This window comes from Peromyscus californicus, unplaced genomic scaffold (assembly GCF_007827085.1).
Source record: "Peromyscus californicus insignis strain IS unplaced genomic scaffold, ASM782708v3 Scaffold_4__1_contigs__length_199733344, whole genome shotgun sequence".
In the NCBI taxonomy this organism is placed as follows: Eukaryota; Metazoa; Chordata; class Mammalia; order Rodentia; family Cricetidae; genus Peromyscus; species Peromyscus californicus.
Genome location: NW_026294562.1, coordinates 32,133,609 through 32,277,787, shown reverse-complemented (window position 1 = coordinate 32,277,787; position 144,179 = coordinate 32,133,609). Strand labels below are relative to the sequence as shown.

Here is a 144,179-nt window from a genome sequence, read left to right as displayed (position 1 = left end):
TGGTGCTTTTCTTGAGGGCACATTTGGTATTCTCATAATGGGGCTTAGCGGAGTAAACAGACTCCTTGGCACTGTTGTTCTTCAATGAGAGGGCCATTTGCATCTGCTGACCGGGAGGGGACACGTCCTACAGCATCTGCTGTTTTCATCAGTGGCTGAAGTGGCCTCAGCTATGAGGAAAGGGCAGTTCTCGAAGGCATTAGGTCATTACTATTGCGAAAGGAACTGACCACACCCTCCCCATGGCTTTTCGGGCTCATTTTATTAGGGTGTAAGTGGGTTTCAAAACGAAGACGAAGTCAGTGTGCAAGTCAGAGACTAACAAACTTACTTTGAAGTTGGTCATGAAATTGTTTTTAAAAGTTTTTTCTTGTACACTCACACTCTAGACTTTGTAAAGTCAGAGTTTCAACTTGGCAAATTATTTCTCTTCTACAGCCATACTTCCTACTGTAAGTTAAATTTTGTTTTGGTTTGGTTTTTGTGTATTTGTAGACAGGTCTCTCTCTATCACCCTCTCAATGTAGACCAGGTTGGCCTAGAACTCACAGCTTTCATTTGCCTCCGAAGGGACTTAAAGCAGGGATTAAAGCCACCACACCTGGCTTATAAATCATTTTGAAAATGGGAAGAAAAGGAAGGGACATGATGAACTACATTGCTTGGATTTAAAAAATCATTTATTCTGCATTTTCTTTTTTTTTTTTTTTTTGGTTTTTCGAGACAGGGTTTCTCTGTGTAGCTTTGCGCCTTTCCTGGATCTCGCTCTGTAGACCAGGGTGGCCTCGAACTCACAGAGATCCACCTTCCTCTGCCTCCCGAGTGCTGGGATTAAAGGCGTGCGCCACCACCGCCCGGCTATTCTGCATTTTCTGATTGGACAATATAGAAGACATTCTTCAGGGACTATACAAGAGCTGGCATCATCATGCCATCTTTCTCTTTGCTCACCAATAGAGACTTATACGTGTCGATGGGTATCCGATCATATGTCTTCCCATTAGAAACTGCACTGCTCTGAACATTCCCATACTTTTCTCATGTTTCCCATTACAGATGTGCAAGGCTTTCTCTGGGAGTATGTTACGGTTTGGATGAATATGCTCCCCATGGGCTCATGTATCTGAATACTTGGTCCCCATTTGGTGTTGTTTCGGGGGCTGAAGAACTTTCTGGATGTGGGACACAGCTGCAGGGACATAAAGATGGGGTTACATTCGTGCTGAACACACTGGTTCCTGGTTGCTACCATGTAACCAGCCCCTTCATGCTTCCACTGTCCCAGCCCTGGGCCACTCCTGCTGCCGTATCTTCTTGTTGTGATGGACTCTATCCCTTTGAACTGTGAGCCAAAATTAAGTCTTTCTCCCTTATGTTGCTTCTGTCAGGTATTTTATCACTGGAACTGATAGAGTAGGACTGTAGAATCCTTGGGTAGAAGAACTTTTTACGCTACATTGTTTTCTAAAGTAGTTGTACCAATTTACACTCCTATGTATAATGCATGTATTCTTTTTTCTACTTCATGTTCTTGCCCATCCTTTATTGTTAGAATACCAACTTCTTGACAGTCTCATTGGTTGGGTGTCGTTCTGTCCCTGTTTTAATAAAGTGCATTTCTTTGACGATTAATGAGGCAGTTTAACAGGCTAATGAGCTGACTAGCTTCCCTGAGCTGTGAAATTCTTGTCCACATTTTTATTTTCCTATTGAACTTTTTTTTTTTTTTTTTGGTTTTTCGAGACAGGGTTTCTCTGTGTAGCTTTGCGCCTGTCCTGGAACTCACTTGGTAGCCCAGGCTGGCCTCGAACTCACAGAGATCCGCCTGGCTCTGCCTCCCGAGTGCTGGGATTAAAGGCGTGCGCCACCACCACCCGGCTCTATTGAACTTTTTAAAGCTGGGATGTAGAATTCATGTGCAGACTTGGATACCGACATTTTGCTGAGTATATGGTTGTCATAACTTTTTCCTGATCCTGTGACATTAAGTGCTCATCTTTCCTTCTGTTTGGAAGATTTCAAAACTGCTCATTCATTCAACCAAAAATACTACCAAGTGCCTATGATGTGGCAAAAGTTGTGGTCAGCATTAGAGACACAATAGTGCAGGTCACAGATGGGTACCTCCTTTCACAAGGCCTCAGAGAAGTGTGACTGGGGTGGGAGACCACAGTCGTGGAGATTTCTAGTTATCTCTCTATTTGCTTTATTTAACTCTGTTTCTCTTTTGTATGCTAAATTGATCATTTTAAAGTAACCTACTGTAACTATCCCCTAATTAGTTGTATTTATCAGGATTCTCCAAAGAAGAAGAGAAAACAGTGTATGGAGAAGGAGAGAGGAAGGGGGAAGAGAGAATGAGAAAAAGTGATAGAAACAGAGAAAGAAAGAGAATAAAAAGAGACACATTGAGAGAGAGAGAGATCACTAGCTAATGGTACATACATAGGTCATGCTTCCACCCTTAATGCAGCTAAGACAAAAATCATACAAAGCAGAATATTTCTTTTTTATTCTGTTAAAAGTTTTTAAGTGAAAAAATTTTTTCCATACAATATATTCTGATCACAATTTTTCCTTTCCTCAACTCCTCCCAGATCCTATCTACCTTCCTTGCCACCCAACTCCATCCTTCACGTCTTAAAAAAAAAAGAAACTCACATACCTTCCACAAAATGGAAACCAAAACATGTAAGTAGAAGACCAATAAGACAAAAAAGTGCCCAAACAAAGCAATATGAGACCTAAAGTCTACAATGATACCATTGAGTTCATTTTGTGTTGACCATTTACTGTCGGGCATAGGGCCTACCTATGAAATGTGGTTTATATACCCAGTGAGATTCTACTGGAGAAAACTAATATTTTCCTTTGAAAGTGGGCATCAATTGCAAATAGCTTCTTGGTTAGCCCATTGTCCGCTTCCCCATCTCAGCGTTGGGACCCCATCTGGCTTAAACCTGTGCAGGCTCTTGCACACTGCCACAGTCTCTGTGAATTCATTTGTGCATCAGTCACGTTGTCTTGGGGGAACACTGTTTCCTTGATGTCCTTCATCCTTGCTGGCTCTTAAAATCTTTTTGCCTCCTCCTCTGCAGTTCCCTGAGCCTGAGGTGAGGGTTTGATGAAAACATCCCATTTAGGACCGAGTACTCCAAAATCTCGCCTGCTGTGGGTCTCTGTGTTAGTTCCCATCTACCACAAGAAGCTTCTCTGATAATGGCTGAGTGAGGCACTGACCAATGGGTATAACAGAATGTCATTAGGAGTCATCTTGTTGCTATGTTCCTTTAGCAGAACAATAGCATTTGGTTTTTCCCTTAGGTCCACGGCCTATCCAGTCTCAAGTTCTTAGCCACTTGAGCAGTGTCATGGACGAGTTTCACCTTGTAGAGTGGGTCTTAAATCCAATCAGAGTATTTGGTTACTCCCATAGTGTGCCACTATTCCACCAGCATCATATCTTGCAGGCAGGTCACCATTGTACAACTCAGGGTTTGAAGCTGGGTTGATGGTTACCTTTCTCCCCTAATCAAGTGCAGAGTACCATACAGTACAGTGAGCAACAGTCAGTAGGGGTGAAGCCCCTAGTTAGGTACCAGCTCAACTTTTCTGTATTCAATGAGATATGTAAGTGTTTTCTTCAGCAATAGGGAATTACCATCAGCTTGTAGAGCACAGCCAATAGTCTTGACAAATGCTGGAGATGTTTGGGGGTTTCCTTGTTGCCTTTTTGACATAAAATTCAACTAGATGTAACCTATTCCTGGCAGTGGAGGTTTCACTTGGTACATAAGATATCTAGTTGAGGCATTGTCTCTGCCATTGTTCAGTGACTCCATTTAGATTTCTTTCAGATACGTGTATCTGTTAGGAAGCTTCTACAGTAGTAGGTGTCCATATGGTCCTCAAATAATCCTTAGTGTTAGTTGTCCCTCCCTATAGTCCCTCCTTTACCCTGCCCCCCATCTTAGTTACTGTTCTATTGCTGTGAGGAGACACCATAACCAAGGCAACTCTTATAAAGGAAAACATTTCATTAGGGGCTTGCTTACAATTTTTGAGGGTTAGTCCATGATCATCATTGCAGGAAACAGACAGGCATGGTGCTAGAGCAGTAGCTAAGAGCTTGAAATCCTGATCCACAGGCAACAGGAGAGAAATAGAGACTGGGCCTGCCATGGGCTTTTGAAACCTCAAAGCTCATCCCCAGTGGCACACTTCTTCCAACAAGGCCATACCTACTCCAATAAGGCCACACCTCCTAATCCTTCCCAAACAGTTCCACTAACTGGAGACCAAGTATTCAAACATATGAGCCTATGGAGGGGTTCATTCTCATTCAAACCACCAAATCTCCTCTTCCCCCCACTTCCCCATTTAATCTTCCTATTCCAGCCCCCACCCCTGCCTTTTCATAAAAATATATTCTATTTCTCCTTCCTTAGAAGACTCCCCTCCACCCAGTTCCTTACTAGATCCCTAACTTCTCTGGCTATATGGGATGTAAGCATGCATATTGAAAGCTAACATCCACATATAAGAGACAACAGGCAGTATTGTGTTTTTAGGTCTGGGTTCATCTCACTCAGGATGATTCTTTCTAACTCCATCCAATTAACCTGCAAATTTCTAATTTTTTTTAACAGTTAAGTAATATTCCATTGTGTAAATGTACCACATTTTCATTATCCATTAATAAGTTGATGGACATCTAAATTGTTCCCAATTTCTGGCTATTATGCATAAAGCAGAAAAAAACATGAATGAGTAAGTGTCTCTGTAGTAGGATGTAGAGTCCTTTGGATATAGGCCCAAAAGTGGTATAGATGGATCTTGAAGAAGAGCTATTTCCAGTTTCCCAGGAAGAGCTATTCCCAGTTTCCCTGGAAGAGCTATTTCCAGTTTCCCTGGAAGAGCTATTTCCAGTTTCCCAAGGAACCGACATGCTGATTTCCATAGTGGCTGTACAAGTTTGCACTCCCACCAGCAGTGAATAAGTGCTCTGCTTTCCCTACATCTTCCCCAGCATGAGCTGTCATTTGTTTTATTGCTCTTAGCCATCCTGGCTGGTGTAAGATAAAATTTCAAAGTAGTTTTTATTTGCATTTCCCTGATGACTAAGGATGTCGAACATTTCTCTAGGTGTTTCTCAGCGATTTGTGCTTCATCTTTTGAGAACGCCCTGCTTAATTCTGTACCTCATTTTAAAAGTGGGTTATTTGTACTAAGCAGAGTATTTCTTTGCAGATGATGAGTTTAAAGTTACTACAGTTGCCTTTAACCACCTTCTTAGACTTTCTATGCTAAAAGCAATTATCATATAACAGTTTCTCCAGGGTGGGAATAACTCTCAGCTTTCCCACAAAGGAATTTCACAGGACATGGGTGCAAATACAGAAAACAAACCTCAATTCATTTCACTAAACTCAACAAATAGTCCACTGTCAGGAGAGTTTACACTACCATCTAGTGGCTTGTTTAGGGAAAAGACATTTGTGCCCTTCAAAATATTTCAACTAGACAAGCGATCTATCAATAAAAATAGGTCCCCTGACCTGGGAGAAAACTAGCTGGGATCTATAAAACCAACACTGTGTTATATAGTCAGCCATGGTGGACATACCGTTGGATTACAAGTCTAATGTCTGAGTACTAGCTTTGTGGTCCTGTTCATAGCTACGTGATCTTAGAAGAATCTTTTTACTGCTCTAAAAGCTTGTGAACATTTGTGACATCAAGTAGCCACATCACATTAGTGCTTCTGAAGTAGTGAGTTCATCACACTAACCACAGAACCAGTGTCATGGTCGTTTCCAGACAACGAAACATCTGAGAGAAACAATAAAATCAGTGTGTTACAAATTCTGATTAAACCTTTGTTTTGGTAAAGTGTGTGTGTGTGTGTGTGTGTGTGTGTGTGTGTGTGTGTGTGTGTGTGTGGTGTGGTATGTGTGTGTATGTGGTGTGTGTGATATGTGTGTGTATCCGTGTATGGTATCTGTGTGTGGTGTGCGTGAATATATGTGTGGTGTGTATGTGTGTGTGTGGTGTGTGTATGTGTGTGTGGTGTGTGTGATATGTGTGTGTATCTGTGGGGGGGGTGTGCTCTGTGAATGTGCCCTCTGGATGTATGCTTCCTGGGACCCCATGTAAAATGGAAATGAGGGAGGAAACACTGGGACTCCAACTCTGTAATCCCAGGTTCCTGTGGATTTTGGGTGACGTTGATTTGCATTTGCCAAATTTACAGAGAGATGGGCTGGCAGACTGTCTGCAGATGGGTGGGTGCTGCCTTTTGTTTTTCTCTTACTGGAATTAAAAGGCTACAATCCAACAGATGGGAATATTTGCCCATTTTCTTTTACTTCTCCAGAGGTGACTGCCAGTCTGGAAATTCAATGTTTCTCAAAACAGGGTCCAGATCCAACTTTGTCAGACTCACCTGGAGTGCCCCTGAAAACGCATTCTTTTGCCTTCTCCATTGCTAGTGCTAACACACCAGAACACGGCCCAGTCATCTGCAGTGTTTTCAAGTGTCCCATGTGGTAGTTATAGATCCTAAAGCCTGAGAAGTATTTTTAATATTCAGAACATTTGGTTTTTGAGACAATGGCTTATGTAGTCCAGGCTGGTCTCAGACTCACTAGGTAGCCAAGGATGACCTTGAATCTGATCTTCCTGCCTCCACCTTCCAAGTGCATGGATTACAGGCATGTACTACTGTGGTGATATTGTGTCCTCCAATATATTGTACACCCTAATAAACTTATCTGGGGTCAGAGAACAGAACAACCACTAGATAGACATAGAGACCAGAAAATGGTGGCACACACACCTTTAATCCTAGTATTCCAGAGGCAGAGGTCCACACTGTGAGTTCAAAGCCACACTGGAAACAGCCAGACATGGTGACACATATGGTGATATTTTATTTGTACTGAAATGTGATTTTATTTGTATGATAATAAATAAAGTTGCCTGAGGGTCAGAGCTAATAGCAAGCCATAGCAGAAGTCTGGCAGTGGTAGCACACGCCTTTAATCCCAATCACATGACAGACAGATCTCTGTGTGTTCAAGGATACTATCAGCATGGAGACACACGCCTTTAATCTCAATACCAACCATAGAGGATCTGGAGGTCTGTATAGATGAGCAGTGATGAGGAGGTCATGTGGTTGGGTTTACAACCAATGAGAAGGCAGAACAGAAAGTCTATATAAAGACAGATACACAGGAAGTAGTGCACTTGCTGAGGAGGACAGCAGCAGCAGTGAAGGGTAAGGTTTTTAGCTCTTAGCTATTGCTCTGACCTCTTGGGCTTTCATCTCTGCATTGACTCTGTGTTTCTTATTTAACAAGATGGTTACATCTACAGACACAGGCCTTTAATCCTAGGAAGTGATGGCAGGAAGCAGAAATGTATATAAGGCATGAGGACCATAAACTAGAGCCTTTTTAAGCTTTTAGCTTTTAGCAGCAGTTCAGCTGAGATCCATTCAGATGAGGACTCAGAGGCTTTCAGTTTGAGGAAACAAGATCAGCTAAGGAACTGGTGAGGTGAGGTTGGATGTGGCATGTTCTGTTTCTCTGATCTTTTAGTGTTCATCCCAATACCTGGCTCCGGGTTTGTTTTTATTAATAAGACCTTTTAAGATTCGTGTTACACACTACCATATCTGGCACAATACAATTTTTGAGAAAAAGTGAGGTTGAACCATGCCTACCAACATCCATCTTTTCCTTCTACCTCCTAACTTCTTCCCTGAAGAGAGAATCTTTGCTCATTCCCATCTCAGAAGGATAGAGGTAGAATATTTAAAGAGAATCAGACAGTGACAGTGCTGGGAATGTTTGGGTCTAAGATCTACAACACCTGGCATACTATTTGAAACCAAATATGATTTTTAACATATTAAACTGTATCTAACAACCATTGCTCTTTTATACATAATTTTATACGTATTCAATTTATACACATAGATTAGGTATAAGGTGGTACTTATAAACAAAGCTCAAATCTTTTTTCTTCTAAGCTTCCAAATCAATGCTTCTGGGTATTTGTGGTCTGTATCATAGCTACTGAAAATACAGTCCTTATGACTGCCACAGCAGCTTTGCCTGGGAGGAGGTTAGAAACACATTCTTACCAGGCGTAGCAGTTCGCACTTGGAATCCCAGCATTTGAGTCCTCTAGTAGTGGAAGCAAGAGGGTCATGAATTTGAGGCCCTTTGGGTCTGTATAGCAAGTTCCCGGCCAGTCTGGGACCCTGTCTCATAAGAAAGGAGTAATGATGGAGCTCAGTGGTAGAGTGCTTGTAAGGTCTAGTGTTCGTTCTCAGCAGCATGGGGGTGGGGGGGGGGGAGGGGAGGGGGGGAGGGGGGTATTCTTAAGATCTACCTAAGGATCCGAACACTCTTCATCATCTGGACACTGCTCCCAGGCTAACTGCGTGTATGATAAAGTTTAAGAGGCATTGCCCTTCAACTGCTTTACACATGTCAGACAGGAAATAATTGGCCAGTGACTAGAGCTAGGATTTTCCATGGAACTTAGGCTTGGCAGGGACTTTTATGAGCTCCCAAAATTTCTAAGTTGAAAGCCTAGTTTGTCATGTCTTTGGACGCAGAGCCTCAAGGAAATCAGTTTAATGGTTTTCCATTTCATTTCAATAAGGTATTATTGTCTCAGTATGAAATGTCTCTGATATGTTCATCATGTATTAGAGGCTTAGTCCTTAGCTGGTGCACTATTGTGGGAGGTGGTAGCATCTTTAGGTGGTAAGGTATAATAAAAGAAAGTGAGTTTCTGGTGGTATACCTTCGAAGTGTATATAGCTTGACCTTTGTCCCTTCCTATTACTTTCTGCTTCCTCGTTTCTAGAAGGTGGCAGCCTTCTCGACCACAGGATCCCACTGCCCTGCTGTGCCCCCTTGCCTCAGGTCTAAGGCAAAGGATCTAGGCAGCCTTAGAAACCTCGAAAGCCATGACCCCAAATAAAGCTTTCTTCTTAAATTGTCCTCCCAGGTTCTTGTCACGGTGTTGAAAAGTCTGACTTACATATGAGATCATGGGGGTGAGGAAGAGACACCAGAGAACTCTGGCCAGATGAGGACATGTTAAGAAGTCAACAAGCCAGGAGGGAGGTCTTCACCAAGAAGCAAACAAAGAGAGGATCTAGAACATTAATGCAAAGCTCTGAGCGGTGGGCTGCGCCATTAGACATTAGGTCAGCTATGGGCTTCACCATTAGATATCAAGAGGCCCTTTTCAGCTGGGAAGCTCCAGTGTCATATGTGATATGGGATGGCAAAAGCAACTTGGTCTTGTATTTTTATGTAAAACTAGAAGTCAAAGACATAATGGTTAAAACAGCAAGTCAGAATTTCCCTCTATTAAAATGGCAAAGATCGATAATTAAACTTAAGAGTTAATGAAGACACAGGAAGACAAGCTGGTCCCCATGCTTGTTAGTGTTAGCTTTCTGGAGATTTTTATCAGCTACTCTCTCCCATCTAGCTTATGAAAATTAGAACATGCATGCAAATATTTAATTAAATGACTTAGTAATGAGCAAAAGCTATATCTGTAAACAAACTAAATGCATAATGGATACCAAATTGAACACACATACAGTTACGCAGTGAAACTACTGAACCGGACTGTTTGTTTGTCTCTGAAACTTCAACTTTCTCTTCTTTCTCCAAATTTTATGTCCTTCTCCATTAGAGGCCACATCAAACAGGTTTGCTGATCCTCTGGTTTCAGTTGGGTGAAGCAGAGAAAAAGTATTAGCAAAAGACAGATGGTTTCTTGGTGACGTCTCCTCTTTGGGTACTAACAGACCAGGCACCTTGCAGGCTGTAGCTCCAAAGCAGTTATGTTTGTCTACTGAACCGCCCATCCCTTAAGGAGCTTCCTCAGCATTCTCTCCTGCACTCAGTCAGATCTAGGGATAGTAATGACCTCCTTGCTGTTACCCAGCAGCCACCGCATTCCTTAAACCCTGTACCCTCTCTTCAATCATTCAAGTAAATCGTCTATTTTCGGCGAGGCTCCTGACCATGCTGCCACAGACTCAGGTTTCTCTACTATACTGTAAAACAATGTCCGGGCTTGCCGTAGTCAGTACCCTAGTGAGGAACATTTGAATTGTTTCCAATCGTACGGAGGAGGTTGACCTCTGCCCCCAAACCCGTGTGTGATCTCTCAGGCCTGACCACAGGCAATTACAGAACACATGGGAAAAATCTGCCCTCCTACGCCAGACTTGGGGCACAGCCAAGATACTGTGATCTCAGACAGGAATCACTATCAAGGACTCAGGTCCCAGCTGGGCCCTCTGCATCTGCCTTCCTCACTCAGGCACCTCTCTTTGCCGGCCTCTCCACAGAGGTCCTTCCCAGTGACCTGCAGGGAGGCATCCCTGATACCTCTCTGACTCAGCACTTACGCATTTCCTACCTGCACCCTCTTCCTAGCTCCCAGATCCTAAAAACATAGAACCTCTATCTAGTTCAGGGCTCCACTGGCTGGGACCCACTTGGCCTCCATCTGACACTATTCAATGGTAAAATGGGAACATGGGGATCCTGGGCTTTCTCTTGATTCATACCTTACTTATATAACAAGATGAATTAAAGGACTGTTACTTTTCCTGGGCAGCTCAGCTCTCTTCAGTGACATTTAGTTTTTGAAATGCTTTGTTGCAGGTACCGTGTACAGAACAGCTTCAAGTTGTGCAAATACTCACGTTCAGGAAACTTTCATTTCAGTCAAGCACAAAGATGCATTGGGAAGGCAGGAGGCACAAGGGCTGATACAGACTACGATTGGGCAAGAAGAATGGATTCTTGAATACTTTTTAACCTTACTGTGCAGGAAGAAAAATTGTAAAAGCCTTTGATATGGCTTCTAGCATTTTTCCTACTGTGTGTGTGTGTGGTGTGCACACGTGTGTGTCCAGGTGTGCACCCCCATGAGTGTGCATGCAGAAACCAGAGGAAGGCAGTTCTATCACTCTCCGCTCTATTCTCTAGAGACAGGCTCTCTCACAGAATCTGGAGCCAGGCTGGTAGCAGCAAGCCTCAACAATCTTCCTGACCCTTTCGCCAACAGTGCTGGGGTTACAGGCTTGCACAACCATGTCTGGCTTTTTATGTGTGGCTAGAAATTCAAACTCAGTTCCTCATGCTTGAATAGCAAAGGATCTTACCCATTGAGCCACCTCCCCATCCCCCTTTGGTTTAGTATTACTATTAATATTACGTCTTATCTATTTACTTGGTGGAGGGTGACATGAGCCACAGAATGTGTGGGAATCCAAGGACAACTTGCTGGAGTCAAATCTCTCCTTCCATTATGTAGGGCTCAGGGATCCAACTCAGGTCTTGGTAGCAAGTGTTTATACCTGCTGAGCCATTTGGCCACCTACCTTAGTTTTTAAATGATGTTTCCTTCTAACGGCCTTCATGAAAGTACAGAAACATTCCTTCTTTGACAGTGTTACACTTGTGCTGTGGGATGTCTTTCTGTATGCTGTGAATATGTGTTGCTCTGATTGGTTGATAAATAAAGCTGTTTGGCCAATGGTGAGGCAGAATAAGGTTAGGTGGTACTTGCCAACTAGAGAGAGAAGAAGAAAGGCAGAGAAGATGCAAGGTGCCGCCAAAGGAACAAAAACATGCCAGCAGACTGGTAAGCCACAGAACATGTGGCAAGACATAGATTAAGAATTATGGGTTAATTTAAGAGTAAGAGCTAGTCAGTAATAAGCCTGAGTTAATGGCCAAAGAAGTTTTAATTGATATATGCTTCTGAGTGATTTTTTTTTCATAAGCTTTTAGTTTATTTGTTCTCTCCGAAATTGTGTGTACACCACCGTAGATCAAATCACTGCAGATCTACTCCTTTGGCTGTATCCAATCTCCACTCACTTTTTGCCAGCACCAACGTTGGCCTTTGCGGTGCCCCTGACCTTCTTCATTCTGTTCTTGTGCTCCTTCCACTGTTCCCAGGAGGTCTTCTTCTTCTCATAGAGGCCGTGTCTTGCAAGTCTGTGTTTGGGCTCATTCTTCTTAGCATAATCTAGAGAATCATAGATCATGCCGAAGCCAGTTGTTTTCCCGCCCCCAAAGTGGGTCCTGAATCCGAACACAAGGATGACATCTGGTGTGGTTTTGTACATTTTGGCTAGCTTCTCCCGAATTTCAGTCTTTGGTACTGTTGCCTTCCTAGGGTGAAGGACATCAATAACCATCTGTTTCCTCTGAAGCAGACAGTTAGTCATGTACTTCCTGGTCCGGATCGTTACTGTGTCATTCATGATGGCTACTGTGCCCGAGCTGCACAGGAGGAAAAGAGGACCGCTCTCTGAGTGATTTTTTTATAAGTGACTACAGGACCACGGCGCTGGACGGGGTGGGAGAAAACTTCTGGCTACACACTTATAACTTTCAGACCATGTGAATGTTCTGAAGACTGTTCTCAAAGTTTGAAAGTCTATTAGTCAGTGTTTTTCCTCTAAAACACTCAAGTGTGGTGCTTACCTAGAAGGGGAGAGAGATACTATGATCACAAAGGCAGTCTTCTCACTCTAAGGCTCACGCCCATTGTACTCTAGATCTGATATCTCTGTCATTTCCCCAAATTCAGATGTTGTGATTACATAATTTGTGGTAGCAGGGACTGTGTTCACACCTTCCTTTGTGTATTTTATTGTCTATGTTAGTTTTTTTTTTTTTAAGTATACCTTCCATTTTATTTCTCCAAGGAAAACTCCTTCTGTTCTTACGAAGCCACCTCTTTACACAGGCCTTGGTGGAGGTCATGGTGCGGCACCGGCAGGTCTAAATCATGGTGAGGGTGTTCGGTCCTTCCGGGTTTCACAAGATCAATTCCTGACACCTTGCTATGAATGGAACAGCTCACGCAGTAATGCAGCTTGACACAGAGTTTGGGAATCATATAAGCGTCGAAGACACTTGCTTCAGATATGTCCCTGACAGCAGCGGCCTCTACAATGTTCTGAATGATGGACTTCTTAATGGCCTTGTCCTTGGGCACACACTGAGCACAGTTGGTACGGTAAATTGGCTGCACATGGTCACGGCCCTTTTGGGCATGACTGTTGTTTCTTCTTTGGGTCATCTTGGAGCCAAAACCCGAAAGAGACTATGTTAGAAATTTTTCCAGCTTTTTAAAATAAGGTGTCGATCATTGGGGGCACATGTCTGTCATCCCGACACTTGGGGGACAGGAAGACTGCAGCCTGGGCTACATCGTCAGACCATCTCAAAAAAAGAAAGCATTTAAATGTGTGTGTACAGTTAAGAAGCCTTGGGTATTTATGATAGAATATAATATTTCTAAAGAAAATGAAAACAACAAAATGCAAGCACGGACAGGATGTCATACGCGGGGCTAGTACACAGGGGAACAGTTTCCTAGAAGTGGATTGTTGATCAGAGTTCCTGTGTAATGTTGCTAAGCACTGCCTAACTGCTCCCTGCAGAGATACCAACAGTCTACTGCCCCTGTGTTATGTGAGTGATGTCACTGACAAAGCAGAATGTCATTTTGTGTTTGCCGATCTGATGAAAAATGGCCTCCCATGTAGCTGCGCTCTGTACTTGCGTAAGCATTTAATCCTATATTTTAAAAATGAGAAAGCTCTTTAAATACTGATACAAAGCATCCTCTCCGAAACCTTAAGCAAAGAAAGCACAGGATAAAATTAGTTCAGTGTGCTGACATTTGCGCATAAGGAAGAGAAAAATAATTTGTCCTCACATCTATTTATATGTGCCCAGAATAGCTGCAGGGTAGCACACTGGAAGGGAAAAGCCTGAAACTTTGGGGAGCTTGAAGCAGGGAGGAAGACAAGGTTTCTGTCACTGTTTTATGTCTTGTGGACTACATATTTCCCTACCACTAACATTAAAAAAGGGTAATTTTGAAAATAAAAGTATTTTAAAAATACTCTTAAGTCATTATAAAAGAATGCGTATTTAACGACCTGGGAAATGTTGATATGAGCTGCTGAGAGAAAACAGCAGGTTATAAGACAGAAGTGTCCACATACTCCGAAGCTAGCAAACACGCACACAGGGGAAGCACGCTGGGAGGGTATAATCAAGACCTTTAGTGATGATCTCCGGGTAGCAGAATTCCTTTGGGTGCCTCTCCCTACTTTCCAAATGCTCTGCTTTGAAAACGTTACTTTCAAAGCCAAAAGAGAATGCCAGTTTAGAGAAGCTGGGGAGGTAGCTCGGCAACAGAGTGCTTGCCTGCGAGGCCCAAGGTCCTGGGTTCAATCCCCAGCACTGAAAGGAAAACACTTAGCAGAAAGACAACACAAATGGAACACGTCCCCACGTCTATTTATAAACGTACGAAAAAGCTCCAGAAGAACAACATAAACAATCCCCATAGCAATTGTTTCAAATAAAAGAAGCTGGGCTGCTGAGATCACTCAGTGGGTGAAGTCACTTTGCCGCTATGCTTGAAGACCTGAGTTCAATCTACAGGTCTCACGTGGTTAAGGAGAGAATCACGTCTCATGAGTTGTATGTGTGCACGTATGTGTATATGTACACACACAAACATAAATAATGTAATAAAAATTTTAGAAAGAAGCTACAGAAGAGTGTTTATTGCCAATTTCACACACGCTCACACAAGGGAAAAGCTGTGTGTTGCTATGAAACCAGAAAAGCTGCTAGTTAGGTACGCATGGGGCCAGATTATGATCGCAAAGGGGCTTTAGACAGTGTTCTGGGCTGCTAAAAATACTCTTTGCCTTGATCTGGGGATGGTGAAATGAGTGTATACGTATCTCCAAGTTCCTCGACTTCTACACCTAAGATGTAGGTACTTTACATACATCTTTCTTTTCAAAGTAATTCTAGAAGGATTGATGCCCACACACATCCACAGAAAGGTATTATGAGAGTTATATATGCATCTCAAATACCATACTGAGATCAGACAACCAGAAAGAAAATGGACTCAGAAAGGTCTGGGTTCAAATTCCAATCCTGCCACTTATTAGCTCTGTGAATGTGAGCAAGCTGTTTTACCTCCCTGCCTCTGCTTCCTTACCTGCAAAAATGGGAGCAGTGATCAGTCTCCCCTCTTAGGACTGTTGTAAGAATGTGGTGTCCTTTAAAGTACCCATGGGTAGCAGTAAGCACTCAAAGTTCCTTCTGCCAAAGGAAAACAGAGAAATTCTCTTTTCAATACATAACTGCCATCTGTGGGCACCCACTTGCACACACATGTACACATGTGGAATTCACAAGAGTCTCCACAATTGCCTCTATTGTGACCACTGGCCCAGTTCACCAAGAAACAAACAAAACAGATGGTAAAATCCAAAGTTTACAAAATAGTAAGGTGCCAGGCGGTGGTGGCGCACGCCTTTAATCCCAGCACTCGGGAGGCAGAGCCAGGCGGATCTCTGTGAGTTCGAGGCCAGCCTGGGCTACCAAGTGAGTTCCAGGAAAAGGCACAAAGCTACACAGAGAAACCCTGTCTCGAAAAACCAAAAAAAAAAAAAAAATAGTAAGGCAAGATTGAGACCAAAATATATTAAGATACGCATTTTTTCAAGCATAGTGGTTCATGCCTATAATCCTAGGATTCCGGATGCTGAGGCAGGAGGATCACTATGAGTCTGAAGCCAGTGTACACTACATAGTGAGTTCAAGGCTTGCCAGCGAGGCTTATGCCTTTTTTAAAAATCCAAAAGAAGTGAACATTTGGATTTGCACAAACATTTTTGTGAAGTTTCTAATGGAATTTTCAGAAACCCAAACAGCTAAGGAATGTTTTCACACTGGGAACCAGTATTTCATATGGTCACTTAGAATCACAGATGGAAAGCTGGAAAGCACATTGGAAAACTGACCAATCTGCAAGTACAACTGTCTTTCTCGGTACGGGTGTCCACACCAACCAGTAACATTCAGTGAACAATGTTAAGTCTTTGTTTCTAATACTAGTAAGTACTGAGGATCCTTCTGCTTGGGCCAAAGGGAGGAAAGCAGTCATAACTCGATCATCGATTATTAGTCAAAAGTGCTCTCCTGGCCTAGGGAACTAAAGAACATCAATGGCTCAGTGGGTAAAGGGGGCAAGATGCTCAAGTGAGTATGTAATTGATAGGTACATGAATGCCAGGTTAACATGTGAGCTGTACTAAGTGATGATGAAAATTCACAAAAAAGGTTCTGCAGAAGCACCCACTGGTACATGGTGTGTGTGTGTGTGTGTGTGTGTGTGTGTGTGTGTGTGTGTGTGTGTGTGTACACACTTGTGGAGGGAGTCTGTGCCTGTGAGTATATGGAGGCCAGAGGAGGGCATCAGATCTCTCAGAGTTGGAGTTAGGGATATTCACAGGATGCCTCGATTGTTACATGAGTGCTGGGATCCAAACTCTAGTCCTCATGATTGCCTAACAAACATTCATAACTCCTGAGCCATTTCTCCAGTCCTGATGACACAATTCATAAGGAAAATATTTGGAGATAAATTCAAAATTCCCAGAAACAGCAAGACAAAGATCTTTTACAGCCAATGTTTACAATTTTAGTTTCCACTACTAAATATAAATAGCTTACTTGTCTGAGATAAAGAGAGCTTTATCTGTACACAGTAGAAGCATGTAAATCTCATGCCAGCCAGGATTATTAACAACGGTGTGCATATGCCCACACATATATCATAGTTCCCATTTGCCAGCCACTACTCTAAGTACCTTTTCTACATTGAATAACTTATTGAATTACTGCTTCTACTTTATAGATGAAAACTAAAGACTAGAGAGATGGAGTAACTTTCCAAAGCTGCAGAGATAATAAATGGCTGAGCTTCTGTTTGAATGGCCTCCGGCTTCTCTATGTCCTCACTACCAGGTTGTTGTTGTTGTTGTTTGTTTCTTACCCTTTTTGGGGGACCCGCCACCCAACTCCCAAATAAATCGCACATGAAGGCTTATTCTTACTTATGAATGCCCGACCTTGGCTTGGCTTACTTCTTGCCAGCTTTCCTTAACTTAAATTATCCCATCTACCTTTTCCCTCTGGGCTTTTCCTGTTCTCTTTCTTCTGTAAGTCTTATAATTACTCCATGGCTTGCTGTGTAGCAGGATGGCTGACCCCTGGAGTCCTCCTCCTTCTCTGGCTGCTAGATCTTCTGTCCCAGATTTCTCCATCTATATATTCTTTCTGACTGCTAGCCCAGCCTATCCTTTCTCTTGCCTTGCTATTGGCCGTTCAGATCTTTATTAGACCATCAGGTGTCTTAGACAGGCACAGTAACACAGCTTCACAGAGTTAAACAAATGTAACATAAGCAAAAGTAACACACCTTAAAATAACATTCTACTACACCAGGCTCTCGAACCAAGACAACATTGAAGTAAGTGCAAACAATGCTAACCTACCTCTCTGATCACCTTCTCCAAAACCCAGCACCCCTGTCTGCACCTGGGAGCATCAGAGAACTTCAAATTGACAGACATTCTACAATAGACCTGACCCGAATTCCTCAGAACTCCATGGACATCACAACTAAGAGAAGTCTGAAGAATGGTCACACACTAGAGGAGGCCAGGGATACATTAAGAGAAAATGTAGTGAAGTATAGTGGATGGGATTTGAGAATGCACATACTCATGAGGGCCTAAACAGTATAACTGTGGCGCTCAATGAATGTCAATGTATGAACAGTTCTTTAGCTGTGGCAAATGTACGTGGTAGATAAGAAATCGACTAAGTGAGTGGCTAAAAGAACTCTCTCCTCTTTCAGCTTTTGTCTAGACCTTAAACTACTCTAAAATGAGAAGCTTTTTTTTTTTTTTTTCAGTTTTTCGAGACAGGGTTTCTCTGTGTAGTTTTGGTGCCTGTCCTGGATCTCGCTCTGTAGACCAGGCTGGCCTCGAACTCACAGAGATCTGTCTGACTCTGCCTCCCGAGTGCTGGGATTAAAGGCATGCACCACTGGCACCCGGCTGAAAAGCTTATTTTTAAAATGCAACTAACTTAGCCAGGTGGTGGTGTATGCCTTTAATCCCCGCACCAGGGAGGCAGAGGCAGGTGGATCTCTGTGATGGTTCAAGGCCAGTCCAGTCTACAAAGTAAGTTCCAGAACAGCCAGGACTATTACACAGAGAAACTCTGTCTCAAAAAAACAAACAAAACAAAACAAAAATAAATAAAAATACAACTAACTAATTTGGTGTTTACTTCCCATCTCTACCTATCCCTTTGGGTATTTCTTAGTAAGCTGTCCAATAGATAAGCAGCCAGAATAAAATATACACAGAGGAAACCAAATGGGAGATTTCCTTTCCAATGCAATAAAACTAACTCTATGAAAAGGAGTGAATTTACCTTGTTACTTTTGGAGAAAGTCCCATGGGGTTTCCTTGTCTGAAAGCACGTAAAAATGTGATTTATTCATTCCCTTTAAAAACCACTTTTAGAGATTAGCATATCCTTCCCATGTGTTCCCTGAAGACTTGGTCAAGGCCTCTTTTTCTTTAATTGTTGTTGTTGTTGTTGTTGTTGTTGTTGTTGTTGTTGGTGGTGGTGGTGGTGGTGGTGGTGTGTGTGTGTGTGTGTGTGTGTGTGTGTGTGTGTGTGTGTGTATTCCAAAGTATAAAAATACACCTACTCAGTCTGTATAATGTTACTTGAACGTATGGGTCCAGGGCTGATAATTTGGTTTTGGATAACTGATTCATGCGCCCTTCCCTGGGGAAGACTGTCCTGCTCTCTGCACTCCTTAGTGGCCTGTACTTCTTTGTGTAGGGTTGAGGCCTCTTGAGTTTCCTCAGCTTCCACTTTAGCATGTCTGTCAGTGTCCTCCTCGTTCAGCACATGTGTAGACAGCCATGCTGGTGAGACTCCATGGATGTAGCTTCTTCTGACTTTTCTATGAGACACAATCTCACAGCAAACTTTCTGTTCTTCCAAAAAGATCCCTGAGTCTTAGGAGCAGAAGATGCACTGTAGATGTATCCATTAGGACTGGGCTCCACAGCTGCATTTTGATTGGTTGTGGTTTTCTCTAATGGTTTCCATTTGTTATAAAGAGAAAGATAAATATTTAGAGTGTAGTTAGGGATTATGCTGGTTTAGTAAAGTGGTGGTTGTAGCTTCTCTTCCAAGATCCATGACTTCACTAGCCCTGGGTATCTGGCTAGGTTTCCATTATCAGGCATAATTTCTCTCTTGTTGAGTGGGCCTTAAGTTCAATTAAAGATTCATCTCCCTTTTTAACAACAAGAATGTAATTTGTGTCCTTGCCTGTAGCAAGCTTTCTCGTCAGACTATCTTTGGATCACCAGTCCCTAAATAACAACTTGGAGACGTCTTATTAATTATGAAAGCTTGGTTTTAGCTTAGTGCTGTGGAATGTTCTGTATGCTGTGAATGTGTGCTGCTCTGATTGGTTGATAAATAAAATGCTGATTGGCCATTAGCCAGGTAGGAAGTATAGGTGGAATAAGCAGATAAGGAGAATTCTGGGAAGAGGAAGGCTGAGTCAGAAGTTGCCAGCCAGGCACAGAGGAAGCAAGATGACAAGGCAGAACTGAGAAAAGGTACCAAGCCATATGGCTAAACATAGATAAGAATTATGGGTTAATTTAAGTGTAAGAGCTGGTCAGTAATAAACCTGAGCTAATGGCTGAGCAGTTATAATTAATGTAAGATTCTGAGTGATTATTTTATAAGTGGGCCACAGGTCTGTGGAGGCTTGGCAGGACCAGAGAAAACTTCCGACTACAATTTGACGTACCAACATGGGCCTCTCAAATTTCCATTAGGCCTAAAAGAGTTTAAAAAGGGCTTCTAAACACACAACAATGAAGCCAAAAACAGCTTTCTACTTCATGTCTCATGTGGGCCAAGATATAGAGAAGCCAAGGTACAGAGCGTGCAGACTTGAGTACAGTATGGTGGGTTCCACAACTTATGTGGAAAAAAATCTCTGACTTGATTTTGAAAGGAAAATTGAGACTTTGTCAATTAGCAGGAATAGACCCAGCAGAAATTGTCATACCTTTAACTAAGGAGGACATTGAAAAATTATGGACAGAAAGTGAACCTTGGCAAAGAGCTTGCAGTAATTTTTTTGGGAGAAATTAACAGCAAATATCCCAAAAGCAACAGAATTGATCTTATAAAGAGAGCTGATTGGATTTTGCCTTGAACTGTACGGGGGAAAAACCCATATCTGGAGTTTGTACATTTTATACAGCTGCAAACAAACAAGAAAAGGCAGGTTACAAATCATAAAATTTAAGTAAAGTGGTTCAAAGTCCTTATAATTCAGTTCAAAAATCGGAATTGTATACTATTCTGTTGGTATTAATGGATTTTTCAGAACCTCTCAACACAGTTACTGACTCTCAGTATGCTGAAAGAGTGGTATTACATATTGAGACTGCAGAATTTATTCCTGATGAGTCAGAATCAACTTCACTATTTATTCAGTTACAAGATATAATCAGGAAAAGAAGTCATCCTTTATATATAACTCACATCCGATCCCATACGGGTCTGCTAGGCCCTCTAGCACAAGGTAATGATGAGATTGATAAATTATTGATAGTAAATGTGCTAGAGGCCTCAGAATTTCATAAAAAAACATCATGTCAATAGTAAAGGTTTAAAAAAGGATTTTTCCATAACCTGGCAACAAGCCAAGGAAATTGCAAGGAAATATCCTACTTGTTCCTTTTACAATCAAATGCCATTACCAGCAGGATGTAACCCAAAAGGTACTCAGAGGAGTGAAATCTGGCAGATGGATGTGTTTCACTTTGCAGAATTTGGAAAATTGAAATATGTACACCATACCATTGATACTTATTCAGGATTTCAATGGGCAACTGCTTGGAATTCTGAAAAAGCTGATTCTGTAATCATTCATTTGCTAGAAGTTATGGCCATCATGGGTATACCTGCACAAATTAAAACTGACAATGCTCCAGCAATAGAAAGAGACATGTGGCTACCTGGACAGTCACCCAAGGTTCCTCTGTAATGCTGGAGCATCAATTTTCAGCCTACAGGCCTAGACTATCTGAAAGACTTTTCTGTGAAGCAGGAATTTGAAAGACTGTCCTACCTTGTCTTGACCATGTTTGTTAGTCTCCTTCTTTTGTGTCCTGCTTGTCCAATCTGGACATCATACTGTCAGCAGTCAAGGCAAGGGCAATTCCCTGCCCAGTGGCTAACTTAGCCACAACAAAAGCAAACTCCATATGGAGGTTCTTCTATCTTTTTTGAAGTAAATTGGTGCTTCCAGGAGCAGATGTGTCTCACTGTCATGAAAAGTCTTATTAACATTATAAATGCCACATTTTGTAGGTCTCTAAAGTGTTTGAAAACCATCTATCTATTTAAAGTATATCTCTATTTGACCTTAAAAGCATACCTAAGATGACTATAAGTTTGATTGTTATAGATGACTAACTACTAACCTGTATTTCTTTATTATCCTAAACAGCTTTCAAGGACTAGAACTTTACATTACATTTTTTTTTTTTTGGTTTTTCGAGACAGGGTTTCTCTGTGTAGCTTTGCGCCTTTTCCTGGAACTCACTTGGTAGCCCAGGCTGGCCTCGAACTCACAGAGATCCGCCTGTCTCTGCCTCCCGAGTGCTGGGATTAAAGGCGTGCGCCACCACCGCCCGGCTACATTTTTTAATGAACTCTATAGGTACTATACCTTAAACAAGAATAGAAACAAATATACAGTATGTTATAACAAAAATAACCTTAAATTTGTATCAATATACAAAAATCCATACCAACGTAAAATATTTGAGATTAATAGTTGCTTTCAATTTAAAAGTAGATTTAATAATCCATCTTTTTGCCCATCATTTTTATATCTCTTTTTTAAAAATCTTTTTAGAAAAAAGATCCTTGAAGCCAGGCAGTGGTGGCCCACACTTGGGAGGCAGAGGCAGGAGGATCCCTGTGAGTTCAAGGCCAGCCTGGTCTATAAAGCAAGTTCCAGGACAGTCTCCAAAGCTGCACAGAGAAACCCTGTCTGGAAAAAAAAAAAAGAAAGAAAGAAAAGAAAAAGATCCCTGAATCTAACCTCCTTTGTTTACTCCCTGACCATGACCAGTAACAACTTGTAACTGACCCCCCTAAACGATGGCAAACATCCATAACCCTCCAAATGGTCAAAAACCACCCATCCAACCTCTTGGGAATGTGGGCATTGTGTTCTCTAGACTGCTTCCTGTTGTCTGAGGGTGACAGCACCTTTAGGGGACCCTAAGAAAGTTGGGATAATGGTCGAGTCCTAGGAGAGCTAGTTGTGTTATTTTTTGTTTAGTCTCTGTGTGATGGAAAAACATAGGACTTATCTCAAGTTTTGGCTGGATAGTCTGTGAATATGGACCCTCTCAGCTGGCAGCTTTAAAGTTGTTCTGGATGTAGAATTTAGAGGAAACTGTAACAGAGGCATTCTGAGAGGCTGGATCCCTGGGCTACTTGTCTTCATTGGTGTCTGGCCCTTTTGTTCTGAAAACACACAAACTTTTAAAGGTAACATGTACGTGTGTGTGTGTGTGTGTGTGTGTGTGTGTGTGTGTGTGTGTGTGTGTGTGTATTAACACAAGTATGGAATATGTGGTTTGTACAATTAAAACTGATTTTTTGTTGTATGTTTGAGAAGGTAAAAGGAGGCTGTCAACTTTATAAATCTGTTTGGATTGTACAGCCAAACCTCTATCCATGCCATATGAAAAGATGACATAGAATTTAAGTCATCAGGACTCTGGAGTCAACAAGATTTATCATGTCTTATTCAGTCTTAGAGCTGTTCCCATAGTAGAGGAATCAGCATATACTTCACCTGTCCTGTAGTCTTTCTTAGTTTTCCTCTTTATGTCTATAGTCAAAATTTTCAGGAGGTCTCCCCCAGTCAAATTTGGTCTTTATTAATTTTGAGGAGAAGCATAACTTTTTGTTTCCTGTGGAAAGAAAGGCATAACCTGTACCTTAATGCAACATTTTTTTACTTTTTTTACTTTTTGAAGTCAAGACATCTCTAAGTATCTAGGCTGGCTTAATTCAGCAGTCCCTTCCACAATCCAGGTCTCTCAGCAGCTGTCATTTGCTCATCAGCATTCAAAAAATTCACATTCAAAGCCAACAAAGCACCATACAGGATTCAAATGTCCTGTGTATTCCCCATGGCTTAATCTTTTATTACTTTACTCTTTCTTTAAACACTATTATTTTTAAACTATTATATTTTTCTATGACTGTCTATACCCATTTTTTTATTTAGCATCTAAGTACATTTTTAAACACATTGTAACCTGTTCAGAGGTTTTGTCTGCCTTGCTCTGGCGTGTGTGTGTGTGTGTGTGTGTGTGTGTGTGTGTGTGTGTGTGTGTGTGTGTGAGAGAGAGAGAGAGAGAGAGAGAGAGAGAGAGAGAGAGAGAGAGAGAGAGAGAGAGAGAGAGAGAGACTCTGTGTACACATGCATATCTGCAGCCTCCTCTGACCATGTGAGCCAAATCTCAAACTGTTAGGCTACTGCCAGGCAGCTCTGTTTAGCATATGGTGCAAGGTGGCTGGCTCCACCCACCTAGGATCCACAGGCAGCAGCAGCAGCTGCACCTAGCTGTCCCAGTTCTGGGAAGCTGCTGATTCCGGGTTTACCTAGTAAGCCTGGCTGCTCAAGTGCTCAGCTGCACAGCAGGGCCTCTTAAAAGAGCCGCACCTCTGTATACGGAGCCAAGAGACCATGGTCACCAGGAAGCCATGCCAGGAAGTCACATTCAACTCTGTGCTCTGAACGTTTTTCTCTCTTTCTCAGGCCTTATGTGGATATACATGGCCGGCACTGGGCGCTACATGTAAGCCGACTTTTCTTTGGGCTACCAGCTCCTAAATAATGACACGGAGACTTATTAATTATGAAAGCTTGACCTATAGCTTCAGCTTGTTCCTAACTAGCTCTTATAACTTAAATCAATCCATTTCTATTAATCTGTGCTCTATCACACGGTGTTACCTTTCTTTCATCTTGCACCTCCCGTTTTCTCTCTGTCTCCTGACATCTGCGCACCTAGATTCTTCCTCCTCTTCCTTTCTCTCCCCAGAAATCCCACCTATACCTCCTTCCTAGCTATTCGCCATTCAACTCTTTCTTAAACTAATCACAGCAATATATCTTCACACAGTGTACAAATATCCCACAACACTTGCCCTAACCAAGGGAGTTTGAAAAGTTAGGTACTAGCCGGGCGGTGGTGGCGCACGCCTTTAATCCCAGCACTCGGGAGGCAGAGCCAGGCGGATCTCTGTGAGTTCGAGGCCAGCCTGGGCTACCAAGTGAGTCCCAGGAAAGGCGCAAAGCTACACAGAGAAACCCTGTCTTGAAAAACCAAAAAAAAAAAAAAAAAGAAAAGTTAGATACTGACAATGCTAAGTGGTGTTTCCATAGTTCCTGCCCACTACACTTACAACCACACAAAGCAGAACTGGTATGCCTTTCCAGGCACCGAAGACCGCTGTGGGGTTCTACTTCCTGAAATCTGACACTTTTGAAAGCCAAATGAATAAACCCTGAGAAACTGACAGCAGGACCTCTGGCAGCTCAAGGAAAACCCCATACTAGAAAAAGGCTTCACTACCCAGGAGACACCTGTGAGAAAGAGGCAGGAGAGAAATGAACTTCCAGGCAGAGTTGAGCAAAGGACATGGGCAAAGGCTTTGAAGCAGGAGAGTGTGAAGGAACTCAGTTTGCAGAAGTGCAATTAGCTGTAGGCCAGAAGTCCCGCACAGAATGAGTCCCAGGTAGTGGTAGGAAATGGGGCTAGAGAAGGAAGATCTTAAGTGCGCATCAGGACGTATTTCAGAAAAGGGAAGTCTAATTGTGAATAAAATCACTTACGCCTTAAAACACTAACTATATGCATGAGAATGTACTTTAGATGGGCCTGAACCTTGGGGAGGCACATTGGAGAATCTGACTTTTGAGTCACCTAGTGTCCCAGTAAACTTCCATCAATTACAAAATATAGAAATCTATTGAGATTTAGGCACATCATAAAATACCATCCATCAGTGAAAATGGATAGACTACAGTGACAGTATCAACATGGATGGATCTTAGAAACAGTGGGCAAGTCAGGGAGGATTACATAGATGTGATTAAATTTATATAAGGTTCAAAACCAAACCCAACTGAAGAATACATATTCTGTCGGTACACAGGAGGTAAAATCTTATATAGAAAAAAAGGAATGGCTAATCTAAAACGGTGGTGGTGACTAACTGGGCAGAAGAGGAGAACAAGAAGGGCATGCAAGGAACTGTGAGGTCACTGAAATATGTCTTTTCTTAGGCACAGCTGCTAAGTAATTGCTTACTGATGACTATTAAAGGTACATAGACATTTTGTGTGTATGACACATTTCAGAAAGTTTAAGCTAAAGATTTTTTTTTGAAAATGAAGTTTTTTTTCTTTTCAAAGCAATCTAGCTTAGGAGATTAATATCCTGATTTTACAAATAATAACTGTGTATCCTCAGACAATTGTCCTCTAGGCAATGCCTCTTCATGACCTATAAAATTGGGAAGACAGTCTCACAGACATCAATAGCTTTTTATGTGTTTGTAAGGCTGGACTTCTAAACCAGGGCAAGTGAGCTAGGTGCTTAACCCTCATAATATTTTCTTTCTTGCTCCCACCCCTCTATGTGTGTGTGTGTGTGTGTGTGTGTGTGTGTGTGTGTGTGTGTGTGTGTGAGAGAGAGAGAGAGAGAGAGAGAGAGAGACAGAGACAGAGACAGAGACAGAGACAGAGACAGAGAGAGAGACTATCACCTGGTTAGCCTTAACTGTCAATTTGATGTAATCTAGAATTATCTGGGAAGAGAATCTCAGCTGATGCATTGCCTAGATCAGACTGGATTGTGGGCATGTCTATGAGGGATTGTTTTGTTTTGATTGTTAGTTGATGTAGGAGGGCTCAGCCCACTGTGGGCAGCACCTTGTCCTAAGCTGTATATGAAAGTTGGCTGAGCATAAACCTGGCTTCCAGCCAGCAAGCAGGGTCCTTCATGCTCCTCACTGTACTTCTTTTGTTATGAAGCATTTCTTGGTCAGAGGTAATGCTGTGCTGAATATCAAGCAGGCCTGTCTGTAAGTTGCTACTTTAATTCCCTTTAATAATACACTGTGACCGGGAATTGTATATCAAATACGTCCTTTCTCACACAAGGTTACTTTTGGTCAGGGTATTTTCACAGCAACAGAAATGAAACTAGAAAAGTGTATGATGTATACATGTGTAGATACGTATGATGTAGGTATGTATATGTGTGATGTATGTATGTGTGTATGCATGTGCACATTCATGTAGGTGAGAATAGATCTGTGCTTGCCAAGACAAACATGTGAAGGTCAGTCTTTGCCTTCCACCTTGTTTGAGGCAGAGTCTCTTCTCTGTTGCTCACTGTTGCAGTAACAAGTTAGCTGGCCCACAGGGCATTCTCCTGTCTCCACCCCACCTTGCTGTAGGAACACTGAGCCAGCTTTTACATGGGTTCTGGGGATTTGAACTCAGGTCCTCACACTTGTTCAGCAAGTACTTTACCTGTTGAGCCATCTCTTCAGACCTCTAATAGTATTTCTATACCTCCCTCTCAAGAATATTGAGGCTTTAGCCAAGCAGTGGTGGCGTACACCTTTAATCCCAGCACTTGGGAGGCAGAGGCAGGCGGATCTCCATGAGTTCAAGGCCAGCCTGTTCTACAAAGCGAGATCCAGGACAGGCACCAAAACTACACAGAGAAACCCTGTCTCAAAAAAAAAAAAAAAAGAAAGAAAGAAGAAAAAAGAATATTGAGGAGCGAACTAATGTGAAAATATTAGCAATTTCTGGGATGTAGTCAGTAAACATTGGCTGTCTCTATTTGTTGTTTTAATTTTTCTTTTTTGAGACAGGGTTTCTCTGTGTAGTTTTGGTGCCTGTCCTGGATATCGCTTTGTAGACCAGGCTGGCCTCGAACTCACAGAGATCCACCTGGTTCTGCCTCCCAAGTGCTGGGATTAAAGGCATGTGCCACCACCGCCCGGCTTTGTTTTAATTCTTTAAGTTGACATATAAAATAAAGGGTTTCACTCTGGCATTTCCATGCATAAATATCAATATATTTTGTTCTTCCGTTCATTTTATTATTATAGCAGAAATGAACAAAAAGTCACTTCCTCATCTGTCTTTTCTCTCAGAATAGGAAGAAGGAGGAAAGCCTGATCTCAGCTGGGGTAGAACCAGACAGCAGTGTTGACGTCTGCACCTGGCTGATCACTACAGCACTTCTCCAACTTTAAAATACTCATTTTGTGGCATTTTACCATTCTTAAAATCGGAATTTCATCTTAGAAATCAATGTGCAATTTAATATTGTTGGGCTTTCCTTCTAGAAACCTCTTATTAAAGTGAAGACGTGCCCTATAATTGATTGTGCCCCAGGACTGAGGAAATAAAGTAATTATTATGCTGTTGCCATAGCAGGCATGACAGTTTTAAGACAAGAATAGCTAAGCTGCTAGGGAGTGTAGTCCAGGGTGTGGTGGGCTTTTTACATTGCAGCAAATCCACCACAATGATCATAACCTTTAAAAGGTTTGGAAGCTCTATTAATAGCCTTTGTATTTTCAGACACCTGCAGCCTTAGATACAAGGAAGTCGGAATGCTTTGGCCCCAATTGCTGGCTCTATCAATGCCCAGCCTCAGGGCTTTAGCACACAGGCACATATAAACGCTGTTCACGCACGCATGCACACACACAACCCCCACTCTGAATCTGCTCCTAGTTACTTCTGGGAGTCCTCTTTGCTCAGGGTTAACCCTTCTGGTATCTCAGTTCTCTTCTTAGGCAGATAAACACCCTGTACCTAGCCACTTAAGAGAAGGATGCCTGCCACCACTCGGAACCCTGCTCTGACAGAAACCCGGCCTCCTGGTACTCAAGATCTGCATAGTCTGTAGATAAACTTTCCTTTTTTTTCTAATGAGTCACACATACAGAAACATGCCACCAGCTCCTTTGAATGCAGCGTGGCCTACGCCTCTCCTAGAAAGGCATGCAACTCAGAGTGTAGGTTGGAGAGGGTCGTGAGAACCCAGTGGCAATCTCAATCCTGTTCAGCCCCTGCTCCCTTCTAAAGCACCCTCTGAATTTCTAGATCATAAGTAGAGAAACACGCCATGTTCTTTTTTCCTTGGCAGGGGCAAACAACCTATTATCTACCTGCATGTAATGAACCAAGTCTTTTCTGACTTACAGGCCAGCTTTATCTACATTCTGACATTGCCCTTAGGGTTTATTTCCCACAATGCTCTCCTTTCCCAGTATGTAAAGAGGAAACTCTGGTCTAAACGTCTGGACAGGACAGATCTCTGGTGGAGAGGACTGTTTTATTTATATTCAAGAATTTTTATTAATGAAATAGACAGGTTTCTACACATAGCAGAAATTTTCTTCTTTAAAATTTCATTTACTTTTTACATTTGGAGGGACTTTTATAAACCCATCACTCATACTAGGTAAATAATTCAAAGTTTGTTCTTTACTAAATGTAGGTCATTAACAGCTTCGGCTTTGTTATAAACAAAGGATAGAAAAACCACCAGTTCCTAAATTGATTGATGTTGTTGTCTAAATGGATTCAAAAAGCTTTCAGTTTCTGATGAGGAGTTCTGTGTCTTTTTATATCACACAGATAATTTCCTGTTTGCTATATTTACATCTTAAAAGGATGGCTTTTGAAAACAACCGATTAGGAACCCTGTAAATTAAGTGAAGTTTCGTTTAAGAGATCTATCTCAAAATATAAATGCTTTTGGATATAGTTAAACATAAGCCAATAAAATAGAATGTTTCACTGTGGCACTTATTTATCTAGGTTTACTCAGGAGGTGAGAACACTGCCAACTAGGAGCCCTCCTTTGAGAAGCCGTGTCTTGATCTAGGATCTGGAAACCATGTGTTAGAAATGGGCCAACTCAGCTTTCCTACGAGAAAGAAACATTACTGTATCAAATGGAATCAAAGCTAACAAAGAATTGTATTTTTAACCGAAGAGTGGAGAAACATAAACACGAGAGAATGGACAATGAGGTTAGTGGTCAAAACAATCCAACGAGGGAAAAAAATCCGGTAATTTGAAATAGGAATTCTGAATGATCAGTGTATGGTCCAGGTTAACTAGCTTAAATCCAGGGGCTTTTTGCTTTTAAAACCTTTAATTATCAGCTGGGGATGAGCAGAGAGCACTCAGAGTCTGGAAGTACTTTTGAAACCACTAGAGTTTAAACAGGCAAAGGAGGAAAAGTCTATCCAGGAACAAAACGGTGTTTAGGGACGTGTTGCTGTACTTCTCAGAACTTCATACACACAGCCAAATCCCACACCAACCCTCATACTCTCAGTAAAGAATTTATCCTTTTTTTGGTTGTGAGCCTAGCCTTTAACGGCTGAGCCATCTCTCCAGCCCGCAATTATCCTTTTTTAAACCAGGGAAGCACACCTCCCAAGTAAAAAATAATAAGCACTACCAGGTGGGGTGAAAGGGTTATTGAATATAAACCCGAGAGGGCTAAAGTTGGCTCAGATGCAGAGACACAGACATGGGTACAGCAAATTCCTGAAGTGTGTGGAGGGGTGTATTATGTTCCACCATGTCCTGCTTGCAAAGACAAGCAGAATACTCAACAAGATCGCTAGGACTAAGACTTGATCAAGGCTATTTCCTGGGAATAGGACAAGGAGCTGAGTGACACTAGACACGTGATCTCTCTGGGTTTGTGATCTGATTCCTCGGCCTGTGAGTTAAAAACTCTGGGTGAATTGAGGGAAGAAGTGGGTTGCCCTATCAGACTCCATCTAATTGGCTCTGGTTTGCTGGACAGACCAGCTCCCACAACTGGCAACCATTAAATGTAGACAGACATGCTTTCAGAAATATGAATAGATGCAGGTAGGGAAAGGAAACACAGCTGCAGTATTAAAAAGCCATGCTGTCCATTGCAAACGTTTTATCCCTAAATTCTCAAGGTACAACAGTCTTTGCATTCAATGCGCTTAATTCTAAAACAAAGCAAAACCCAAACCAACCAAACAAAACCCACTATTACAGATTTACTGTTCCCATCTACTCATCGCTCAAAATAAGCCCATCATGGCTGCCCAGACTTACTCTCTGAATACCGCTTTGCAGCCTTCTGGCACTGCTGATACTTCACTGGGATTGTATTACCCACTACTGATTACTTTCAAGTCTATCTTAAGAGTCCATAGAGGTTCTCTGGGCTCCTTTGGAAACCTGGGTCAAGAAGACAGGGAGGCGGGCAAGGCTGGAAGTTTTGAACTCCACACCCCATCTTATTTACTTATGTTTTGGGTTTCCTCTTAAAGTTCTGTTAGAGTAACCTCTTACTGATTTCCAAGGGTTTGAAAAACGCTCATAGTAGAAAAGGGTCGCCACACAATTTGGTATGAACACCTGGCCCATGTCACTACTGCTAGAGGAAAAGATTTCTCTCAGTAATAATCTGGGCTCTGCCTACCTCACAAGGTCCTTGTGATGCAGAAACAATCCACCCAAACACCTCCTCCGAGCAGCCAGCAATTGAGCGAGGAGCTGAATGACTGGCAGCCCTTTGGGCCGGAAGTCCCACCTCTGTAGCGTCCATTTCCCCCACACCCAACCCCTACCAACCGGAAGTGGGTCCCCACGCAAAGCATCCACTTCTCTGGCAAGGATAAAGGCTGGCTAGCTAGCACATGAGTTTTGCTGCCCAAGATATGGACCCGTCTCATCCAGAGTCCTTTTCCACTGGCGAGAAGTCTGAGCCTGTAGGCCTAGACTGCAACCCCACCAACCCCATCTGTTTCTCCACAAACCAAGGACTGGACTCTCTCTACCAAGAACTGGACCTGGACTCCCTGGACGAAGACGTTTCCCTGTCTGCTCCAGATGCCATGACAGAGACTTCTGCGTCCACAAATGAATCCCACCCAGCTTCAGAACCAGATTTGACGGAGGCTGAACAAATGGAGCTTAAATCTGAGCTCACTAAATTGGAGGAAGAGATCCTAACATTACATGACGTGCTGGCAGCCAAGGAGAAGCGATGTGAGGAACTCCGGAGGAAGTTAGGCTGCATGGCCTTGGTGGGACTGAGGCAGAATCTGTCCAAGAGATGGCATGATGTCCAGGCCTCCAACACCTGCATGAAGCAGAAGACTTCGACCGCCCTGTCCTCGGTGGGCTCTGCCATCTGTAGGAAGCTTGAAGACATGAAGAAGTCATCTACTTTCAGATCTCTTGAAGGGCTGATGGGGACAGTCAAGTCAAAAGTTGCAGGTGGCAGAGAGCTTGGCAGTGGCCTTCTTTCTTCACTGGCGAGTGGCAGTGATCCATACTCAGTTCCGAGGAGTGGATATGAATCCGTTCCAGTGCCTGGAGATCAACTGCTTTCTGTCCCGAAGCCAGAGTAAGCCCTTTGTTAGCCTTGCTTGGCTGCCAAACCAGTACAGAAACCCTCTTCCCGCATCACACTTACCAAACAAAATTAAGCAAACAACTAACAATGAAAAAGCTATTATAATTCTGGACAAGGGCACAGTCCAGTTTTGATAACAGGAATACCCATTTGTGTATAGATATTTGCTGCTCTTACATGAAGGCGAAGCCCAAGTTTTATAGTCATTACTGACACAAGTTTGTAGATCTAGAATGCATCTCTGTGAGCTTTGCTGAGATTACTTTGAACAGACAGGGTCATGGCTCCAGAGGAGTCCTAGACCAGATCCCAAACTCTTTGGAATATTAGCCTATCCAAAGGTCAGAGAGATTTGTATTTGGGAAAAGGTGTGAAATAACCTGGCTATGTATTCTGCCTATGTCCTTCAAGCACCACTTGACCTACAACCTTTATTTTCTTAGTGCTGGGGATATAGTCACGTGCCCCACACAGGCTGTACAATTTCTCTACTCCTGAACTACATCTCTGGCCTCATAGCTTTTATTTTTACAGTACAGTCAAGAAAACTGTCCATCTCAAGGCCCCTAGAAAAGTGGGAAAAAATATGAGCCACTGATTGCTAATCTAAAGCTATACGTATTACAAAACTTTATTTTTCACAGTGGTCAGTTCAGCAAATCAAATTAGCTTTAATTCAGGTGATTACTATTTTGGACTCAAAGTGGAAATGCAAATTTACATTGCGTGTGCTTTTGTTCTCTTTGTATGTTAAAGTTGGGGTTCAAAGTTTAACCCTTGTGGCAGCATGTCTCCACCACAAGTTGCTTCTTCTTCTGCAGCAATTGCTAATTAGTAATCACCTTCAGCTAAGGGACAGGAGGGACGCAATGTAGCCAGATTTAAGAAAGGTAAGCCTCCCCACCTCCATCTTAAATATTTTGAAAGAATACCAGCCCCCTGTGATACTGACGGTTATGCCTTTGAATTGGCCTAATTAACTGAATGTATATCACTAGTCTGCTGGAGTCTAAACCCACCCTTGGTTTTAACTTCAACTCAGAAGGAAGAAGGACTCAGCCAACCCTCCTAAAGTAGCAGATTAATAGGAACCTGTAGGAACTTGGGTTTGAGTTTGTTCAAACTTTCTAGTATCAGATTTTCACAGGAACTATGTTTTGGTTTTGGTTTTGGTTTAGGTTTATGTTTGGGTTTTGTTTCTTGTTTCCTCTTTCAAAACATCCATCCGGTAGCTTCCTTCTTCCCCCCCACCACACTGTCTGAAATAGGAGTTTGTGTAGCCTTGGTTCACAGCAGGCTGCTATTTGCTTGAGTACATCTCAATAACCCACCATTGCCTACAAGTTGGCCTTCCTGTCCGAGCACCTGGTCCTCTTTTGCTGTTTCTTGAGTATTTCTTTTGCATCCCTTTTGTTCTTTAAAGTGAAACTAAATACTGCTGTCAAGGCAGAAGCTCCTGGTAAAACTGTATGGCCGTTGATAAATCCCAGCTCTCCAGAGTCCCAAAGGCCAAATTGTGCTTGGATTAAAATAAGATGTACAAGTCTTTTGAGTGTTTATTTCTTGGGTTATTATAGTTATTGACTAAGATAGTTTTCTAGGCTGGAGAACAAAAGACAAATCAACAAGAAAGAATGAAAAGTAAGCCAATGGGCAGCAACCCACACGTCAGAAAGGCTTGCGTTGTGGACAGTCTCTTTGGTACCGTGGGACAAACCTGAAATATAGTCTCTTTTATTTAATAACTCATAAGAATGATAGAACTTTTTTTCAATAATTTTTTTGAAATGGGGTCTCACTAGATAATAGCCCAGAATATCCTCAAATTTTTGATCCTCCTGCCTCAAACTTCTGAGTACTGGGATTACAGTCATGTCCCACTGTGTCTGAACATCTTCAATAAATTCTCAATTCCATGAGACCAGTAAAGCACATTTCTGATTTTGTTGATCAGTCACTATCCTACCATGTCTAAGTTAAAGTAAATAGTCAATAAATTCTCATTAAATTAATGGAAGAATATCACACATTTTAGATACCAAATCTGGGATCCAAGAGATTATTAACAATATAAACTGGCACAGGAACCTCCTGCTTTTAAACAAAAAATAATCTTTGTTAAAGGTATTTTAGGTATTTGAAGATAAATAGGCCTTCCTGTGTATTAGGAGCTATGTGAGGTCATGAAGGCACAGAGGTTATGTAGACATGGTCCATGTTCTCTAGAAACACTCAGATTGTTGAATCATTGTGATTATACTGTGGTAGGTGCCTAAACAGAGCTGTGTGGCATAGACAAAGTCCTATGCAAAGTTGTGTTCATTTCTGTCTTGGAAAGTCAGTAAAGACTACAGAGGCAACCATGGTGGCCAACATATTTGGGGGTCTGAGACAGGGGATTCAGAGCTTGAAGCCAACCTGAACTAGACAGGGAGACCATGTCTAGGAGGGAAATAAACTTCATAGAAGCATAAAATCTAAAAAAAAAAAAGAGTAGAATTTCACCAGACAGACACAAGTAGAGTATTTATATGGTGTGCGGAAGAACTGAGCCATGAAGGAATGTACCAGAAGACATATGCCCGGAAATACCTGGAAGTCACTGAAGCCAGGAAAGGAAGGGAGTGGTGAGTGATGGGTATGGAAAAGAGCAGGCACCGAATCATCAGTAAGTAGTCCTCCACAGTGCTGCAGGCAGCGGTACTTAACCCCGGAGGAAACAAGCAGGGCTCAGAGCATTTCACTTCAAAGGGGACAGTGGCCAGAGAAGTAGACTGAGAACCACTTAAGAGGAAGAATCTCCCAAGAAGAAACAGATGAATACGTTTGCAAGATAATAAGAATGTATAACTATGAAACAGAAACAGCACACTCATTTTGCTTTTGGATTTTAAAAGGATTTCAGCATAGCTGTAACAATGGCGGGAGGGGTCATATAAAATGCCATCACAAACATGGGTATGCTTTATAAAGGTTTCTCTCTATTTCCATTTTTTTCCAATCTGCTTCTACAACATGTGTTGGGTCCCCTCCATTCTTTGTGTCCTGGACCTTCATAATCACCTCTATTCACTTAGACCTTTGGATTTTGTAGTTTAGTATAAATCTATTTAACTTAAATTAATAATTTTAAGATGCAATTGCCAACAACTCTTGGAATGTATGTGTGTTCAAAGATGCCCATTGCTAGGTTGGCTCAACCTGAGAAGCACTGGCTGCAGAATAATGAACAAAATTCCCCAGGGCTTGCCATGTTCTGGGCTTGCATCACCCATATTAGCAGAACTATGAGATTAGAGAGTTGAGAATCGAAGGCAGCTTAAACAATCAGGCCCTCCACCATCACGTGTTGAAATCCTAACTGCCACGATGATGATACTGGGAGATGTGACCTATGGGGAAGCAATTAATTCTCCTGAGTATTCTTTTTTTGATGTGGAATTGTTTTTCTTTCTTTTTTTACATTCCTACTGCAGTTTCTCCTCCTTCCTCTCCCCATCTCCCCTCTACCCCCCCCCCCATCCACTCCTCCTCTGTTTGTATTCGGAAAAGGGCAGGCCTCCCATGGATATCAACTAAATATGACATACCAAGTTGCAATAAGACGAGGCACCTCCCCTCGTATTAAGGCTGGAGCACCCCAGTTTTTATGAATATTCTTATAAGTGGGTTCAAGGACACGTTTGCCCTTTGCACTGTAGGAAAACAAAACAAAAAAGCACCATCTATGCATTAGGAAACAGTGAGTCTTCTGCCTCAATCTTGGATTTCTTGACCTCCAAAACAAGTTTCTCTTGTTCATAAGCCAGTTTACAGAATTTTGTTATAGCAGCTTAAATGGACCAAGATACAAGAGTTGAATGTTGTGCCTCCCATGTCACATGCTCCATGGCAAGGATGGGACTAGATCACCAAGCCTCATATAGAGTAGCGCTATACATGCCCTACATACCACAGCATTACTTTCAAAAAAATTCACCAGAAACTTCTGGAGGCTTCTATAGCACTTGCTACATGATCCATTAAAAATTGCAAAATTCCAGATTTGAGGAAAACCTATAATTATCGCTGAGAGGTAGGCTGTGACTGCTGACCCAGACCTGCGCAGGTTGCCTGACCAGGTTAAGTGGATTTGATGGCCTCACCCACTAAGGGAATATTGATGTCATGTATTGATGCCGCTAAGGAGTAGAGCCAGTTGCAACAGGATTATAGAATTACAATTCTTGCATGAACTCAAGTATGTGAAAAAAGGATGAGCAATACTCTATCAAACTGACTGTAAGCCAGGCGGTGGTGGTGGTGGTGGCGGCGGCGGCGGCGGCGGCGGCGGCGGCGGCGGCGGCGGCGGCGGCGGCGGCGGCGGCGGCGGCGGCGGCGGCGGCGGCAGCAGCAGCAGCGGTGCACGCCTTTAATCCCAACACTCAGGAGGCAGAGGCAGGCAGATCTTTGTGAGCCAGCCTGGTTTACAGAGCGAGATCCAGGAAAGGTGCAAAGCTACACAGAGAAACCCTGTCTCAAAAACAAAACAAAACAAACTGACTGTAGAGAGATGATTGGAAAGAAAGGTGTTGAAAAAGCACAGCAATTCTGTCTTCTGACCCAGACAACAATTTCACTGGCAAAGTCATTGGATGGGATAATTCATGGACTCTGGAAACTTCTGAAGCACTTCAACCTTAGGTTGGACTGTAAAGTGTGGTTAATCTTAATAAATTCTGATTCCTAGCAGCTGACCCTTTGTGTCAGGCAGCTAAGTATATGCTCATTGAGTGTTCTGAATACAGCTTGTAGGAGCTGGGTTGGGCAAAGAGGACTGTGTCTTCCAAATGCTGAACACCTGTGCTTTGAGTGTTGCTTGCTGTGTCTGATCACAGACGTATACATGAGGAAAAAATGGACAGCCAATATTGTTTTAGCTCCCATTGTTGCTCTGGCCACTCCCTCTGGCAAAAGTGATATCTGGGGTATTTAACAGGCCAATACACAGAGACTAAGGATGTAATGTAGTGGTGGGTAACTTGACAAGCATTGTCAAGGTCCTAGACTTGATCACCAGCACCACAAAAAGAAAGGAAAGAAGGAAGGGAAGGAGGGAGGAAGGAAAGAACAGGAGAAGTAAATAAAAATGTAAAGAAAAATTAAAAACAAAATTAGCACAATTTTTTCACCATTTTTTTATTGATTTTCTTTTGGAATTTCACATCATACGCACCATCACACACACTTCGCAGTCCTTCCAGGATGCTCACTGGAGTATGGTCAAACTCTCAGTGGCCTGCTCCTTAAAACAGAACTGGGACCTCCCCCTCCCACACCCCTGCCTGAAGCCATCTATTGTGGAGAGCTACACTTCAGCATCCTTATCACACTTACGAGTTTTCTTTGATAGCTTCCTGTTTAGGCTGTCACTTTGGGGAGGTTAGGGGGTTAGGGTTGTTGCAGAAGCCTTCCATGTCCCTCTTTCTCAACTGCATCTGCAGTCATCATATCACTGCCAAAGTAGCTTCCTTGCTCTTTACAGCCAGCAGGAGCACAGATCATAGGCTTCTATGTGTTGTTCTCTGGAGACAGCACAGGCCATGAACACAGCTCCCAGCCACAGTAGGACCATGGACAAGGCCCTTGGAGATAGCCCAGACCATAGACATCAGCATGGATTCAGGCTGTAGCACAGACCATGTGAGGGAGACTAGCTCTCTCTTTTTCCTCCAGGGTACTCTTGAGGAGGGATAAGTGAGAAATATTAGATACAAATATAGAGGAGAGAGACAGTTAGAAAACACAGGATAGCTTGAGAGGGCCTGGATCCTAATCTACCAGCCCCTTCTGTCTACTCAAGGGCCTTTTAGGGGAATGCCAAGGGGTAGAGCAAAAGACCTCCCCCCAGCACAGCCAAGTGCAGACCATCCCAAACACTGGTGACCTTGCACATGGTCAAGCCATCCCCTAATGCAGCCCTGCTGGGTAAAGCAAGCTCAGATCTCACTAGAAAACCTTTGTGGGTTCCCACAACCATGGACATCCATATGGCCTTTGGTGGTAACATGGGCCATAAACATCAACACAGACCCTGACTGCAGTAAGACAATTGACCCAGACACGGCCCTCTGCAGCAGCATGGACCTGGACATCACCATGGCCTCAGGTAGCAGTGCAGGTCACTCAGATCAGTATGGCTCCAATGGCCCACAAACATCAACATGGCTTCAGGTGGCAGCATAGGCCACAGATATCCACATGGCCTTCAGTGGTAGCATGGGCCATGGATGTCAACACAGACCCTAGCTGCAGCAGAGCCTCAGACTCAGACATGGCCCTTGGAGGCAGCTCAGACCCAGACATTACCATGGCCTCAGGTGCCAGTGCAGGCCATACACATCAACATGGCCCCTAACGGCAGCATGGCCCACAGACACCAAGATGGCCTCAGGCCGTGGCATGAACCATGGACATCCACTTGCACTAGGTAGTAACACCAGCCTTGGACATCAACCCAGCTCCAGCCACATCAGGGTCACTGACCTACACATGGCCCTCAGGGGGCATCACGGACCATGGTGGTCCTTCAGGGAGGTCCAATCCAGAAAGTGAATTGTTCCTCATCTTGGGCCTCTCTCATTACCCAGAGCCAGGGCAATTCTGCAGCGGGGCAGCATGTATGGGGGCTGAGTCTGCAGGCAGCTGCACGCCACTCTGCCAACTCCACTGGCAACCTCAGCCCTTTCCCACGTCTCCATCACCCAAATTCATTCTTCTTCATAGTGGCACCTGTGGCCCCCAAGCCTGAGAGAGTGAAGGGGTGTGTCTGAAAATTTTTTAAACTTGCATATAAGGAAGAGCACAAGATGATGGTTGCATCTGTCCAGGAAAAGTCCTAGTAGACCTTAAGCGTACTCATTAGGCTGATCAGCAGGATAGACTACAACGATCAAGAAGAAAAAACAATAAATGTCAACAACCATGAAAGAAAATACATACACACTGAATAAGAGTAGAGAATCTGATTTCCAGAGCTACCATACTATTAGTACCAAATGTCTACTTTTCAACAACCACCAAATACTAACAAGTCGTAATATGTATGAAGAAACAAAAAAAACTGTAGTATATTCAAAGGATGACGATAAATGAAAACAAAATCCCTGAGAAACACCTAGTGGGTGTATACTAAGCAAGCACTTTTAAAACAAGTTTTTGAGATGCTCAAGGGACTAACGGGAGATTGGGAGAAAGTCACAAAAAGGCAATGCAAGGAATCATGATAAAGCTATGGAAAACCTAAAAAAAAAAAAGAAAAGAAAAGAAAAGAAATCTGGAGCTGAAAAGTACTGTAAACAAAGTGAAGATGCATTTCAGAGATTCAAAGGAAGCTCTGCCATGAAAAAAAAATCAATGAATCTGAAGACTGAAATTAAGTATTACTGAGTCTGAAGGAAAGTGAACAGAGTCTAAGGGGTGGGATGTCTTCAAGTAAACCAATATATACAATGTGAAGATTCCAGAAGAAGAAAAGAAGGAAAAGGGACAGAGGAGGAAAAAGAGGAGGAAATGCAATGTAGCTGCAAAAATTTCTAGAGAACATAAAAAATTGAACACCACAATCAAGTTGGTGTTATTCCAGGATGCAGAGATGTTCAACATAACAATTGATAAACATGAAACAGCATGTAAATAGAGTCAAGTATAAGACCACAAATCATCTCAATGGATGCAGAGAAAAAATAGAAAGAGAAAGAACAGGAAGGGATGGGCAGAGAGAAGATAACAGCCAAGTAACAGTGAAGAGCATGAATGTATGTACCCAAGATCAACAAACTTCTAAGTAGATGAACTCTAAGAAGTTCACCCCCAACATTATCATCAAACTTTTCAAAACCCAAAGCAGAGAATGTTGAACACAGTAAGTGGACAGCTCGTCACGTGTAGGGGATGTAAATAAAATCATCAGATTTCTAATATAAACATCGGAAGTGAGAAAGCCACTGCTTTAAAAATGATACCAAAGGCTGATGAGATGGCTCATTGGGTAGCGGTACTTGATGCCAAGGCTGATGACCGAAGTTTGATTCCCAGAACCCACCTGGTGGAAGGAGAGAACCTACTCCCAGAAGTTGTCCTTTGACCTCCATATGCATGCCACAGCACTTATTCACCTACGCACATACACCCACACACAAAATAAATATAATGTAAAAAATGCAGCAAACTCCCAACAAATAAAAGCTCAGGACATAATGGCTTCACTGGTGAATTCTACCAAACATTTAAAGAATAAATGGCAATTCATCTCAGGATTTTTCAAAAAAAACTTTAAGAGGAGAAAATACTTAACTAGCTCTTTGGATGAGGTACCCAATCCAAAGCCACTACAAGAAAATAGAACTGCAGACCAGTGTCTCTGTTGACACTGCTGTTTGTTGATGATCTTCAACAGAATTGTGGCAAAATAAATTAAATGGTATATTAATGGACTATATACCATGACCAAATGGGATTTCTGAACTACCAGGATGGTTCAATATATAAAACTTTGTCAATAGTCATCTCAACTGACGCAAAAAGTGTGTGTGACAAAATTCAATACCTTTCATGGTTGAAAAAAAAAACCTCAAAAAATTAGGAATAAAATCAAATTACCCGACAAAATAAAAACCATATTTGAAAAACCAACACCAACAACGTGGAAGAGTGCACACTTCTCCAGGAAGCCCGTAGCAGGCATTGAGAGAGTTATGGAGCCTCATAAAGTGGCTTGCCTGTTCACCACCACGGAGGCGGGGAGGTGGGGTAGAGGAGAACCAGTGAGCTGTAGTTTGCAGTTAGAATGGGGCGGCACAATAACAAATATCATTTCAACAAAAGTCCAAGGAAACCAGATCCAAACTAATGAGGCGTCTGGAGTCCCTATACACACAAGCGCCGGAAGGCAGAGGAGGTCTAACCTGCAGTATAACTAGCTGGAAGGCGTTTGCCTGCTTCATTTCAGGGGGTGTCTTCAAGACCTTTGACTCTTTCCATTCTGGCATTCTCTTATCCTTATCTCAGACAGGACTGTGGTGATCAGGGTTTGATAACTAAGCCTGATCTGCACCATCAGAATCTTCTCTCCCTCTTAGAGCTTGAGAACCCTAGAAAAGAATTCTACACATTTCCTCACCTCCCATCACCCACACCTCCTCCCCGAAGCAGCTCAAGGAGTCTCCCTATGCTGTGCTTAGATGTGGGTGTGTTTTAAATGAGCTCATCCCACTGTCTGCCACTTGAATTTTCACCAGTGTCCCTTGTCTCTTTTTTGTTTTTTGTTTTTGTTTTTCAAGACAGTGTTTCTCTGTATTGTTTTGGTGCCTGTCCTGGATCTTGCTCTATAGACCAGGCTGGCCTTGAACACACAGAGATCCGCCTGCCTCTGCCTCCCGGGTACTGGGATTAAAGGTTTACGCCACCAATGCCCAGCTATCCCTTGTCTCTTTTGATGATGTCTTTTGGGGAGTGTGGTAGTGGACGGTCTCACTATGTAGCCCTAGGGAGCCTTGAATTCACAGAGATCCTCCTACTTCCACCCAACAGCAGGCTTTTGATAGTGTCTTAACTAAGGATGATGCCTCTCAGATACCTTTAAGTTCTTTCCTTAGAGGTTTCTGAGTAGCTGTCCCCAGCCCTGGAATCTCTGGCTCTTCAGGACGGTGTTTGGAGCAAAGGAGAATGAGAAAATCTGTAACATTTCTTCTTCTGGCCATTGCTTCTCTACACTAGGGGAGACTATGACACATGAACTCCAGTTCCCAACATCACCCCCTCCCCTTTGATCATGTTCTTACCCCAAACCTTTCTTTATTAGCCAACAGATTTTGAAAAAAAAAAAGTTTGTGAGAGCCTAAAACTAGGTTTCCCTTGAAGTGTAGGCAAGCCAAGCATGAGTTCCTTAAGGAGAAAAAGAGTTACCATTAACCAGGATTCACTTTAGTCTGTAGACCCTACTTAAAATATGATGGCCTAGAGTATGGAGAAAGTTGTGTATTCATTTCAAAAGCCAGGGAACTATGGATGGCTCTTTTTTAGTTCAAAATCAGAAGACAGATGCTTCTCTCTGAAGGAAGAGGCTGTTTGTGGCAGGGTTAGTGAAAACAAAGGGAGAAACTGAAGCAGAGTTTCTAAAACTGAGCAAGAAAAATGTTATAGCTTCTCACAACGCTTGTCAGCCCAGCCCAAAGCTCTGAAAGCCTTCACTCCCAAGTGTTACCACTCCCCTTCAAGTCATTATTTTTCATGGGGAGAATTTGGATGTGCTCTGCATGACAGAAGCTTAAAAAAGATAGGGAAAGGAAGTATCTCCCATATCTAGCATCCTTGCCTGGATCCCTTGAATGCATTTCTCTGTTAAAATACTATTCATTGGGTGGCCAAGGCCTGTAGTTTAGTTGTGAATCTGCTACAATGATTACACAGAGTACAATGGGTTAAAATAGCTAGCCACCAAATATGATTTGGTTGAAAATAAGCCACTAGAATCTTGCAATTCTGATATGGAACTGGATGGTAAAACTCTTAAGTAAAAGAAGATACTTCGATTTTTTTTTAAGTACTGTTAAGTTGATGGGACAAGGAAAGTTTGAATGTCCTTTTTACTTGAGAGTTTTCTGATACTATCTTTTGATCATTCTAAATATCAGGAAATATGTACCCAAACTTTTGGCAAAATCTTAAAGAAATCTGAGGCCTCAGGCCAGTACATCCATTGATTCTTGATGAGCTAAAGAAAAGGTTTATTATTGAGCATCCTTTGGGTATATGTCCAATATTGGTATAGCTAGTTCTTGAGGAAGATTGATTCCCAATTTTCTGAGAAACTGCCACACTGACTTCCAAAGTGGATGTGCAAGTTTGCACTCCCACCACCAGTGGAGGAGTGTTCCCCTTGCTCCACATCCTCTCCAGCTAAAGTTGTCATTAGTGTTTTTTTTTTTCTTTTTCTTTTCTTTTCTTTTTTTTTTTTTTTTTTTTGGTTTTTCGAGACAGGGTTTCTCTGTGTAGCTTTGTGCCTTTCCTGGAACTCACTTGGTAGCCCAGGCTGGCCTCGAACTCACAGAAATCCGCCTGGCTCTGCCTCCCGAGTGCTGGGATTAAAGGCATGCGCCACCACCGCCCGGCTGTCATTAGTGTTTTTGATCTTAGCTATTCTGAAAGGATGATCAAAATGGAATCTCAGAGTCATGTTGGTTTGCATTTCCCTGATGGCTAAGGATATTGAGTAATTCCTTAAGTATCTTTTGTCCATTTGAGATTCTTCTGTTGAGAATTCTATTCAGTTCTGTACCTCATCTTTTAAATTGTATTATTTGGTTTTTGATGTCTAGTTTCTTGAATTCTTTATACATTTTGGAGATCAGCCCTCTGTCAGATGTGGGATTGGTGAAGAGCTTTTCTCATTTTGTAAGCTGTTGTTTTGTCCTGTTGATGGTGTCCTTTGCCTTACAGAAGCTTCTCAGTTTCATGAGATCCCATTTATTAATTGTCAATCTCAGTGTCTGTGCTGGTGTTCTACGGGAAGTTGTCTCCTGTACCAATGCATTCAAGGCTACTTCCCACTTTCTTATCTATCAGGTTCAGTGTAACTGGATTTATGTTGAGGTTTTTGATCCATTTGGACTTGAGTTTTGTGCAGGGCAATCAATATGGATCTGTTTGCATTCTTCTGCATGCCTATATCCAGTTATTCTTGGATGCTCTCTTTTTTCCATTGTATAATTTTGATTTCTTCCACAAGGACACTTGCTCAACTATGGCAGTGTTATTCATAATAGCCAGAACCTAGAAACAACCTAGATGTGCCTCAACTGAAGAATGAATAAAGAAAATGTGGTATATTTACACAACGGAGTATTACTCAGCTGTTAAAAACAATGACATAAGGAATTTGCAGGCAAATGGATGGAACTAGAAAAAAAAATCACCCTGAGTGAGGTAACCTAGACCCAGAAAGACAAACATGGTATATATTCATTCCTAAGTGGATATTAATGTAAAGGATAACCACGCTACAATCCACAGACCCAGAGAGGCTAGAAAACAAGGAGGGCCCAAAGAGGGGTACACGGATTCCCTGGGAATGGGGAAATAGAAGAGATCTCCTGGGTAACCTGCAGGCAGGCGGGAATGGGAACATGAGAGATGGGGTTTGGGTGGAATAGAGAGTAATAGGGGGAGTGATGAAAGAGATGTCTAGATGGGGAGCATTTTGGGGTCAGATAGAAACCTGGTGCAAGGGAAACTCCCACAAATTTATAAGGATGGCCCCAGCTAGGACTCCTAGCAATGGTGGAAAGGTAGTCTGAACTGGCCATCTCCTGTGATCAGATTGGTGACTACCCTAATTGTCATCAGAGAGCTTCATACAGTAACTAATGGAAGCAGATGAAGAGATCCACAGCTAAATACTGGGCCAAGTTCTGGGAATCCTTCTGAAGAGAGGGAGGAAGAATTGCATAAGCAGGGGGTGGAAGGGGTGGTGGTGGGGTGGTGGTGGTGGTGTCAAGGTTATCACAAGACAACCACAGAGACAACTAACCTGGGCTCATAGGAGGTCACAGACACTGGACCAACAAGCTAAGGAGCCCAGGATTCTCCTATCTCAGGCTCCTAAGTGCTAAGCTCACAGGTGTATTGATACCTGTCAACAAAGAAGTTTGAGGTTAGCTTATTTGGACTTTTTGACCACAGTAACTATAAAAATGTGTCTAATAAAAACACATGATTTAGCTAGGCATAGTGGCTCACACAAGTGATTCTAGCACTCAGGAGGGAGACAGGAGGATCATTATGAGTAGGAAGCCAGAGTGAGCTATAGTGGGAAACCCTATCTCAAAATGAATATAGGCTGGAAAGATGGCTCAGTGGTTAAAAGTGCTTGCTGCTCTTGCAGAGGATAGGAGTTCGGTTCCTGGTACCCATATCAGGTGGCTTAAGACAGCCTGGAACTTCAGTTCCAGGGGGCCTCACACCTTCTGGCATCCATAGGGCCCCAAACTCAGGTACACATACCCATAAACAGATACACATAATAATTAAGAGTAAAATAAATCTTAAAAGGAAAAAATAAACACAAGCACATTTTAGTAAGCTAAAATTTATCTAAACTCGGGTTATAAACTTCATTCTAGCAACTTGAACATGATAGTCTCTGCACATGGAAGTGACAAAGAAAGGCAGAGTGACCCACGCAGCTCAAAGCCTGGTTGATTGTAAGAGGAAGCCACTGTCAAGTGAGCTCCAGCTGCCCTTTCCATGCAGGCTAACAACACACTGCACTTGTCCTTTAGGGGCCCTTAGCTCAACTTTAGTGTGTGGAAATAGTTCTACACTGAAGTTTTGCCTTTTTATTTCAATATGCTAGGTATCAAGGCCCAGGGCCTTCCATGTGCTAGGCAAGCCCTTAACCTCTGAGGTATGCTGTGGATATCGCTCTGTATAAATAAAATGCTGATTGGCCAGTAGCCAGGCAGGAAGTATAGGCGGTACAAGCAGAGAAGAGAATTCTGGGAAGTGGAAGGCTGAGGCAGGGAGACGCTGCCAGCCGCCACCATGACAAGCAACATGTAAAAGATACCGGTAAGCCACAAGCCATGTGGCAACTTATAGATTAATAGAAATGGGTTAATTTAAGATATAAGAACAGTTAGCAAGAAGCCTGCCACGGCCATACAGTTTGTAAGCAATATAAGTCTCTGTGTCTACTTGGTTGGGTCTGAGCAGCTGTGGAACTGGCGGGTGACAGATTTGTCCTGACTGTGGGCCAGGCAGGAAAACTCTAGCTACAGAGGTACAGCCTCAGTCCTGTAGGTTTTTCGGGGGTGGGGGGTGGGGGGGAGAAAGAAGAAAGAGAGACTACAACTTGAAAATAGCAAGAGATGAAACCTGTTTTCTCATATAACACTTCTGTAACTTTTTTTTGTATAAAGTATGTCTTGGAGTTATCTAAAAATTATTGAGAACAGTAATAAAGCCCAATAAACTTGCTTTGTGCCAGAAGTTCACATATATTACTGTCTTTAGTCAAACTCCCTTTCTATATAATGACAGTTAACAAGGTAAGATAAATTCTCAAAATAACCCATTTCTTCTAAGTCCATTTGGTATTTCTGGGGCCACTGTATAACTCACTAAAGTCGGTTCAACACTTTTCTAGCCTGTAGGACTTCTCTCAGTCCATCCTCCTGAGGAAACCATTGTCACTGTCTTTGTTCTATATACATGGAATAGAGTAAAATTGGAAAGAATTATTAAACGGAGAAATAAAAGTATTCAGCATGTTTGGAAAATTCTGTCTAGAAGAAATATAAAAGAATTAAATAAAAAGCAGCACCTTGAAGGTCAATTCATTGAAACCTTGTTAGAACCAGAAATCAGCTGAGTGTGATGGTGCACCATCATAATCTTATCCCTTGGGGAGCTGAATCAAGGAGATCTCAAGTTTGAGACCATACCGAGCTACACAGTGAGAACTTGTTTCAAAAACAAGGCAAAATCATTCAGGGAATCTCATACCTCAAGTGATGACTTTAATTCCTGTTTTGTTGAAAATCCAGGAATTTGCTCCAGGCTTATAACATGCCCATCAGAAGTTTGAGGGTTAAACTCAGAATTCACAAGTTGACTGCTAAACTAATTCAACAACATAGCCTTTGCCATTGATAGCTGTGGTAGTTTGAATAAGATTGGCCCCCATAGGTTCATATGTTTGAATGCTTGGTCTCCAGTTAGTGGGACTATTTGGGAAGGATTAGGAGGTGTGGCCGTTTAGAAGAATGTGTCACTAGGAGTGGGCTTTGAGGTTTGAAAAGTCCATGCCAGGTTCAGTCTCTCTCTCTGTCTCTCTCTCTCTCTCTCTCTCTCTCTCTGAATGGGGATCAAGATATAAGCTCTCAGCCACATGCCCACATGCCACTATGCCATGCTTCTTTCCATGATGACCATGGACTAATCTTATGAAACTATAAGCAAGCCTAAAATTAAATGCTTTCTTTTCTAAGAGTTGACTTGGCCAGAATGTCTTTTTACAGCAATAGAACACAGTAACTAAGACAATGGTCTTAAACTGTTTCCAAATCAAAAGACCAATTATAACTCAATTCTGGTGCAGAGACTTGAATATTTACTATTTGTTATTGTGAAAAGAATATTCGCAAACACTGGCTTGCTGACACTTACTAAAGATATGTATAAATAAAAATAATTAGATGCTAACAGGTACTCAAAATGAAACTTTAAATAACAATATTTCATTTCTACTTCATTCTATTAATATCATAGAAACAGTGAAGAGAAGCTGTCTTTCAAAAATAATTTCTGCTTACACACTTATGTTTGCTTTCTAGAGCTATTTAGTCGAGTAAAGAGGGTGTGAAGACCATTTGCTAAACTGAAATTTCTGAAAGAACAGAACACAAAAAAATCTTGGTGCTAGTTCATGGAGATTCCATATCAAGGAGTCAAGAGTGAGGGATAAAAGATATTGAAGCTGAAAAAGAGGAAAAGATACAAAACTGTATATTCATAGATCTGGCCACAGATTTAAAGGGAGGATTTGAATGGTCTCCACAGATGTAAGTGTTTGAATACTTTGTCCCTAGCTAGGTGGCACTGTTTTGGGATGTTGTAGGACCTTTAGGATACAGAGTCATGGTGGGGGTGGGGGGTGCTGAGCCCTTAATCCACAGTTCAGAATATTTTCCCTTTATACATTCAAAGACTAGGGGAATAACCCTAGAGCAAGCTGATAGACCCTAGCACAGTTATTCTTGCAAATGCTCAGAGTCCATTTAGGACAGGTTCAGAGTATTCACTTGGGAAGCATTGTCAAGATTCTTCTCAAGAGAATCTTGGTCTCTCACGTCATCAGTAGACTCTGGGTGCTTTGTGATTCAGTTTAGCTCTTGAAACTAGGTGGTGTTCCCACTACAACACTGATATCTGCCTTCTGCTTTCCACATCTTAATTTTCTTTCATCTTACAAATTAAGCAATATCCTTGTCGATTTTTCATCTGCCTTTCCCCTAAATAGCCACAAATCTGTGTAGATTAAAGCCTTCTAATTGCTACTCTGCCACTGATGCCTGTTATAATAATTACAGTTATTTTGCTTCTCAAAATTAAGTCCTCACTCTGGTTTCTGTCATTCTGGATCCCTATCATCCTGTTGGTATTAGGCAGCCTAATACCATGGCCACATCTGTAAACCTTGCTTGCAGAAGACAGGTATCCCTAGGGTCCTAAATAAACTAATACATCTAGTACTAGAATATTTTCTATTGCTTTAGGGATGGGAATGCCCCTCGGTTCCTTCCAAGGGGACATAGTAATGAGTTTTCAGGTAAATCATTCCAATATTGCTACTTCTCTGATCCAGGCCCCCTTTGCTCAGTGTAAGGTCAAGATATCTGGTAATTTTAGTTCACAGATTCTAAGTCACTGTTGTGTGCAAGTGTCAAGGAGCTAACTAGCCAATGTGTGTAAAGAAGCTCTAGGTCCTAGAATACTGAGTCGCTTCATCATGGAGACTGTCCTCTATCAGGGAACTCTCCCCTTTCCAGCACTGTGCTCTTCCCCTAACCTGGCATCTGCAAAATCCACTCCCACACATGCTTCTGCTTCCTGTAATATGTAATTGCCAGATTCTGTTACTTGTTTTTATAGGTAAGCTATCTCTTTCTCAAGCAGAGTCTGCATCGTTCCTCTCAGGCTGGACTGTCCTGATCCAGGCTATTGGCCTGGAAAGAATCAGATTTGGAGCCAGGCAGTGGCGGCACACATGTTTAATCCCAGTACTTGAGAGGCAGAGGCAGGTGAATCTCTTTGAGTTCGAGACCAGCCTGGTCTACAGAGTTCCAGGACAGCCAGAGATATGCAAAGAAACCTTGTCTTGAAAAACCAAAATAAAAGCAAAGAAAAAAACTAAAAAACAAACAAACAAAATACCCAACCAATCAACCAACCAACCAACCAACCAAGACAACCCAAACAAACTAACCAAATTTGGTGGAAGCAGCTTTTGGTTAGTACAATTTTCAAGCAGGTGGGTGCCTGCCTCAGTTGAGGTTCACAGTCTCAAGGCAAGGGGGAATGCTCGCCATTGATGAGAAGGAGCAGAGAAAATCCATTGGCCCAGAAACATTCAAGGACATTTTCAGTTCAGCATCCTTCGTTTTGTTCAGTCAAATGTCCTTACCTCAGGTCTAAATGCCCTCCTCACCATTTAGCTGTTAGCTTCAGTGTGGTATATTCATTCAAGACGCAATTGCATTTTGTACATCTCTACGATCTTTATAAATTAGGATTTGGATAGATTTCCAACCCCTTCTACTCTGAGACCTAACTGCTATTGAGACTTAGTGTCCAGGGGGTATTTAAGCTGGCAGTTAGCTGTCCTGAGTGCACTGTTTTCTTTTTATATAACTTACAAAGGGAGCCACCTATCTCATAAGCCTTATGAATATTATTTCCTGCTTACTGATCTCCTAGTACCTTGAATCTCCTTCCCAATTAACCACAGGCTAACCACTTGTGCTCTCCCTGTGGGGGTCATAAAGGGCTCACCATCAACAGTGAACTGCCTATTGCCTCCAATCAAGTAGGTAACTGAAATCCCATCCTGGAAGTTTGGCTTTTTAGGGCTCATTCCTGAATCCATTTTCTTAGCTTCAATTTCCCCCACTGCTGCCACCAAACAGTATAGCAAATCATCTGTGGTCATTTGTATGATGGAGGAAGGCACAATTCCAAGGAAGCAAGAACGAAGAAAAAGAGGTGAAGTAGGAAAGGGAGTCGATATTCCAAAGAAGACCACTAAGCTGCATAAGGTAGACAGCTGCTCAGTGCCGTAGACCTCTCCAGACCAGCCACCTGAGCTGAGGGGTTGGAAATCTATCCAAATCCTAATTATAATTCACAGTCAGGAAAACGAATGATAGGAATGTCCTGCTGATTCCCTCCTGTTTCCCATCTCTTCAGTCATGTGTGCCCCATGTATCATAGTACCCCTCTACTTCCTTATCCACTGGATCCAGATGAGTCCAGCAGGACCCTAGAGTTCCAATCATAAACATCCAGGAACCCTGGAGTTCAGGGAGTTAAGCGCATGTATGAAGGCATAAGAGCTAGGTTTGGTGTGGCTATTAGAACAAATGGGAAGGGAATGTTATCTCTACTACAGCTGTGTAAACTTGGTGGCAAGCCTCTTTATCCACTGAGTTGTCTCTCCAGACACACACACACACACACACACACACACACACACACACACACACACCCCAAGACCAAAACTCCACAGATCCTTTTAAAAGAGGGTGCTACATCAAAAAAAAAAAAAACAAAACAAAACAAAAAAAAACTCCTTGAGGGTGTCAGTTAGTCTGAATTATTCATGGTAAAAAAATCATGGGTTACAAAGGGAATGTGGCCCAGGGGCTAAGGACGTATGTACCTTGACAATAGAGCACTGACCTATCATAAGGACTTGGAGTCTATCCCCAACACCACTAAGGGAATAAAGTTGGCGGAAACTGATACACATATTATCTAATATCAGCAAATACACTAAATGAATTTTAATTGTCAAAAAATATGAAGCAAATTCAGCGAGAGTGAGTGTGACATGGCAGAGGACACGCCCCTGTCAGAGATTGCTCAGTGTGTGAGGTTGCTTGCCGCCAAGCTTGACGACCTGAGTCTGATACTCCAGACCCACGTGTTAGAAAGAATGAGGCAATGCCAGGTGGGGAGGGAGAATTGTCCTTTGACTTCCATGTGTTTTTAACACACATACAAAATAAATAAATGTAAGAAAATAGAGTAATACCAGACAGTCCTGGAATGGTCTTAGCCATCTGACGTGGACTTATTTGTGCCTTCTATTTACATACTAGTATATTGAAATTCAGGTTTTGAAAACCCAGCTTCTGGTATGACTGTATATGGAGAGAGAGGCTGTAATGAGACAATTAAGGTTGCATAAGGTTATTAGGATGGGGTCCTAATCCAACATTACTGCTGTCTCTGTTAGAAAATGATAAGAGCTGGGAATGAAGCTTTCTTGAACACAACTCACCTATCACAGAGAGGTAGACAGGTGGATGTCTTTTTCAAAAGAATGGTTTATTGCTCACATATAAAAAAGGGGGGTTTGATGAGCCAGGAATTGGTGGCACACGCCTTCAATCCCAGCCCTCAGGTGGCAGAGGCAGGCAGATCTCTACGCATTCCAGGCCAGCCCAAGCTAAGGAGTTCCAGGGCAGCCAGGGCTACACAGAGAAACCCTGTCTGGGAACCCCACCCCCCACAAAAGGGGGGAGTTAACAACTTAAAACTAACAAGCCTAACCATCTAACATCTAGCTCTAAGTGATGCCACCAACATTCGGAGGAGAGTTCCCTGAACTAGAGCAGGCGAGGCAGAGGTGACATGGGGGGGGGGGGTAGGAGTCTGCCCACATACAGCCAACACCACATCCACACCCCCTGGTCAGGAAGGACAGTGAGTGGGTGCTGCAGCTCCTTGGATTTGCTGTTCCTCGAGAGCAACAGAGGTTAGCTGGTCAGAGGTTAGCCTGAGTTGTGTGTAGTCAGACCAACCAGGGTCCAGACTCTCAATGGTCAGAGGCAGGAGATCTTAGTAGGTGACATGGTCACCAGAAGAGTCCCTTGATGCTAGTGTGTGTGAAGGACACTGGAGACAAACAACAGCGGAGCTGCCTGGAGCCTGGGTTTTTATGGCCCTTCTGAGGCTTATCTTGTCCTTGTAGACTTTTTGGTCCCTGCTCCTGATTGGTGCAGGGTTATCGGCTCCCAAGGTAATGCTGGTTATATCCTGCTGCTTCCTTCTGATGTCAGGACATTGAGCAAGCATGCCTCAATCTTGTTTCCTAGTTTTTGTTCTAAATGCTCACTACAGAAGTAAGGAGAGTAAAATAATGGGCTGGGTAGAGATGGCTCAGCTGGTAAAGGTACTTGCAGGAATAATGCAGGCCTGAAGACCAGAGTCAGATCACCCACTTAAATGTGGAAGGAGAGAGCTGACTCCGCAAAGTTGTCCTCTGACCTCCATACACACACTGCGGTACACACACACACGTACACACACCACAATAATAAAAAATGATATACAATTGGGAGAGGAATGTGTTGAGGGTGGTATTTCAGAGGAGCTGGAGAAGTATAAGATCAAAATACATAGTATGTATCAATGAAATTATCAACGAAAAATTTAAAATACAAAATTAGGGGCTAGAGACATGGTTCGGTGGTTAAAAGCACTTAGTGCTCTTAGGACTCAGGTTTGGTTCCCAGCACCAACATGGTAGCTTACAACCATCATAACTCTAGTCCCAAGGGAGTTGACACTCTCTTCTGGTCTCTGAGGACATCAGGCACTCATCTGGTACACATACACACAGGAAAGCAAAACATTTATATAAATAAAATAAAATTTTAAAACTAAGTTTTTGAAGAATAAAATACAATAATAAAATGGAAAAAAAGAATTTGGGTGTGGGCCAGGCAGTGGTGGCGCACGCCTTCAATCCCAGCACTCGGGAGGCAGAGGCAGGCGGATCCCTGAGTATAAGGGCAGCCTGGTCTACAGAGTGAGTCCAGGATAGTCAGGGCTACCCGGAGAAACCCTGTCTCTGAAAAAAAAAAAGAATTTTAAAAAGATATGACCATACCATAAAGTCTTATATAACTAACAGTTTGCTACTGACTCATAAAAAGATGGAAATATTAAAATTATATTTTAGTAGGATTAAAAAAGACACAAAGTTTTAAAAAGAAATAAAAAAGATCATCTATCTGAGGATGATCAGCTTAATGACTATTCTGGGTGGAGCTGTCTACTTGAAAACTAGTCTGTATTCAGTTATCACCTTAAATCTCTGTCCGGACTGGATCTGACCCCAGAAACGAGAACAGGAGACCACACTTCCTCTGTATCATCTTCACTGCTAGTACTAGCCTGGCTAGATTTCCTGCTTCAAAGGAAACTGTGTGTGTAGCGGTAGGGGTGGGGCGCCATTTGGCCTACTTACAGACCACACCTTGAGACCTATGAAAACCTTTTATTAATATTTTGATAGAGAAAGCTGCTGAGCTGAAATTATGGAGTGCAACATCTCACCAGAGTATCTTCTCTGCCACATCACATTCACTCTCTCTGAGTTTACTTTGTATTCTTGACAATTAAACTTCACTCAGCCTATTAGATAGCATTACATAAGATGTGTATCAATTTCAGCCACATTTTACTCCCCCAGTGGTGTTGGGGATAGACTCCCAGTCCTCATTACAGGCAAGCACTCCACTGTCAAACTACACCCCCAGTCCCTGGATCACATTCCCTTTCTAACCAATGATTTTTTTCTCCCATGAGTCCGTGAACAATTTAGAATAACTGTAAACCTCAAGGAGTGTATTTTGGGTACAACACCCTCTTCAAAAAACAAAAACAAAAAGCAACAACCTGTCTTTTGTGGCTAGAAAGATGGCTCAATGGGTAAACTCACTTGCCACCAAGCTTGATAACTTGAGTTCCATCCCAGAATCCAATCATGGAGGAGGTAAGTGACTTCTGCAAGTTATCATCTGACCTTCGCATGAATGCTGTGGCGTGCAAGTACACGCACACTAAATGTAGTGCATTTTTAAAAAGATCGTGTCTTATATTTTTGACTCCAAAAAAAAAAAGATTGTGTCTTGCTGGCTGGCACCAGTGCATGCTTTTAATGCTTTTAATTCCAGCACTCAGGAGGCAGAGGCAGGTAGATCTCTGAGTTTGAGGCCAGCCTGGTCTACAGAGTGAGTTCCAGGACAGCCAGGGCTACACAGAGAAACCCTGTCTTGAAAAGCAAAACAAAAACAAAACAAAATAACAACACTATGTCCTGAGCTGGGAATGTAGCTCAATTGGTAGAGTGCTTGCCTAGATTGAAGGAAACCTGGAGTTCAATTCCCAGCACGCCATAAAACCAAGTGTGATGAGACATGCTTGAAATCCCAGCATGGCAGGTACAAGCAGGACGGTCAGAGGTTCTGGGCCATCTTCAGCTACATAGCAAGTTCAAAGCCAGCCAGGGATACACAAGATCCTATCTCAAATTTTGCTCCAATTTGTCCCCCAATCTTATGGCCTCAGAAAGGTGAATAAGAATAGTTTTTGGAGCAACTAAGTGAGTTCCAGATTAGCTGGCGCTATAGAATGAGACCCTGTTTAAAAAGGAATGCAAAAGCAAAAGCATAGAACTGGGTGCTATGGGTCCAAAGGAAAAGACAGCCTTTCAAACGGGTTTCTCTGGGTTAGCATCAGTTCCTAGACTTGTTTCAACGCTCTCCCTTTGGAGCTCACATTATGGCAGAGCACTTTCTTTATTCTTCACAGGGAGATTCTACGCTTGCCATTTTAGAGATATGCCCTGACATATACCTCTGAGCCCTGTGCCCTACCTTCCCCAAGGAAAAACAGTTTGAACCTGAACATTTCCCCATATCTTCATAGTTCTTTCTAAACTAACAGAACACAGAAACCCCAGCATAACCGTTCAGTTTTGGGACTCAAAGCTTTACCCTTTTGTGAAACCTTTGCAATTTAAAATCCCCCTGTGCTGAAAACACACACACACACACACACACACACACACACACACACACACACACACACACAGAGAGAGAGAGAGAGAGAGAGAGAGAGAGAGAGAGACAGACAGACAGACAGACAGACAGACAGACAGACAGACTCAGGGTATAGTGTGCATGCACACATTTTATGCATATACACATGAACATGTTTGTACACATGAAAGGTGCATGTAGAAGAGTATCCAAGCATACCTATACACACAAGCATATGTGTGCACAAACACTACCTTTCCAAAGCCACTAACCTTACACCAGTGTCCATAGCATAACCCTTAGACTTTAAGTTGAACTTTCCAAGCTGAATGTGGTAGTGGGAGTGGGTGTGATCCCAACACTACACAATGAGTTTGAAGCCAGTCGGAGTACATGAGACTCTCAAATAAGCAAAACAAAAACCAAAACAAAAACAAAACAAAACAAAAAAACCCTTTAATCACATCCAAATCTTAACCTTGGGCTTTCTTCCTAATGAATCTCTAAGAAAGCAGAGGAAACTTCCTTTGTGGTATTTCTGTACAGATCAGCCCTAAAAACAGCCACAGGATTTATGCTTTCATACACACCATCAGTAGGTAGAAAATAAAACCCTACTTTTTCTAAGAAGGATCATTATATAAATTTGTGATTGTAAGCATATAAAATACAACATATAAACAAACAGTAAATGTTCTACCCATTTATTACATATACCCTCCCTGCCGTGGTCACTCCCCAGATTATCATAACATTACCACCAAACAGAATATCCCCTTATTCTCTTATCAATACCGCCTATCTCTCTATTCGCCAAAATGTGTCTCCATCAAACACCATTACAACCAAAAGACTAGTCCTTTTCTCAGAACCTCCCTCCTCCCCTTCACCCTCTTGGATAGTTATTTCCAACTATCAGACATCTTCACCTTAGGTACATTTGGGATCTATTTCAAACGCACTACAACTCAAATGGAACTCAAGGCATTCATTCCCCCAGCTTGCTTCATCCTCTGGTTAAGAACACCATTTATCCAACGCATCCACTTAGGCGTCCCGGAGAATTACTGTCAACATTCCTTGCCTTCACTCTTCACATCCCCAAATTCCACAAGTTTCACGAGCTCAGCTTCCTAGATAGAACACTCAAGAATATATTCTCACTGTCCCTAATTTTTTCCAAAATGGATAACAGCTGCCTCCTGGCTACATTTCAACCTCCCTCACCTCTTCCCACAGCCTGCTTTTTCCCTAAGGCGCCCTTCTACACTCCTTCTACTGTCATTCAAGATACTTAAACACATCAATGCAGCCTTTAAAAAGCCCGGGTTTCCCCCTGAGGCCTACAAAAGCCCGCTTTCGAATGCTAATGTTCACACATTGCCCTTCTTTATTTAGTCAACCTTTCTCTGATATGCATGCAGTCTTTTCTGATGTGTGAAATGCACACTTCCAATCTTTGCTTAAGCACCCCGTCATCTTTGAATATTCCCAGTTTATCTAAATTCCCTCGATAACAAAAGCTCTAAAACACCTTATTGTGTACTTCCAAGGGATTAGCAGGAAGCTAACATTCACTAAGGTGTTTATACGCACTATTTTACGTGGAGGAAATCCAAGCAATTTGTTCAAGATCACATTTTAAGCAGAAAAACAGTACAGTTCTTGTGTATCTCACTCAACCCACGAGCCGAACACTCAAAACGCTGGCTTCGGACTGCAGCACGCCACTGAACTCAGTCACGCAGTGCATCGTGCATACTTTAACCGCCCAAGACGCTAACACCGAACTGTTGACCCCTTCTAGGGTCAGTTCAGAACTGCTCAGGTATATCTATCGCTTCATCTACTAAATGTTTTAGTTAATGAGGAAGCAGAGAAGGTGACTTAGAGGTTCTAGGTGAATACATTTTGTTTTTTCAGCGAGCTGGCAGAGACGCGAAGTGTGTGTGTACATTCCACGTTTCCTATCTTTTCCCGTTAGGCCATTTTGACTGTGATTTATTTGGTTGTTGCAAAGTTGCGCCTCTTATCTTCACGGGAATAATGAGTGCTGGCCCGAAGAGCCACATTACCGCTATTGGTGAACGTAAGCTACACGTTTGTTTTGCTTTCCCTCATAAGCTTTTCATTTTGCCATGGGCCCCCTGTGTGGAGGGCCGTATCCCCCCCGCGTGGAAGCTTCGGATTTTTCGCTCGGATTTATAGTTCTGCAAACCCAGAATCCCTGCGGCCCAAGGCGCCCTTAGCGCACAAGGCCGACCCGGTCACGTCCAGTCCCCTGCTCCGGTGGCGGGAGCGGGAGTGCGAGCGCCGGGGCCCCCGCGCGGGGCGAGCAGCCTGAGCTCACTGTGTGGGGTTCGCGTGGACCTGGGGCCTCCCCACTGGAGCCTGCCGGAAGCGGGTTTCCGCGGGAAGGCCGCGCGGGCGGGAAGCGTGTCCACGAGGCCGACGCAGCCCGGGGCCTTCCGTAGGCCCCGCCAGGCCGCGTGGCGGGCGCTGTCCCGGGGGTGTGATGGTGGCCCGGACGTGGAGGCTGCGCCCCAGGGGTATTTCCGGTGTGTTTTTGACACCACAGACCCTCGGCCATGAGGCCGGCTTGGGCACGAGTCTACCAGCCCCCGAGGGTACCACGCGAGCGCGGAGGGCCTCGGGCGTGCCAGACCCTGCCGCCCCGCCCCGCCCCGCTCCGCCCCGCCCCCCGAGTAACGGCTCTGGAGGCCCCGCCCCTTCCTAGGGTAGCGCCCCGGGGCTGTGCGTGAGGCGGAGCCCCGCGTGGATCTCGCGAGATCCGGCTTGGCGCCGTGACCTCCATGTGGGAGCTCCAGCTCTATAAGTAAACAGTCCGCGCGGGGCCGAGACATGGCTTCTTCCCCTCTGTGAGGCGGAGGCTGCGCAGCCAGCGCTCCGGGCGGGTTCCGGTTCCCTTCCACCTCGGCGGGGGGGTGGGCGGCCGCGCGGCGGGGAGCGTCGGTCCTCCTCGCCCGCACTCGCGTCCGCCGAGGCGCCGCGGCGGATCGGAGCCGCGTCCCGGGGAGGGAGGAGGGGGAAGGCGGCGGGGGCCGGGCGGGGCTCGGCGGCCCGAGCGCAGGGGCAGACAAAGGGGGCCGGACCCCTGTCCCCGTGCCGCCGCGATGTGGATCCAGGTCCGCACCATCGACGGCTCGCAGACGCGCACCATCGAGGACGTGTCTCGCAAAGCCACCATCGAGGAGCTGCGCGAGCGGGTGTGGGCGCTCTTCGACGTGCGGCCCGAGTGCCAGCGCCTCTTCTACCGGGGCAAGCAGGTGAGGCGGCCCGCGGGGAGCCCGGCGCCCCGGGGCGAGGCTGGGTGCCGGGATGGGCCGCTGGCTGGCGGGATGCGGGGCGCGCGGGCCTGCGGCTGTAAGGGTCCCGACTACAGGTGCGCCTAGCGGGTCGGAAGGCCGGGGTGCGTGGGCCCTCGGAGACCGATGGAGCGGGACGGCGGCCACCGGCAGAGCGTGCGAGCTCCCCGGGTGCCGCTCTTCCCGCGCTTGCGGGGAATCGGGGCAGCCATGCGGGGGGCACAGCAGGGACGAGCTGGCATTCTCGACAACGTTGAGTCGACTAAAGGACTCGCTTCGCTTCCCTGCCCCGGGCTCCCAGATAGGAGTTGAAAAAAGCGAGGCGCCTTCCCCCTGTTTCCCTCACTGGAAGGATGTGAGCACACTGAAGATTCGAAGGATCGCAGAAGGCTTTGGCCCCTTTTCCTTGTTGCCAGTGTCAGACTGGGAATTTAAGAGTTTGGAGACCTGGGTTGAAAGAACGATGTTGGTAACCGGAAGTCGGGTTTGAATCTGTTGAGTATAGGGACAGAGACTTTACCTCTCACTCGTTGAGTGTTCCCAACGTTCAGGCTTTTAAAACTCATCCTTCAACATCACCAGCAGTAACTCAAAAGACAGAAAGTAGTTTTGGGCCACAAGGGGCATCTCCGTTAGTTTTAAGTGTGGACCTGCCTGATCAGGATAAGACATTTCCTATCCGTTAAGTCTCAGAGTCTATGATTAGATACCTAGACCCATCTTGTTTTTTTTTTTTCTTTTTCTTTTTGCCTTTGTTTTTGTGTTGTCTTTAGTCCACTGAAAAGTTGGCATCTTGTAGTCGATAGACCACAGTTTGGCTTCAATCCTGAGGTTTGAGTTAAATGCAATTCTCTGATTTGGTGGAAGTAGCCTATAAGCCACAAAGGGTTTGGAAGAAATATTTTTGTTCCCTTCACAGGTTTACAACTTCTAAGACTGGACAAATATTTCAAAGTAACAGATTATACAATGGGAAAGGAAAGGCCAGGATTTTGTTGTAGTGTTTGGAGGGCCTGTCTGTGGAAAACCTATAGCACATTCTGCTCCTGTTGTAGCCAGTTTTATATTGATTCTTTAGTGTTTGACTAGTAGAGTTCACTTTACAGGAAAGCTTTTTTTTTTTTAAACAGTTGTATCTTTAGTAAATACTATACAGCATTGTATTATTGTGCCTCAAATGGCTGATAACTTGTCCTTTTGGTTACCAGTGAAAGCTAAGTAGTCTCATCTGGATTTTCCAAGTAGTAATAATACTGTACATTAATTCCCAGGATTCTTGGGCGACTTCAACACGATATAAATAAAGGGTGAGAATATGTTAGTGGGCAACACCCCAAAAGTATAATAATGAAATAATGCTAAAGTAAGCTCATGTGGATATCTTAATATAAAGGTAGACATTATTTTAAATTCAGGACTTAGAAAACAGGCTTTCACTAATATCAGAAAATGCTTCCTGGTTGAGGATTGATAACTCCTGCGTCCCCCCCCTCCCTCCCCCCAGTTAATCACTCACTACTTCCCTCTCCCCAGCTGAATGATGAACCAGTAAGGATGAAAAATAGAATTTAGGGGCCAGCCATTGACTTGGACACCAAAAAAGGAAAACATTGCTCCCGACTATTTACTTTTTTATGAATGACAGCTAGTAGCCAGGGCAGTGGTTATCTCCTTTTGTCTTTGATACATTTGATGGAGATAGCAAAGTGTGCTTGTAGCAGGCAGATAAATGGTACCACAGGGCTATCCATTTCCTGTAAAATGAGTTTATGTTTAGTAGAAAAGAGGTATCCTTACTCAAGACGTTTATATAATGTTAGAAGTAAAACAGATTTACATAAGCTGGGCACTGTATTCCCAGCTACTCTAAAGGCCGAAGAGGATCACTGGAACCCAGGATTTAAAGGGCCAGGGTAACACAGTGAGACCCTGGTCTGAGCAAAAAAATTACCATGTATCCAATTTTAGTTTGCCCCAATTTGTTATTTCTGATGGTTTTAATCTTGGAGTGTCGTTTAACTAAATTTCTCAGGAATCCCCTTTCTCCCCCAGGAAGGGTTTTTCTGTCCCCTGGCTGTCCTCACTCTGAAGATCAGGCTGGCCTCTGACTCAGATCCCAGAGATCCGCCTGCCTCTGCCTTCTGAGTGCTGGGATCAGAGATGTGCAGCACCACCTCCCAACTTCACAGGAAATTTTTTTTTTTCCTTCGAGACAGGGTTTCTCTGTGTAGCTTTGCGCCTTTTCCTGGAACTCACTTGGTAGCCCAGGCTGGCCTCGAACTCAAAGAGATCTACCTGGCTCTGCCTCCCGAGTGCTGGGATTAAAGGCGTGCGCCACCACTGCCCGGCTTCACAGGAAATTTTTATGAAGGGTTAGCTTCCTACTAGTTTCTTTTTATTCAAAGTGTGCTTTCTGCATTCTCAAGGCCAACAGCATTAGCTTTGCATGGGTGCTTCATAGTGGTCTACTGAAGCAGAATATGTGGTTTACAAGGTCTCCAGGTGCTCTATACAAATGAAGTTTGAAAAGCAGTGCAAGGACCTCCACTTTTTTTTTTTTTTAATGTGTATGGGTGCTTTGCACCAATGTACATCTTTGCACCATGTGCATGCCTAGTTGCTGCAGGAAGAGGGCATTAGGGCATCAGATCTGGAACTGAAATTAGAGACAGTTGTGAGCCACTGTGTGGGTGCTGGGAATCAACCCTGGTTCTCTGGAAGATCACCCAATGTTCTTTTTTTTTTTTTTTTTTTTTTTTTTTTTTTTTTGGTTTTTCGAGACAGGGTTTCTCTGTGTAGCTTTGCGCCTTTCCTGGAACTCACTTGGTAGTCCAGGCTGGCCTCGAACTCACAGAGATCCGCCTGGCTCTGCCTCCCGAGTGCTGGGATTAAAGGCGTGCGCCACCACCGCCCGGCTTCACCCAATGTTCTTAACCACTGAGTGAATTTTACTCAGACACACTACACACCAAGCTTTGATCTTTAGATCTTTGAATTTAGAGCTCCTGTGATTTCTAAAGCAATTCCATTTCCCTGCCTTCTCTTGTCATCACCATTGGGATAGCCTTAAATAGATTATAGATATGGAATATGAACCATACTGGAAGAAAAACTGAACAGTTGACACTCCATATTGTCCTTTTCTCACATGGAGTAAAGAAATGAATTGTGTGTGTATTTAAAGAACGTGTATATGTATTTGTATCTATTCTGTGACTGATAAATAATAGTTGCAATGCCCTCCATTTGTACCCCTTAGTACTGTGGAAATTATTTCCCTGTTGCTTTTTTGGCCACTGCCAGTTCATCTCCCATCCCCCTTGGTTTCCCTTGCATTGTTATTGCAGCCCTTCCTATTTCCTGGAATTTCTTCTTTAACACAGTAAAAATTCAGTAGTATATTTTAACAAAGTCCTGACCATTTCTCTTTCTTCAGAATTGAAAATCTTGTTCCTTGGATTTCTTAAGGCGATTCTGGACTGTTTACTTCTATGAGACATTAATGGACTACAGTTATATACTTTAAATCATGGGTATTTGTAAATTCTAGGTCAGGGAATGTAAAACTTTTTCTTTTTAGAACTCCTTTTGGCCAGGATTTTTAAATTTTTTTAAGACCGAGTTTCTCTGTGTAGCTTTGTGCCTTTCCTGGAACTCACTCTGTAGCCTAGGTTGGCCTCGAATTCAAAGAGATCCGCTTGCCTCTGCCTCCTGAGTGCTGGGATTAAAGGCATGTGCCACCACCGCCCAGCTTGGCCCAAGAAATTTTTATGTAACCCTGGGTATATAAGTATTGAAAATAGGTATGCTAGTCAGATATACTGCTCATAAATCACAGTTCATTTTGAAATTATCGGTATTCATATAATCTTATCATTTGTTAAAACAAAAGCAATTTTGCATGTTTACTAGGTGGATATGCTTATTTTTATATAAAGAATTAAATCTGAGTTTAATATTTGATACTTCAGGACAGAACATCTCAACATTTTTCAGAGTTTTGATTTTATAGTTAGTGGTGAGAATGCTGCTTTGCATAAATTTATGGTATAAAATGACAAGTATGTTTAGGGCGTTTCTAGAAAATGTTGGAAATTCTGTCTTAATCATAAATTCATTCAATACTTTAAAATGAATCAGGTCAATAATTCAGAGAGAAGTCTTTAAAATCAGACATTTAAAGAAAATAACAGCATAAAGACTAATCTGATATTTACTTGCTGAGGAATGATGGCAGGAAAATACTGAATGTCACTTTTCTATAGTTAAGCCATTACGTTCCTACAAAAGCAGAAAACCTTGTAGGTACAATAAACAGTGCAGTTCATGACCTACCTGGCTTTGAGTGTGAGGGTCTTCCAGGTAGTGTTCACTGGCTCTGTATGTTACTACAGCATGCACGGTACAAAGTGCACATTGTATTTCAGAAGCCAGGCTGCAGTGGAGTCACTGCTATGCAGCATGGACTTATGCCAGAGACATCTCAGTTTTAGACATAATATTTTTTATTTTGAATTAGTTTTTGGACATTGCACATTCAAAAACATTTACTATGATCAGTTTTTTGTATATGTGATAATCCTTTCACCCATATTCAATTATGGGACCCCATATGGACTCACAACCAACAGTTTAAGAACCTGGATTCTAGATGACCTCATCCCTTTCTCCCTCTTTCAGAGCATATTTTGAGTAACAAGTAACTTTAGATCTGCATTTTCATTAAATGTGGAAGAATGTAGTCTAGGTAAATTATTCCAGCATTCTTAATAACTCTTAAAAGAACATGAGACGTTATTGAATAAAACTGGGTCTGTGCAGTGAAAAATCATGACTTTTAAAGGGACTGGAATGTTGCTTATGAAATAGGAATGAGCGTATAATCTCTATCTGTCTGTCTCTGTGTGTGTGTGCGCGTGTGCGCACACGAGCTATCATGAAGAAAGATGACTTAATAGTTTCTTGCCTTGATATGCTTAGTGTTTCACTCTAACTTTAGATGTTACTTTTCCTGTCATACCATGTTCAGAAAGCACTACTGAAAGCAACTTAAAGTCATTCTTGGCAATTATTTGGTAGAAAGTAGTTAAGGTTTGTAGGAGTATTCACTCCTAAGGTCTCTGTGACTCTTGTGTCCCAAACATTAATTTAAAAAAATGTATTGGAAACATCTTCAATTCATAATTATTTACCATCACCACCCCTCTAAAGCTAAGTCTCACTGTGGGACCCAAGCGGGCCTTAAACTTGGAATCCTTCTGCCTCACCCTACAGAGTGGAAGAATTATCTGTATGTTCCACAATATTTATCTTAATTTTACTTCTTTAGTGTCTTGACTGCTTTATTTTTGAGAATGGATTACTAGTACATTTGGATGTTGTATGCTATTTTAGAGTTTTGATTTCTTAATTTTAAAATTTTAAAGCCATTGTCATAATGTTCATTACATTGTCTGGACAAATTTGTACATCTTTAACTCTTTCAGAATTAGGGTATTTTATTTTTGGCTATTGAAAAATGTCAAAATGAAGGTATAAATACACATTTTATTTTTTTTTTGACCAAGCCTTGACTTTTATTATTTAAAAAAGCTGCATATTTATTTAGCTGTCTGACTGTACTTGCGCATTCAACATTTTCACCACAGTTTTCTCCTCCTGGATAAGGGAAGCCCACTTGATCTTGTCATGGCCACACTTGGCACACGTAGACCCACCATAGGCTCTGTTGACGTGCTTCTTTGTCTTAGACATTTTCATAAGTACTTCAGTCTCACAGCACAAACCCTTTGAGGTCTGCCTGGGCACACGTCACATGTGGATTTAGATGCTTTCCCAACCTTGGTATGAAAGTAAACAATCCTATTGCCAGTGGATTGAGACAGCTTAGTTTTGTTCTAGGCTGTATTGTAGGAAAGTCTACGAGGGTATGTCAAACACTGGACTATTCTGAGTGCCTCTAAGCACTGTCCCTGGAAGAGAAAAGGCCATACTTTGTAGCTAGAGTTTTCCTGCCTGGCCCACTGTCAGGACAAATCTCTCTCACCTGCCAGTCCCACAGTCGCTCAAACCCAACCAAATAAACACAGAGACTTATATTGGTTACAAACTGTATGGCCATGGCAGGCTTCTTGCTAACTGTTCTTACAGCTTAAATTAATCCATTTCCATTAATCTATACCTTGCCACATGGCTCGTGGCTTACCGGCATCTTCACATGCTGTTTGTCATCATGGCAGCTGGCAGTGTCTCTCTGACTCAGCCTTCCACTTCCCAGCTTTATTCTCCTCCTTGTCCCGCCTACACTTCCTGCCTAGCCAATGGCCAATCAGTGTTTTATTTATTGACTAATCAGAGCAACACATTTGCCATACAGAACATCCCACAGCAATACTTTATTCTTTTGAGTGCTTCCCCTCCTTCCCAGGGAAGGTTTAGGACTAGAAGAGTGCCGCCTTATTATTTTAATTATTTTTACATTTATTTATTTGTGTGCATGTGCCATAACACCTGTGGAGGTCAGAGAACTACTTGCAGGAGTCAGTTCACCATGTGGATCCTAGGGATCAAACTCAGGTCCTCAGGCTTGGCAGCCAAACCTTTACTCTATAAGACATCTCAAAGCTCCCCCCCTTTTAAAACAAGTTAAAAGTTTTAATGTAATTTTATAATATTCTTCCCCTCCCCAAAGTCCTTCCAAATCCTGTCCTAGCCACCCAACTTTAAATTCTTTCTCAAAAAGACAAAAACCCAGTACAACAACAAAATCCCCCAAGACCAAGGAAACAAAACTACATTCAGAAAGAAAAAAGAAATACCAAACTGTAACCAAATAAAAGAACACACACACACACACACACACACACACACACACACACAAAACTGTGGAGTCCATTATATGTTGGTCAGGTACTCCTGAACATGAGGCCTGTGCTGGAGTGATTTGGAGAAAACTGATTTTTTTCCAGTTTAGTTGTTAACCTTTGCCCTAATAGCTAGGTTTTTCTTTCATTCATTCATTCATTCGTTTTTGAAAATTGAAAAAAATAGAATAAGATAAAACAAAAACTATCACATCAAAGTCAGATGAGACAGACCAACAGAAGGAAGAGTCCAAGAATAGACACAAGGCACAAGGGTCAGAGACCTACTTGTTCGTACACCTAGGAATCTCATAAAAACACTAAACTGGAAGCCATAATATATACTCAGAGGACCTGGTGTAGGCCATGTACATGCTGCTTCAGTCTCTGTGTGTTCATTTGAGCATTGATCATGTTGATTTAGAGTGCCTTGTTTCCTTTGTGTCTTCCATCCCCCACTGAGCTCTGAGGGGAGGGATTTGATAGAGACATCCCATTTAGGGCTGAGTGTTCCAAGGTCTCTCACTCTTTATAATGTCTGGCTGTGAGTCTCTATATTTTGTTCCCATCTGCTGCTGGAGAAAGCTTCACTGATGATAGTTGAACAAGGCATTGGTCTATGTATATGGCAAATTATCATTAGGAGTCATTTTAACACCAGTTTCTCTTTACTTTTTTTACACTAGCATTACTTGGTTTTACCCTAGGTCTCTGGGCTATCTAGTCTCAGGTTCTTGCTCACCCAAGCAGTGTTGGATATGGGTTCCATCTCATGGAGTGGGCCTTAAGTCAAATCAGATATTGGTTGATTACTCCCACAAGCTCTGTGCCACCATTGCCCTAACATATCTTGTAAACAGTACACCATTGTAGATAAAGGATTTGTGGCTGACTTGTTGTTTATGTTTTAAATATATTAATATGCCTATTCATTTGAAGGCTGTGGGGTGTGTGTGTGTGTGTGTGTGTGTGTGTGTGTGTGTGTGTGTGTGTATGTATATGTATTATTGTTGTTGTTGAGGACTGAACCCAGGAAGAATACTGCCTTTGAGCTACTTTGAGCCCCTCTGGTTAAATATGTTAACTAAGCTGTGAGATAGTACCTAGTTTAATTCCTCAATCCCTCCACTGGGAAGGTTGTGAAATTCTTGATTCCTTGTTCTGTCTTAACAAATATGAATACTTGTAACCTGTAGAATTGTGCTAGTTATGGCCTTAGGTCTCCCACCTAAATAAATCTAACATTAGTGAGTTAATAGTTAAAGGACAGATGTCCTTCTTTGTAGTTGAATTCTTAAATATGTTATTGTATTACACAGTCATGAATGGTGATGGATATTGCATATAAGAATGGTGAATACAATGCTTAAACTGATATTTCTGAAGAAATGGTAGTTTTTATCTTTAAGGAGTTTAATTGTGTTAACTGTATCAGTGAAATAGTCAACTGTTAATACACTTTTTGAAGAAACAAAATAGAAGATTTGTATCTTAGTTAGGGTTTACTATTGCTGTGAGGAGATACCATGACCATGACAACTCTTATAAAGAGAACATTTAATTGAGAGGGCTCATTTACAGTTTCAGAGGTTCAGTCAGTTATCGTCATGGCAGGGAGCATGGTGGTATGCAGGCAGAGGTGGTTGGAGCTGAGACTGCTACATCTTGCAGGTAACAGGAAATGAACTGACACACTGAGAGGTATCCTGAGCATAAGAAACCTCAAAGCCCACCTTCACAGTGACACACTTCTTCTAACAAAGCCATACCCACTCCAACAAAGCCACACTTCCTAATAGTGCCACTACCTATGAGATTATGGAGGCCAAATACTTCAGACTACCACAAGTAGTTTCCTAGACTGCTGTAACAGAGTACCAGAATGGTATGGCTTAAAACCATAGAAATGTATCTCATTTGTAGTGGTAATAATTTAAGGTGTCATCAGTAGGAAAGTGCTCTAACAGCTAGATCTAGGGGAAGGAATATCTTTAGGCTTCTGTTTTTGGGAAATAGTGTTTATTAGCTTGAGGTTGTTACCACTTCATTTACACGACTTTCCCTTCTGTCTCTTCGTTGTCCTCCTGCCCTTTTTGTCTTTCCATGTTTGTTTTTGTAAGGACACCAATCAGACTGGATTAGAGGTTCACCTAATGACCCCAGTTTATATTTATTACCTGTTTAAAGCCCCTATTTCCAAACTGGGTCACATTCTGAGGCATTAGAGGTAAGAAGACTTTAGCATGTAAGTGTTTAGAAGACCCAAATCAATCCATAATAATAGGCTTTGAATTTCTTTAGTCATGTGCTGTCTTGGATTACATCTAAAGACCCTATTTCTAAATAAAATTAGGTTCTGAGGTAAGCTCCTCCCTTGCTGCTGGAAATAGAGTTCCTGGGTCTTATATATGTCAGGTAGGGACTCTACCATTGAGCTACACTCTCAGCCCTCTGAGGTACTGTGGAATAGAACTTCCAGTATATCTGAATGTATCTTTTGGGAGGTGGGGGTGGCCGTGACAGTGGGCACAGATTAATTCATAACCTGAATATATGGGTGAGTTACAAGATAATTTATGTGCTGTTTATCGTAGATGACTTTGTGACAGAAGTTGCTAATATTTACAGATGGATAGAATCATAGAGAAATGGAATATAATGTAATTGGGATATATTTCTGATTTGTTTTTCAAAATCTTGCTTCACTTAAAAAGAATTATTGTGCTTCAAAAAGATAAAGTGCTTGATAACTATTATTGCATGCAAATTGTGAAAAAACAATAAAAACTTACTGTTTTCAAAATCCATTTCCCCACATTTGGAGTGGATTTAGTCACTGTTGATTAAAATAAAATTTGTTGAGAGAGCATGGGTGTTATATAATTCTAGCACTTGGAAGACTAAGAGAGGATCACAGGTTTGAGGCTAGCCTGGGCTGTATAGAGAGACTCTGAAAAAACTAGAAGACAATGACAAAAAATAATGAAACGTCAAATGTAGTTTTAAGAGGTTTTTTTGGGAGGTGGTTACAACATGAGGTTGCAGCAGCTATGATACAATTTTTATTTTAATGGCATGTAGTATTGCCTGTAGTTGATTTGGAGTGGTTCTTAAGAATTTATTGGGGACGCTGATATTAGAAGGCATAAAGTAGGAAGAACCATTTCAAGATCATTAAGTTGTAGTGTTGTCAATTTTAATAGTTTATCTAGGATATTTGAACACACTAAACATGTAGAAATACAAGTTTTGAGATAAGAACTACAGTATAGTTTTCTATTCTTTTTCTAGTTGGAGAATGGATATACTTTATTTGACTACGATGTTGGACTGAATGATATAATTCAGCTGCTAGTTCGTCCAGACTCCAGTCTTCCTAGCACATCTAAGCAGAATGATGTTCAGGCTAAACCCTGTTCTAATAATCAGCCTAAAGTAAAGAAAACAGCAAGAGGAGGATCTTCCAGTCAGCCATCTACATCAGCTCGCACTCATCTTATTGACCCTGGCTTTGGACTATATAAGGTATGTTATCTTCAGACTTGTTAGTTGTGAGAATACAAATGTCTGTTCTCTTCAGGATACATTGAGTAAGTAAGCATTGATTTCCATTAAGTAAAGATTGCAGCTGTTCATATTCTGTCAAAAGTAGTCCTTGAAAATTTACCATGGGGCTGGGGATATAACTTAGCAGGTGAGTGCTTTTCTTACAGATATGAGACTCTGGGTTTGAGTCTCCCTCAGCACTACTAGGAAGAAAAATTACTATAGTGGAAAAAAATGTAAGCTGTATAATATGTACAGGTCAAAGGATAATAAAACAAACATACCTGTGTATTTCTACGCAGGAGAAGAAGTAGAACGATGCCAGGACTTTTTTTAAAAGGGCATTGCTTCCCTCCCCCATCCCCCAAGGGAATTACTTACAGTGACTTTTGAGTGCAAGTTTTCTTTTTCTTCTTCCCTACTTATATATGCATGTCTGTTTTTCTGTATAGCTGAATCTCTTCATAATGAAGTTCTGCTTTTCCTTGACATTGATGTTTCTTAGTATATAGTTGTAACATTGCTTTCTACTTCCTCAACATGCTACCATATGTCTAGTATGTATTTATTAGATACCTGAGCAGTGTTCCAGCTTCAGTTTTTAACAATGTTGTTTAACCCATACCTGGTACACATATTCTAGAATTTTTAAAAAATCTATTTTTTTTTCAAAAAAGGTGCTGATGATTCACTCAAAGTGTGCTGTCAAGATTTTTATGTTGTTTCATTGGTTTATTTGTCTATCCCTGGGCCCATGCTATTCTAAGGTCTGTAGCTTTACAGAATTTTTTGATAACCTCCTTTCTCCCATATCTCAAATGTAATGCCTCTTCAAGGGTTTCTTGGCTTTACAAAACTTGCAATAAAAATTGTTAGAATTCGCTTGTCTAAAACTCCAAAGGACCTTACTAAAATTTCATTGGGGATTGCCTCTGTAGATCAATTTATAGAATTAAAATGTTTATAAGTTTTTAAATTCATTGACACAGATCTCTCCATTAGTTTGTTTTTGATATCGTTTAATGAATGTTTGACTTATTTCTGATAACTATGTTTTTGATGCTGTTTAAATGATCATTCATTTACTAGTACATAGAAATTCAGTTGGCTTATTTATTGACTTTTGTACCCAGAGTTTTTCAAATTCTGTCAATAAATTGAAGGACAGTTTTGTTTCATCCTTTCTGGTCCTTATTACTCATTTTCCTTTTGAGATAAATGGGTACCTACACATAGCATTTTCAAGATTAAAAATTTGTTGGTGAAATAAATTAAGAAATAATTAGAAATAATTTAGGATCTGTGGGAAAAAATGCATTCATAAGTATAGAAGTAGTCAAGAAAATTAGTAAAGAGCTGTACTTCAAGGGCTAAGAAATAATTAGAAATAATTTAGGATCTGTGGGAAAAAATGCATTCATAAGTATAGAAGTAGTCAAGAAAATTAGTAAAGAGCTGTACTTCAAGGGCAGCTGCACTGGTGAATTGTTTTAAACATTTTAGGAGTAGATAATTCTGATGTTACATGAATTGACCGACAACATAAAGAAAGAAGGAAGCTCTTTATTGCTCCTTAAATTAAGTGAAGTACTATTACTAAAACATGACCAGAAGCAATTTAATATCATAACACTATTTGAAACAGTTTATATTTAAAAAGTAGAATCAAGTAGAGTTCTTATTATGTATTAAAAGCTATCTTGATAAAATATGGTTTGTCAGAAAGCAGAGATAGTTAATTATTAGAAAATACTTTAGTATAAATTTAGTATTGTAGTAAAATAAAGAGAATTTACCAGTATAAAATACTTTCTGCACCTAAATACAAATTTGAGTCCATTCATGATTTTAAGTAGATAACAGACGAATATGTTAAACCACATTTGGCATCATGTTTAGTGATAAGAAAATGCTACAAATAGCCAGTCAGAAATCCAGTTAATGGGTCAGCATGGTAGTGTACATTTGTAGTCCCAGCACTTTGCAGGTGGATGTAGGAAATTCAAGGTCTTTCTGGGCTACATGAGACCAGCTTATGGGGGGTATAGAGAAAGGATTGAAAAGAAAGCTAACCAAAGCTGCTGTTACTTGGCATCTCTCTGGAAGTGCTAGATAATACAGTGAAGCAAGTGAACAAAATCACCATGAAAAAACAAATCAAACCAAAGTTCCTCTTTATTGGGAAAGCTGGAGAAAATAAATGTTTTAAAACATGAGTTATCAATAAGGTAGTCATTTTTAAAGCTAATATTGTAATACTAGTAGATTTCTTTGCTATACTTTATTATTGGGGCAAAGTAGTGCCCTAAATTGTCTTCTCTCCTTTCTCTTATCTTCTATCCTTCTTTCTTCCCTGTATTCTTTTCTTTTTTTTTTTTTTTTTTTTTTTGGTTTTTCGAGACAGGGTTTCTCTGTGTAGCTTTGCGCCTTTCCTGGAACTCGCTTTGGAGACCAGGCTGGCCTCGAACTCACAGAGATCCGCCTGGCTCTGCCTCCCGAGTGCTGGGATTAAAGACATGCGCCACCACCGCCCGGCTCCCTGTATTCTTTTCAATAAATATTTCTTGGAGAGCACACAGTGTAAATTTGCTATTCCAGGTGCTGTAGTTAACTTTGGCAAGCAACTTATGGAGATTTCAAAATAACTACTTCTGTTGTATTTAAAGCACTAAAAGCCAACTAGCCATTTTGTCTAACCTATCCTTTCATATCTTGTAGACATCCATCTTTGTTTTCTTTACTAATAGTACAGTAATGCAGCACAAGTAGTGTGTAGAGAGGCTTATTTTGGCTTATGGTTATAGTGAAAGGTTAATGAGCTGCATTTGGTGATGCCTTTTTTGCTGGTGGTCCCCATGTGACAAAAAAAAAAGAGACAATGTGTATGTGGTCTTTCTTGCTCTTACAAATTAAGCATCCACATTTATTATGAGAAATGGGTCTTGCTATATTGCCCAAACTGTCCTGGAACTTCTGGGCTCTATTAATCATTTTGCTTCAGCCTAGTCTTGAGTAGTTTGGACTACAGACACCATGCTTGATTGAGTTTCTACATCCTTCGTGTCTCACCTTATGAGGATTGAACTCTAATACCAGCTGTAGGGGACAGACCATACTCAAACCACTAAGTACTAATGCTCTACATTCTTTTTCATGTTGTTATTTTTTTTTCTTTCTCAGCATTCTTTTTATTTTATTTTACAATACAATTCAGTTCTACATATCAGCCACGGATTCCCTTGTTCTCCCCCCTCCCGCTCCCTTCCCCTTCCCCTTCCCCCCAGCCCACCCCCCATTCCCACCTCCTCCAAGGCAAAGCCTCCCCCGCGGACTGAGATCAACCTGGTAGACTCAGTCCAGGTAGGTCCAGTCCCCTCCTCCCAGGCCAAGCCAAGCGACCCTGCATAAGCCCCAGGTTTCAAACAGCCAACTCATGCATTGAGCACAGGACCCGGTCCCACTGCCTAGATGCCTCCCAAACAGATCAAGCCAATCAACTGTCTCACCCATTCAGAGGACCTGATCCAGTTGGGGGCCCCTCATCCATTGGTTCATAGTTCATGTGTTTCCATTCGTTTGGCTATTTGTCCCCGTGCTTTATCCAACCTTGGTCTCAACAATTCTCGCTCATACAAACCCTCTTTCTCGCTAATTGGACTCCCGGAGCTCCACCCGGGGCCTAGCCGTGAATCTCTGCATCCAGATCCCTCAGTCATTGGATGGGGTTTCTAGCACGACAATTAGGGTGTTTGGCCATCCCATCACCAGAGTAGGTCAGTTCGGGCTGTCTCTCGACCATTGCCAGCAGTCTGTTGTGGGGGTATCTTTGTGGATTTCTGTGGACCTCTCTAGCACTTTGCTTCTTCCTATTCTCATGTGGTCTTCATTTACCATGATCTCCTATTCCTTGTTCTCCCTCTCTGTTCTTGATCCAGCTGGGACCTCCTGCTCCTCCAAGCTCTCTTTACCTCGACCCTAGCCCTTCATTTCCCCCACTCACGTCCAGGTTGTTCATGTAGATCTCATCCATTTCTCCGTCATTGGGCGATCCCCGTGTCTTTCTTGGGGTCCTGTTTTCCAGGTAGCCTCCCTGGTGATGTGAGTAGCAGTCCAGTCATCCTTGTTCCACATCTAGTATCCTCCTGTGAGTGAGTACATACCATGTTTGTCGTTCTGAATCTGGGTTACCTCACTCAGGATGATTTTTTTTCTAGTTCCATCCATTTGCCTGCAAACCTCATGATGTCGTTGTTTTTCTCTGCTGAGTAGTATTCCATTGTGTATATGTACCACATTTTATTTATCCATTCTTCAGTTAAAGGGCATCTAGGTTGTTTCCAGGTTCTGGCTATTACAAACAATGCTGATATGAACATAGCTGAGCAAGTGCTCTTGTGGTATGATTGAACATTCCTTGGGTATATGCCCAAGAGTGGTATAGCTGGATCTTGGAGGCGATTGATTCCCAATTTTCTTTTTGGTTTTTCGAGACAGGGTTTCTCTGTGTAGCTTTGCGCCTTTCCTGGGACTCACTTGGTAGCCCAGGCTGGCCTCGAACTCACAGAGATCCGCCGGCCTCTGCCTCCCGAGTGCTGGGATTAAAGGCGTGCGCCACCACCGCCCGGCCGATTCCCAATTTTCTAAGAAAGCGCTATATTGATTTCCAAAGTGGTTGTACAAGCTTGCATTCCCACCAGCAGTGGAGGAGAGTTCCCCTAGGTCCACATCCTCTCCAGCATAAGGTGTCTTCAGTGTTTTTGATCTTAGCCATTCTGACAGGCGTAAGGTGGTATCTCAGAGTTGTTTTGATTTACATTTCCCTGATGATTAGGGATGTTGAGCAATTCTTTAAATGTCTTTCAGCCATTTGAGTTTCCTCTGTTGAGAATTCTCTGTTTAGTTCTATAGCCCATTTCTTAATTGGACTGTTGGGCATTTTGATGTCTAATTTCTTGAGTTCCTTATATATTCTGGATATCAGTCCTCTGTCAGATGTGGGGTTGGTGAAGACCTTTTCCCATTCTGTAGGCTGTCGCTTTGCCTTGTTGATCGTATCCTTTGCTCTACAAAAGCTTCTCAGTTTCAAGAGGTCCCATTGATTGATTGTTTCTCTCAGTATCTGTGCTACTGGTGTTATATTTAGGAAGTGATCTCCTATGCCAATGCGTTCAAGACTACTTCCTACTTTCTCTTCTATCAGGTTCAGAGTAGCTGGATTTATATTGAGGTCCTTGATCCACTTGGACTTAAGTTTTGTGCATGGTGATAGATATGGATCTATTTGCAGCCTTCTACATGTTGATATCCAGTTATGCCATGTTGTTGTTACTTTTTTTTTTTTTTTTTTGGTTTTTTTTTGGTTTTTTTTCGAGACAGGGTTTCTCTGTGTAGCTTTGCGCCTTTCCTGGAACTCACTTGGTAGTCCAGGCTGGCCTCGAACTCACAGAGATCCGCCTGGCTCTGCCTCCCGAGTGCTGGGATTAAAGGCGTGCGCCACCACCGCCCGGCTGTTGTTACTTTTAAAGTGGACTTATTTTAAGGTTTGTATTAGTTAGGTTTTATTGCTGTGGCCCAGTGCCTAACAAACAATTTAAAGGAGAAAGGATTTATTTTAATCCATATTTGCAGGAAGTTCAGTCCATGGTTGCTTGGCTCCATGCATCTTGACAGAGCATCATGGCTATGGGAAATTGTGGTAGGGCAGTTTCTTTGCTTATGGTAGACAGGGACCAGAGTAACGTGGGAAATGTTGAGTTGGTAGAACCTTAAAAGGCACACCCCAAGTGACCTGATTTCAAATCTGCTCCAACACCTAGTTTTTGGAACCTCCCTAAAGAGTGCTTTGAACCAAGAGTTCAACCACCAATGTGATGGAGACATCTCATATCCAAAGGCTCATGGCCATCTCATAATTATTAATCTTTCTCCATTGTTTTAACAGTTCCAGCATTATTCACTAATCTTAAATTCAAAGTCTCCTGTGATATTGAAGGTGAAATCTTTACTGTGAGTCCTTGTCAGGTTAAAAAAAAAAAGCATATTTAATGCATAGTAATCATTCCCACTTCAATGGAAGGAGCAGAAAACAAAGAAAGGATTAGACTAAAGCAATACCAGAACCCTGGGGTGCAAATATTGAGTCCCATAGCTTCATATCTAGCATATGAGGCATGTGATGTCAGCAGGTGAGCTGCAGTGGCCTTGGACAGCCTCACCCTTATGACTTTGCCATTTGGAGCCCACATGGCAGCTCTCTGGTGACTTTATTAATCGTGGCTTTTTCAGCACATGTTCAATGTTGATTGCATCTTCAATACCCTGGATTCTTCACTGAGGCTTAGGTTTTACCCTTGCAGCTTTATGTATTGTTCCCTTGGGTTGCCTGCATGAATCATGCTTCTGCCACACTTTAACTGGCTTCCAGGCCTTCTTTTGAAATCTTACTAGAAGCTTCTGCCACTTTTGCTTTCTAGATCTCTGTAAAGTCATATGGACAATGTCAGTGTCAAGGTCTGACACCAGCTTAAGCAGTTGCTAAGTCTCCTTTGTCATGGCTGCAGTGGCTTGGATTGATGAATGTAGGGAAATTCTTCTCTAGCTGGCTCATCTTGGTATATGCAGGCTATCTTGGAAGTACTCTTCTACCAAAAGAAGATTTTTCAAAGAAATTAAAATGGTGATATCCATTGAATCTTCAATGGGTGAAGTATGACCAATTCCTAACCTACCCTTAAAACATCTTTTCTAAGAATTGTCCAAGTATTTGGCTCCTTTTTAATGACTCTAATCTAGCTATTCAGAAACAATGTGTTCCTTAGCCCCAACTTTAAGCAGGCTTTTTCTGACCAAACTGTAGATTTTCTCAAACTTTTTTGCTCTAGTCAGTCTCCCTGAAAATTCAGTTTTTCACAGGGGCTAGAGAGAAAGCTCAGTGGTTTGAGAGCACTTGCTTTAGCCAAGGACCTGGAGTCTGTTCTCAGTACCCATATGGCAGCTTCTGGCATCTGTATCTCCAGTTTCAGGGAATCTAGCTCTTTCTTCTGGCCTCCATGAACACCAGGCATACACACTGTGTGCTTGCATGCATGCATGCAAAACACCCATACACATAAAATAAAAATAGATATTTTAAAACGTTCAGCTTTCTACAAGTCTTAGGTCATGGACATGTGTGTGAGAGGTGGGAGTCTAGTCTACATAGTAGGCGTCACTTCTGGTCTTCTAAGCTTATTCTAGAATTGCCCATTAAGTTGAGCTTACAGCATTTTAAAGCTTCTCTAGTTAGTGTCTCCAGACTTCCATACCTCTCCCACCAACCAATTTCAAAGGCTTAGAGTGTATCACATCAGTGAGCTCAAAAATTTTCTGGTATGAGAGAAATAAGACACACATTCTGTAATGAATTTGAGACTAAAGAAAGTGGAAGTTTTTAAATACCATTCTGTAGAAAGAGACACCAGCATAGAGAAAAGCTAGTTCTAAAATGGATGTGCTGTGGGATGTCTTTCTGTATGCTGTGAATATGTGTTGCTCTCATTGGCTAATAAATAAAGCTGTTTTGGCCTATGGCAAGAAAGCTTACAGCCAGGTGGGAAATCCAAGAATGATAGAGAAGAAAGGCAGAGTCAGAGAAGAAATGATCCAGCCACCCAAGAAGGAAGATGTGAAAATACTGGTAAACCACAAAGCCAAGTGGCAAGACATAGAGTGGGTTGAATTAAGTTGAAAGAGCTAGCTAATATAAGCCATAGGCCATACTGTTTCTAATTAATATAAGCCTCTGTAATTATTTTATAAGTGTCTGTGGGACCGCAGGTGGAAGAGATTTATCCAGATCCCTGGGCGGGACTGGAGAAACTTCTGGCTCTATGAATGGCCATGCTGATTTGGCACTAGACAGGTTTGCCTTAGGGTTTCTGTTGCTGTGAAGAGACACCATGACCGTGGCTACACTTATAAAAGAAAACATTTAATTGGGTCTGGCTTACAGTTCAGAGTTTTAGTTCATTGTCATCATGGCAGGGAGAATGGTGGCATGCAGGCAGACATAGTACTGAAGAAGAAACAGAAAGTTCTACATGTGGATCACCACGCAGCAGGAAAAGAAAATGAGCCACTGGGCCTGGCTTAAGCTTCTGAAAACTCAAAGCCCACCCCGTGTGACACACTTGCTTCAACAAGGCCAGACCTACTCCAACAAGGCCATATCTCCAATAATGTCACTCCCTGTGAGTCTATGGGGGCCATTTTCATTCAAACCACCACAGGGTTTATTTTTTTAGGTTATCTATTGTTAAAAAAAAATCCTGCTCTCCTTTCCCAAAAGGTTGGTACTCCAGAGAGTTAGAATCTTTACATTCCTCTAGTATTAGCCAGCCCCCTTCCCAAATTCTCTATCCCATTGGTTCAGGATGTGAAGTCTTATTGAATATTCATTCTCAGTCTGGGGCTTGAGATTATCCCCTTTACTGACGATGGACTCAGTTGTAGCAGAATGCCTTCAATTGTCCAGCTTACAGAGTTCTAAGACAAAGCATGCACTAGTTTTCAGCTAGGGAGAGAAGGGCATAGTGTCTCCTGCTTATCTGTAACTGATGGGTTCTGAGCCCACTTAACTCCGAAAATGGATTGGAATGATTTACTTACTATGTGGTACCATATTATATTGGTTATTTTTCATTGCTTTGACCAAAGTACTTTAGAGAACAATTTAATAAAGAAAAAGATTTGATAACAGTTTCAGAGGGTTGAGCCTATGCCTGCTTGACCCCACATGCTTGATCAGCCATTGTGGCTATAGGAATCTTGGTGGAAGAGATTCTTTACCTCATGATGGACAGGAGCCAGAGTGTGGGGATCAATGTAGTCGGACTTTCCTTTGGGCTGCCAGCTCACAAATAACAACATGGAGACTTATTGTTAATTATGAAATGTGTAATATTCCTTCACACTGTGTGAACATATGTTGTTTATGATTGGTTTCATAAAGAAGCTGATTGGCCAGTAGCTGGACAGGATAAGGTTAGGCCAGAGAACTAGACTAAGGACACTGGGAAGAAGAAGGGTGGAGTCTTGGGAGTCATCAGCCAGACACAGGAAGCAGGACATGTACAAAATGAGGTAACAAGCCATGAGCCACATGGTAGAACTTAGATAAGAAATATAGGTTAATTTAAGTTGTAAGAACTAGTTAGTAATGAGCCTGAGCTATCAGCCGAGCATTTATAATTAATATTGAGTCTCCTTGTGGGTTATTTGGGAACTGGCGGGTGGGAAAGAAAAGTCTGCCTACAATGAAAGCTTGGGTTTAGCTTTTTAGCCTTTTCCCCAACTAGCTATTATAACTTAAATTAACCTGTTTCTGTTAATCGATGTTCTGCCACATGACTCAGTGACTTCTCTTCTGTACCATATGTCTGACTTCTACAATGTCTTGCTGGTGTCTTTTGTGCACCTAGATTGATCCCAAGTTCCTCACTTTGCCCAGAAGTCCAACCTATTTTCTCATGCCTAGCTATTGGCCATTCAGCTCTCATTAAACCAGTTAGAGTCACATATCTTCACACAGTGTAAATTAATATTCTGTAACATTCCCCCTTTTTGTCTAAATAAAAAGGAAAGGTTTTAACTCTTACCAGTAAAATTATATATAGTAAGAAAAATTATCAGGTAAAAATTACATTCACAATTTCCAGTCCATTTGTATTTGACAATTTTGGAGAAAATACTCTATTTAATCTATCCTATCTTGGTAAGTCCAAAGTGTTGTACCTAAACCACTTTCTCTCATAACTTGTATTATCATCGTAAAAATATCTTTTTAGACCTTGTAACATCTTAGATAACGACTTAAGCTTTTATGTTTTTCAACCTTAAAAACTTTACACCTCTTTTGTGTTTTTTTTTTTTTTTCTGAATTTGGTAACAAGGAGAACAACTATAACTATCTAGTCTTTAACCCCATCAGAGACCCAAGAATGATATATTACCTGAGTAAACAGGAAGTACAGAGTAAACAACTTCCCAAATTATAGAAATGACAAAGATAGCTGGCTGCCTGGACAGTCACCCGAGGTTTCTCTGCAACGTTGGGGCATCTGTCTTCAGCCTACAGGCCTGGAGGCAAGGGCAGTTTCTTGCCTAATAGCTAGCTTTGCCACGTAGAAAGCAAATTTTATATGGAGATTCTTTGATATCCACCATCCTCTACTGAAGTAGATTTGTGTTGCCAGGAACAGACGAGTCTCACTATCATGAAAAGCCTTATGTTATTAAAACATCTTAAATGATTATTCTGTAGGTGTCTGAAGTGTTTGAAGACCATCTATCTAAAATATATCTCTGTTTAATCTTGAAAACATAACTAACATGACTACAAGTTTGTTAAAGATGACTAACTACTAACCTGCATTTCTTAATTGACCTAAACAGTATGTAATAATAGCTTTTAAGGACTAGAACTTTACATTACGTTTTTTTTTTTTGTTTTTGATTTTTTTTTTTTTTTTTTTAGGTTTTTCGAGACAGGGTTTCTCTGTGCAGCTTTGCGCCTTTCCTGGATCTCGCTCATCTAGACCAGGCTGGCCTTGAACTCAAAAAGATCCGCCTGCCTTTGCCTCCCAAGTGCTGGGATTAAAGGCATGCGCCACCACCGCCCGGCTACATTACGTTTTTAAATGAGCAGCATAGGCACAATACCTTAAACAAGAGTAGAAACATATATACAGTATGTTGTAACAAAAATATCCTTAAATTTGTATCAATATATAAAAATCCATACTAGTGTAAAATATTTGAGACTAGTAGTTGCATTTTAGTCTAAAAGTAGATTCAGTAATCTAGCATTTTATTCTATCATTTCCATATCCCTCCTTTTCTTTTCAGAAAGAGATCCCTGAATCTAACCTACTTTTGTTTAGTTTTTTTCCCTGATCATTACCAATAATAACTTGATATTAGCTCTCCTAAACAATGATAAACATCCACAACCCAACGAATGACCAAACACCACCCTCTCCACCTCTTGGGAATGTGGGTATCGTGTTCTTAATATGACTTCCTGCTGTCTGGAGGTGACGGCATCTTTAGGGAACCCTGAGAAAATTAGGATAATGGTCAAGTCCTGGGAGAGCTAGCTGTATTATTTTTTGTTTAGTCTCTGTGTGATGGGAAAGTGCAGGGCTTATTTGAAGTTCTGGCTGGAGTAGTCTATGAGGCTGGACCATCTCAGCTAGCAGCTTTGAAGTTGTTCTGGAATTTTGATGAAACTGCAACAGAGGCATTCTTAGAGGCTGGATCACCTGGGCTATTTGTCTTCATTTGTGTCTGGTCCTTTTGTTCTGAAAACACACAAACTTTTAAAGGTAACTCACACATCTGCATTAACACAAGTATGGGATATGCGGTATGCATAAATCAGGTAGAGATGTTTTTTGTTCTGTTAGAGTGGTTAAAAGGCATCTGTCAACTTTATAAGTTTGTTTGGACTGTATACCCAAACTATCTTGAGGATTCTGTAGCCAACAAGATTTATCATGTCTCATGCAGTCTCCGAGCTGTTCCCATGTTGAGGGATCAACATGTATGTTATTTGTCTTATAGTTTTTCTTGTTTTTTTTTCTTCATGTTTGCAGCCAAGGTTTTCAGGAGGTCTCCCCCAATCAAATCTGATCTTTACTAAATTTGAAGAAATCCATAGCTTTTTTGTTTCCTTTGGAAACAAAGGCATAACCTCTCCCTCAATGCAGCATATTTCCTGACTTCCATTCTGAAATTAAGACATTCTTAAAATACATAGAATTGGTTTAAATTTGCATTCTGCCCCCCTCAACAATCCAGTGTCTCAGTAGCATTTGCCCTTCGCTCATCAGCATTCAAAAAATTTCACGTCAGCAAAGTAACACAGGATCCAGTTGCCCTGCATATTTCCCATCCTTATGTAGCTTTGTAAAAACAGCATATATTACTTTACTCTTTCTTTCAAGATTTTATTATTTTTAAAGTATTTATTTAGTTTATGACTGACTATACCCATTGTTTGTTTTTCTTTCTTCAGCACCTATGTATATTTCCAAGCACACTGTAACCTGTTCAGAGGTTTTCTCAGCGTGGACTTTTTTTTCTCTCTATGTATGTACCCAGTACTTCAAGACTCTTCTTAGCACATTGTGCTGGTGGCTGGCTTTACCCCCTTTGTGCCTCTGTACCCTGGGAGCCCCAAGCCTAACTTGAGAGACCATGGTCACCAGGTGTTTGGAAATTTTTTTTTCTTAGCTTTCTCAAGCCCTATGTGGATTTACTTTCTGCGTGTTGGATCCCAAATATAGTTGGACTTTCCTTTCACAAATAACAATACTTATTGAGACTTGTTAATTATGAAAGTTTGGCCATTATTAATTATGAAAGTTAGGCTTTTTCCCAACTAGCTCTTAAAACTTAAATTAACCTGTCTCTATTGATCTATGTTCTGCCATATGGCTTGGTTACCTCTCCTCTGTACTGTATGTCTGACTTCTTCAGTGTCTCACTGACATCTCTGGCACACCTAGGTTCATCCTGAGTTCATCTCTTTGCCTGGAAGTCCCACCTATTCTCTCTTGCATAGCTCTTGGCCATTCAGCTCTTTATTTATTAAACCAATCACAGTGACACATCTTCACACATTATGACCAAATATTCCGCAACAGACCAGGTATAATGCTCTGAGGTACATCCTAAGTGACCTGTTTCCTTCAACTAAAGTTCACAGACTACCTCCTAAAGTTGACAGAACCTCCCAAAGTAGTGCTATCACTTTGGGACTGACTAAGCATTTAGTCCATGGGTCTTTTGGGGTTATTTCATATTCAGACCATAATAATCATGTAGCTCAGGATGTAGCAGTTTTAGATTTATAGTAAAATAACAAAGATTGTACAGACAGTTCCCATATACCACATACACAGTCCGTCCTGTTACGTCTTATATCAGTATGACACATTTGTTATAATAAATCAACCATATTTCTTTAGGTTTTGCTTAATATCTTTTTTTCTATTCCAGTCTTCCACCCAGGATATGACATCTTACCTCCTCAGCCTCTTGACTGTGACACTTTCCTAGACTTCTAATTTATTTATGTATTTATTTTGAGACAGGGTCTGTCTGTGTACCCTTTGCTGACATGGAACTCAAAGAGATTCATATTACTTTGAAAGGTGTAAGGGTTGCTCAAGAAGTTTTTGTAATTTGTCTCTCATGATTTATGTTATTTTTCTCATCAATGGATTAGATTTGTTTTTGAGACAAAGATTACAGAAGTGTAAAGTGCTATCTCCATCATATCTCATTTAGGGCTGGCAATATTAACATGCTGTTAAATATAATTTGGATTTTGCATCAGAAGTTTAATTTTGCTAATACTGTTGATGTTAATCACCTGGCTGAGTTACTGTTTCTCAAGTTTTTCCACTGTTAATTTCTCTTTCCCCTCTTTTTCATACTGAACTCTTTGAGAGGGAGTCACTGTGTATAGCTTGTGTTGAAGACAGAGGAAGTTGTGTATTTCATTTCCTTGAGGACAGAGTATAAAGAAGAAAAAAATAATTTATCAACATGGGAGATTTGTCTTTTCTCACCTATTTATATTTTGACGATTTTTTTAAAACATGGCCCTTGTGTCTCCTTATTATACTATTACTGTGAGGTTTCTTTCTGTTTTTTGGTACTGTAAGATGTTTCAGAGTCACCTTGTGTATTTCCTGTAACAAGACATTCTCCAAGAGGCACTGGTTTATCTTCTCTCTTTTTCCTCCCTCCTCCTCAGAGTGTACATATGTGTTTATGTGGGCTTGTGTGTACATATGTGTATATGTGTTTATGTGTACATATGTACATTTGTGTATTGAGGCCAGAAGTCAATGTTGGGTATATTTCTCATTACTTTCAACCTTATTTTGTAAGACAGGGTCTCTCACTAAGTCTAGAGCCCAGTGGTTGAGTAGGCTGGCTGGTGGCAAGCATGCAAAATCTACCTGTTCCTGCCCCATGCCAAGCACTGGAGTTACAAGTGCCTGCCACCATGCCCAGCTAATCTTATGAAATTCTTAAGTAGAATAGTGCTCCAATATTAAATAAATACACTTGCCATAATCTAAATTTACATGTGTAATGGTAGTTGGAAACAAACTACTTACAAAAGATTAGGGAAAAGTTGCCTAGTCAAAATTATAATAAACTTTTAAATAATCATTTTAAAAGTATTTTTTAATTATGTGTTTTTTTATTTAATTATGTATGTACAAGCACACATGCATACATGTATGTAGGCCATAGACTGAGGTAGGGTATCTTCTTTAGTAATTCTCAACCTTGCTTTTTTGACTCACTGAACTTGAAGCTCACTGATCCAGCCAGACTTGTTGGATCCAGGGATTCATTTGTTTCTGTGCTCTCTCCCCCCACTTCCCTACCAGTGCTGGGGTTACAGGCATGCACCACTGTGCCTAGCTTTTTACATGGGTTTTAGGGATCAGAACTTGGTTTCTCGTGCTTGTATAGCAAGTACTTTACCAACTGAGCCAATTTCTCAGTGGGTGTACTTGTTCCTTGTTCCTGGGTTATCAAAGGACTTGAACTGAGCAAGGAAATTTTAAAGAATATTTTATATATGTATATATTCACACATACTAATTTATATAGATATATATATCTGAATACATGTCACTATTGAAGTCTGCATTAAACTTTAATTATTACCTTTTACCTTTTTAAAAAAGAATTTTTATTCATTTCTATTTTATGAATATGAATGTTTTCTTGCATGTATGTATGTGTGCCATGTGCATGCAGTGTCCACTGAGGCCAGAAGACAGCATCAGAAACCCTGGAACTGGAATTACAGACCGTTGTAAGCCGTCCTTTGTATATTAAAAACCAAAACTGGATCCTCTGAAAGCACAGGAGTGCTCTTAACTGCTGAATTGTTTCTTCAGCCCCCCCCCTTTTTTTCCCCATAGAGGGGTGGAATGGTAGAGACACCATTATAGGCTTTTTTGTTCGGTTTTTCGGTTGTGTTAAAACAGATTATAGCTGAGGCTGGTCTTGAAATCCAGATCCTCTTGCCTCTCTCTCCTGAATGCTGGTGTTACAAATACACATCATCACACTTGGTCAAAAGCTGCTGCTTTTCAAGGCAGTGAAGAGACAAACTTATTTTCATAGAAGAAACAGTAATCATTTATGTACTTAACAGTTCTTTTGTTCTAGCAGACTTCTGTTCCTCTTTTCCAGATTACCTGAGAAGAGCTTCATAAGAACTTGTTTTCTTGGCAGGTGTCTCCTCTTACTTTCCATGTTAATGCTTTGACTGTCAACTAGGTTGATGGTTTTGAGATAGTCTTCACTATTTGGTCTAGGTTGGCCCTGAACTTATGAACCTTTTGCCTTAGCACGCCCAAGTTTTAGTGTTACAGGCTCTTTGTACCATTGTCTGGCTTTATTTAATAGTTCATATATTTTATGTTAATATATAATTGCTAAGTATCTTAACTTTGTCACTACATGGTGTGGCCATTTGGGGCAAAAAAAGATTTCACTGTCAAAGCTAATTTCAAATTCTAGTTAAATTGTTCATTAGCTGTATTAACTTTTGCAGGGCAATTTACTCTAGTTTTTCCATTTAGGAACAATGTGGACCTAGCACTTAACTCTAAAAAGGCTACTGTGGTATTCATATTATTAATATTTTTAAATTGCATTTAATTAGCTTTATTGATTGCAGAAGCTAATGAGTTTGTTTTCCTTTTCAGCTTAAAATGAAATTACTATTGAGAATTGTTGAAATTTTGTCTAATGCTTTAGAAGTGCTTATTTCTGGATAGTTCATTTAATCCATGAATATTTGTATATTTAGTGCACATTTGTTTAGGTATTAGGGACAGAGAAGTAGACAAATGATATTTTGCTCTACCTTCTGAGAATTTAATTGTTAATTTTTGTAGGTAAACTGAAAATACTTTTAAATGCTACTACTTGGGACTAGAAGGGTGGCTTAGCAGTTAAGAGCACTTGTTAATTTTGCAGAGGACCTGGGTTTGGTTCCCAGCTCCCACTTGGTGGCTCACAGCCATCTGTAACTCCATTCCAGGAGGTTCTGACACACTCTTCTGGTCTTTGTGAGAACTGTATGCACATGGTGCACATAAAGACAAACAGGCAAAGCACTCAGACATAAAAAAGTAAACTTGGGGGAAAAGCTGTTACTTTTTTATTATTTCTGAATTTCTTCTTTTCTTTAATGAAATTTTGATGAGTTAGGGAAGTACCTGGGCATGGTGGCCTTTACTTTTAATCCCAGAGGTAGAGGCAGATGGATTTCTGTGAGCACAGCATAAGGTTGAACTGGTCTACATAAAGGAGTTTCTGGCTAGCCAGGGTTATGTATTGTGAGACCCTGTCTTCAAAAACAATAAACAATTCAGAAGCTTCCCATAATCTTCAATATGTGTATGTGTAGGTCTATATCATTTTCTCTTGTAAGAATTTTTTTTTTAAGGAGGAGAGGGTGACAGTGCTAGGAATATAACCTAAGACCTTGCAGATTTTTAGGTTCCCTCTTTTCAATGTATAGCTCTCTATAATTAAAATTGCTTTGTGGCTTTCCCCCTCTTCCTTTTGACTTAAATATTGTTTGGACAACAAGAGGAGCAGGTGAATTTTCAAACTAATTTTAAAGCTGGCGTGAAGTTTTCATTACTCAGCATCATTATTTCATTGCCATATTTGCTAACCTTGAGTAATACGTGATCAGCCTTTCAGTTTGCTTCATGTTGCTGTGAGAAGCTAGTTATTACCAATCCTATTTGAAGAACCTGGAGTTGTTTGGGTAGGAGCCAGGGTTATCCATTCCCATTTTTCATTGTACATGTATTGAATCACTGAAACTAGGTTATGAATAAATTTATTTTCTGAAACAAGTATCAAACATTTTGATACTTGAGTTGGTTAATTTATTTTGATTTGTGAATAAGGGAAGTTTCTATGATTGAGGTATGTTTCTATCTTTGATATAGTTGTCATCCAGTCCAAATGATGTGTCTAAAATGCTAAGCACTTAAATTTAGCTGAATGTCTAGTAATTAACTTTTTTGCATGTCATTTTGTTCACTGAGAAATAGAGGAAAAAGGGAAATGATCAATAATCCATGTAAAGGTATTGATGTTTTAGTATATTCTGCCTCCATTTTTCTATAGTACAATGTAGTTATGAAGTTTAATAATAACATGCAAAGAACAGTTTAATGAAATACTATAAGGTAAATATTTCTAAACACTACCCAAATGATCAAACAGAATAGCATACTCCCAAGAATTCCCTGTGTTCCTTTTCCTAAGTATAACTTCATATTCTTAGAACATTTTCTTTTTTCTTTTTAATTATACATATATATATGCATTTGTATATCTGTTTGAAGTGAGATAACTTGAGTCCTTCGGAAGAAAAGTGAGTTCTCTGCTGAGCCCTCCCTCTCAACCCTAACTCCATATTCTTTTCTTGAAACTGTTACCCAAACATCTATCGTAGTCTTTTCTGTGTTCTTTATACAATTTTTAACAGCTTACTAACATTGAACTTGTTTATGCAGTCCTAATTTAGCTGTTTCTGAGTTTTATGTAAATGGAAGCATGTTGCATTTTAAAAATTTGTATTTCCAATTAAATATGTGTTTTTACATGTGTTTTTAGCTATATGTTATACTGGATGTATGTGTATATTCATGTGCTTAAGTGCAGGTGCCATGGCTCATGTGTGAAGGTCGGAGAACAGCCTCAGGTGCTGGTCTTTCCTTTCTGCCTTTGAGACAGTCTTCTTGCTGTTCACTGTTGCATACTTCAGACTGGCAAGCTCACAAGCTTCTGAGAATTTTCTTGTCTCTGTTTCCATCTTGCCATAGGAGCACTGGGATTACAGCTCTGTGCTACTGTGACCAGTTTTTATATGGGTTCCTGATATTCAATCTCAGGTCCTCATGCTGGTCTCACAGGTGCTTTACTCACTGAGGCATCTCCCTGGCCCTTCATTGTATGTTTTTGAGGACAAATATGTTTCATGTCTGTACTTTATTGTAAAAACAGCAATGATTTCATATTATAATTATTAAAGGGAGTAATTATATAATCAAAAACTGCTAACGTTTACTGAACAGATGATGGAAAATAAGATTGCCGAGTTTTAGTGAATCAGAGTTTTATATGCTGATGCTTAGTGAAAAAAGATAGTTGTTCAAACTGCACATTACATGCCTACTGGGTTAGATTTTCTCAAATGCATTGATAGGTATGTTTTAAAACTTCAAAAGTATGAGACTGGGACAAAATAACTTTTTTAAGATTGTACCTTTGAAAGATGTGAATGCTGAATTATCTGCAGAGCTGTGTTTTCCACAGAACAAAGGAAGTGTTTAGAAATGTTTTCTGGTGGTCTGAGCTACTTGGGAGGCTGACAGGATTGTAAGTTCAAGGCCAGCCTGAATTTTACATCACAAGTTTCAGGCAGCCTGGCAACACAGTGAGATCGTGTTCCCCACCATTACCTTCAAAGACAAAGAAGGAAAAAAATAAAAGAAAAGAAAACAAAACAAAGAGTTAGGCCTGGTAGTCAAATCTGTAGCCCTAGGTATTCAGGAGGCTGAAGCTAGAGAATTGGAAGTTCAGTGCATGGGCACACAGTGAGGAGGTCTTTTTAAAAAAAAAGGTAATTATGTAGTTCAGTAGTACGGTACTTGCCTAGCATATGTAGGTTCAGTGCCTAGTACCAGTGATGCATTCAGAGAAAGCTTGATAAACAGTAATCCTTCTAATATGTGCTATTTTATATTATCTAATCTTAGTTACCTTGCTTCTCATGCTTCAGTTTTCCTATCTTTCTTTTAAAAAGTTAGTGGTTTTAATTAAAAATCAAATATGGGTGGCTTTTTCTATATGTGGAGATTATATATGTATGTGTGTGTATATATATATATATTCATATATGTGTATATATGTGCTTTTGTGCTTGCTTATTTTCTATACTTTGAGACAAGATCTCAATATGTAGTCCAGGCTACCTTTCACTTTTTGTTCCTCAGTATTGACAGAACTTGTATTTTAGGCACACACCATCATTGCAGAGTTTATACGTGGCTTTGAATATTTTCTTTCAAAAGGTTTATTTGTGATCCTTTTATTAACACACATACACACACTAGTTTTGATCATCTGAACAAAAAAGTAAGTTTTAAGGTTTTTTTTTAAGCTTTTTATGTCTTTGTCTTTCAAAGTGCAAATGGACATGTATGCCTTTTTTCTTTTTTAAACCTCATGGGATTACAAGTGTGTACAACCACACTTGGTGCTTACAGCTATATTTTTGTAAGAATTAAGGTCAGCTCTTAATTTACAGGTTCATGTGAGGGACTTTTCCACTCCATCCCAAATTCTAGTCCCAAACAACTCTGTTCATTTCTTATATACAAATTTGTGTAGTTTTTAAGTATATAAAATATTGTTCATTTTTTGATATTTTGGCATTGGTGAAAAAACCTTGCTAGCTGGGGAGACTCCCTTTCCTAGGACTAGAGAATTCCTTTTTTGTTTTGTGAATTCCTAGAAATAATCAATACATTGTCAGAAAAACGTGCCTTTCATATACAGTAGAGTCTGTATCCTAACCACCCCTCCTTTCTCTGAAACACACTTTGAGACAGTATTCTTCGGTTCTAATCATTTATGGCATGGTGTCAGACAACTCGATACCTCTCCAATAGCCTGAAGCCCATTGTGACACATTCATACTTGCTAATCTTAGATCATTTGCCCTGCCTGCTGCCTTGCTTTTGCCCAGGGAAGACACAGTAAGGGCACTGGGCTGTGATATCTCCTAGTTTTTTCTGCCTCTTGACCAAACCTGCTGCTTTGCTCTGTGGCATTGAATTGAAATTTTCTCTAACACTTAACATCTCTATTTTGCATTTTAATACTATAAATTAAAATCATGTGGCTATACTTTGAACACTTGTACTCATACATTATCTTCCTCTTTTTGTCATGCTGTAGCTTCATATTTTGAAACAGGGTCTCACTATGTATCTCAGACTGGCATTGTTCTTCCTTAGCCTCTCTTGGGCTGGGGTTACAAGAGCATGCTACCAGATGTCTCTCTTAAGTTTTGCTTCTCTTCTCACTATTTTGGTCTTCATTCCTACTAAGTTACTTGGAAGAGTATCATGAAAGTATTCTGTTTTTATATTGATTTTATGTTTTAATAATTTTTGTTCTGAACTGTCATCAAAACCCAGGCTCTGCAAGAGTTTTATCTCCTGCATGCAATTTAACCTATTTAAACTTGTCCTTAGCATGTCTACGTATTTTATAATATATTCAGAATTTAAAAGCACCGCCAGCCACCTTTTTATATACATTATTGTTGTGAATGGTTTGCTATGGTGAATAGGATAATAAAACTTCAGTTTCTAGCTGTAAGTGTAGATTTACTCTACTCCAGTAACAATCCCTATCTTTATGAACTAATAAATTTTAAGTTATCTAAATATTAGTTCTACCTGCTGGTTTTTTAAATACTACTAGGCAAATTTTAGCATTTCATTTTGACTGCTGGGGAGTCAAATGTAGTTTATAGCCAAAAAAATATATTTTTGCTTTATTTTGGTTTTGAGACAGGCTCCTCCTGTATAGCCTAGGCTGGCTTTGAACTTGGGGTCTTCTAGCCTAAACTTCCAGAGTTCTAGGATTACAGATTACACTATCCCACCCCACACTTGAGGCTAAAGGTGTATTTTTTTACAGCTTTTGTTGTACTGTCAACCATATACTGTATTCCCTGTTAGAATGATACAGTTGGTGTGCTAAAGGAAACACTATGTTTTGACTTAACTGTGAGTGAATACTTACTTATTCTTACAAGCTTTAGCATTGGTTATTTTTTGTTATTGTTTTAGCTCTGTTGCTTACAAGAGACTGACTTTAAATTTGTCAGTTGCTATTGTGGAAGAAATAAGTCTCTTATTCATTTAATATATAAATCAATTTATGTAGTGAATAGCATGTTCATCTTTGATTCTTTGTTATACCTTACCTACTGGACCATTAGTAGTAATGGTGGTGGTGGTGGTGGTAATTGTTTCTCTCCCTTGGCCTCCCTCCCTCCCTCTGTTTCTCTTCTCCTTAAGACTTCATTCTTATGTTGTATTAAACCTTGTCTTTCAAGCTATTTCATTGCTCCTGTATTCACTTTGCATATTGCCTTTGGTTGAATGTTGCACCAAGATGAAAATTACTGTTTTTGACTCACTTGTACTTTCTCCTTTTTATGTCAGCTTGGTGATTTGAAAATTAAGAGTGAGTGAGTGAGAGAGAGAGAGAGAGTGTGTGTGTGTGTGTGTGTGTGTGTGTGTGTGTGTGTGTGTGTGTGTGTATGTATGTATGTTTCTGAGCTTATCACTTAACCTTTGAAATTTATATTTACGTACTTTGTCAGGCTTAACAAGTTGCTTAGTATTATGGCGAAACCCACACTTTATTTCAGGGTCAAGATGCTTCAAATATCTTGTTAGCTTTTGCCTACAACAAGCTAGTGATGCCTTTGTTTCTTCATAAAGTCGTAATTGATAGGCTCATTATGATTAGGCAGACCTAAGTAAAAAACATTACATATTATCTGACACATGTGGATATAAATAATAATAGTAATAATAATAATTTGGTTTTTCAAGACAGTGTTTCTCTGTGTAGCTTTGGAGCTTGTCCTAGAACTTGCTCTGTAGACCAGGCTGGCCTCGAACTCACAGAGATCCACCTGCTGGAATTAAAGGTGTGTACCACCACACCCAGTGGGTATAAATTTTTTAAGACCATACTTTCCAAGCTATACCATCTGTATTCTAGTTTGCTTTCTGTTGCTGTGATAAAACATTGATCAAAGCAACTTGGAGAGGACAGAACTGATTTGTCTTACACTTCCAGGTCACAGTCCATTATTGAGGAAAGTTGGGGCAAGAACTCAAACAGGAACTAAAGCAAAAAACATGGGGAAAGGCCACTTAGACTCACTTCTAGCTTTTTCTCTGTTAGCTTTCTTTCTTTTTTTAAATTTTATTCTTCTCTCATGTTACATCCCAATTGCAGTTTCTCTCCCTCTCCTCCCAGTCCCACCCCATCTTCCATCTCCTCCCCCTCTTGTGTCCTTAACCCCTCTGGCTCCTATAATCTTTCCTTCCTCTTTTCCCCAGAATTTCTCTGAGCTCCAGCTGTGGGTCTCTGGATCTGCTCCCATAAGTTGCTGGATGAAGCCCCTCTGATAACAATTGGGCTAATCACTGAACTATGAATATAGCAGAATATAATTAGAAATCATTTCATTGACACATCTATTTATTCATCCATCCATCCATTCATTCATTCATTCATTCATTCATTCATCCATCATTTATTCATTTATTTATGCCAGTCATGTTTGGTCCTATCCTAGGACTCTGGGTTATCCAACTTCTGGTTCCTGGCCATACAGGTGGTGTCAGGGGTGGGCTCCTTCTTATGGCATGAGTCTCAAGCCTGACCAGTCATTGGTTGGCCACTCTTCACAATCTCTGCACTACCCTTCTTACCCCAGCACATCTTGAAAGCTGGACAAATTGTAGGTCAAAGGTTTTGTAGCTGGGTTGGTGTCCCAGTCCCTCCACTGGAAACCTGGCCTGGTTACAGAAGATGACTTCAGGCTCCTTATCCCTCATTGCTAGGAGTCTTAGCTGGGGTCATCCTCATAGATTCCTTGGAGTTCCCATTGCACTAGGTTTCTACCTCACCCCGAAATGCCCCCCAAGTCCCATCTTCTCCCTCTATCCTCCCCAACCTGATCTCTCCCATTCCTGTCCCCAGTCCACACAAAATATCTATTCTAATTTCCCATGGAGATTTGTGTGTTCTCCTTCTGAGCCCTCCTTGTTACTTACCTTCTTTGGGTATGTGGATTGTTCTGCTAGCTTTCTTACATATCCTAGACCCACCTATCTAGGGATAGTGCCTCCCGCAGTAGGCTGGGCCTTCCTACATCACTCATCAATCAACATTTCCATAGGCCAGTCTTTTTGAAGAAATTCTTGCATCAAGTTTCTCTCTTTCCAGGTGACTCTAGGTTGTGTCAATTGAAAATAAAAATTAGGCAGCACCATCTGTTAGAATTACATTAAGGTTCAAGAGATTTCTCTCCTTTTACCTGAAAACAACAACAACAACAACAACAACAAACCCTCTGCCTCTTACCAATGTCCTCACATTTTAAAAATATTTTGTTTGCTTGTTTTCAGAACATCTGCAGTTTCCCCTCCCTCCACTCCTCTCAGTTTCTTCCCCCACCTCCCCCTCCTCCAGATCCACTCCTCTGTTTCCTTCAGAAAAAAGCAGGCCTCCTAGGGATATCCACTGAACATGACATAACAAGATACAGTAAGACCAGGCATATACCCTCATATCAAGGCAACTCAGTAGGAGGAAAAGGGTCCCAAGAGCAGATGCAGATGAAAGAGTCAGTGATACCCCACTTCTACTGTTAGGAGTCCCATGAAACACCAAGCTAGCAACCATAACATATATGCAGAGGACCTAGTGCAGACCCATGTAGTCTCTGTGATTGTTGCTTCAGTCTCTATGAGCCCTTATAAGCCCGACTTTGTTGATATTTGTGGGCCCTATTCTCCTGGTGTCCTGACCCTCTGGCTCCTACTTTACTTCCTCCCACTCTTCCACGGGTTTCCTTGAGTTCTGAGGGGATGGAGATCTCCAATTTGGTCTCTCTCTCTTGGCCTGATAATTTGGCTGTAGGTTTCTGCAACACCTGACTTCTCATGGAGACTAAAAACCAGAAGGGTCTGGACAGATGTCCTGAAGACTGTAAGAGACTACAGATCCTGGCCCAGACAACTATAGCCAGCAAAACTTTTCACTCACCATAGGAGGAAAAAACAAGATATTCCATGATAAGTCAAATTTAAACTATTATCTTTCTACAAATCCAGTTCAGCAGAAGGTACTAGATGAATTTTTTTTTAAACCTGCCTCTTTCTTAATTCTGATATACGTACATTTTAATCACTGTTTCCTGTGTGTAAAAGTTGTTGGTTAGGTCTGGATCATTACTGGACATCTTGTGTTTTATACTTCTCTCCTTATGTTTTATCTTTGTTCTTTGAAGTGATAAATGGACATATTTGCCTAGTGAGTTAACTAATCCATGGCAGAACTTTTCCCAGTTTGTATACATTAATTTAGTAGACTCTTGCCATTGATCTTTATGAATGAATAATATTCTCATTTTCTATAATTTCAATTTCAAGAATAATTCTTATTTTCATTTAACTTTCTGGACTGATTGTGTAAGTTATTTTGGGGGTTATGAGAAAATTAATAGAACAAATTGATGTCTTTAATAGCTAAAAGTGCTGGTTCTGTAATGGCGGCGTTCTTACATGACTCTGCGTACATAATTACTGTTCTCAAAAGTAGAGTGTAGATGTGGGCATGAAAGAATTAAAACATATTCATCGAAGGAAATTGGGAAGAAGTTCAACTTTTATATTAGTAAATACCAACATTAAGATAGTACAATAAAATCTAAAAGAATAGCTATGATCGATCTAATCTATAATCATTTCAAACAATGAGTAGCAACAAATATTGTTTACCATAATAACTCTCAAATAACTTGAGTTATATTAAAGTTTTTGAAGCAGTAGATGAAATTAAGCTTCATTAACTAATTTTAAACTTTTTTTAGGTAAATGAATTGGTGGATGCCAGAGATGCCGGCCTTGGTGCTTGGTTTGAAGCACATATACATAGTGTTACTAGAGCTTCTGATGGACATTCACGTGGCAAAACTCCACTGAAGAATGGCAATTCTTATAAAAGGACTAATGGAAATGTAAATCATAATTCCAAAGAGAACACAAATAAATTGGACAATGTACCCTCTACGTCTAATTCAGACTCTGTTGCTGCTGATGAAGACGTTATTTATCATATCGAGTATGATGAGTAAGTGCTCATATTATTGAGGACTTCATTCATGTTTTCATGTATAGAAGCAAAGCTTTGCATTTCAAGATTATTTTGAATAGTCTTTTCTGAAGAAATTATTTAGAGGTCATGTTCAATCTTTTTGTTTCTGCTTATTTGGTGATTGTTATCCAACAAGTAAGGGCCCTTTAACTGTCAGTCATCTCTGGCTTATAAGTGACTTTGTTTTTATCATCCTACTGTTGGCTTATATTAGGACTTTCAGATTTCTCTTTGTCTATTGGTTATATTTATATATTAGGAAGCATTTTATAGCATATATTGTAATAGATATTAGAATGAGGCAAAAACATAGAAACTGCTTTTTATTAAGATAATCTGCATACAGATTACTCATTTGAAGGAAATAATTCATTGCTTTTTAATATGTTCGCAGGATTATGCATTACTACAAAGTTTAAAATTTTTACATCACTCTTACCTGAAAATATGAAATCTCATATGCATTGACAGTCATGCTTCAGTCTCCTTCTCTAAATACAGTTATGTTCTGAAATATTATGATGGGACTTGACCTTGAGAGCCCAGATTTTAGCACTAAGTTTTCCTATTGAAAGTTGTGGAACAAAAGTTATTATTTGGATACACTTAAATATTAAGCACACAGAAATTTCTTGCCACATACTATGAGCTCAAATCTTAGAATGAATATGCATTTTTCTAGTACAAGTTGCTTATAAGAAAACTTAGTAGAGGTAGCTGGAAAGATGGCCCAGAGGTAAGGAGCACTGACTGCTCTTCCAGAGGACCCAGCCTCAATTTGCACATCATCACAACAGTCTCTAACTATAGTTCCAGGACATCTAAGGTCCTCTTCTGGCCTCTCTGGGGGAATCAGGAATGCATGTGGAACACAGATACACATGTAGCCCAAACACCCATACACAGATGATGATGATGATGATGATGATGATGATGATGATGATGATGATAGAATTTTTAAAAAGGCAACAACTTGGCAGAAACTCCAGGATATCTGGGAGCAAAAGTAGATACCTCTAATCTTCCTTTTTTTGATACTTGTGGTTTTGGCTAACCTACCAGTACTGCTTATATCAAATGAGTCATAATACTGACTTTAATCTAGTCCACGGTAGTAGAACCAATAGTGAGAATGCATATAAAGATATTGGCCTAGCTGGAATTGGCAATATTGGTGAATTGGTGCTGGTGTAGAAAGGGTCTAGCATCAGTGAACTAATGATAAGCAGGCTCTTTATTTAATAAATGCTGTGGCATAGAGCATGGAGACACATTACTATAGTAGTAGACTTGTCTACTGCCAACAAGTAATGTTTAAGTCCTTGAAAGAGTTTTATCTTAAATTTTAAAAAGTTTTTATGTGTGTGGGTGTTTTGCCTGTATGTATGTCTGTGAACTGCTTGTGTGCCTGGTGCCCAGAGGCCAGAAGAGGGCATAGGATTCTGACAGGGAATTCTGTCACTGGTGTCTGCTCGCCAATTGAGAGGACCGTTTTTTTGGTCCAAGAGGTGGGGTTTTCATTGGGGATGGACTTGAGGAGAGGAGAGGCAGAACAGAGGGTGCACTGGCCTTTTTGGGCCCGGAATCGTCGGTGGCAGCGTTTTTCTGCAGTAGCTTACAACCCACCTCAGGTTTTTATCTTATATTCTGTTCTTTAGTTCTATAATAAATACATGTAAAAGAAATCAGTAACATGTGACACCCAATGTTTGGCCTTGCTAAACACACAAAAGCGCGTCCACATGGACCACTGTGCACCCTTCCACCAACCCCTTTGGCCTGCTTTCCTGAGTTGGGGGTTCTCAGGCAGCTCAGCTGGACTTGAGCTCTGCTTGCCTCAAGACCCACTCAGGACTTGGAAGTTTGAAGCTGCTGCTGCCACCTCACTGGCAGCAGGCAAGAAAGTCAAGGCGCTTGTAACATAGCCATGCCCCTTGAGCCAGTTCTGCCTAACTGTTTGACCAAAAGCCCCCAACCCAGTCGCCATCGGTAGGCACCAGCCTGAGGGCAGTCAGTTTATAAGAGTGCTGAATCAGTGCAGTTTGCCTGCACCTGCACCTCCCAGTGCTGCCTTGGTGCCACACTTGCTCTCCCTGCTGGTCAAACATTGTCACTACATCTGAATACCATTGCACAGCCCAGCACTGGCTCCACCTCCTGGTTCAAAATCATCACTACATCTGTACAACCCAATCCTGAGGAACGGAACTGGAACTGGTAAGACCCTTGGGAACTTTTTAATGACAAACTAGGCTATTAAATACATAAATCAATTAAAATAAATAAATAAAAATTTTTTAAAAAGGTGGAAAGGAGAATCTTAAAACTTCCCCATGTTGAAAATTGGGAATATCACAATGCAGGGAATTAGGACCCTGTTCACTGCTACTATGGATAGGATGCAAATAGAAAAAAAAAATGAGATACCAACTTAGCTGGGATTAATACAATGTTAGTCATAATTATTATCAGTCTGGTAATTATATTTTAACCTTAAAATGGTTTGATAACTGTGCCTTATATGAGAAATTGACTGATAAGATACAAGCTTTAGAAAAGGCTACTACTGATAATATACAAACTATATAAATAATTACTAAGGAAAATAAAACAATTTTTACTGATAAAAGCTTTAGAAATATTTACATTTACTTATAAAGAACAAAAAAAGAGACTCATAACATGCAAACCTTAGAAAAACTTACTGTTCAAAATATACAAGCCTTAGAAGATACAGGGCTACTACTGATAATATGCAAACCTTACAAATAATTACTAAAGAGAATAATACAATTTTTATTGATAAGAAGAGAGCAAAAAGGTGACTTGTAATATGTAAACCTTAGAAAAACTATTCAAAAGGATACAAACCTTAGAAAAGATTACTACTGATAATATGTGAGCCCTACAAATTACTGAAGAAAATACCATTTTGACTGAAAAGTTACAAGCTTTAGAAATATTTATTAAAACAGATAATTAAAATACTTAAACACAGACAGAAGAATTTAGAGGAGAACCAACCTCATCAGTACATTATGAAATTAGATTGGAGTAGTCCAAGGTGATTAGAAAACCAACTTTGATTTATCCAGTTACCGTTCAAGAACAACCACCAGATAATAGGTATCCCCAAGGGTATTCAGAAGTTAACTGGGATCCTATAGAAGTATTAGATTTTGAAGAGATTTCTGTGAAGCAGATATTAAATTCATGGACCATCAGAACAGAATTATTCCACAAGCCTAGAAAGATTTAGTTACAGCAGTATTGAAAGCTGGTCTTCAGTTACAGTGGAGTACTTGGTGAAGAGCTGAAGTTAGGGCAATAGAACAGCAGCAGGGTAGGGTGAGAGGTTATGAGATTTCCCAAGATCAAATCCTTGGTGAGGGCTATTTTGCTGATGTGGAAAGACAGATTACATTTGATGATCACACCTTGGCCCTATGCTATACAGTAGCTTTGAATGCTTGGGATAAGATTCAAGAATCAGGAAAGAGGACTGAGCCATTTACTAAAATTATACAAGGCCCAATAGAAACTTTCACTGAATTTTTGCAAAGAGTGACTTCAGCTGTAAATAGAATGATATCAGATCCAGAAGTTAGACAAATATTAATTGATTCTTTGGCTTTTGAAAATGCTAATTCACAGTGCAAAAGGACAGTTAAGCCTTTAAAGGTAAGATCAGCACCCATAGAGGAATGGATCTGACATACAGTCACTATTGAATCTCATAACCATCTTGGTACTTGGGTAGGAGAGGTAATTTCTAGTCTTGAAGAAAAACCAAAATGTCAGCTGTTTTAATTGTGGTAAACAAGGTCGTCTAAAAAGGGACTATAGGCAGGAGTTCCTAGGAACAGTATTTTTTCTAGAGATAACCCAAACAGAAGGCCCCAGCCTTCAGAGTATGCAGTAGGTGTGGCAAAGGCTGACATTGGACCAATGAATGCAGATGAACAAGTGACCAACCCTTTGCCATTGGGAAATGCCCTGGGCAGGGAACTCTTGCACGCCTCCATGTCAAATTTGGTTCAATCATTTTCTGTCTCCATGGGGGAAACTCCTCCACAGAGCAGTTAAAGGACCTAATGCCTACTGTTAAAAAAACCATACTGCTCTGGATGACAGAACAGCTTTAGAAGATAAAACAAAAATTTCAGGAGAAACCATAAAACAAATATTTTGGCAAACTTCTATAAACTGTCAAAGACCAAAGTTAACAATACAGATAAATGGCATTAAAATTGAGGGTCTGGTAGACACAGAGGCAGATGTAACTATAATCACACGAAATTATTGGCACCAAATTGGGCTTTTCAGGAGGTAAACACTCAGCTTCTAGAGATTGGAACTTTATCTCAGGTGAGACAAAGCACAAGATGGGTTGGATGCATAGGACATGAAGGACAGAGAGGAAGATGAAAATAAACGCTTCACAGAGATATTGGATAATAGAAACACTAAACTAAATCAGCCTGTATATTGTAAAGATGTATTGATCTCAGAATGGAAACCAGGATGTGTATTATTTGGGGGAAGAGGTTTTGCTTTTGTTTTCACAGGAGAAGAAAAGCTATGAATACCATCAAAATTGATAAAGATTCGATTCATCTTGCTTAGGAGAGGTGCTAGTTCACGAACCTATATGATGATTCAACCTCATGAAAAGGAAAACTCACCTAATTAGGGTCAGGGCAGGGTTTTGTTTTTGTCTTTCCAGGAAAATAAAAACATCCACCTGAGGAATCTAAAGGCCTTTGGACAAAATGAAGCATTGAAAAAAGAAGAGAGAACCATCTGAAAAAATTACCAAGAACAGGAATAATCTGGCCTAATGGTACAGATTATTTCTTGACATGAGACATGTCTGCTCCTAGCGGCACCCACTGATCTACTTCAGTGGAAGATGATAGACATCAAAGGAACTCCATAGGGAGTTTGCTTTCTTTGTGGCAAAAGCTAGTCATTAGGATAAAATACTGCCCTTTCCTCGACTGCTGACAGTATGCTGTCCAAACTGGACAAGCAGGACACAAAGGTGACTGCTGAACTTTGCCAAGACAGGGTAGGACAGTCCTTCAAAATTTCCTACTTCTGAAAAAAAGTCTGTCAGATATACTAGGCCTGTAGGCCAAAGATGGATGCCCCAATGTTGCAGAGGAACCTTGGGTGACGGTCTAGGCAGCCAGCTGTTTCTGTCATTTCTCACATTTTTTGGAAGTCACTTGCTTGCACTTCCTGCTTACTCAGGTAATATTTCCTTCTCAGGCCTTTGATAGGGTTGAAGACTAGACAGTTACAGTTCTCCCAAATCTTGGCAAAAAGCGTATTAGGTATAAAACTTTGAACTCTTCAGGAGAAGACAGCTAATAGAGTAATCTCTATAAATTTGTCAGTTACTTATGGACTGACATTGCAAATGTGTTTCTTACTTGATAATTGTTCTTGCATGTAGTTTCATTTTTGTTGAAGTTACTACCCTTCCTTTCTATTTGGATAATACTTGATAATAATTCTTATTATATATAGTTTTACTATGTTAAGAGTTAGGACCTTTCCTTCTTAATTAGACAAAAAGGAGAAAATGTTACAGGAATTCTGTCACTGGTCTGCTAGCCAATTGAGAGGAGTGTTTTGGTCCAAGAGGTGGAGTTTTCATTGGAGATGTAGGGTCCACAGTCCTTTTTGAGCCAGTGAGTGGTGGTGGCCTGGCTTTTTTGTAGTTGCTTGTCACCAATCTCAGGTTTTTACTTTATATTTTGTTTTTTAGTTTTATAGTAAATAAACATAAATCAGTAACAAATAGACAACTAGCTGTGAGCTGCAATATGGGTGCTGGGAATTGAACCCAGATCCTCTGGAAAAGCAGCAAGTACTCTTAATCATTGAGTTCCGTCTCTAGCCTGGAGTTTTACCTTTGCTGTGGGATGGTCTGTATGTCAAATGTGTTACTGATTGGTCAATGAATAAATCACTGATTGGTGAGTGGCCAGGCAGGAAGTATAGACGGAACAAGGAAGAAAATAGAGCTGGGAAGTGGAAGGCTGAGTCAGAGAGACACTGCCAGCCGCCATGATGACAAGCCACATGTGAAGATGCCGGTAAGCCACGAGCCATGTGGCAAGGTATAGATTAATAGAAATGGATTAATTTAAGCTGTAAAAACAGTTAGCAAGAAGCCTGCCACAGCCATACAGTTTGTAACCAATATAAGTCTCTGTGTTTACTTGGTTGGGTCTGACGGCTGTGGGACTGGCAGGTGAGAGAGATTTGTCCTGACTGTGGGCCAGGCAGGAAAACTCAAGCTACATACCTTTTGATAACTGAAAAAATAACTTAGAACATTGCTACCTGAGATTTTATTCTGTTTAATAAGTTATCATTTGGCAGAGAGTATTATGCAAGCACAGATAGGAATAGGACCTGAAGCTTTAAACACAAAGTATACCAGTGTTTATTCAATTTTATAATTTTAGAGGTCCTGGAAGATGGTTTAGAAATAACACTACCCCAAAATAGCATAAGTTCTGTGCTTTAGTTTGTTTTTGAACACAAAATATAAAAACCTTCATATTTTTTAGCTGAATTTTTTTAATATTGAAATTATTCTTGATTAGAATTAATGCTAGAAGTGAGTCTTAACACGCACAGGAAGTTTACAGTAAATCTTACATGATAGAATTAAATGCTTCAATTCTGGCAACTTAAAGATAATGGTATACCTAAACTTTTAGGAAACAAAAGATATCAGAAACTTAGTGGAAGATAAATTACATCACACCTTTTGCAAAGAGAAAACAACTATAAAATACGGTACGTTATGTATAAAATAGTTGAGCTCTTAAAGTCCTTGGTAATAAAAGGCTGGTAGAGCATGTAAGATGGATTGTTATGATATAACATTGGAGGTGGCAGTAAACTTTGTTAAAGCTTTGTGGTCATTAGAAAAATGAATTTTAAGATAGAATGAACTACTTGTTGACATTAATATGTCATCAGACAGGTTCATCTTTCGATGGAGAATGCATTGAAAAGAACTGGTCTAGTACTACTAAACAGATTTTAAACCTTTTTTATTTTTCCATTAGTCAGCCATGAGACACATGTGAATAATATCACTTGGAAAGCAGATGCAGAAGTATCATGAGTTTAAGGCCACTCTGAGCCACAAATCAAAAACCCAGTTTTTGTTTTTTTGTTCTGTTTTTTTAAGACAGGGTTTCTCTGCATAGCCCTGGCTGTTCTAGAACTCACTCTGTAAATCAGGCTGGTGTTAAACTCAGAGATCTGCCAGTCTCTGCCTCCCGAGTGCTGGGATTAAAGGCTTGCACCACCTTTCTTAGATGATAAGCATTGTTTTTCACTTTAAAATTGAATTACTCAAAAGTTGTTTCCATTTTAATTAATTACTTTGGAGGCAGAGTCCTCACACTTCTGGGTGTGTGATCCTCCAGGCTTAGCTATGACACTAGTTTTTAAAATAAAGAACATAGCCAAAGGGGTTGAGGGGGAGAGGTTGGATTTTTTGTTGTTGTTCAGTTTTGCCTCAAATTCTTGGTTTCAAACAGTCCTCGTTTTTCAGTCTGCAAAGTAGCTGTGAGTACAGGCTAGTGGTACTATACAAGCTGTAGTAAATTATTTTTGCTAGATCACAAGATCCTAGAATATGGCTGTCAAATATGTGGTACTACAGTTGTACTGGACTGGTTGTTCCCTGTGTGGAATATTGTCTCCCAGCTCCTGTATTTTAAAACAGCATCTATATGATCAGATGCATATTCAGAGTAGAACTTAAAATGTAAGAATCTGAAACTGAAACTCATGAAGAGCAATTGAGAACTAAATCTTTAACTTGAAGAACTTGAATCATAATAAGCTTTTATTGTGAAAGCTTTATCTAAAAGGAGGTTCTGTACAACATTACAGGAGCACCCAAATTTTTTTTTCATTTTTCTTTATTAAGAAATTGTCTACTCACTCCACATACCATCCACAAATCCCTCCTCCTCCCTCCTTCCACCCCCAGCCCTCTTTCCCAAGCCACCCCGCATCCCCGCATCCCCCAAATCAAGGTCTCCCATGAGGAGTCAGCAGAACCCAGCACACTGAGCCTAGGCACGTCCAAGCCCCTTTCCACTGCACCAAGGCTGGAGCACCCAAATCTCAAATCTCTGAAGAGAAAGAATGGTTTGACTTGAGACATGGTCATTGAATAAGCAATGCTCGTTCTTCAGCCGTAGACTAGGATGCATAGAGAAAATAGGTTGCAAAGAGAATTTGTAAAGTTAGTAGTTACACTAAATGACTTCAGTCTTCACTATAATTTTTATTTTCAGAACATTTTTGATATTTCAAATAGGCTATCAGTCATCCTATTATGATACTGACTAAGCACTGTATTTTACTCAGTGACCTTTTTGTTTGTTTTTGTGGCTTTTGAAGGCAGGGTTTCTCTTTGTAACAGTTCTGCTTTCTGTGACTCTTTGTAGGCCAGGCTGGTCTTGAACTCACAGAGATCCACCTGCCTCTGCTTCCCAAGTGCAGTGACCTGTGCTTTTACTTACTACATTAAACTTTTGTTTTCAATTGCAGATTTAACTTTTGAGTGCTGCAGTGTAGGTTGGACAAGTGCAATAGAGCTGACATAAATGGATTTAACACTGAGGGAAATTTAACACAGGAACCTGCCTTTGGAATTCTTAGATGATAAGCATTGTTCGTCGCTTTAAAATTGCATTACTCAAAAGTTGTTTTCATTTTAATTAATTACTTTGGAGGCAGAGTCCTCACACTTCTGGGTGTGTGATCCTCCAGCAGTTTTCAGAATGCTAGGGTTACAATACCTGGATGAACAACTTCTTACTCCCCATAGTGCAGGTTGGGGATTGAACTTAGGGCCATAGGCCAGTACTCTACTATTGATGTAAACCCTCAGCCCTTTGAAAAGCTATTTTTATAATAAAAGTCAGATTAGCTATTATCAGACCACATGTATTCTCAGTCATTGGTGTTTTCAAAAATTCTTTCCCTATAATTTTAATGTATATACATGGCTAACAACAACTGTATTAGATTAATAGGATTTATTGTTTGTTTTGTTTTTTGAGACAGGGTTTCTCTTGTGTAGCCCTGGCTGTCCTAGAACTCACTCTGTAGACGAGGCTATTCTTGAACTCACAGAGATCTGCCTGCCTCTGCCTCCCAAATGCTAGGATTAAAGGTGTGCGCCACCACCTCTCAGCTAGACTAGTAGTTCTTAAAGTATGGTCTCTCACCATGAGCATTAGCATCACTTGTTATAAATGTACATAATGGTCTCAATAAAACATAGTGAATGAATCTCTAGGGTTGGCCTGGCAAAGAGTTGAAGTCTTCTGAGTAGGTCTATGCATGTTGAATTTGACAACCACTTGTTGATGATTCCTTTGGACCCACCCTTATGCATTGCTCTCAGGTCCCTGATACTAAAGAGAAATAAAGGAAATGGTTACTACTTATCTAATGTAAATACATTTCATTAAAGGCCAGGAGAAATATGAATTATCCCCTAAATCTTAGTGTCCGTTCTTACTTTAACATTTGAATTAATGCTTTTTATCTATATGTGTGCTCTGACCAGTTTCAGGATTCTACCTGAATTATTCAAAAAGAAACAAATTAGCAATAGTATCATACCAAGCTTATGGCTATCCTAGCACCATCAAACTTTTGAAATTATTAGTCCTTTTGAGATGACGTTTCATACAAACAAGCCTAGCCAAAGATGTTTTTGAAAATGTCTTGCTCCCATTTCTCTAGTTTGGGATTACAGGGGTGTACCACTGCACTCTACTCTCTTAACTTATCAACATTGAACTAGGAATTTAGGTCAGACAAACCAAAAACCTTCAAATTGTGACAGTAGTCCTGGTTTTTATAAACAATACTAGAATTATTTATTATAAGACATACTTAAAAATTATGGTTTTTTGTAGTAGTTTGTTATCCTAAATGAAGCATGTTTACAATAATAGCTGTTATTAGAATTATCAATGCTATGAATGCTGTTATTGTATTAAGTATTTAGTGGTATCTTCTGTAAAATGGATGTTTACTCTGCAATAGGGTGGAAATAATAGCTTTTAAGCCTACTCAAATTAATGATGTGAACTGAAGTATTACAATTATAGCAGCTGAGAGGTTTGCCAGAATAATGGTGTAAGTCAGAATTATTAGTATGTGAAGCATACAAATCAATATTTTTATTATACTAGGTGGCATCAGGATTTTTTGAAATTTTCTTTTTTTTTTAATTTTTAGATTTTCAGTGTGTATGTGTGTGTGTGTGCACACATGCTTTGGTGGGGAGTGGTGTCAGAAGGAGGTTGGGTCCTCTGGAGTTGGACCTAGAGGTGGTTGTGAACCGCCTAGCATGAGTGCTGGAAACTGAACTTTTGTTTTCTAGAAGAGCAGAAAGTGCTTTTAACTACTGAGCCATCTCTCCAGGCCCCGTTTTTGAGGCAGGGTCTCATGTAGCACAGACTGGCCTTGAACTTGCTTTGTAGCTGAGGCAGGCTTAAATTCTCAATCTACTTCCCAAGTGCTAGGGTTATAGAAATGTAACATTTCCAGGTTCACATTCTATAATTTTAGAACAAGGTTTAAGCCTCTATTATTTACCAAAGTAACTGACATCAGATATTCTTTTGTTTGTGAGGAGATAGTAATGGGTATAAAGATGTGTTATATGTATATTGTTGGTGTTTTGTATGTGGAGGCCCACAGAGGTTTCCCAGTGAGAACTTATTCAGGGTCTGAGAATCTGAGCTTTTTTGACCCAGCAGGGTTGCATAAGGGGATGATTTGATCATGGGCGTTGTCAGGTATTTGGAAGGGTCTACACTTGGCTGTGCAGTGTGCTTTGATTCTGAAAGGAGGAGGTCTTGTGCTCTGCTCCTTGGCATTGTTATAAAAAGCCGTTTGGAATAAACGGAAGAGGCCTTTGGGTAGTGATCCAAGCCCCCCTGAAGCCATCCTGTGTTTCTGTCTTTCTTCTTGTCATCCAGCTCTCTATCTAATATTTCTTATTCCTCTCTCCTCCTCCTAAGAACCCTAGAAAAGGTGGTATAGGTAGGAGCTGGACTCCCACAGACCCCCATATGTGTCACATTTTTTTTTTCATAATATGTAAGTGGTCACATTGAAATTGGGGAGGATACTTGGTTTCATAGGAATTTTGCATTCAATAGAAGCTCTATCACTGTTCCTGGAACTTGGAAGGTCCACCTGTACCAGCCTTGTGAATTCTGGTATCACAGGTGTGTGATATTAAAAATCTCTGGTCTATGCAGATCATAAATCTTTGCTCATTTTCAAAGTTGTATTTATCCTAATATTTTTCATTCAATTAAGGCATAATATGCTATGGATAAGAATTATTGGAAGAATTAAAAATGGAGATTAATTGTAAACATTAAGAAGGAATTGAAGCACTGCTTGTTATTGCTCTCAGTGTTCATTACCATATTTGAAGCTATTCTGAGCCTGTAGTACATGCCTTTAAGCAGTCTTATATGTATGGCTACTGCATATAGAATCTGGTGAGTCAGTTGTGAATAAACCAAGAGGTGTTTTTAGATAGAAGTAACTTCTATAAAGTAGCAAAAATGATTTTTTGAGTATTGATACTGTGATCTTTTAAAAATTAAAAAAAAATCTTATCAAATACAATGATTTCTAGATTTTGATAGAGAGCTTTTTCTTAATTGATGTTTGTTGTGTTGATCTTGAGTATAGGGAGTTAGAATCAGTTTTACTGCAATAACTAGTTGTCCTGTTTCTTCTTGTTTGTTACTAATGTGTTTACCAAAGATTTCCAAGTATATTTTTCTAGTCTTCTATGAATTACAAGGCTCTGAATGGATGATAATCAAAAGGATACTGGGAGACATTAAATGTACATGTGACATTATTATTCTGCGAGTTATGAGAGTACTTGGTTCTCAAAAAGAGGCTTTATACATATGAGTTGGTTTTGGCTCTTCAAATAAACATCATTTCTTTTACATAAGTGTGTCTTGCAAGATGGTCAGAAAAACTGTATATTTTATCCAAATAAAGTGTTTAGTATCTAAGTTCCTGAGGGGATCCTTCCTCATACCTGTACTAGATAGGCCTTGGGAAGGCCCAGAAATCTGTTCTTCAGATAGATGCCCCAAGAGCCTATTAAATATACAGAGCAGTATGCATTATATTATACAATAAGCTGAGTATTTTGTTTGAATTACAAGCCTTCAGTTTATTGGTAAGATTTTGTTTATTTTTAATTTTTTGAGAATTCTATACAGACATGTCTTAATAAAAATCCACATTCCATTCCATCCCTCCAACTTCTCCCACATCTGCACCACATTTACCTCCCAAGTTTATGTGTTCTCTCTCTTAAGCTCAGAGCCCACTTAGTGCTGCTTATATGTGCATGGGTATAAGACATCTGCTGGAGCATGAGTAGTTTCTCGGGCTGCTTCTCTGAAGAAAAATTTACTTTCCTTCTCCAAGTGCCCATCAGTTGCCAATAGTCCTCATTTAGTGGTGGGACTTCATGGCCCCTCCCTATCCACACTAGGCTTTTTGCTGGCTTGATCTTGTGCAGGTCTTGTGCATGAATTCATAGCTGTTACGCATTCATACAACGGGCTTGTTATGTTAAGCATATACCGTTCTGCTGTGAATATCCATTACTTTTGGCTCTCACTTTTATCTTTCCATCCTCTCTACTATGATAACTCCTGTGCCTTGGGGAGGAGGTTGTGATAGGTACATTCCATTTAGAGCTGGGCACTAAAACAGTCTTACTCTCTACCTCTTAACCAGCTGTGAGTCTCTGTATTAATCACCATATGCCAAAAGACACTTCTCTGATGAGGGATGAGAGAGACACTTATTTATGGTGTAAAGAGAAGAACTTGGGCTAGAGTAATGTAGCTCAGTGGTAATGTTTACCTAGTGAGCGCAAGGCCCTGGGTTCAGGGTAGATCTATGAGTTTGAGACAAACCTGATCTACAGAGGGACTTCCAAGAGAATTCAGGGCAGTTTAATATTGTGTATATTAAATAGAATAATATTTACTTGTTTTAAAACTTAAGCCATTCTTATTTAATTTCCTCCTGTGAACATCTACTTGATGTGTGTCTTTTTTCTTACAACTTCGAAAAAATACCTAACAATGGAATGCTCGGTCTTTTTAAATAATTGAGTAAACTTGGGTTATGTTGGTAAGTATTTTAAAATATTATATTTTTGGCTTAGATATATTTTACCAAATTGTTTCTACCTTTATAAAAATAGTAATTCATCATTGCTAATGTGTTTGAAAATGAGATGTATTGCCATATAATTTGTAAAATCCCAATATAAGCAGTCCTAAGTAACCTGTTGTCTGTAAAGCTCTAAATTTGAGGTGCAGGACGTCATAATATTTTCTGTTAGAATATGAAATGTTTTCTTTTTGCACGCAGTTTGACATTAAAGATTTTCTAAACTAGAACATGCCTAAGATGAATGGTGTCCTTATTTAAACATATTTCCTCCAAGAAGCAATGTTTTGAAGAAATGGGGTTTCATAGGTAACTGCCTTGTTTAATAGTTTTTTGAGTCTTGGAAATTTTTAGCTTACAAGCCACTTATTAAAATGAAGTTTCAGTATTGAATGCAAACCTGTTTCCATTTCCTTGAAGTAGAATTCTGTAGACTCTATTCATCAATAGCGACTAGTAAAAATGAGTTGGTTTTAGTTGATAAATATGTCGTTTAGTTAAGGATAATTAAAAGTACATACTATGAAGGGTAGCTCAAAGAATTTCTTTACATTTGGGGCAATACAACTTCATTGGGAAAACTTAGAGCTTTTGGTTTATTTAATGCTTATTGGAAATTTAAATCTCACCAAAGTGCTATCAAATCCAGGATTTACTAACTTGGACCTGTGGAATAATACCTTGGCTTCTATTTCTGAGAAACAGGAAAGGATCTTAGGTTCTTCCTTTGATAGGAGTAGTGATTGGCCTCTTGGTACAGTAGTAAGAAAAGTTGACCTTGATCCATTGCACCAGTTCCTTATGAATACATTCTGCCATTTAGAAGTTGTTCAAGCTTCCATTTTCCATAGAGTAATTGGTGTAGTTTACACAGTTTTCATCAGTGTAAATGCTGTCCGGACCAATTTGCAGTAGCTTCAAGCCTTATTATTGCTATATTAGCAATTGTCTACACTTTATCAAGTCCTGGTATAATTAAAAGTTTAGATACTTACAGATATTTTACTTGATATTTTAAAAACACTGACGACAAAAGTTTAAGTAAGTATATTTTTAGCTCTGTATGGAATTCTGTTTCCACAAAAAAACAGTTTGGATATGGCTTAAGTCTGTTACCCAGGGAGTCATGTGGTTGGCGTAAATTGATTGTGACAGAGCGAGAGGTGTTTGGACCAAGCCTTTATAGGTTGGAAGATACTTTAAGTTTTAGCTCGATTGGAGGAATGCCCTGGAAACATTTTATGGGACCTAGTCCTTTGACTTCATATTTCAGGATGGGCTCACTTCCTCTCATACATGCTGTCACCATTGTGCTACATCACTGTGACAAATCTACTGTTCTCTCTTCACCAGAGAGAAATCAATGGAGCCCACCTGATCTTGGACTCTGAACCCCAGAATACAAATTAAAAATACTTTTTAACACTTTTCTTTATGAAGTTATGAAGCCTCAGCTGTTTTGTGACAGTGATGCAAAACAGACTGAGTTTACCACCTAAGTACCTAGGTCAAGGATTCTTTAAGAGGAGTAGCATAATCAAAATCAATTTCAGATATAGTAATTACAATGTGTAATACTTGATTAAGAGACTTTGTGCTGGAGAAATAGCTCAGAGGTTAAGAACAGTTATTACTCTGGCATAGGATCAATGTTTAGTTACCAAACTCACAAGATGACTCAGAACCATACATAACTCCATTCCAGCCAGGTTGCCCTCTTCAGGCCTTTCGGTACTACCTGCACATGGTCCACATACATACGTGCTGGCAAAACACTCATACTCATGAAATTAAAATATTTTTAAAAGATCTTCAATTATATAAAAACATTTTATTTTACTTAAGGAGCTGAACATGTTTCCAAATATTCTTCAGTGTGTTATATTCCAAGTGTTGTAAAGTGCACACAGGCTACCTGCTTCTCACTGAAAACTTGGCACTTACCCTGTGAGTGCTGTGATAAAATATTTACAATTGGAGTACAAGCTAGAGAATGGTATTTCTGAACCATTGAAGAGGAGCAGTGGGAGATGCGTAAAGTAATCTTGAGAGTAGATACATATGACTAGGTTGTCAAGGGTATATGGTAAGGAGAAAAGACTCTAAAGATAGATTAAAAATTATGGGTATAGTGGTACTTGGCAGTTCCAGTACTTGGGAGTCTGTGGGCAGAAGGAGCATGAATTTGTGGCCCAGCTGGGTTACATAGTGAATTCCAGGCAAGCCCAGACAATTGCATTAGATGACAAATAAGTAAATATTTCCAATTAAACATCCAGAGAAAGATGCATCAGGATTTTTTGTTGTTGTTTTGTTTTATCTTTTCTGTACATCCCTAGAAGACAGTAAAAGAATAAGTTAAATAACCCTTTTCTTGTGAGGGGAGGGAAAAGAGAAAGCACAAAAATTTAAAAGCTAAGAAAGGTTGAATGGCCTTAGATGTGTCTTTAGTGACCTTAGTAGAAACCCTGCTTTTATATCCAAAAAAGAATTCTGATGAGCTTCAAGAGTTGAGTTAGCTGATAACCATCACCCATAGTACTTTCATAGTGTTGGAACCACGGTTTGCTCTCTCCTGGTGTTCCCAGGTGGTGACTAATTGGGACAACTTCTGGGGCCTGGCAACGTTCCCAAGAAAGCTGAAATACATGGACTAGAAACTAACTGGCTTTGGAGAACACTGGAAAGGTTCAGGCATTAAGTTTACTGGGTCCTTGGAAGTAGGCATGTGAATGGGACCTGGGATTATTGACGTGGTTAATTTGTGTTATCAGTTTAGCCATTTCTACTGTGTTGTGTTTAACCCAAAAAAAGTGTGAGAGTGTATAAGAAATGTGTTCAACACAGCAAAAAATGGAAGGAGATACCACCATGAAATATTGGATTGGCATAGGCCATTAAGATTGGAAAAGTCAGAACATTCTAGGAAAGGAATTTTGAAGATACCAAATGATAATTAGTAGAGAATCTTAAGAAAAAATAAGTTTTATAATTGGCAGAATCTAGAACACTAAGCAGCAACCAAGAAGAAAAGTTACCAGAAAGAAAACAAAAAATCGAATTAAGCTATTCTTTATTACTTAGCTGTGAGTACTATTAAGTCAACGTGTTAAAAATACTGACTTTAAAAGCCACATGGTATACTGTGCTTATAAGAACAAGAAGTTTGTCAGCTTTTGTATGGGGTCAAAAACAAGATAAGCTTGAAGCATCTGCTTATCTCGTTTTTTTAACTAAGTTATTTTACTTCTGCACTTCATTTGCAGGATTAGGATAAAATGACTACTTTCTCTATCATGAATTATTATAAAAATATGTATCCATATTAGAATAACTCCTGTTATGTGCTATGTAGAAGGTATGAGGGAACAGAGTAGATTGAGGGATAGATAGAATAACCATCTGAAATTACAGAGTAGCATCTTATTTGAATATGTGGAGATGGTTGGGAAATGACTTTGAGGATGGAGGTAAAACTCAGTGATAGATTGCTTACCTAGTGTGCCTAAGGCCCTGGTTTGAATTTTTTTTAAGCATCTTCCTTGTTATGTCCTACAAAAAAAAAATAAGAACTAAAAAAGCAGTTGCCTAAAGGAAATACTTGTAGAAGTCAGAGGTGTGATGGACTGGGGCAAAGACTGCTTGTCCTTATAAGCATTGAATGTTAGCATGAATTTTCTAAAAATGTGGAGCATCTTTGTGTTTATATCTTTAACTTGTAGTGTTTTTGTTTTGTTATAGAAATCTGTAAACAGATTGGCAAGTTGAGAGAACAACAATGAATTGCTTAACTTGAGTCATTATCAACTCATGGCCAGTTTTGTTATTATCTGTACCTGCATACTGAGTACCAGAGGATTATTTTGAAGAGAGTCACAGTTTAAATCATTTGAGGAGTAAATGGCTTTAAATGCAGCTGTAGTGTCCTTGGTGGGTACACTGCTCAGCGCTCCAAGAAAGAATTCTACCATCAGATTCAAGAAGTTGAGTTAGCTGATAACCTTCATCTATAAGTATAACATTTATCCAAGGTCATACTCTTTCTGAGCACAAGAAATTCTAGGGCCCCTGGTTAATTTCTGTACCTGAGTTCAGTATTGGTTTGGCCAAGACTTCCCCAGATCTCTGAGACCTTTCATGTCCAAAACTCCCCTTTTCCTTTCTATACAATTGACCACAATCCTGGTCTAAAGGCCCTTAATGCCTAGTTATGATACTTCTCCATATCTTTAGAACTGTCACCTTCATCGTAATATCTGCTTCCCAAAACATCAGCCAACAAAATATGTAAGAATGATTCTTTTTAGCATTTCTAAGAAAGAACTGACATCAGCTCTCAGTCTACATTCTGTAATGGTCTATAAATATAATATATAAAGGTCTGTATAGATATTTAGGAGAATTTGTTTTTTTAGTACAACTTAAGTTGAATACATGCTTTGTCCCCAATATGCTTTGGAATTTTGATATGCACTGTGAGCCCTATGTGGCCATCCTCTAATAACATGTACACTCCAATGTTTTGACATGGTAAAGTGTATTTTGCGTGTTACAGTCTGGTTGGAAGAAGCATGTCCTGTGTGGAACAGGATCCTCAAAGCTTGAATCTGCTGTGTCTAGTTTCCTCTGGATGTAGGAGATCATAGCCGTAGATGGGCTGCGTTCTGAGGAGTTCTGTGAGTCTGGTGAATCACTTGCCTATGGATGGTCTTAAGAACTCTAACACATAATGTATAATCACAAATCCTGCACAAACCTGGTGATCACAATAGCAGTTAAACTTGTCCATGTTCAGAATTCCTTCCTATGTAAAATAGGAGGTCAGTTGGGTGGTACATGCCTGTAATCCCAGCACTTGGAAGGCCAAGACTGGAGGATTGCAAGTTGATGAACAGTTTGAGCTACAAAGTAAGGCCTATCTCAGCTTAACAAAAACCAGCCAAAAAGAAGAAAATCTTTGAGCTCTTTAGTTTTTTCAAAATGTTTACATTCTGAGTATGTACGTTTTGAAAAACTTAGACATACGGAGGGTGTTTTTACTGTTAAAACATACTTTTTTGCTTATTTTTTTAAAGTTCAGACTGGTGAATAACGTTATGGTATCAAATTATAACTTTCACATTATAGCTGAGAAAATAATCTCATCTGAAACAGAAACTTTCATCTTAAAAGGAGGCAGAAAATGAATTCACGTTTTAAGAATTAAAACATCTAGTTAACTGGGTTGGTGGATCACATCTGTAATTCCATTGTGAGTTCCAGATAGTGTGGAGACCCCCATCTCCAAAAGAAAGCAAATCTAACTTCTTCATATTGTATACTGAGGAAAGTTCTCATTTCAGTTTTTTCTATATCCAGGTTTGACCACTGAACTAGAAGAAGAGAACTATGGATGTAATTGCACTTGTCAAAGGTTTCTTTAGGGTTTGTTTGTTTTAGCAACTTATGTTTATTATGTACTGTGTTAAGCACCTCAAAGGTCCTAAAATTTTTAGTTTTTAAAACTACCAAATGAGGCACTAAGTTCCTGTTTTTATGGATGAGGAGTAGTCACAGATTTAGGATAGCTTTCCCAAGGGTACACAATAGCAGAAACTAAATCGGAACTCTAAACCCAGGCAAGGTAAAAAAGGAACCTATTTTGAATGAAGACCCAAGGGTAGTAAAGAAATAAAAACTTTTGTTATGTGAGTTAAGGAAAGCCACTAAAAATACCTCTTGGAAGAGAAAATAATTGAAGGTGGCAGGGGGATTTAAGGCTGTAAATGCTATTTCTGTTCTGAGGAGAGTGAAAATTTCTTCATGGGATTAAGACATGAATAAATTCCCAATGCTTATCTCTGGTTCTGTATCAACTACTTTCTCTTTCCTGTATCAGAACTGTCTGGACAAGGCTTCCCTCCATCATATACTGTCTGAACAGAGGGTAATTTGAAAGGTTTGCCAAAGGGAATTACGGCACTGAGGATAAATGGACCAGAATGTCTCTGGGGCCCCTCACAATACTGGACTTTTCCTTGTCCAATTAACTGAAACTTAGAGAATTGATTAAACTGGGTTATTAAAGATCTCATACAGTATTGGACTCATTGAAGGCAAGTCAGATATGTTGTGAGAGTCATGGGCTTGCATAGCCCTTGTTTGATTGGAAGAACCACTGCAGCTGCTGGAGCAGCTTCTGACTTCAGATCAGCTGGAATCTGAATATGTGACTCTTACTTGGCTCAGGGCCAGGTTTCTTCTCTTCATTTCTGCCTTTCTGTTTGTTTGTTTGTTTTCAAGATAGGGTTTCTTCTGTGTAATAGCTCTTGCTGTCCTAGAACTCAATTTGTAGACCACGTTGGCCTCGAACTCACTGAGATCCTCGAACCTCTGCCTCCTGAGTGTTGGGATTAAAAGCATGCACCACCACCACTGATAATTTCTGCCTTAGTAATGCTGATTCCCAAGGATATAATGAATATTTTTGTATTCCTATAGGATGTGGTTAACTTGACTGACTGAAAGGATTTGTAAAAGTTAATGTTAAGTCTCATTTCCCGAATTCCTTACTTGGGCCTGAAGTGTAGCACGAGAATGTGTTTTTTTAGTGAGTTTGCAGATGGTGGTAAGACCCTATTTTGTATACCACACTTTTAAGTACCATGGCAGTGTGGTTCATCTCCATTGATTGAACATTTTAGGAGTAAAAGTAGGTGCTACTCATTTCTTTGTAGTCAGTAATGCACAAAGGCTGCAGCAGGTTCTAATTTTATAGAAGCCAGGGTGTATTGTTTGATTGTCATCTTTGGCTTGATGATGTCAACAAGTTGGAACTAAAAAAAAATTTTTTTTAAAGACAGGGTCTCTCTTTGTAATTCTGGCTGTCCTAGAACTCACTATGTAGCCAGTCTGGCCTCAACTCAGATCTGCCTGCCTCTGCTTTTCAAGGGCATTGAACCACCATGCCTGGCTTAAAATAAACCGTAAAGGATTGAGGTCAAGGATTATGTTAGGTGTCTCTCTTGCCCCCATGGTTCTACTTCCTGCTACATATAAAATTGTGGGGTTTTGTTTATTTGATTTATTTATTTTTTTGGTCTTAAGCATTACTACATTTAAGAACAATAATTTTAACAGGAATATTTTCTTGGGGAAGTGGAAGCTGCTGGGGCATGCTAGCTAGGTTCATGAATGAAGCAAATGATGACACTTGGTGAACTGACTCTAAGATCAGGGAGAAGCTGACATTGAGATCTGATAAAATGATGGTGATAATTTAAAAAATTTTATTTTTATTTTATGTGTATGGGCAATTTGCGTGTATGTATGTCTGCATACCATGTATGTGCTTTGTGCTCATGATCTCAGAAGAGGGTGTAGGACCCATTGGGACTGAAGTTGCAGGCAGTTGTGAATGGTCATGTGGGTGCTGGGAACCAGACTCCTTTTTAAGAGCAAGTGTTCTAATACAGCAGTAAGTGTTCTTTGTGTCTGAACCCTCTCTTCAGCCACTATTGACTTTATTTACTTACTTATTTATTTATTTAATGTGTGTGGATGTTTGTCTGTATGTATGTCCCTGTACCATGTGTTTGCCAGGTGCCCACAAATGCCAGAAGAGGGTGTGGGATTGTGAGCTGCCCTGTGAGTGTTGATAATTGAACCCAGGTCCTCCAGTGTCCTTAACTGATGAGGTATTTCCCAGCCCCCATTGATGTAATTCTTAAACTTAAGTATGAAACAAGTTTTTGTTTTAAATACTCTGTCTCTTAGCTAGTGATTAACATCTTCCTCAGCTTTTATTAAGAATTCTCTGGTAATTAAAATCATTAGTGCTTATCATTTAAGTATCAAGAAAAGTACAGAATCTCTTTTAGAATATTATTACAGTAATAAATGGCAGGATAAATTCATTACATAAAGAAACCCTAGGGTTTGAAGATGTGGCTCAGCAGTTAAAGAGTGCTTTCAGCTTTTCCAGAGAATTTGGGTTGTCAAAACTGCCTATAGCTCAAGCTCCAGGGGATATGATGGCCTCAGCAGGCACCTTCACACATGTGGCATATATTCACACATGCATGTACACACAAAAAAAAATGAGTCTGGAAAGAAACTCCAACTTAATATGATGATGGATACAGAACATGGGACGTACACTTGCCTAATACTCTGAAAGCCATGAAAAAAGGCTCCTGTCCAAGGCTTAGTTGAGTTGGGGAGAGAGTTCATTTATGTTCACATTTATACATATCAGCCTGTCAGTGTCACAGTACAGGTGAGAAATGTACCCAGTAATAACAGATGTTGCTACCTGTTTACTTTATAGATATGTATATGTTTTAAGGTGTAGTCCAGGCTGATCTCAAATTCATTCTCCTGCCTCCATATCTTTAGCATGTTCTACCAGCATGTGCCACCACCACCACTGGAAATTGTACTTTTTTTCTCAACTCTGCAAATTAAGTCTTTCTATACATTGCATACAATTTTAGCCTCCTGTGAAAATAATTCTGAACTCTATTGTGTGGTTTCTTTTCCTGTTCCCTTAGATATCCAGAAAGTGGTACACTAGAAATGAATGTTAAAGATCTTCGACCACGAGCAAGAACTACTTTAAAATGGAATGAGCTGAATGTTGGTGATGTGGTAATGGTTAATTACAATGTAGAAAATCCAGGCAAAAGAGGATTTTGGTATGATGCTGAAATTACCACACTGAAGACAATCTCAAGGACCAAAAAAGAAGTTCGGGTGAAAATTTTCCTGGGGTAAGGTTCTTGTCACTAACACCATTTAGTTATTCAATTAGAAATGTAATTCTCAGATGTGAAGCACACATTCCTGTTAAAGAAGATGGAATTAAAGAGAAATTTCCATTTTATAGGAGATTTTTTTTTTTTTTTTTTTTTTTTTTTTTTTTTTTTTTTTTTTGGTTTTTCGAGACAGGGTTTCTCTGTGTAGCTTTGCGACTTTCCTGGAACTCACTTGGTAGCCCAGGCTGGCCTCGAACTCACAGAGATCCGCCTGGCTCTGCCTCCCGAGTGCTGGGATTAAAGGCATGCGCCACCACCGCCCGGCTAATATTTTTATAAATTCTTGAGAATTTTTATTAAGACCTAATGTATCTTCATCTCTAAGGTTAAAGATAATTTTAGAGAAGCCTATGCTTCCTAGAATTCTTTGTTTGTTTGTTTTATTGAGACAAGGTTTCTCTATATAACACCTCTGGCTTTCTTGGAACTTGCTTTGTAGAACAAGCTGGCCTCCAACTCACAGAAATCTGCCTGCCTCTGGCTCCTGAGTGCTAGGATAAAAGGAATGCATGACCACAACCCAGCTTAGAATTCTGATAATATAATATAATATAATTCTTACAATAATATACAAAATAAACCCACTTAGGAACCATGTTAACATATTTGCTGTAGATAACAACTTAATCTCTTTTCTAGCTTATAACTTTGCAGGATTTTCCTCAAGTGATACAGTAGTAGGCATTGTCTCACAGAGAGCTTTTACAGCTGGGAAATTATTACTACTATCCCTCTCTCTGCTTCTTATTTTTTTTTAATTGACTGAATAATCACTCAGTTGCCTTTTAAAAAGATAATATGTGGTAAGGAGTTTCTAAATTTTCCTTAAACTCCTTCTATGTGCATTTCTTTTCTTTATAATGAATATATACAAGATTTGATGTATTGAACAGTGAGAATTTAGCATGACATTTACAGATTTTGCTTGTTCAGAAAGTCAAATTGAAATGTTTTTATATTTTATTTAATTGGATTAGTGGCAAAAGGTGACAAATGTGCGAGTAAGCAAACATTTATTTGTGATTAGTAGAAAGCAGGGGTGGATAAACTACAGCCCACTAGCTGCTTGTGCATGTAAATAAAGTTTTACTGGAACACAGCAGCGCCCACTGATTATTATCTACACTGGTTTTGTACAAAACAGCTTTGAGGAGCTGCAACTGAAATCGTCTGGTGCACAGCTTAAACTGCTGATTGTCTGACCCTTCATGAGATCAGGATGAAGACTATTGGGATGTGCTGAAGAAAGCTTTTACTTTATTGTTTTCATATTCGGATATTAGAATCAAAGCTCATATTTTAGAAAACGGATTTCAGACCTTTGTACAGAACTACAAATATGAATCTATTACTCAACTAAGGATGTAACTGAATTTATAAACAATTTAAAATTCAGATGTGTAGATGTATCCAACCTTCTTATTAATAAGAAACACAGAACCAATGCAAAGAAGAAAGCCAAGAGGTCAGAGCTAAGAGCTAAAACCTTACCCTTCCTCCTGCGGTGGTCCTACCTCTCCGAACCAGAGCTACCCCTGTTTTAAAGTCTTTATATAGAGTTCCTGTCCTGCCTTCTCATTGGTTGTAAACCCAACCACATGACTGCCTCCTCACGGCCTGTCTGTATAGGCCTCCAGGTTTTCCATGATTGGTATTAAGATTAAAGGCATGTGTATCCAATAATGGCTGTATCCCTGAACACACAGAGACTTACCCAGCTCTGCCTACCAAGTGCTGGAATTACAAGCGTACGCCACCACTGCCCTGCTTTCCTATGGCTTGCTAATAGCTCTGACCCCCGGGCAACTTTATTTATTAACATACAAATAACATTTTAATACAAATAAAATATCACCATACAGATGTGTATACAGTTCTGAAGAAACCACCAAAATAACTTGACTATATAGGGTAACTTATACTTGATTGTAGGAAGTATAAAAAAGGGTGTGTACAACAGGAGATAACAAAACTCATAGCATTGAGCTTTAGAAAAAGAAATGATCTGGGGTATGATGGTGCATACCCTTAGATCAGAGCACTGAGAGGCATAGGCAGAAAGATCTCTGAATTCAAGGCCAATCAGGGCTGCATAGTGAGACCCTGTCTCAAAATAAATTGATAAATAAATTTAAAGGAAAAGAAATTTTTTTTTAATTTTAAAAAAGTTTTTAAAAGATCTAAGTGATCCTGAGGTAGAAAATTACTTTGGCGACTAGACTAAGGATGAGTGGGAAGACGGACAGGCAAATTTGATTGGTTTGACAGTGACATTATAGCTTCCCCAACCGCAGAACACTACTAAGTTCTTACTACAAGAGTTAGGAAAAGAAGAGTAATAAAAGCAAGGGTGGTTTGGAGATAGGTATTTATTTCATAGTGAAAAATCTTCCTAGAGGCTGATGGCTTAGGAGCACTTGCTGCTCTTGTAGAGAACATGGATTTGGTTCTCTGTGCCAACATAGGCATCACATAATCAATGTAACTGTAATTCTAGTTCCAGGGAATCCAGTGCCCTCTTCTGGCCTCCATGAGCTCATGCACACATGTGGAATGCTAGGTTATAGAGTGTCTTTAATTTTACCACTTAAGAGTGATAACTTAAGTGATCACCATTCCCTGGGAATGCAAATGTCAAAACCAAGACTGAGAAGCGTTTGGATAAAAGGCTAGTGTTTTTAAGCAATTGCAAGGAAGAACAAGAGGGTGTGAGAATTTGTAGATTATACTTAGTGTATGGGTGAAATTATGCCATATGCTTAGGGAGGTAGACAAGCAATCAGACTACAGAAAATTAAGGTAAATGTAACCTTGAGAAGATGTAAAGAAATGATTACTTCTGAGGTAGTGTGACAGTTCTGTCTGCTGTCATCACTGATGACAACAAAGGATATGTTCCTCACAGTTGCTTCAGTTATCCATTTACCAGTCTAGTTTTCTGTATTATATTTGATATTAACTTTTTAATAGAAAGGGTAAAGGTGGAGAAAATCTTAAGTAAATGGATGCTACTTTCTCTTAAAAAAAGATATGTTGTAGCATTCACTACAGGAGCCAAAAGCAAATAAATAAAAGCCTTAAATCTATGTGCACCTAATAACATGTCTTCCAAATATAAAGCAAAAGCTATGATTAAAAAGGATAAACAGGGCTGGAAATAAAGCTCAGTGGTTAAGAGTGCTTGTTGCTCTTGTAGAGGACCTATTTGAATCCATTCCATGTCAGGCAGCTCACAACCCTCCTATAACTCCAGCTCTGAGGGGGTTCAGTGCATCTAGCTTCTTCAGGACCTCTATTCATGTACAATACTTATACAAACCCTACACATTCACATAATTAATAATATTTTTAAAGGAGAAACAAGTTCCCAGTCATAGTAGGAAACTGAAGAATATGCAAATAAGTATAAATGAAGTAACTGTGGCTTCATATTTGAAAAGATACCTAATAAGAGGGCACTTTATAAAATTTTGCCTAGAAATATTAGAAGTATAATTGAGTCTTATTTTAATTAACAGGAGAGAATTTTATATAGTCTTTGCTAAGTTTATAAGACAGATACTTCTTACCAGATAATCGAAGTAATAAAGTCTCTGAATTTCTTTTTTCCTAATATTATTCTGGTTATTATTTTTTTCCTATGAAAATTTTGTTTATTCTCTTGATTATTTGAGAAGGAATATACTATTATACTTTGAGATAAAAATCTTCTGTATGAGTTCCTTTTTGTCCTTAAGAAAGTTTAAAGATAAAAATCACAAAGTGAACTTAGTAAAAAGAAAATGTGAGACTGTTGTGACTCGGAATTTATTGAAGTAAATTATTCACCCCTGGCTCTATTTAAATTATTTTCCTCAGCCCATGATTTTTTTGCTTTTGATTTGTTGAGACTAGGTCTCTCTGTATAGCCTTGACTGTCCTGGAACTTGCTCTATAGACCAAGCTGGCCTGGAACTCAGAGATTCATCTGCCTCTGCCCCCCCCCTCCCCCAGTACCAGGATTAAAATTGTATGCCACCACTGTATGGTGCCTGGCCCATGTTTGAATTCTCACAAAGAATTTATTTGTTTTTTATAATAAAGAAAATCTAGTCCCATTTCTGTGTTTGCAAGCACATTTGTTTCACTGGCCATTTTAAACAGCACGTATTAAGATTAAAAATAACCCCGATACCATTTGGGTTTAGTAAAAATGATTGGGTGCTCAGTTTCTACCAACACACTATAGAGGTTAAAAACAATATTAGAATTGAAATTAAATGTTATATATCCAGTCCTGAAAGCATACAATATATGAAACTAGAAGATGGTGTTTCATATTAAAAATGAAGATACTATTAAAATATTGTTACACAAATCTATAACTCAGTGGTATCCTACACATATAGAAATTATGACTGTATGTAGAGTGTAGCTAGAGATTTCCTGCCTGGTCCACAGTCAGGACAAATCTCTCTCACCTGCCAGTCCCACAGCCGCTCAAACCCGACCAAGTAAACACAGAGACTTACATTGGTTACAAACTGTATGGCCGTGGCAGGCTTCTTGCTAACTGTTCTTACAGCTTAAATTAATCCATTTCCATTAATCTATACCTTGCCACATGGCTCGTGGCTTACCGGCATCTTCACATGCTGTTTCTCATCATGGCGGCTGGCAGTGTCTCTCTGACTCAGCCTTCCACTTCCCAGCTTTATTCTCCTCCTTGTCCCACCTACACTTCCTGCCTAGCCAATGGCCAATCAGTGTTTTATTTATTGACCAATCAGCAACACATTTGCCATACAGAACATCCCACAGCAGTAGAGCCTTTGCATATAATGGTTGAAGGGGGCTTTATACTCACTCCTACCTATATGTTTCCTTTTAACATGTTTTCAGTTTAATAGAAATGAGAAGATGTTGCTGAAGTTATATATTACTTTGAGGATTGGCTACTAAAACAAAAGACTAGAATAATTATAATAGCTATAAGCTTAGTCAATTTATATTTTGTAAAAATGAATTTCCACAGTGACTTGTAATTATTATTTTCACATAATTTAAATTTTGCTGATAGAAATTAATGTTTCTTCCTCTTTTTAAACAGGGGTTCTGAAGGAACATTAAATGACTGCCGGGTGATATTTGTAGATGAAATCTTCAAGATTGAGAAGCCTGGAGCCCATCCTATTTCCTTTGCAGATGGAAAGTTTTTAAGTATGAGTTTCTCTTTTAGGCTTAGACTCAATTTGCTGTGTAGTGGAAATTTAGTTTTATTGACCAATGAATTACTTTACAGGAGTTATAAAATAGTGGACCATACAAATTTACTTCCTTTTAAGGAAGCTTATAGTAAGTTATTGTTGTTTGTAAAATGATCTTTCAAATGCTTATCCATGTGTGTTCTTTTTTTAAAAAAAATATTTAAAATTATTTATATATGTGTGTCCCAGTGTGCATGTTTATGTCAGAGAACTACTTTAGGAAATCTCTCTTTCACCTTGTGGATTCTGGGATTGAACTCAGGTTGTCAGGCCTGGTAGCAAGTGCCTTTGCCTGCTGAGCCATCTCACTAGCTCTCTGTATGCATTACTACCAACAATTTCTCTGTGTCTTTATCCATCCTTAACATCAGAGGCCTAAAGGCTCTAGTGTTGTTGTTTCTTGGCTCTTTTGAGGGGGCCCGCCACCCAGCTCCCAAATAAATCACACACAGAGGCTTATTCTTAATTATAAATGCTTGGCCTTAGCTTGGCTTAGTTTCTAGCCAGCTTTCCTTAACTTTAAATTATCCCATCTACCTTCTGCCTATGGGCTTTTCCTGTTCTCTTACTTCTGTAAGTCTTACTCTTGAACACTGTGGCTTGCTGTGTAGCTGGCTGGCTGGCCCCTGATAACCTCCTCCTTCTCTGGCTCTTAAATCTCCTTTCACTTCTCCATCTCCTTTTTCCCCGTTTATTCTCTCTGCTTGCCATTCCCACCTGTTTCTCTCTCCCGCCTTGCTATTGCTGTTCAGCTCTTAATAGACTATCAGGTGTTTTAGACAGGCACAGTAACACAGCTTTTCAGAGTTAAACAAATGAAACATAAACAAAAGTAACACACCTTAAAATAATATTCTACAACGCTCTAGGATATCAGATAGTACCTCAGTGAGTTCTTTGGACTTCCCATGGGAATGTTGATGGACATATCAGGAAGCCTGTGAACCAATATGCATATAATGCAATTGATGGCAAAGATATACACTGTCCCTATGTTCATTGCCATTACGTCCCGCCTCCCACACACGCTGGTGTACTCATGGGCTCATTTCATGAAATCTGATTCAGTAAGTCTGGCCTGAAGCATTTTGCATTTGTTTGTTAGTTCTTTTTCTTTTTTTCAAGTATGCATGTGTATGTGTATACATGTGTGTCCCAGCACTAGTATAGAGGTTAGAAGACTCTTGAAGTTAATTCTGTCATTATATCATGTGAGTTATGAAGATTGAACTCAGTCACCCATCTTGGCAGCAGATGCCTTTACCTACTAAGCCATCTCTCTAGCCTGAGGCACTTATCAGATCTCACCCTGGGTGAGATTCTTTTCAGTACATTTTTTCTTTTTTCATTTAAAAAGTAAGTTGTATGCTGTTTCAGTGGATTTTTCTTTATGAGAATAAGAGATACAAACGATAAAACTTCCAAAATTTTGTTCTTTGTAGGGAAAAATGACCCCGAATGTGACCTGTGTGGTGGAGACTCAGATAAGAAATGTCACATGTGTTCTTGTCATAAATGTGGAGAGAAGCGGGATCCCAACATGCAGCTTCTGTGTGATGAGTGCAATATGGCGTATCATATCTACTGCCTGAGTCCACCTTTGGAGAAAGTCCCAGAAGAAGAATACTGGTACCATCCTCGGGTTTTGTCTTTTCCTTTTTTAATTATTGTTTTTCTACAAATAAAACTGATCTTCTAAGAGTGGACTTTACCCTTCCTCCCTCTCTCCCCCTTCCTTCCTCTTTTTATTTTTCTTCAGATAGTTTCTTATTATGTAGTCCTGGCTGATCTAGAACTTGCTATGTAGACCAGACTGGCCTCAAACGGAGAGATCTGTCTACCTATGTCTCCCAGGTGCTTGGGATTCCAGGACTGTGCCACCATGCCTGGCCAGATGAATTTCTAAACCTACATAGTACATTAAAGTCTTTAAAATGTTATAGATAACTGTCACTTAGCACTGACACCTGATCCATTTACTGTAATAACTCTTGAGTTGGGTTCTGATTTTGTAGTTTTATCTTTCTGGTCATACTCTAGTATGGAGTCATTCAAAAGTACAAATTTCATTGTTTAGCTTTTGCTTCAAAGGCCTTAAGTTGTCTTTAAAGGACCTGGAATGCTATGACTTAGTTGTTTTTCAGTCTATTTGGCATACTACATCTCTCCCTTATTTCCCTAAATACCCTACATTCTAGCCAGATTCAGTCTCTCTTTCAACTTTTTTTTTTTTTTTTTGGTTTTTCGAGACAGGGTTTCTCTGTGTAGCTTTGCGCCTCTCCTGGAACTCACTTGGTAGCCCAGGCTGGCCTCGAACTCACAGAGATCCGCCTGGCTCTGCCTCCCGAGTGCTGGGATTAAAGGCGTGCGCCACCACCGCCCGGCCAACTTTTTAAGTTGTATTCTTTTCTCTGTTTTCATACTGAGTCATTTTCTTCTTGGAAGCATTTTCCTCTTATGCTAGCTTCAATATAATATTCATCCTTTAGTTTTTAATTATGTCTAATCAGCCTTTATAATGGCTGTCTATCCCTAGTATGTTGGATTTACTGTTTTGTTCTTAGTAATTAAATACTTAATATATACTAAGTATTTTATATTGGATATTGTATTTAAATCTTATGGAGTTCTTAAATAGAACAAGATTCCAATATTAAATAAATATACTTGCCATTATCTAAATTTACATGTAATATGATGTTACCAAGTAGTCTTTATTCTTTTTTATTCCTTTAAGGTATTGTCCTTCCTGTAAAACTGATTCCAGTGAGGTTGTAAAGGCTGGGGAAAGACTCAAGATGAGTAAGAAGAAAGCCAAGATGCCTTCAGCTAGTACGGAAAGCCGGAGGGACTGGGGCAGGGTGAGAATGAAACTCCCTTTCATCTTCCCACTAACACATCACAGTAAATAGTGTTTCAGTAGTGGTAGTGGTAGTATAAAAGATTAAACCATTTAATTGATTATATCAGTGACAATTAAATTGCATAAATAATGATTTTATTGATGCAGTTATTTCGTTCACATCTTATGAGAATAGGAAATCTTCAACAAATTTTACATAATTGATTTCTCCAACATCTTATTTTGTGACTTACAGGGAATGGCTTGTGTTGGTCGGACAAAAGAATGTACCATTGTCCCTTCAAATCATTATGGACCTATCCCTGGTATTCCTGTTGGATCAACTTGGAGATTCAGAGTTCAGGTATGCTTTGAAATTGGCTTAATTGAAAGGGTAAAATTCATATCATTGAAATTGAAGTGATACTAACATTTGTTTTAAATTACAAATGAGTCGCAACTAAGTAGCACGGGACATTCGTTTGTTAGAATGAATGTCTTTTCCCAGACAGGATCAGACAGACGAGCTACCATTAGAGTGAGGTGTCATTTATCTTTGTTATCACTTGGCTTTATTCTGTTTTGTGTTGGCACTGGTAAGTTTTCTCTTCTAGAAAAATTTAATATTTAAAAGAATTTTAAGTTGTATGATAAGTTCTTATTTAATGTCATTAAACTTTAGGCTTCCTTTGAATAAATACTTAGCTATTGAGGCAGTTAGTGCCAGTTAAATCCACTACTAAAATTCTTCACCTTTCCCCACCTCTTCTACCTCTTAATTTTTTCCATCCCTTCTTGGCAATGTTCCCTGAGTCTTGGAATGAGTCATACAGATGACTTACTTATGGCTGGACTTTGAACAGACATTTATTCTCAGTACTTTGGCCATTAGGAGTGTCTGCAGTGAACACTGGCCACTGCAAAAAAGAAACTTCTGTGACAAAAGCCAACAACAATAATCTGTGGGCATAAATAATAGTTATTTAGAAGGCAGTTTGATGGGTAAATCATATCTGTGTAGCAAAACAACAGCAGCAGCTTCTCTGATAGGGTCTTTGACCTCCCTAGCCATAAGCTTTTGACCAGCTTTATCATGTCAAGAATTATTGTTTTCTAATGAAATCCACAGCTCGCCTAAACTGTTAGCCTAGTCTTGCTAGCCAGCCTACTCTAGGGATTCCCTGTCTGCCTTCTAAGGCAGGAATTAGAGGCAGGCCACTATACCTACCCAAACATTGGTCTTCTTGCTTATGTGGCACTAAGCCATTTCCACAGCCCAACCGAAAATTACCCATATGGACCATTCTGAACCATGTATGGTGGCTCATGCTTGTGATCCCAGCACTTGGAAGGCAAAGGCAGAAAAGTGCTGCAAGTTCAAGACAAGCTTGATATATAATGAATTCCATGGCAGTCATGGCTGCTTTGTAAGACTCTGTGTCTCGAAATAAACATACAGAAGGATCATTCTGTTTATAATAGAATGGTTTTGAAAGGAGCAAAACCAGACAGTGTAGAAGGGTCTGTTAGTGTGCAGGTCCCAAAGCAAGATGTGGGACTAGACCTAGAAAAAAAAAAACCCTGGGACGTTCAGGATTTATTTGGGAAAACTAAAATGAGAAAGCAGACTCTAGGTGAAACATGATTGGGCTGTAGAGTTTAATAATACGTATGAAAGCATTTTGTAAGGCTAACTCAGTTGTTAACTCATTTATTTTTCACAATTTCATACATACATAATGTACTTTGATCATATTTTTCTTTTACCTGATAGGTGAGCGAAGCAGGTGTTCATAGGCCTCATGTTGGTGGCATTCATGGTCGCAGCAATGATGGGGCTTATTCTCTTGTCCTGGCTGGAGGATTTGCAGATGAAGTTGTAAGTAATGATATGACCTTGATTATTTCATAAAGTACAAAATTTGTACCTAAAATACATAATGTCCTTTTTTAGCACAGTTTTTGTTGAAGTGATTGGTTCTATATGTTACAAGATTTAGAAGTGTCTTTTTTTTTTTTTTTTTGGTTTTTTTTTTTTTTTTTGGTTTTTTTTTGTTTGTTTGTTTGTTTTGAGACAGGGTTTCTCTGTGTAGCTTTGTGCCTTTCCTGGAACTCACTCTGTAGACCAGGCTGGCCTCGAACTCACAGAGATCCACCTGGCTCTGCCTCCCAAGTGCTGGGATTAAAGGCGTGCGCCACCACCGCCCAGCTGTTTTTTATATATGCTGGTTTAGCCTACACAGTTGGTAACTAATTAATATGAAAAAAGTATATACTCTGTGGAGTTTATTTCTTTTAAAAAATTAAGCCTATTTTGAATTAATTGCAGTTTTGCAATTAATAGCGTTAGAAATGATATCCATTCTCTCCCAAAAGTAGTGCTTTGCTGAATTGTTTACCAGACACTGTCATAGCCAGGATTTTGACAGTCAGGATGCCAAATGTTTCTGCTTTCACAGTTTCTGTTATTATATTGTCCTCAGGCCCTCTAACCACTGATAACCACTAATCTGTTCCCTGTTTGTATAGTTTTTTTGTCAAGAATTATTGTGCATGGGTCATGTAGTTTGTAACTTTGGCTATAGATTTTTTTTTTGTGACCCAGAATGATTCTCTGATGTGTACTAATAGTTCATTCTTGTTTATTTCTGAGTCCATGGTATGAATATATCACCCTTAAACCATTTACCTATTGAAGAGTACCTAGTTAAATTTCAGTTTGTAACTGTTACAGATAATACCACAGTCAACGATTGTATATAGTGCTTACGTCAAGAAGTACAATTTCTGGGTTGTACAATATTATGTTGTTTTACAGGCATGGTGGAGAGTGTTGTGAGATAAATTAAGGCTGTATCTAGATAGCTTTGAACTAATAATTGGGCGGGGAAGCGATGATGAAGTTGCTGGTCTGTGTGATTAGGGTGATTACAGGCATTGGGACAACAGTCCATTTTTAGGCAGCTCCTCTAGCAGACTGGGAGGTAGAATAGAGATTGGAAAATTGTGGAGTGGGAATGTAGCTCTGTGGTAGAGTACTTGCCTAGAATGCACAAGGCCATGGGTTTGGTTCCAGGGTGGGGGTGTGGGAAATTCTGCTGCTTGTGGTGGCAGCACCATATCCTTGAGCAGGTATAGTTTTGTGTGCACTATTCCTAGGCAGCAGTCTTGCGCAAGCTACTTCATAGCCCAGAAAACACAACAAATCTAGGCTCACCTTTTTTTGTCTGCCATAATGGAAAACTTTTGTTGGCATAATGATTGAAGTGGTATAGTGTAGAATTTTAACCATTATTTGGGTTTTTACTACTTGAAGAATGTTCAGACTTCTTTTTCTTATTCTGTTTTAATCACTGTTTAGCTTAGATTGTGCTTATTCTGCTATGTGCTCACTAATTTTTCTTTATAGCACTCTCATTATTTTAACTTGAAGACTTGGTTATTATGAATTTGGGTATTCTGGAGTCAAACCAGATGCAGTGTGAAAGATTGTTTCTCATCAGTTTAGAAAGTATTTTAGTAGGGAATGGTGGCACATTCCTGTTATCCCAGCACTAGGGAGATAGAGGCAGAAGAATCAGGAGTTCAAGGTCATCCTTAACTACACAGTAAGTTTGAAACCAGCCTGAGCTTTGTCTCAAAAACAAAAAAAGATAGGAAGGAAGAAAGAAAAGTGCTCTGGGCCATTGTAGATGTATTTGTTTATTAGAGTTCCTTCAAATGGAATACACAGTATAGATTAAATTTAATTCCTTATTTTAAAAAATGGAAACCTTACACATTCCATTATCAAATGTGAATAGAAGATTTGGGAGCCAATAGAAGCATTTGTTCATTCATTCATAGATAGCATCGTTCATTGTGGAGGCCAAGCTGGTCCCCTAGTTGAAGTCTAGTGTTCTTTCCTCCCCTTTCTCAGTGCTGGGGTGACAGTGTGCACCACCATGCCTGCCTCATCAAAACACTTAGGAAGCACACAGTTTTAGTTAGGGGTGAACCTAACGAAAAAGCAGTATGGAAATAAGCAACCTTCAAAAAAGTAGGAATTTAGTAGAAAAAACATCCTTGTGGCAAGTTCATCTTGGTTTTACAGTAAAAAAAAGAATACTGGGCTAGTGGGTAGAGTCACTTACACCAGACCTGGCATCCTGAGTTTGATTCCCAGGACTCACATGGTAGAGGGAGAGAACTGACTTTTATAAGTTGCCCTCTGACCTATACATGTGTGCCCCACCACTCAAACAAATTATAATATAATTTAAATTTATAAGTTATAATTTAAAAAGTCGAATAACTACCCAGCTAGTATTGTTAGAGTAAATTATAGACTGATACTTTTCTTGAGTTATTTTGAGATTTTTTGTTTTTTTTTTTTGTTTTTTTTTTTTTTGGTTTTTCGAGACAGGGTTTCTCTGTGTAGCTTTACGCCTTTCCTGGGACTCACTTGGTAGTCCAGGCTGGCCTCGAACTCACAGAGATCCGCCTGGCTCTGCCTCCCGAGTGCTGGGATTAAAGGCGTGCGCCACCACCGCCCGGCTATATTTTGAGTTTTGAATCAGCTAAGTTTTGAATGAGCATAGTTATTTAATTTAATAGATACTAAATACTGCATTTAATTTTCAAATTATTTTTCAGGTTTCTTTTTAATAATAGTAATGCTTATTTTTTAAACCTGAGTGTGCCAAGGATGAATTCATAATATGAAGTATGGAAAAATTACTATGCTATTATAGCGATAAGGTGAAGCTTTTGTGTAAACTTACTTTATAAAATTTATTGTCCAATTCAAAATTTGAATATTCATCAGAAAAATTCCATATGGTATAGATGACTGCCAAGAATTCCATCATGGAATGTTTCTGAAAGTGACGCTATTCTTAAAGAACCTGCAAACTATGTGTTAGTTACTATTGAATTAAATAAAATGTTTCTAACCCATAAGCCCTTACTTTGTGAAATGCTGTGGATTACTTAGATACATACACATATGAGAATAACTGTGTTTGAAGATGTTGGAAACTAGAACTTGGAAGCAAAATCTTTAGATCAAGTGATAAAACTTGAAAGTATACTACACACATGATTGCATTTTGGTAAATTCTCTGAGAAACATGTCAGTAGCATCTTAACTTAATGTTCTGACCTTAAAATGAGAATTGATGAAATTATCCTTAGGTTTAAGCATCTCACTGTAAAAAAAATCTTTCCTTGTAGGACCGAGGTGATGAGTTCACGTACACTGGAAGTGGTGGTAAAAACCTTGCTGGTAATAAAAGAATCGGTGCACCATCGGCTGATCAAACCCTGACAAACATGAACAGGTGCTGTTCTAAAGGCTCTGCAATCTATGGTTAGATCCTGTCAGTATAACCCGGTATTTAAGTTATAGGGCAGCTCTTCAACTAGGAGTTAACATGAAATTAAAATTCCATTGGTTAATTTTTTATACTGTTAATTTTTAAGTGGCATTATTCCCCTCCTTACTTGATACATGTACTATACATGATGAAACATGTTGACACCTTTGAAAGAAAGGAACCTATATGATTTAAGTGAAATTGAAGATGAGGTGGTATGTTTAGTACCCTGTAAGTCAAAAACTAAAATGATGCTGTCCTCAACACATTTATCTTTTTTGTGCAAATTTGTTTTGGAAGTGACTCACTAATGTGAAATAGCTTAATGAGAATAGGTGAGTGAACTTTTTAGGTAAATTAATCAGTCTTCACTCCAGGCACTTTTAGGAATTGTATTAATAGTGACCTCTAAGTTAGTTATAAAAGTAATCTTTTTAACTAAATTCCCTTAATACATTACAGGAGTTTCACATTGCATTGAGTTTTAATATTTATGTCATCCTTACTACCACAGGATATAAATTTTAATTTCTAAGTAATTTATTTTATAAATGCATGCTGATGTTAACAAAATAACTAAAATCCTAGATAGCAAATACAGTTTTATAACTTGTCATAGTAAAAATTTTGTGAACTATATAAAAGTTAAGAATTTTTATGTCCTATAAAGAGCATTTTGGCATTGAGTAAAAATGATTATTTTTGTACTTTGAATATAAAGCACTAAGTTTTAAATAGTGTCCCTTTATTTTATTACCATGTCAAATATACCAGTATTATCTCAAGACTTTATTACATATCAGGTTACATAGAACCTTGTTTTTATACCCTGTATATTATTTCTGACAGTAGGATTATTTTACTGAACTAGCAGAGGAGACACGTCAGATTTGCTGGTGAAATCTCATTCCTGAGATAGGAGTAGAACCCTTTGCTGTCCTTATTCTACAAGAAGGCGACTCTAAGAGGGACAACCTTAGAAGTCAGAAATAGCTTAACACATTGTTGTCAGGGAACACGCATCTTAAATTAACAGTGGCTTAAGTTGTCAAGTATGAGAATTATATTTTTTGTTATATAAGACTCCGCTTTAGTGAAATGTCTTTCATAATTACCAACACTTGGAATATACGTGGTATACATGGATAATCTAGTAAGTAATATTACAACCTCCTTAGAAAATAATTGGCAACAATAAAAATGTTTGCTGTTAAAAAAGAGGACTGTAAAAATGAAGTAGACCGAAAACTATTTGGAATAATTGGCTTGTCTTATAGACCTTAACATCTACTTGATTACTTTAGACACTGAGCTGTGTGTGTGCCTTGTGATTATAAGTCTTCTAAAGAAATATGAAATCTTACAAACATGAAAACTGGAATGAAAGGACTTTAGCTTGGTCCCTAAACATGCACTCTTTACCAAGTAGTGTATGATACAGTTCATTCTTACTTCTCTGCTAAGAGGAAGTTTGACACTTTCTTGCTTCTGAGCAGTACCCATTTCTTCCCAACTCTTGTGCTTCAGAAAGTGAAGAAGACATCAAGGTATCCCAGCTGTTCTTTATGTCAGGGCCATCTGAAGCCATTGGTTGCTAGAGTTTTATATATAATAATAAAAGAACTTACTGCTTTTCTTTTGTCTTATTTCATACTTCAGACTCCTTTTACATTTTTCAGGAGTCTGTATATTTATATGAAGCCAAAAGTGATTGACAGTGCCATGTAGTGATAGCAGTAATTATGATTAATGGTACCTGTGAATGTTAAAGTATGTCACTCAGTGATGTGAAGGTATTTATTCTACCTCTTTAAAATGAGTGATCATTTGATAGGTGTTGCATATAAGAAACAGTAACTCTAGTTAGATGGCTATATTTTTAACATTTAAAAATTTTATTTTATGTGTATGGATATTTTTCCTGCATGTTTGTCTGTGTACCAACCATGTGTGTGCCTTGTGCCTGAGGAGGCTAGATGAGGACAGTGGATGTTGTGAGCCATGATGGCTATATTTTATCCTACCTCCTAGTGTTTTAAAATGTCTGCCCTTTAGGTAAAAGAGAGAACTTTAGCAAACTGAGTTTCAGCACATCTAGAAAAGTCACGCTCCATTCACTTTAAGAAGATGACTGTGTTTAAGAGGTTCCTTGTCAGTAGGTCAGTGATAGTCTTGTTTTGTTTTGTTTTAAGTGTGAGCCTACAAAAAAGAAATATACCTAAAAAAGTAGTTTGTATTCTATCTGATTTTTATCAAGTTGGCTGTTTATGTGCATGTATATTTGTTTGCCCCCCCCCCCTTTTTGGTTTTTCGAGACAGGGTTTCTCTGTATAATCTTGGCTGCCCTGGAACTTACTCTGTAGACCAGGCTGGCCTCAAACTCAGAGATCCACCTGTCCCTGCCTCCTGAGTGCTGGGATTAAAGGCGTGTGCTACCACCTGTCCAGTTGTGGGTTTTTTTTGTTTTTTTTTTCGGTGGGGGGAGACAAGGTCTCTTACTAGCTTGGAATTCACCAAGTAGGCTACGCTGGCTGATCAGTAAGCCCCTGGGATCCACATGTTTCCATTTAGCAGCACTGGGATTATAAGCACATTATACATTATAAACACATTATTACACCAGTGATTTTTTTAAAAATACACCATTTTCATCAATTTGAAAATTGTATCCATGACACAAGGTGTTTGATCACACTGGCTTCCCAATCTCCCCATTAGCCTCTCTTTGGTTCATGCTGTTTCCCCATATCCTCATATCCCCAGTGCATGTTAGTCCCATTTGTGCTGCCCACACACTCGGGGTTATGACCTGGAAGTTTTTATGGAGGTTCTAGGAACCCAAACTTAGGTCCTCCTACTTCTAAGGCGGCAGTTCACCTACTGAGCCAGCTCAGTTTTTAACCCTTATGTGTTAGCAATGTTATTCTTTCACTGAGGTGAGGAGGTAGATGTCTTAAAGGAGGATCCCAACTTGAGTAGATTGTGCTGTTTTTAGAACTAGATATTCCTCCGAAGTTCTCATAACCTCTAATGTAGTCACTGAGTTTCCACTGCCTGCTGAGGGGGAGTTTCAGCCAAGACAGTCTCCTTCCCACATAGTGGTCCTTCTTGGCTGTGTATCATCTATAAACCACATCAATCTCAGGGGATCTAATCTCTTCACTGTCATGATTTCCCTGGCATTTTGATGCACTTAAATTTATCCTTCTGTGGAGGTCTTCAGAGAATATGCTCATGTCACACTTGTTCTTAATATTCTTTAGACTTTTCAGAATTTCTACTGTCTGGAATGTGGAAAATCTAGAAAAACTATTTGTACCTTGCTGACAAATTTATTTTTCTGGATTTCTTTCTACATTATTCCAGCAATTTACCTCATTTCATCAAAAATTAACTGTTAAAGCAATCACTTCCTTTAGTTTCCCAACGTTCTCCCTTTTCTCAACAAACATTATTTTAAGCAAATTCCATGTATTTCTAGTTATTTTCTATTATACGTGGCACAGATGTTATTACTTTCAGAAGAACCCTACAGGCTATCTGAGAACCAATCCCCTGGCTTGGGGGTGACATCAGAAAACTGATTTGTCTTCTCTGCTGGTGGGGGAAAGCATAATCCTATTGTCTGGAATAATATGGAAAGAATCATAGAATCTTAATCGTCAGGTAAGGCAGAATTTACCTTTTAATTGAGCTAATGACTCAATTATGTACTTGAGCAAAGATTGCTTGGTATAAAGACTTTGTTTTATCTTTTTTAGGGCATTGGCCCTAAACTGTGATGCTCCATTGGATGATAAAATTGGAGCAGAGTCTCGGAATTGGAGAGCTGGGAAGCCAGTCAGAGTGATACGCAGTTTTAAAGGGAGGAAGATTAGCAAATATGCTCCAGAAGAAGGCAACAGATATGATGGCATTTATAAGGTATATGTTATCTCTATCTTGCATGACGTCTCTTTGGTCATTCTGGGTGTTAAAACAGGGAACCACTTTGGGTGGGCTAGAGAAAGGATAGGCTATCTAATTCTGTTGGCATTTCTACTTCTAGAAATGTAAAAGATACATGAAGTGAACTTTAACTTTAAGATTTTGAAAAGGGCTTTGAAGTCCTAAGGCAGAGTTCTAATTTGGGTCCAGGTGGTTTTTTTTTTGTTGTTGTTGTTTGTTTCTTGTTTGGCACTGATGGGGCTCTAACCCATGGCTTATACACACTAGGCAAGCACTCTGCTCTAGACTCAAAAGTTCTGTGTTTAGTATATAGTCTATATGATAAAACCATTTAAGTAGTTTGACCATTATTTATCTTGGCTACTTTGTATCTTTAAAATGTTTTTAATTTTAATAATTAACAGTAGTTTTTCAGGGCAGAATATATAACATTATAGCATTAAAAATGTATTTGTCCTTGGATACAGAATAAACACATCAGCTACCACCATTTATCTCTGCCTAATTTGCAGAATTCTGTTATTTTTTTACTATGTTAAATTTATAATATTATATCCTTATGTGGGAACTATCTTAATAGGAAATAAGCTCATAACACAGTGTGTTAATAATATTCTTGATTTATTTACTGTTCTTAAAACAAAGCAAGTCTTCTGAAGTTGCATTTAATTATAGCTGATTTATTTAAACTACTAATATGATGGTATTGTGGTTAGTCTAAACTTTAGATCTCAGTGTAATACTGAAATATTATGATATAGGTAGTGAAATACTGGCCAGAGATTTCATCCAGCCATGGCTTCTTGGTTTGGCGTTATCTTTTAAGAAGAGATGATGTTGAACCTGCTCCTTGGACCTCAGAAGGAATAGAACGATCAAGGAGACTGTGTCTGCGACTGCAGGTTAGATCTCTTGGCCTGCACTGTTCATGTGTTATGAGAATGTACAGCCATCTCTGGGCCTTTAACACTGCACACATAGCAATTGTCCGTAGACTGTGAGAGGTAAAGAGTATATAAAGATGCAGAAGGAAACCAGTCAAAAGGTGGCCTCTTGGGTATCACGCTACTATGTGACCAGGCTAGGAAAAAGCTGGACTTGTCAGTGAAAAGCAGAATATATATATTTTTTTGCTTTTTAAGTTTCTTTAATTCTTCTCTCATACATTACATCTCGACCACAGTTTCCCCTCCCTCCATTCCTCCCAGTCCCCCCCCACACACACACATCCCCTCTTCCCCAGATCCACTCCTCCTCCGTTTTTCTAAAAAAAAAAAAAAGAGCAAGCCTCCCAGGGATATCAACCAAACGTGTCATAACAAATTACAATAAGGCTAGGCGGGGCAACTCACTAAGAGGAAAAGGGTCCCAAGAACAGGCAAGAGTCAGAGACACCCCCCCCACTCCCACTCTTAGGAGTCCCACAAGAACATCAAACAACACAATCATAATTTTTATGCAGAGGACCTAGCTCTGACTCATACAGGTTCCCTGACTGTCAGTTCAGACTCTATGGGCCCCTTGAACCCTGTGTAGTTGATTCTGTGGCCCATGTTCTTATGGTGTCCTTGACCCCTCTGGCTCCTACAGTCTTCTGTGGGGTTCCCCTGGCTCAGCCTAGTGTTTGGTTGTAGGTCTCTGCATCTCTCCCTTTAGTTGCTGGATGATGCCTGTCTGATGACAGTTGGGCTAGGCACCAATCCATGAGTATAGCAGAATATCATTAGGAATCATTTCACTGCCTTTTTATTTTTTTGCCAGTTGTGTTTGGCTTCTGCTTCCTGGCTCTCCAGGCAGTGTCATATGTGGGTTCCCTCTTGTAGCATGGGCCTCAAGTTGGACCAGTCATTGGTTGGTCACTCCCATAAGTTCTGTACCACCATTACCCCAGCACATCTTACAGGCAGGACAGATTGTAGGTCAAGGTTTTGTGGCCGTGTTGATGTCGGAGTCCCACTGCTGGGAGCCTTGCCTGGTTATAGAAGGTGGCCAGTTTGGGCTCCATAGCTCCCATTACTAGGAGACTTCACTAGGGTCACTCTCAGATTCTAGGGACTTTTCACTGCACTAGGTTTCTGCATTGCCCACCCCTCTCCATGTTCCCCAGTTCCAGTCATCTCCCTCAGTACTCTCTCCTCCACCCACCCCAGTTCCAGTCATCTCCCTCAGTACTCTCTCCTCCACCCACCCCCACCACCGGAACCTTCCTGTTCCCATCCCTACCTACCCCCAGTTCACCCATAAAAATCTATTTCCCCTTCCTAGGAAGATCCATGCATCTCCCCCCTCCCCTTGAGCCCTCCTTGTTACTTAGACTTTCTGGGTCTATGGATTGTAGTATGATTATCCTTTATTTAATAGCTCATGTCTACTTATGAATACATACCATGTTTGTCTTTCTGGGTCTGTGTTACTTCTTTCAGGATAATTTTTTCTGTTTCCATCCGTTTGCCTGCAAACTTCATGATGCCTTTGTTTTTAACACCTGAGTAATACTTCATTGTTTAAATGTACCACATTTTCTTTATCCATTCTTTGGTTGAGGGACAAAGTTGTTTTCTAGTTTCTGGCTATCATGAATAAAGCTGCTATGAACAAAGTCGAGCAAGTGTTCTTGTAGTGGAGCATCTTTTGGGTATATGCCCAAGAGTGGTATAGCTGGGTCTTGAGGTAGATCGATTGCCAATTTTCTGAGGAACTGCCATATCGATATCCATCGCGGCTATACAAGTTTGCATTCCCACCAGCAATGGAGGAGTGTTCTCCTTCTCACATCCTTGCCAGCATGAGTTGTCACTTGTGGTTTTGATCTTAGCCATTTTGACAGGTGTAAGATGGAATCTCAAAGTAGTTTTGATTTGCATTTCCCTGATGTCTAAGGATGTTGAATGCTTCTTTGTTTCTCAGCCATTTGAGATTCCTCCGTTGAGAATTCTCTGATTAGATCTGTATCCCATTTTTAATTGGACTTTTTGTTAGTTGATATCTAGTTTCTTGAGTTCTTTATGTATTTTGGAGATCAGTCCTCTGTCGGATATGAGGTTGATGAAGATCTTTTCCTATTCTGTAGGCTGCCGCTTTGTCCTATTGACAGTGTCCTTTGCCTAACAGAAGCTTTTCAGTTTCATGAGGTCCCGTTTATTAATTGTTCGTCTTAGTGCCTGTGCTGTCTCAGTGTTCTGTTCAGGAAGTTGTCTCCTGTGCCAGTGTGTTCAAAGCATTTCCCCACTTTAGGGTCAGTGTGTCTGGTTTTATGTTGAGGTCTTTGATCCACTTGGACTTGCATTTTATGCAGGATGATAGATGTGGATCTCTTTGCATTTTTTTTTACATACTGGCATGCGATTAGACCAGCACCATTTGTTGAAGGTGCTTTCTTTATTCCACTGTATATTTCTGGCTTTTTTTTTTTTTTCCAAAAATCAGGTGTCCATAGGTGTTTAGATTTACATCTGGGTCTTTGATTCGATTCCATTGATCAATCTGTCTGGTTTTATGCCAGTGCCATGTGGTTTGTATTACTATAGATCTGCAGTATAGCTTGAAATATGGATGTTCTTTTATTGTACAGGATTGTTTCAGCTAGCCTGGTGTTTTGTTTTTCCATATGAAGTTGAGTATTGTTCTTTCAAGATATGTAAAAAATTGTGTTGGAATTTTAATGGGGATTGTGTTGAATCTGTAGATGAAAAGCAAAGTATTTTTAGTTCTGTTGGCACTTGAAGTATTTTTTGGTAGGGGAAGGTGGAGTTACGTCTCATAGGAATGCTTTGCTTTTTACCCTTCTCACTCTCCTCATTCCTTTTCTCTCTTCCCAGCAAATCTGCTTTCCCACCCTGCTACCACTTGAGTTCTTTGTCTTTTCCCCCTTAGCACATGCTCTGATGTGAACCCATAAAAGGTGGATGTGGATGTGGATGATGTCGCTGCATACCCCTAAACCACCTGTGTGTGCTGGACTTTGTTCCTGACTCTATCTTCAGGGTGTGGTTTAAATCATCTCTCATTGTCCCCGTCTCTGTTCTTCTCATGAAGCCAGCCAGCATTGTTCTTTCCCTTGGCTCTGCCCACACTGCATGTGTGAGCAGTGTCTGAGCACCCATGCAGGTGAATGTGTGTCTTTGAGTGCAAGTCTGTTTCTGCTTTTCTTGTCTTTTTAAACTCCTGGAAATGATTCCTTAGATGAGACCCATCAGCTATTACAATAACTAAAATAATTCATTCTATGAATTTTTTTTTTAATTTGCCAAGTCTATTTTGGAAGGTTTTTTTAGATCCCAGTGTTGGTCAAATTGATTAGAGGAGCCTGAGTAGAATTATGAAAATATATCTACTATGATGGGTTAATAATAATGTATTGAGACCAGAAACACATTGAGCTTTTAACATGGGCATTATCACAAAGTCGTACCTTCCTTCAAAAATAGGTGAAGAGGTAGAATGTATTCCTATAAATCTAATCTTTAGGTCATAGAAAGTTAATTTAGTTACATTTGATTTTCTGAAATCTCTTTCCATTCCATTGTTTTGGGAAATGAGAATCTGGCACTCAGTTTTTTTTTTTTGTTTTTCGAGACAGGGTTTCTCTGTGTAGCTTTGCGCCTCTCCTGGAACTCACTTGGTAGCCCAGGCTGGCCTTGAACTCACAGAGATCCGCCTGGCTCTGCCTCCCGAGTGCTGGGATTAAAGGTGTGCGCCACCACCGCCCGGCCAGTTTTTTATTTGAGATTAAAGTCACAGTTTTCATCTTGACTATTTGAATATTATTTTCTGTGCTCCATGTTTGATCCCCACTTCATATCTAATTTTTCTTTTTTAAAAAATTTTCAAGTCACCAACAAAGCCTGTGAAGATTTTCTTCTCTTAGACCCAAAGATAAGATCATCAAATTAAAAAGCATTGTAACAATGCAAGCTGCAAGGCTTTAAGCAGAATTTGAGATTTCAGTTGTCTTTTGCCCTTTGAATTCTTTAAGTGTATATTTGCTTTATGTAAATTAAGTATGGAGAATGTATAGACAATTGCCCCTTCTCCTCTAAAGCTTTCCATCAGGAAATTTGAATCAGCATTGTTTTTTTACATCCCTCGTCAGTATCCAGCAGGTTACCCGTCAGATAAGGAGGGAAAGAAGACAAAGGGACAGTCAAAGAAGCAGACTAATGAAGCCACCAAGAGGCCAGCTTCCGATGGTAAGTAGCAGTGTAGAGCATGCATGTTAATAACGCATTTTCATAAAGAGACAGAGAGAGAGGGTAAATTGAGGGTTCGCAAACAACTATAAAAAAAGGATTTTGTGGGAGTTTTATTTGTTTGTTTTTGTTGTTTTCTGAGGGGATTGGTCTCTTGAATAGCGTCATAACCATATCAGCAACAGGTAATTATCCTAGACTCAAGAGGATACTGCTCCATGTGCTCATGTTCCTTCTAAACATCACTGGTATCAGTGAACCTTTGTTACACTTTCTAAGCAGAACTATGAAAGTCTACTGACATATTTTATAAATAAACCTAGATGAGTGTCCAGGTGCCTCCAAAGTGTTGAAGACATCAGATTCAACAGAAGCAGTAGAGGCATTCCAACTCAGCCCTCAGCAGCAACGCCTAATCAGAGAAGACTGTCAGAACCAGAAGCTATGGGATGAAGTGCTGGCATCTCTTGTAGAAGGACCGGTATAAAGTTTTTCTTAAGTAATAATGTTCTGATATTAAAATGGAAATAATGATTTTCTCAAGTCAGTTCAAACTGTATCTGATGTAGTTTTCTAATCCATTTCCTCCACCTTTCAGAACTAACAGGAGTCAATAAATTTACACACCTGTAAATTTATTTTAAGCTTCTGAGATGTTAGTTTTTAATCTTGAACTAGTTAACTTAATTGAGGCACTTTTTTGGGGATGAATTTTCAGTTGTAAAAATCAACTGAATCTAAAATTCAGCAGAAAGATTTTTGCTATAGTTCAGAGATATCTAATAGTATAAATCTTAAATAGTTTGTATGATTTTCAAAACTTGTATGTTCAGCTTTGAAGTAAACTAGTCGATCTATTTAATTATTTTTCATTCATGATTGGACAGGTGGCTCCGTGGTTAAGAGCTTGTAGTACTCTTGAAGAACACCCAAGTTCAGTTCCTAGCACCAAGGTTGAGCAGCTCACAACCACCTGTAATTCCATCTCTAGGGGGACCATTGCCCTCTTCTGGACCCCTTTGGGCACCTGCCCTCACATATGCACAGATACCCCACCTCACATACACATACAAATATACACATAATTTTAAAGATTTTTAAAGATTTTTTTTTCTTCTTGATTTTGTAATCATTAAATTTTAAAGTAAAGCTTGCCTGGTGATACATGCCTTTAATCCCAGCACTCAGGAGGTCAGCCTGGTCTACAAAATATTGAGTTTCAGGACAGCCAGGACTACATAGAAGAGACCCTGTTTCAGAGGGGTTTGGGGAGAGGAGAGCTAATAAGGTTAATGTGTGGATTTCATGTTAAGCTGAGCTCACCGAATGCAAAAGCTTCAGATGGGAGCTATCTGCTCCTTTGGTTGATTGTATCTCCTGTTTGTTTGTTAATTTGTTCTCTCGTGTATGATGCAGTTTTATGTCTTTCCTTTGAAAGTAGGACGGTGGTAGCGGTGAGTGAGCTCTAGGTAAATTATATTTTGCCATCTCTTTCTGATTGTTCCTTTCACTCTTGCCTTTATTTCCCTTTTTTTTTTACAACAGCTAAAGTCTCATGTGTCTGAAGGGAGTAAAGTAAGGGGTATCTGCCCCTCATCTAGCCTGGAGGGCCTCCTGGGATTGGTTTGCCTTTTTGGTTGAGAGATAGTTAACATTATTGCATTAAGCTTATTAGAATAGGTTATCAAGTATTGATTGGCTTTATGTCAGAAATCGCCATTGCCTTTGCCTGTAAATGTGATTGATGTCTTGGGTGAGCCTTGATAAGATGAGGCTTAGATTTTTTTTTTAATAGCCTGAATATAGTGATTTTGTTCTGTGAAGGGTATTGTTTTTTTAGGCAGGGGACCCAGATATGAAGAGAGTGTGAGGTTGGACGCATTTCCCTTGGGCCACACTTAAATACTTCATTTGTTATTCATGACTTAGACTAACAGATTTGTTGGGGAAGATACGCCTGGCTAGTGGTAGATAACATCAGTGAGCTCTCCAGATAAGGATAGGCATAGGACAAAGTAGCAGATATTATTGCTCTCGGAAAAGCCACCTGTAGCTCGAATTCTTGTTGGTCTTAATAATAAAAACCCAGAGTCAGATGTCACTGTAAATGCTGAAAGATCAGAGAAGTAAAGGAGCAAGCCACAGCCACCTCTTACCTCCATGACTTCTCAGACCAAAAATAACTGAGCTCCTGTCTCCTCCCGCCTCATATTCCTCTCTCTGCCTAGCCATTTCACTTCCTGTCTCCACCTCCCTAGTACTGGGATTAAAGGCATGTGCCTCCCCATTACTGGGATCAAAGGCATGAGATCCCAAATGCTGGGATCAAAGGCAGGAACCTCCACCACTTTGCTCTGTTTCTCTTTTAGACTGGATCAATCTTGTGTAGCCCAGGTTGACCTTGAAATCTGGATCTTTGTTAGAGCACAAACAAAATATCACCACAGCCACCTGAGTGAACATGAATGTGTGGGCATCGATGTCTTGTTCTTAACAACATCTGACATGTCTGCATCCAACTGTTATGACCTGACAGCTGGTGATTACTGTGAACATGTAGTGGCATATTCTTTTAATGTATCACATTAATGGTTTCTTTGTAATTCACTTGACTTTCATAGTCTTATGTTAAAATACCATTTGGTGTCAAGACATCTTTTAAAGTGTAGCATTTGTTGATGTTTTAATTTGAAGAGCTTATAAATTCTATTTTCTATTAGTAAAAAGGAGAAATCTTAAAGATTATTATTACTATAAAAACCAAATGGATGATCACCTTTATGACTGTTTAAAAACCACCCTTTTCGAATTTAAAAGATACAAACAAGCCAAGCATGGTGGTACATGTGTTTTTAATCCCAGCACACAGAAGCAGAGGCAGAGGCAGAGGCAGGCTGATCTCTGAGTTCCAGGCCAGCCTGCACTAAATAGTGAGACCTTTTCTCTAAAAGAAAGGAAGGAAGGACACACACAGCTAGGTAAATAGGAACTAATGATGGCTCTTGAAGATGCAGGGCATCATTTGATTATGTTCACACTTGTACTTCACTTTAAATAAATACTATCCCCTAGAAAATACGGGATTTGGAAGTTGAGGCAAAATAGTGCAGAGCATCTTAGGAAGATAATAGGTTTCTTGTAACACTGGACACTAGAGGTATTGCCTAGTGCTGTTTTAGTTTAAAAAATAAAAAAACAAAACAAAACATTGTAGCTTATTACAGGGAAGACTGACCAGCTAATCTATTTCATTTGCTGAAATCTGCAGTGGAGCTTACAGAACCAAAGGACACAGCACTGATTGGCCTTCTGATGAGTTCCCTGTTTGCAGTTGTACTTACAGTGCTGGGCAAGTGGTATACCACTGAACTAGCCTTCCTTGGGGACGTGGGGTGTGTGTGTATGTGTGTCTGTCTGTCTTGGTGTACCTCTGGAGGTCAGAGTATATAACTCATAGAAGTTGGTTCTCACCTTACACCATGTGGTTCTCAGTGGTGAGTCTCAAGTTGTTGCTCGACATGAAGCTCCTTTTCACTGAGCCATGTGGCTGTTTCAGACTCTTCCATCCCTACTCCTTTAAGGGAAAAATAACTGCACATGGTAGCACATTCCTGTTACCCCAGCACTCAAGAGGCAGAAGCTGCAAGTGTGCAGAAAGACTAGTTTGCGGTCTGCTCTGTGTTAGGAAAGACCTCTCTTGGTTAAGCACAACACCCAAAATAAAAGAGGAGCAAACAAAATAAAGTAGTTACTACCACTAGACTGGCAAGTTTTGAGGGACATCGATGAAGTTTCCTTAGTTTCTTTCATTTAAGTTAGTTTACCTTAGGAAGTCACTACTTGATTTTCTTAGTAGGAAGCATATTGAATGTGACAAAGATTTCCTGTCATCATTTAGAATTCATTAGTATGTTTGAGCTATTAATCTTTTCTTCTTTTTCCTATTGGGCACCACTGTAGAATTTTCTGAAAAAACTGGAACAATCTTTTATGTGTGTGTGCTGCCAGGAACTGGTGTATCAGCCTGTCACGACCGAGTGTTTTCACAACGTCTGTAAGGTACGTACAGTGCCACTTTTCCCTGTCAGTCTGCCAGCACAGTGGGTGCCACCTGTTTTAGCATATGAACAACCATTTTCCCATGAAGGATAGTTATGAGCCCTTTATTAGCTAGAAAACTTTATTTACATCTTGATGGTATGTGAAATTTAAAATTCATAATAACAGTAATTTTCATGCATATAGTTAGAGTATTCTCCTGTACTTGGGACTGAGGAAGGGTTAAAGTGAAGGATAAGACACCATAGTGCCACCATTCTTTTCTCTGTAATAGTGAGTATGTGTTTTACACACTGTACTGCAGACTAAAAGAGTTACATATATTTAATAAAAAGTCCTTTCTGGCAGGATGCTCAGGTGAATTGACTGAGCTGTCAATGTACTTGAAGAGGAAAATCAAGCTTTAGCCAAGGCAGGATTAGAAGCTTTCTGTACCAAGTATGATTTTTGTGTGCTGATCTAACTTCAGAATTTTAGCTTCCTGTGTGAAATGGAAATATTGTCTACATATGTATTCATGCCTAACCATATGTCAGCAAGCTCTGGATTTAGTAGAACTAAGCATACTTCAGAGGACCTATTATGTTTAATGATTTGATAATGGATTTTAATTCTGAGGAGCATAACCTGAATTTTTTCAGGGTTCTTTCAGGATTAAGTCCAGCCTTAAAGGTTAAGGTAGTGGGAACCATGCCTACTCTTTAACACTTACTTCACTAGGTGAGGAAATGGAAGTGTAAGCTCCTTGAGTCATTTACCTGACGTCTCACAGTATGTCTTAGTAAAGCTATGACTGTAGATGGTACAATGCAGATTCGGGCCTTCAGAACTGGTCATCCTACACCTCTTGTAATGAGCACTAAGTGTCTAGTTTTTATTAAGAACCTAACTGGTGAGTGTTTGTCCATATAATTGTAGCTGTTTTCTCCCTCTTTCCTTGTTTTCCCATGTCCCCCTCCCTCTCCCTCCCCTCATGTGTATTTTCTTTTGTTTTTACCTTAGGATTGCTTACAGCGCTCCTTTAAGGCCCAGGTTTTTTCCTGCCCTGCTTGCCGGCATGATCTCGGCCAGAATTACATCATGATTCCAAATGAGACGCTACAGACTCTACTTGACCTTTTCTTCCCTGGCTACAGCAAAGGGCGGTGATCTGTGTGCTTCTGTGTTGTTCCTGGTGGCTTTTGGACAGTATCAGTCTAAAATGAGTGGGGAGGGTTAAAGCAATGCTGGACCACGTCTCTCATCTGGAAGCAGCTGCTCCTCTTTGCCACAGCCATCTTCTGTGTGTATAGTAAGAGGCCCATTCTCAACTGTCTTTTAGATTTCAAAAGGTAGTTCTTCTCAGTAACAACTCATCTTAATGAATGAAGAGTCAAAGCCTCCACTGTAGTTGATGCCCAGTTTATGATTTATTTTGCAACTACCTCAGGACAGAAAGATTTATGGGGATTTTGAAAATCATTGACTAATAGTTAAATGAGATTTTAGCTACACACTGCCTCCCAAATATTAGTTGTGCCTGTTTCTTGTAATTTGCTTTTCTAGGAAAGAAGACAGATGAGATTGTTGGAATGAACGCAGCTTCTGTGATATGCATAATACTTTTTTAATGTGTCTATTTCCATCACAGTGTGTGTTTTACAAGAACAGGTTCACTTTTTAACTCATTTGTGATCTCCATTGTGGTTTTTTTCTGGTGTTTTATGCAAATTGACTACTAATGACTAATGAGAACAATATGAATGCATTGTTGCTGCATTAGTGTAATGTGGTGTGGGTTTGCAATGACAGAGGTTACTGAAGCTCTAGTTGTAAATGTTTATGAAAAGCCACTTCTGTCGTAGTCTGGCCGCTTTTAGTCATTCTTACTAGTTGTTTCCATCTGCAGATTATGAGGGCTGTGCTGACTTTGGAGAAGATTGAAATTGCTTCACATTGTGATCCTAAATTTTATATTCACTATATTCCTTAAGAGTATTCCTTAATAAATATTTTATGATCAGACAATGGCACATTTAGCTTTACTTGTTTACATTCTTCTGGCTTGTTCTATGGCTTTCATTGTATCTTATTGAAATATTTTACTCTGATTTTGGTATGAAAGCTAGAATGAAGTCTGACACAGTAAAGACACATTTCACCTTTGGCTTAATTGTAAATGGGGATATTTTTCAAAAGAACATGCTGATTGTTCTATGATATGCAACTACTTTTTGAAGATTTTCATTAATTTTTATTTATGGGTATATATGTGTTCTTGCATGTCTGTATATTTACTTTGTGCATGCATGCAGGTGCCCACAGAGACCACAAAAGGGCATCAAATCCCCTGGAACTGGAGTAACAAGTGGTTAGGAGCCACCCAATGTGGATGCTGGGACATGAACAGCATGTGCTC

At 40.1% G+C, this 144,179-nt stretch overlaps 3 protein-coding genes and 2 pseudogenes across 3 annotated transcripts; 2 read left to right on the top strand and 3 right to left on the bottom strand.

Moving 5' to 3' along the window:
• Window positions 1-11,822: 11,822 nt before the first annotated feature.
• On the bottom strand, window positions 11,823-12,379 carry LOC128125733 (40S ribosomal protein S24-like). The gene has a single exon (XM_052763381.1). It carries the CDS (start codon window positions 12,326-12,328, stop codon window positions 11,936-11,938), a length of 393 nt encoding a protein of 130 aa, XP_052619341.1. The 5' UTR covers window positions 12,329-12,379; the 3' UTR covers window positions 11,823-11,935.
• A 429-nt stretch (window positions 12,380-12,808) lies between these two features.
• Window positions 12,809-13,152, bottom strand: LOC128095084 (40S ribosomal protein S26-like; annotated as a pseudogene).
• Window positions 13,153-30,810: 17,658 nt separating this feature from the next.
• On the top strand, window positions 30,811-31,562 carry Tpd52l3 (TPD52 like 3). The gene has a single exon (XM_052713783.1). It carries the CDS (start codon window positions 30,846-30,848, stop codon window positions 31,560-31,562), a length of 717 nt encoding a protein of 238 aa, XP_052569743.1. The 5' UTR covers window positions 30,811-30,845.
• A 25,712-nt stretch (window positions 31,563-57,274) lies between these two features.
• Uhrf2 (ubiquitin like with PHD and ring finger domains 2) lies at window positions 57,275-143,793 on the top strand. Its single transcript, XM_052763353.1, has 16 exons — window positions 57,275-57,506; window positions 67,700-67,933; window positions 92,760-93,019; window positions 114,877-115,095; window positions 120,230-120,339; window positions 121,829-122,015; window positions 123,124-123,247; window positions 123,485-123,592; window positions 125,003-125,107; window positions 128,443-128,549; window positions 132,347-132,509; window positions 133,295-133,435; window positions 137,626-137,722; window positions 138,046-138,203; window positions 141,683-141,781; window positions 142,784-143,793. The coding sequence occupies exons 1-16, from the start codon at window positions 57,354-57,356 to the stop codon at window positions 142,928-142,930; spliced, it is 2,412 nt and encodes an 803-aa protein (XP_052619313.1). The 5' UTR covers window positions 57,275-57,353; the 3' UTR covers window positions 142,931-143,793.
• LOC128094505 (60S ribosomal protein L34-like) lies at window positions 63,150-66,630 on the bottom strand (annotated as a pseudogene).
• Window positions 143,794-144,179: the final 386 nt, after the last annotated feature.

Bases quoted from the DNA above. Each gene is read 5' to 3' on its own strand.
- LOC128125733 (XM_052763381.1), bottom strand. From the start codon at position 12,328: ATGAATGACACAGTAACGATCCGGACCAGGAAGTACATGACTAACTGT.
- Tpd52l3 (XM_052713783.1), top strand. From the start codon at position 30,846: ATGAGTTTTGCTGCCCAAGATATGGACCCGTCTCATCCAGAGTCCTTT.
- Uhrf2 (XM_052763353.1), top strand. From the start codon at position 57,354: ATGTGGATCCAGGTCCGCACCATCGACGGCTCGCAGACGCGCACCATC. The intron at 93,020-114,876 runs GTAAGTGCTCAT...CTGTTCCCTTAG, and splicing joins TATCATATCGAGTATGATGA to ATATCCAGAAAGTGGTACAC. The intron at 115,096-120,229 runs GTAAGGTTCTTG...CTTTTTAAACAG, and splicing joins CGGGTGAAAATTTTCCTGGG to GGGTTCTGAAGGAACATTAA.